Source organism: Mchenga conophoros, linkage group LG3 (genome assembly GCF_057382185.1).
Source record: "Mchenga conophoros isolate Kocher_MC1m ecotype Shallow Benthic linkage group LG3, M_conophoros_male_GT1.1, whole genome shotgun sequence".
Lineage (NCBI taxonomy): Eukaryota > Metazoa > Chordata > Actinopteri > Cichliformes > Cichlidae > Mchenga > Mchenga conophoros.
The window spans coordinates 9,598,043-9,742,221 of NC_140528.1; the positions used below are offsets into that span (position 1 = coordinate 9,598,043).

A 144,179-nucleotide genomic window follows, 5' to 3' on the forward strand; every position below is an offset into this window, starting at 1 on the left:
TCCATCTCTCTCTCTTGCTCTTCCATCTCTCTCTCCTGCTCTTCCATCTCTCTCTCTTGCTCTTCCATCTCTCTCTCCTGCTCTTCCATCTCTCTCTCTCTCTTGCTCTTCCATCTCTCTCTCTTGCTCTTCCATCTCTCTCTCTTGCTCTTCCATCTCTCTCTCTTGCTCTTCCATCTCTCTCTCCTGCTCTTCCATCTCTCTCTCTCTCTTGCTCTTCCATCTCTCTCTCCTGCTCTTCCATCTCTCTCTCTCTCTTGCTCTTCCATCTCTCTCTCTTGCTCCATCTCTCTCTCTCGCTCTTCCATCTCTCTCTCTTGCTCTTCCATCTCTCTCTCTTGCTCTTCCATCTCTCTCTCTTGCTCTTCCATCTCTCTCTCCTGCTCTTCCATCTCTCTCTCTCTCTTGCTCTTCCATCTCTCTCTCTTGCTCTTCCATCTCTCTCTCTTGCTCTTCCATCTCTCTCTCTTGCTCTTCCATCTCTCTCTCCTGCTCTTCCATCTCTCTCTCTTGCTCTTCCATCTCTCTCTCTTGCTCTTCCATCTCTCTCTCTCTCTTGCTCTTCCATCTCTCTCTCCTGCTCTTCCATCTCTCTCTCTCGCTCTTCCATCTCTCTCTCTTGCTCTTCCATCTCTCTCTCTCTTGCTCTTCCATCTCTCTCTCTTGCTCTTCCATCTCTCTCTCCTGCTCTTCCATCTCTCTCTCTTGCTCTTCCATCTCTCTCTCCTGCTCTTCCATCTCTCTCTCTCTCTTGCTCTTCCATCTCTCTCTCTTGCTCTTCCATCTCTCTCTCTTGCTCTTCCATCTCTCTCTCCTGCTCTTCCATCTCTCTCTCTCTTGCTCTTCCATCTCTCTCTCCTGCTCTTCCATCTCTCTCTCTCTCTTGCTCTTCCATCTCTCTCTCCTGCTCTTCCATCTCTCTCTCTCTCTTGCTCTTCCATCTCTCTCTCCTGCTCTTCCATCTCTCTCTCTTGCTCTTCTGTCTCCTCTGTCACAGACTTCTCCACCTTTGATGATAAATCAGCTGGTGCAACATGGATTGGCACAATTTGTTAAGATTTTGAGAAGTTTGAGAAACTAACCTTAAGCATAAAATAAAATTTACTATCAGTAACTTCATAGCACCCGCCCAGCAGTATATAAACTCCGTCATGCTAGTTACGCTGTACGAGTTATTCTAAGTGACTGTATAAAGTCACCACAACGAAAACAAGCTACAACTAAAATTAGTTTATATCTGACACAGATAGACAGCAGGTCATAACTTCTTACCTGAAGTTCAGTTCCTCTGCCACTATGACCAGCGGCCGCCTCGGGTCTCTCCTCCTCTTGCCTCCCCTTTCCTTCATCCACCTGCTGGCCTCCACCACTTGCTGATCTTGCTAAATCTATGGAAGCTGTGCCATAGCTACCACCAAACAATTCAGTAATTTTCACACATTTGGCAGCGTCTGCCTGAAGGGCTTGTTTCTTTTTGGCTGTGATGGCCAAACCCGTGGCCACACTCTAAAGTCGGTAACTTTTGTATTTTCATTCTTCATTTGAACATAGTAATACATTTTAGTAGTGATGGCCCGCTTGAAGCTGAAGCTCCGGTGCGTGTGTCAAAAAAATCAACACACTGCTTCAGAAGCACTGTATCGAAGCTTGATTCGTTTGGCCAGAGTCACGTGATCAGTGACGTCCGAAGCTTCATTTAGAACCTAACTGCTTCGGTGTCTGATTCAATGGTTTATAAGGAAGCGAATCATTCACGGCATTTGTGGAGTGTTTTGATGGTGACAGATAGCGAACCACTGATCATCCCACTGAGAGATTTGGAGCCAGTGAGGAATAGAGGAGGTTCTGTTGCGTGGGAGAATTTTGAGTTGATTTTTGTCAATCGGGTGGGTTTTCCAGCTTTGTGTTCTGGCCGTTTGCTTTTGTTTTGTGCGTGTTTATTATATCTGAAAACGGGAAAAAGGTAAAATGTCAAAAATCTGCTTCCATAATATAAATATCATTAAATAACTTTAGAAAAACTTCCACTTGACTCTTTACATGTAATGTTGTAAAAATATATATTTTATTGTTTAATTAATCTGAAAATGTTAGTCTGCCAAATGTGCAGCAATTGAATTTATTTATTCTCTTTAGCTGATAGTTGGTGGGGCCCAGGTAGACTGTACAACTGCATCTCTACCAGTTTCTCTGCACTCCAGCCTCCTCTGTGCCATGTGAAGGGATTTTCCTTAACACTTAGGATAAATGATAGGATAAATGATCTCCACGAAAAGGAACAGGTTCGGCCATCGCACATTAGAACAAATTCTCTTTTTAAATAAAAATGAAAAAGGGTTACCGTCAATGCATCATGTTTTTAATTTGCAATTTCATAAGCATTTTTCCTTTCCATTTCACAATCAATTCTACCCCCAGGTCAAAAATATGTCTGGGAAAATTTCCCTAATATAATATTATTTATAAATACACCTGTCTAGCGATTAATTGCATAAGTGCATGGAGGCAGGACCTCACAGCAGAAGCATACTCCATAATGTGTTGTACATTATTATATGTATATATTATATGTAACGTGGTATTTTTCAATTATTGTATTTACTAACATCAAGAAGTCACAAGCAAAGGAAGACCACACCATGGTGCATGTTTAAACAAGGAGAGTTTACTGGTCAAAACTATTTATTAAACAAATAAAACACATTTTTTAACCACCAAAAAATACACGTTCAAAGCAACACAGCGGCGGCCCAATATCAGACAGAACTCCACTCTGTAGAGTGAGCAGTCATTATGAAGCAGTTGGTTTTCTTTTGTGGATTCAAGCTGCTCTTTGTATTTTTGGCCACCAGATGTCACCAGAGAGGACTGTGTTGAAAAGCTTCGAGTAATGAACCATTTTTCAATACAAGCTTCAGTGCTTCAGAAAGCTTCATTTGGCCATCACTACATTTTAGTTTCCAATAACTTTATTGATTGGTTTGGATGCATTTGTTCTATTTGTAAGCGCGCACATTTAGTTTACTTATGTATTCATACTACTTCATTTCTTTGCTTTCTGACTAACCTTTGTCTTTTTTATTTCTTACCTGCTATCATCCCTGGGAGTTGCTGGACAAAAGATGGTAGCCAGGGTTTGAAACCATTAAATACAAAGGAAGATAATTGGACCACACCACCACTTCCTGCTGAAGGGGGGGGGGGGGGGGGGGGGGGATGTGTGTTTTCTTTACTTTAAAAACAAAGTATTTGTATTTAATTAAATATTTGAGTTTAGGGTTTAATGGGGTTTTTGATTTTCTTCTTTAGTGTTTAGTTTATTAACAAACTAGATTGTACTGCATTTTTTGTGATTTATGATTGTGTTTTGTTTGTTACCCCTCATGTGTCACAATGGTCTGATCAGCCATTATATATACCCTTGTATGTCATTTCATGTTTAGGTCAATTATGTATGTATGAACAGTCATTTGGTTTGTTAAGTTTGCAGTCTTTGCCTGGGTTCAGTTTTGTTTCTTTGACCTCTTTTATGAGCTCAACATTTATTAGTCTTGTAAATATAATTTTTGGGGGTTAAATAAATGGAAACTATATTTTTCTAATAATTCCTGGGCTCCTCCTGTTCTTCAACTCGGTCCATCACATGTGGTGTCAGAAGTGGGATCCTTCAGTTGAGACAGGATTTTTTTTTTTTGCATTTTTCTGCCCCTTTTTCTCCCCTGACAAACTTTTTGAGCCATGCAGAATGCTGTGCGCTAGTGATGGGCAGATGAAGCCCCATGAAGCACTGAAGCTTTTCATCCAATTGGTTCACCCCAACGCGAAGCTTCAAGAAGCTTCATTTGCTCTAGCAGGACACCTACTGGACGTAAAAATAATAGCTGGCATGAATTTGAAGAGTGTGGCATTATGCACACAGCCTGTAAATGTCAACAACAAAAGGAGTGTGTAAAACATGTATATTGTAGTGATGCAGTATACTGTGTATATTTATACTGGCAGTATGGAAAATGATTATTTGGAAATGCTTGAAATGGAAATGATCATTTACTGTGAGGTGAGGTGTGGTTGGGGTGTGGACAGTAGTTGTGCTTTTGTAACGTTGAGGTATGGACAGCTACACACTGAGGCTTTGAGCCTCAGTCCTGCCTGTTCACATTTTATTCTGTAAAAACTAAATTTTCACTGCTTTTATGACCTTTTTAGTGGGGAGAACATAGCTAGGATTTAATGATTTAACAAATCTTTTGAATCCTTTGTCCTCCACAATGCTAAATGGCTGGGAGTCCTCAATCACCATGCTGACCAGGTCTTCATCTATTTAAGATTGTTCTCCTGAGGAAAGACAATAAAGATAAAGCACAAATATAAATATCACACACGTAACTTATAACAGTTGTATAATATTGTTATATCATTTAGTAACATTACTGCATCCTATATTATCATTGCATTTGATGGCTCACCTGGTCTTGCTCCACAATCGGTGTTCCTCTTATTCTCATGCAAAGCTCTGTAGTGCCTAAGCATGGATGAGGTGTTGTTGTTATATCCCAGCTCCCTGGCACATAGCAAACACTTCACCTTGTACAAAAGTCAAGACAGCTCAACATAAATTGTATTGCACCATCAGTATCATGAAAATACATCTTCTGTAGAAATTTACATACCTTGTTGGGAGGAATAAGATCAAAATGTTCCCACACAGGGGAGGACATCCTCCTCTTCTTAGCTGGCTCCATTCTCTCCTGACTTTCCTCACTCTCATAAACCTCCAAACGGTCTCCAAACTCTCACTAACCGCAACTCTCCATCAAACACCCACATTTTTGAATGAAGTCTGAGGGGTTTATATCGCTGTCATATCTCGCGGCAAAGTTCGAACCACTTCATGAACCAGTCACGTGGTACAGCCGGGCAGCGAGGCTTCGGACGTCATCATTTTCAGCTCCTCCCATAAATGAAGCAAGCCTCGATACGCGCTTCGCGGAAACGCCCCCTCCATTACTCGACACACGCTCCGAAGCCTCGATACAGAACGTCCCATCACTACTGTGCGCCCAAAGAGAGGAAATAAAATGGAGGCCAGAGAGGCCTTGCACCACCCAGAGATTGAGAAGGAGATGGAAGAAGGAATTTCAGTTGTGGCTGGAGACACTGAAGGAGAGGATACCAGGGAGCCAACTCTTCTTGATATTGCTGGGATTCTTCAGGCTTTCTTGGGACAACAGGAAGTTCGAGATAAAAAACAGAGAGAGGATGCTGTACTGCAAGAACAGCGTTTTAAGAGTTTGCAACACCAGTTTTGGCTTTTGCAAATGGAAGTGCAGGCCAGAACCACCCCACTTCCAGAGCCCACATCAACTGATCCAGAGTCTGTTGAAACTCCAGCTGATTATCAGACACAAGCAACATCTCAGCATGAGGGTTCTGGCTCAGCCTCCATATTAACAGGTCAGTCTGTGCATATTCATCATCCTAAACTGGAGAAACTAGCTGTTGAAGATGATGTTGAACATTTTCTGACCACTTTTGAGAGAATTGCAGCTGCTTGTCGCTGGCCTGAGTCAGACTGGATTTTTCACCTCATTCCTCTTCTTACTGGTAAGGCTCGAAGTGCTTATGTTAATATGGATGTGGACGATTCACTGCAATATGACAAGGTAAAAGCTGCCATTTTGCAAAAATATGATATAAACCCAGAAACATACAGGCAAAGATTTCGCTGTCTTGAAGTTTTTGATGAGAGTCCCAAGGAACTGTATGCAAGACTGAAAGAACTTTATGAAAAATGGATTCAGCCGAAAAACAGAACTGTAAAAGAAGTTGGTGAAATTATTATCTTGGAGCAGTTTTTAAGAATGCTGTGTCCTGAGCTTCAGGTCTGGATTAAGGAGCATAATCCAAAGTCTGCTGCAGAGGCTGCCACCCTGGCTGATGTGTTTGTAGCTGCCCGAAGTAAGAGTCAGCCATGGAGCAACAGTGCATGGAAGGCTGCCAGAGATTCACGTCGGTTGCAACCCCCTCAGCATCCTCAGAGGTCAGCGACGGGTGTGGGTAAGCCCTTTACAAGGGAAAAGCAGCCCCTGAATAGCTCGAAGCCAGGTAAAAGGCCACCAGTGTGCTACCTTTGTGGACAGGAAGGTCACACTAAGCCCATGTGTCCTAATAATCAAAGAAAATTATCTCAGATGTGTTTCGTGCCTCATCAGAATGTGGATATTAAATCTGAGAGAAAGCAGTCAAATAAAATCACCACAGTTAAGATTAATGGACAAGAAATTAATGCTTTAATAGATACTGGCAGCACACAGACTCTGGTACACAGGAAATATGTGTCAAACGATTACACATGCCCCTCTGAAACCATATCAGTTTGCTGTATACATGGTGATGAAAGACCATACCCTACTGCTGATCTGTTTATTGTAGTGCAGGGGACACCCTATCTGTTAAAGGTTGGTGTAGCTGATAAGCTGCCCTATCCTGTAGTTCTTGGGGAGGATCTGCCAGTCATCTATGATCTGTTGAGGGAAGTACATGAGTGCAATGTTGCTATAACAAGGGCTCAAACTAAAAATCAGGATGAGCATTATGCAACCCTCAGTGCTTTACCCTTCTTTGAGGCTGAACTAGAGACAGATCCCGGAAAGTCTTGGAAGCGACGCAGTCAAAGAAGACGTGAAAAATTTCAACACACTGTTAGAAAGACATCAGTTCAGGCTGCTCCAGATATGCCTTTAGGTTTTTCAGTACCTACGAACATCAGACAAATGCAGCAGGCTGATCCAACTTTGTCTGCCATGTTGCTGAGGGCCAAGGAAAAGGACTCTGTTGAATCTGACACAAATAAAGAGCTGTACATTCTGCAAGATGGCATCTTATACCACCAGCACAGCCAGGTTAAGCAGTTAGTGGTCCCTAAAGCAGCCCGCAAAACAGTGCTTACTTTGGGGCACTCCATTCCCTGGGCTGGCCACCTGGGGAAGCATAAGACCACCGCTCGCATCAAGCGATACTTTTTCTGGCCTGGTTTGCGCTCAGATGTTGCTATGTTTTGCAGGAGTTGTCCTCAATGTCAGAAGACTTCAATTAGGGTCCCCACCAAAGCACCACTCCAACCTCTCCCAATCATTGGTATACCATTTCAGCGTCTTGGCATGGACGTAGTTGGTCCTGTAGAAAAAGTAAATCTGGAAATCGCTTTATGCTAGTCATTACAGACTATGCTACGAGGTATCCTGAAGTCTTTCCATTAAAAACTGTTAAAGCAAAAACTGTAGCTTCCTCATTGATTCAACTGTTCTCAAGGGTTGGATTCCCACAGGAGATTTTAACTGACCAGGGCACTAATTTTATGTCCACACTGTTGAAAGAGGTCTATAAGCTGTTAGGCATCAGGAGTGTGCGGACAACCCCTTATCACCCACAGACAGATGGACTGACGGAGCGCTTCAACCAAACTCTCAAACAAATGCTCCGAAAGTTTGTCAATGATACAGGGTCTGATTGGGACCAGTGGCTGCCATACCTCCTTTTTGCCTACCGGGAAGTTCCTCAAGCCTCCACTGGCTTCTCCCCGTTTGAGCTTCTTTATGGCCATGAGGTGAGAGGCCCATTGACCCTGCTAAAGGACTCATGGGAGAGAGAGCAAGGTAAAGAGGAATCGGTCAATGTTATTTCATATGTCATTCATATGAGAGAAAAGCTTCAGCAAATGAGTGAACTGGCTCAGAGCCATATGGCAGCTGCTCAGAGGCAACAAAAGACTTTGTTTGATAAAAAAGCTCGCCACAGGAGTTTTGTCCCTGGCCAGAAGGTTTTGGTAATGTTGCCAACTTCTGACAGCAAGTTGCTGGCAAAGTGGCAGGGACCCTTTGAAGTACAGAAGAAACTTGGACCTACTACCTACAAAGTTTCTACACCAGGTCTCCAGCGAGGGAGTAGAGTGCTCCATGTTAACCTTCTTAAGGAATGGATTCCACGCACTGAGAATAAAACAGAGGGTTTGCTTATTCACAGCGTGGATGAGGAGGAAGAAGTTAATGACTACTTGCCTTCAGTAACAGTCTGTCCTGGACCTGAGCCATCTCACCAGTGAGCAACAGTCTCAGGTAACACCTCTGATTGATTCAGACATATTTCAAAAGTACCCAGGTTGTACGAGTCTGGTGGAGCATGACATTGTTTTAAAACCTGATGCAGCTGTGAAGCGTATGAGTTACAGGATACCGGAACGCCTCCTGGTGGAGTTAAAGGAGGAGGTGGACCTCATGCTGTCTCTTGGAATCATCCAACCTTCAACAAGTGAGTGGTGCAACCCTGTTGTGTTGGCTCCGAAAAAGGATAGCACGATACGTTTCTGCATCGACTTCAGGTATCTCAATTCCATATCAAAATTTGACTCTTACCCAATGCCACACATTGACGATCTCATTGAGCGTTTGGGGAAGGCAAAATATCTAACGACCATTGATCTCTCCAAGGGATACTGGCAAGTACCTCTCACTAAGCAGTCTCAAGAGTTGACAGCATTCCGTACTCCGTGGGGATTGTTCGAGTTCAGTCTTGCCATTTGGTCTCCATGGGGCCCCAGCAACATTTCAAAGACTAATGGATAAGGTACTCTGTGGGCTCTCAGCATTCACTTGTGCGTACCTTGATGATGTTGTTGTTTTCAGTGGAACTTGGGAAGAGCATGTGGATCACCTAAGAATCGTGCTGGATCGGCTGTGTTCCGCAGGGCTTACATCAATCCAGCAAAGTGTGCTCTTGCTAGGACTGAAGTCCAGTACCTCGGGTTTACTGTTGGAGGTGGGACAATTAAACCACAGGTTGACAAAATTAATGCAATTGCATCATGTCCTCTTCCACAAACCAGGAAACAGCTGCGATCCTTCCTCGGCATGGCTGCGTTCTACAACAGATTCATTCCCAACTTCTCAGCTAGAGCAGCCCCACTGACGGACAGGATTGGCTCAAGATGTCCCAATAAGATTCGGTGGACAGCTGAAGCCGTTGCAGCTTTCAAAGACCTTCGCCAGTCCCTGAGTAAGGACCCCGTTCTGCACTCACCAGATTTCACAAAAGACTTTACATTGCAGACTGATGCTTCTGAAAGAGGTTTGGGAGCAGTGCTTCTGCAGGGACCACCAGAGGATCGACATCCTGTCGCCTACATCAGCCGTAAGCTGCTACCAAGGGAGAGCCGCTACGCAACGGTTGAGAAGGAAGCCTTGGCCATTAAATGGGCACTTGACTCTTTCAAGTATTATTTGCTGGGAAGAGAATTCATCCTTCAAACTGACCACAAAGCCCAGCAGTGGCTGGAGAGAATGAAAGACACTAATGGGAGAATCACCAGGTGGTATCTGGCTATGCAGCCATACCGGTTTAAGGTTCACTATATCCCTGGAAAAGACAATACCACTGCTGATTACCTCTCTCGCTGCCTGATGGAAGATCCAGAAGTGGGGGTGTGTGTGATGGCCAAACCCGTGGCCACACTCTAAAGTCGGTAACTTTTGTATTTTCATTCTTCATTTGAACATAGTAATACATTTTAGTTTCCAATAACTTTATTGATTGGTTTGGATACATTTGTTCTATTTGTAAGCGCGCACATTTAGTTTACTTATGTATTCATACTACTTCATTTCTTTGCTTTCTGACTAACCTTTGTCTTTTTTATTTCTTACCTGTTATCATCCCTGGGAGTTGCTGGACAAAAGATGGTAGCCAGGGTTTGAAACCATTAAATACAAAGGAAGATAATTGGACCACACCACCACTTCCTGCTGAAGGGGGGGGGGGGGGGGGGGGGGGGGGGGAATGTGTGTTTTCTTTACTTTAAAAACAAAGTATTTGTATTTAATTAAATATTTGAGTTTAGGGTTTAATGGGGTTTTTGATTTTCTTCTTTAGTGTTTAGTTTATTAACAAACTAGATTGTACTGCATTTTTTGTGATTTATGATTGTGTTTTGTTTGTTACCCCTCATGTGTCACAATGGTCTGATCAGCCATTATATATACCCTTGTATGTCATTTCATGTTTAGGTCAATTATGTATGTATGAACAGTCATTTGGTTTGTTAAGTTTGCAGTCTTTGCCTGGGTTCAGTTTTGTTTCTTTGACCTCTTTTATGAGCTCAACATTTATTAGTCTTGTAAATATAATTTTTGGGGGTTAAATAAATGGAAACTATATTTTTCTAATAATTCCTGGGCTCCTCCTGTTCTTCAACTCGGTCCATCACATTGGCCCTAATTTTTTCGGCACCTCCTTTCCTTTTTTTGTTCTCCATTTTCTTTAGTTCGTCTATAAGATTGCTAAACAAGGGGGAGGGTGCATCCGACCTCCTCGGCTGTAATTGGTCCAGCCCAGAGTCGATCATGACCAATTGGCCAATCCAACACCTTTCATTATTTATACCCTTCCCAAAAAAAAAAAAGAAATCGGTCGGCCCATAAAAACAAAAAATCGCCAGCGGCCCACCGGGCAAATGCCCGGTATGCCCGATGGCCAGTCCAGCTATGAGGGCAGGGCTGTGTTGGTCTGAGACTGTAGACATTAAAAAGTCCACAGGAGAGATGGTAGCTGATTAAACAAGTGTCATGAGATAATAACAAAATGCAAAGATTGGTGACAGCGCTTGGAACCATAAGGCAACAAAAAACTGTGAGAAATAATTTAGGCTCTGCCTGTGAATCACTCTTTGCTTCTCTTCTTCCTTCCATCCCATCATTTCATATATCACTCTGCACTTGCTATGTGAGAACAAGGCACAACTTGCTATTGCAATAAACTATAATCTAATTATCCACACCTAACAACTCTTGCACTTAATCTGTAATAAAATGATGACAGAAAAATGTTATAGCCCTGCCTTTAGTAGCCTCACACAGCTCCTGCTGTTTCCTCCTCATGTCCTTACCAGCCATGTCTGCACAATGTTATATCATGAGTAATATTTTTTTTTTAAATCCATCTAAATAAAACACACACATGCACACACAGTGACATTTTAGACCTTCTTCAGAATACTGTATATACTATGAGCATCATGGTGCTGATCCAGAATCCTTACATTATTATTCATTACTAGAGCTACAATAATAAAGCAATGAGGAGGGGGAAGTAATAAATATGAAATAATGTATTTATGATGATTCCATTTGTTTCACTATCCACTCTGTGCAGGGCAAAGCTTATTACATTTTTAAACTGTAGAGATACAATAATCTTCCTGCTGTAACATCCAAATTTTGTCTTATTTAAAATATAAATCTAATATAATCTGCTTCTTAATGTATGTTCTTTAAAATACAGCGTGTGTTTTTAATATATTATAATTATAATAATGCATAATTATGTGGGCATGCATATTAGATCGTTTTTAGTGAAATATAATCCCTCCAGAAAGGCAGGAAAAGCCCGGAAACTTACTTTAAAACTAAATATGTTCCCTAAAACGGTGACAGAGCTACAGACCCATGACAGCCTTACACAGGTAGCCAGCAGCTGTGACCAGCACTACCTGTGCAGTTAATAAAAGGACAGGTAATGTTTGTCGCGCTGTTGCACACACAGCACGCTCGTTTGTTTCAGTTCGTCAGTAGCAACAAGACAGCTTACCAACGTGTACGTAATAAGCTAATACTCCTGGGTGCTACACACTACAGTGTGCGCTGTACAGCTACTTACTGGTTTTGTCGCATCAGTCTGTGTCTCTGAGTTAACTTGTGTTTCTCCTACAGCTCCGGACCGCTAAAAATGCGCGTGCTCTTTGTGAGCTCGTTCCCGGCTCGTAACCAGCGCGTTCTGCCGTCAAGGGCGATCATTGGTTAAATGTGATCATGTGACTGATGCAAGCCAGATCCTTTTATTTAGCAAAACTGTGATTAATAGTTAAATATTATTGTTGAGGGGCACAGACAGGACTCCGCACGCACACACACATTAAAAAAAAAAAATTAAAATTAAAAAAAAAAAAGTTGCCTCAACAAAAGGGCACCTTGGGCACCCATCAGGAAAGGGGCGGGTGCTCAAGCCCCTCTAGCCCCCCCCTCTGCACGTGCCTGCTGTTAGGTTAATTGTGCTGATCCTCGGGTTGGGGGATTTGTGTTTGTACTGCAGCGCAAAATTCAAACCAATGGAAGATGGACAACAAAAGTTCAAAGCCATCAGGTGCTCAGGTTAGAAAAAAGAGAAAAGATGCAGGTAAGCAGACGTGTGATTGGATAATGGCAGCTCATCCTGAACCAGTCAGACTAAACTCCAAACAATACCTTATGTTACAGATTTTAATATTAATTAGTCATTGTTACTTGTTGATTTGTCCTTTTCTCATTGTGTGACGAATTATGACGACTGTTTGGTAGCTGTTATTGTCTCTCTCTCTCTCTTCATGTGTGTTTCTCTGGTGAAACAATAGTTTTGTGTTAATGTCAGGGCTGCACGATTTTGCATAAAATGAGAATCACGATTTTTTGGCTTAGAATTGAGATCATGATTCTCTCATAACAATAAATAAACATAAAAACAACAAATGTCTCACGTTTTGTTGTTGCAGCAAAATGTTGTCCTGCTTGAAATTCCGTCTCCACCGTTGCTCGACGCTGCGTGTACAGAGCAGGTAGTGCAACAATAGAAAAATAGTTGCGGGACGGCACTGTGTAGCGTTTGTCTAGGGTGTTGATCGTTTTCCTAAATCCCTCGTTTTGCACAGTGTTGATGGAGCCATATCTTTGGTCAGGTGATAAGTGATAGCCTCCGTGATGTCTTTGAGCCTGCGGGAGTTCGACGTGTATAGGGAAGCGCTGTATAAGGTTCCCGTTATTGATGTTTGGGTGGTTGACCGGGACGGATTTTCTCCTGTCACTTTCTCGTCATCCCTGACGTGCTCTCCGTTGTTTTTTCCCTGCTAATTTTAGCATCACACGGCACAGCTTCTGTATCACGTGGTATAAGGCTCCGCCCTTGTCATTTGTTGAGCAGGAAGAGTGAGCGCTTGTTTTCATGCAGAGTACGTCCCGGATCAAAATGCGGTACATTTGATCCCTGTTGTCTTTGCTTGATGATTGGTTTGAGTCTTGACAATCCACATTGCTGGCATTGCATCTTTCAATGGCAGCAATGGCAGGTATCAGTGCTCAAACCTTTTGTGTTTGTTTCCAACAAGTTGCCCACCTCGGGAAACAAAAATGTGTTCTTTTACTTGTCAGATGAACATATGAGATACTTTGACTCTTCAGTGCAGTGTGGAGCCTAACAAAGATCTGTTTTGTGTCCCAGCTGATCAGCAGGAGGAGGAGAGTCTGACGGAGCAGCAGAGGAACATTTTCAGCTACTTGGACTCAGCTCAGCCACTACAGAGGAAACAATGAGCTCAACACAGAAGGTGACAGACAGAGCAGGACCATATGACCAAAGATATTTATCACCATATACATTTGAACATTTGCCATAACGATGTAGCTGACGATAGAATTGACACCAGACAAAATACTTTACAGCTGCACAACTTTATTAAAAACCCATCAATGTATTTTCACTGAAACAAGCAGCTGTTGTTTATGTGCATTAAAGTTATATAAAAATGTAACAGTGCAAATGCAAATTCCTCGCTGACAGTTTAACCAAAAGGCGTTTCCAGTGGAAACTGGCCGACACATCCTGAGCATAACCATGTATAATATCCACTAAACTTCAGAAGAGGTTATACAGTCGTGGCCAAAAGGTTTGAGAATTGCATAAATATTGGAACCTGGAGAAGTTGCTGCTTAAGTTTTTATAATAGCATTTTGCCTGCACTCCAGAATGTTATGAGGAGTGATCAGATGAACTGCATCGTCCTTCTTTGCCATGAAAACGAACTTAATCCCCAAAAAGCCTTACCACTGCATTTCATTGCTGTCATCAAAGGACCTGCTGAGACCATTTCAGTGATCGTCTTCTTAACTCAGGTGAGAATGTTGGCGAGCACGAGGCTGGAGATCATCATGGCTGTATCCCGATTCAGGTTCTGCAGCTTTAAAGTCCTCAAGGGCCGCGTACTCAAAGGCCGCTAAGGCCGAAGTGCGAGGCTCGTAGGCTCGTGAAATGGGACGTCTAGCCTCCGTCGCGCTGCCCAGGTTGCCTAGCAACCATGATACTAACAGCTGGAAACGTTTCATACAGCTTTGTTTGACAGAAATGAAGGAGAACATATTTAGTTCATTTGTTTCTACATGAGCTCTGTGTGATTTGATGAGTATCTGAGGCTGAGACCACAGGACTGTGAAACATGATTGTTGGGCTTCATTTCTGTGCTGAACAGTCGTTTAAGATTAGCTGTAAATAACAATTAGCTGATGTTGTTCATGAGACTAAAGTCATCTCACTGTGGTAATGTAAATATAATATGGCCAATATTATAGTTATTATATTAATCACTTCACTCACAGACAAGTATCTGTGACAGTGTGTATACAGATGTATCATATATAAGAGACAAATATTGTTACTTCAGTATGTTGGTACTAAATTTGGCTCAATGCTTACATATATGTGTAAAAAGCAAATGTAGGAGCTGCTGGCTCTTCCTCCTCCTCTTCCTCACACACTGCTGAGTTTGTCCTGGTGGATCATCAGGGCTGCAAAGCCTCACAGATGATGTGCAGCAGTGGCTCCCTCAGTCTGTCCTCACTCTGGACACTTGCAGTCGTCACACATGGAAATCAAATGTGTGATAAGCTGCAGGATTCAAACACAAGTGTAACTTATAAACACATGTTCATACTTTTATTCCACAATCAGAGAGAAAGAAACAGAGAGAGAGTGCAGGACAGACAGACAGGTGACAGTCTCAGGTGTACACACTGCTACACAACAGCACCAGAGAAGCAGGATTTAGTGTTTGTGTTATTACGAGTGTAAACAAGAAGAGTCCCAGATGGTGCAGTGGACACATGTGTGACTGCTGTGATTAAAGCATCTTTCTTTCAGCTTAACGAGTGAACCGTCAGCTCGTTCAAACACACGTTAAAGTGCGTTTGGCTCGACACCACCGAACAGAGGCAGCAATATAACACAGCTCACATTAACAGTGCAGTGAATCCTGCTTGTGCCGTGATGTTCAGGACTGCAAACCGAGCAGCATCACTGACTTTCAGCTTGTTGTGTTTGTGGATATATGACTGACTTTAATTATCCACAAAATCATCACATTCTCTGTCAGATGAAGGTCGACTATTGAACGGCGTATATTTTAAAGGCTTTAAAACCAAGTTAACGCTGAAAGTACAAACATCACTAATGTCACATAACTCTGCCGACAAGGCATAGCTATGGCTATGAAATGCTCTTTGTGTATCACTTCTTCATTATGAAAGATGTCATTAATGCACTAGTAATGTCTCATCTGGAGTATTGTTCAATCATTTGGTCAGCAGCTAATAAGACAGATCTTAACAGACTTCAGTTAGTCCAGAATAAGGCGTCCAGATTAGTGTGAAGATGTTCATACTATACTAATATTGATAAAATGCATAATAACCTTTCTTGGCTTCCTGTACAGGCTAAAATATTCTATGGCTTACTTGTAGTTCTAAAGAAAGCAATTCTGTTAAACACACCACATTTATTCTGCTCAGCTGCAGTATCCAGATGAAATACATCATCATATTACACAGTTTTCAACAAGCTGCAATTTAGTAAATGCTCGAGTTAAAAGTAACGTTTTGTAAAACTGTTACATTTAGAGCAACTTTTAAGTGGAATAAGTTGCCTTAAAAAATTAGAGAATTATTCAAAACTTCAATGAACACTTAAAAGCCGATTTACAGAGCTTTTAGTTGTTGTAAATATTGTAAGACATGATTTGTTTTTGAAATTTGTGTAATGTGCCTCAATGTTATTGATATTATTATTATTATTATTGATTGCTTATATTTGAACAATTGTGAAACCTCACTGTGGATGTAAGAGTGAAATTATGTGGATATCTTGAATCCACTTTATTGTGTAATATTTTATGTGAGTATTTGACGGAAGACGAGCAACATCTGTTGTGGAAGCTAACGGGGTTCCTTTAGAATAAACAAACATAGGATTTATTATCACTGAATAATTCTGTATAAATCTATACAAATTATAGAAATATGTAATAGGAAACAACAAAATAATCTAAATTATAAAATAATGTGTGTGTGTGTGTGTGTGTGTGTGTGTGTGTGTGTGTGTGTGTGTGTGTGTGTGTGTGTGTGTGTGTGTGTGTGTGTTTGAACAGTCATGAATTATCTTTAACAGCAGGTTGGATGTAATGTGTTAGAACTACCAGCAGGTGGGGATAAGAGACCTTTAAGGTGTTTGGTGCCACGCTCCACCTTCAGGTTTAAAACTAGTGTTAATGGAGTTTGAAGGTTGAGTTTGTTCCACGACTGCATTTCACTCACTGCCTCTGTTTGTATCTCTGTCACTGCAGGACCAACATGGAGCCAGAAGTCAGCGCTCTCAGGAGGCCGACAAACCTCACAGAAGAAAGGGAGAGAAAAAACACACCTGTGACGAGTGTGGGAAGGGTTTTACTGTGAGGGCTAAACTAAAACAGCATCAGGTCATCCACACTGGAAAGAGACCGTTCAGCTGTGACTTGTGTGGAAAGTCTTTTTCCTTGAAGGGTTCCCTAAAAACACACCAACTCATCCACAGTGGAGTTAAAGCGTACAGCTGTGATCAGTGTGGCAGAGCTTTTACTCACAGTAGCCACTTACAGAGGCATCTAGTTACCCACTCTGGAATTAAGCCATACAGCTGTGACATCTGTGGAAAAACTTTCAGCCAGAGAGGGAACCAAAATACACACCTACGCATTCACACCAGACATGATGTGTACTGCTGTGAACAGTGTGGCAAAGAGTTTACAACAGACGCACACTTACAACAGCACATGTTTACCCACACTGAGGAGAGACCTTATCAATGTGACCTGTGTGAGAAGACTTTTAAATCTCCACATCACCTGAGACAACACCAACAGATCCACACCAGAAAGAGACTCTACAAGTGCAGCTACTGTGAGGTATGTATTTATATTGTTATCTTGTCATTTTAGCCTGACTGTTTGGAACAACTCTGCTCATTAAACTGTGTTAGCATGTTAGCAATTCTACTGCATGGAAAAGCAGCTCTGAGTGATTATTCAGATTTTCCTTTCAGTTATGATTTTAGTATTACTGTAGTATTATGGTGGTAGTATTGTAGTTATTGCAGCCCAGTAAACTGAGTGTGTTAACTGAAACAGTCAAATGTAGTTGGACGTCTGCAGAGATGCTCTTTATTTCAGGCGACGTTCAGGATACAAATGTTGAAGGACTGACTTACACTGTCTTTGTGTCTTTGTTTAGAAGCAGAGCGACACAGATGGATCCAGTTCTCAACCCTGTCATCACTGTGGTGGTGGGAAAGACTTTCATTGTGACCTCTGTGGAAAAACTTTCAGTTGGCAAGCTGCCCTTAAAACACATCAACGTAGACACACTGGAGACAAACTGAAATACTGCAAAGAATGTGGGAGAAGCTTCACCACACCAAGAGATTTAAAACAACATGAACTGATTCACAGTGGGGTTAAAAAGCACCTCTGTGATCAGTGTGGGTCATCCTTCACCACTGAAAGTCAGCTTAAATCACACAAACGAGTCCACACAGGAGAGAAACCACACAAGTGCAGACACTGTGACAGAAGCTTCTCACAGTCAGGTAATCGTAACATTCATGAACGTGCACACATGGAAGGAAACTACAGCTGTGACCAGTGTGACAAGAGCTTCAGGAATCTCAGATCATACTCTGCACACAAACGATCCCACGTTACTAATAAACTGTTTCACTGTTACCAATGTGCCCAAACATTCACCTCATTGTCTGCTCTGTGCAAACATCAGCGCGATCACTCAGGGCTGAAATCACTCCCATCACTGGATCACAGTGAATCTGAAGACACAGAAAGATCCTCTGGTTTCTGTGTCAGACTCAAAAAGCTTGAGATCAGGCTCCACAGAGTTCAGATAGAATCATTTAAACTTGTGTTGAACTGAACTGGTTGCTGGGCTGAACTTCTACATAATACAGATCTACATGGGATCTTCTTTTCTGTTGTTTTACTGAGTCAGTTTTGTCCTTTTTTCTCTGTCCTGGTTTTGCTCGTCTGTAAATGATTGAAACTCAGTCAAATAGTTCATTGTTCTCCAGCAAAACGTTTTGGAAACTCATGTTTAACCTTTAAAACTCTGACATGTTTTAGCACACAAGGCTTCATCGGGGAGTTCACTCATAATTGGACCATGAGAACAAAGGTTTTTAGTTCTTTCAAAGAGAGTCTTGGAGATGTTTGATGTTTCTGTTTTTCTGAAACCACCTGAAAGAAAAACTATTTTTCTTGCTTTATGTAGTGTGGAAGTTTTTAATGTTTCTTCATCTGTGATGTTCTTGAATGTGTTCACGTGAAGATGGTACAAATAAACTGTCCTTTCAGCTTTAGCTCCTAATTTATTCATTATTTATGGATGTAGCACAGCAGCCGTCTCTTGATTAACACATGGAGGGCTCGGGATCTGATGGTGTCGTCTCCCTAATTTGCCCACTCAGTAAATCTCACTCATGGCCAAGAAATTGAAATAAACCTTGTTTCCCTGCTGGATAGTGATCCACTGTAACTCTGCTCCTCCTTCCTGTTTAGGATTTCTGTGGCTGAAGTAAAATTCCCTCCATCCATCACTTATCCCAGCTAACCCAAAGTGAAATAAAGTTTTGCTCGTCTTAAAAAAGCATTACAATAATGGGCATTACCAATGCAAACTGAATGATACAGAAGATGAAAGAAGAGACTTTGATCAATTAATAAAGCTCATGATCTGGATTCATTGTGGCTGCTACACAGATACTTCTGGGTCACTTCTCTCAGTTAGGAACCTTCCTCACCAAACTGACTGTTGGACCACACCCCTGGTTTCATGAGAAATTGTTTCAGCCATGATTTCTCTTCCTGTATTTCAGAGTAAAGACTGAAGTGACAAATGGAAGCATGTTTAAAAAACACAATGTGAGAGAGACGTTGAGGTCCTTAGAAGTTACCCTGGGTTTTTCTGTCACCCTGCTAGATGTTACACACCTTGTTATTGGACTGATTTCTACTGCTGGACTACTCCTGCGGAGAGCATTGAGCTGTTATTGAGCTGCACATACGTTACGACCTGCTTCAGTTCGAGGTCACAGCGTCTGTAGAGCAGCTGGAACATAATGAAGTCTACAAGGTTAAAGTTTTCTCTTCAGTTATTGTTCTTTCTGCTGCTTGGTTTGATGGATCTGAGAGCTTTTGTTTTTATTATTGTTATTATAATTATCATTAATATTTTACTCTCTAGAAGCTTTAAAATAGTGTTTGTGTTTGAAAAAATTGATTTAAGAATTGAACAGAAACATCTGTCCTTCTGAAAATCGCCCAAAGGCACGGAGACAAAGTCAAAGGATGCAACCTGTAACTTTCTCTTCCTTCATGTCAGGACCATCATCCATGATTTATATAAAATGCATATAGCAACAGTAGCACTTTAGTTTGGACTTTATGATTTCTGTAACTGGAAAATATTATTTTGTTTAAAGACAGAAGTGACCGCATAGTTGCAACATCAAAGGGAAATATTAATTAATTAGCATCAAGTATATTTGTTGCTTAAGCGTTTGCACTATAACTTAAGTAGGATTATAACTTTTAAGGAAGGAAAGATTTCAGATATTTAGTTCACTGCTTCAGTTATTTTATATGAAATTAAAACATTTACGTTGGTCAAATATGATGCTCTAAATCAAATAAAAGTTTGCAAATAAATGATGTTTTTTTAAATGCTGCAACAAATGTTCACAAAAAGTAACTATAATTAAAACCAGTTAAACAAAATCAAATGTTTGAATCATGCTTAACCAAATGCCAGGCTGGAGAGCTGAACCTAAAGTATACGTAGAAAGATTTCAACATCTGAGCAGTTTTTAATGTTTTTATCACATATAAATGTCACAGCAGTGGGTCCTGGCCCAATGCTTTGTGTTTTTGGTTTTCTTTGACTCTTGTTTTTCTTGGTTTTTGTTCTTCTTATTTATCAGGCTCTCAGTAATCTTAGTCCTCCCTCCCTCAGTGTTCATTTCAGCCTGTGTTTAGTTTCTGTTCCCGTGTCCCACGTTTCATCGTTTCATGTCGAGTCAGCCCTGTCTCTCTGTTTCCTGTGTCTCCCCAGTCAGCCCCGCCTCCCTCGGGCACTCATGTGTGATACAGAGTAAGAAACCTGACTACATTTGCTACACTCTCTTTATTACCTGTTACTTTAAAATTCATACACTAATTATGTCTGCCCATCTCTCTAATGTGAAGGTCAAAGGTCAACATCCCAGTGACATAAGAATAATCCCAAAGGGGCAAAGGCAGCGGTTAATTTAGCACATTTAGCATTAAGGGTACAGCAAGGATATACTTTTACTTATTGTGGCAGGGGTGTGGTCTCTGGCCTGCTGCAGTGGAGGCTGGTGGCGGGACGTTGGACGGCACAGGTGAGGGTGATGGAGCTCATGACTCTCCCCTTTATAGTGACGGAGGAGACTGGCGTGGGGGAAGCGTGTAGTGGAGGAAGCCGAGGAGAGAGCTGGTTTCTGGCTACAAAGACCGCGTCAAACCAGAAAAGATTGCTCGTGGTCAAATAATGTGTAATAATAATGAAATAAATAGGCCATTGGGAAAAACGGGATTTTGAAATAAAGACTGACTTTGAAAAAAAGGACATTTTGGATTAAAAATGGATGGGAATAAATAAAATGCCTCAGGAATAATCTCTGTTATTGTGAAAAATAATGATCATGAAATAATATTTCACAATAATAAGTAAATTTATATAGCAGAATGCAATATATTTCACAATAATGAGCTTTTTTTCAAAATGTGTTCAATTATTTCACAATATCATTCTCACATTACATATCTGTGTCTTATTTATTCACATAGTTATTTATTTCATCATGACTTATTTATTTATTTAATTTTGAACACTTTGGAGTTCCATATGGTTGTAGTGGGCTTGTAATGTAAATGTGGTCTGATTAAATGTGACATTAATGCTGACGCTGCATCAAACCCTGATAAAACAGTTCTATTAGTGGGTCTGTGTGATCAGCATCAGTGGGTGAAGGTGAGGCCTTGACTAGTAGAACGTCATGTTGGTGTTTAACAACACATGAGCCAACATCAGACTCCGAGCGCTACGATGCTAAAGATCAGAAGATCCAGTGTGACATCATCGTTACCTGGCAACAGTAGCCCTCATCTGACTTTATTGGAGGATATTTACACCAGCAACACGGTTTAGTTTGATATGACGGATTAACAACATGCGCTGTGATATCCAGTTCATCTGTAATAGATACTGGATCTAATCAGTGAGCAGATATTTGATCAGCTTATTTATAATTATACTAGAAACAAACACAACTGTGTTGGTGATTCATGCAAATTTGCATATCAGCCTTTGAAGGTTTTGTAGTATTGAGAACAAAGAGGTTGTGTTAGGGCTGAAAAGCCCGACTTGTTCTCCTCTGCAGGTCATCAAATGCACCAAAGAAGTTTGTATTTGCACAGCCTGTATATGTTTGATGGCTTTATTATTCTCTGTTCAAAGACAGTAAATATGGAAAATGTCTCATGTAGTATCAGCGTCATTTAAAAATGACTGCAAACATTTAGAGAACATCGGAATTACTGCAGCAAGACGAGACGCAGGTAAGTGACGGACAAGGTAAGCGACCCATGTTGTAGGTGACGTCAGACGCCGGAGATTTTGGCGGAGAAAAAAAAAAGCAAATGGTAGCATAGAGTTTAACAAAGGTTTTTCAAGCTTCAGTATTACCAAATATACTAATCAATTGTCATATTTAACATCATCTATCCTATCACCTTTAACACCCTGGATGACAACGGGGAGAGTTTAGACGCTCTCCAAGATTACATCGACCGTTGTTTTCAAGATTTAGTAATGAAGAAGGCCCACAGTACATCCTCCCCGACCAAAATTGAGACGCCGTCATCGAAGAGATATCGCCCGGCAGACTCCCCCGGTACAACATCGCCTGCCGGCAATGACATCGCAGACATCCTGGAGTCAATCGACAAGCGATTGTCCAGTTTCGATGCGAGGCTGGCCCTGGTGGAGATTTTACACCGGGAATTTAAATCTCTGAGAGAATCCCTGGAATTCAGCCAGCAGCAGGTGGAAACGCTTGCCGCTGAAAATGCCACGCTACGGGAGTCGGTTAAATCTCTCACCGATAACGTGACCCAGCTAAACATTGAAAATAAAAAAATAAAAGAATCCGTTATCGATTTACAAGCCCGTAGCATGAGAGATAATCTTGTGTTTTCTGGTATTCCAGAATCTGCCGGAGAGGACGCGGAGGCAACGGTGAAAAGCTTCATTAAAATCCACCTGAAGCTGCCGGAGGACATCGTAAAGAACATCGATTTCGATAGAGTGCATCGCTTGGGGGGCGTGCGGCCGCAGACCGGGAGACCACGGCCTATTGTGGCCAAATTCGGTCAATTCAAACAAAAGGAACAGGTGAAGAGTCGCGGCAGAGAGCTGAAAGGAACGGACTTCAGCGTGAACGACCAGTTCCCCAAAGAGATCCTGGAACTACGCAAGGTCCTGTTCCCAGTTCGACGTAGCTTTATCCAGAAAGGCTCCCGTGCTGTCATCGCCGTGGACCGGCTCTACGTGGACGGACAGCTCTACCGCGACCCCGGCACCACACCGTGGTTATACTGACTGCACTCCAGATAAGAACCCGCTACACTCTTTTCTTATTCATTCACACTCTCTCCTTTAACATGAGTTTAACCTAGTAATATCAATATGATGTCATAGCAGATATAACACCGTCACCCTCCGTCATTGCTTTAATTGGAATGTTTCCGTTTCGTTTCTTTTTTTTTGTTGTCACTCACAGTTCATGTGGTTTCTTTCTTTCTCTTGTCTTTCACTGCTGTGATCACCCACTTCCCCACTCACCTACAAACAACACCCTCTATTTCTCCATATTTTCACACCACGATCACGCAAACACATCAGCTCAACGGCAGCACATTCACAACAGCCTCACAGCACGCACAAACTTGCAGGACACATAAGCAAGCCACGCTTGTTCATATTAGTGAATATTCACACACATAGTCAGACTTATGGAGCCTCTCACCACACTTCTTTTTCTCTTTCTATTTACAAACAAGTGATGTTTCCACATCCTCTCCACCTGTCTAAACGAAACACCCAGCGTACATCATTAGACATACACACACAATTATGGGCATGCTGAGGTTTGTCACATGGAATGTAAATGGAGCTGGCTCCAGAGGAAAGAGGTTAAAGATATTTAACCATCTTAAAAAACTACAGGCAGATGTTGTTTTATTACAAGAAACTCACAGACCTGTCACAGGTTTAAACGAACTTAAAACACCTGAGTTTCCTAACGTGTTTGCAGCCTGTTATAATTCTAGACAACGGGGAGTAGCAATTTTAATACATAAAAATGTTAATTTTACAGTACTCGATACAGTTATAGATCCAGAGGGTAGATTTCTAATTATTAAACTATCAATATTGAACAAAAAACTATGTATTGTAAGTATATATGGTCCAAATGTTGATGAACCCTCATTCTTCCACGGATTTTTTAGTGCACTCTCTGAACACCTTGATTGCACACTCATTCTTGGCGGTGACCTCAACCTTGGACTAAATGAAGACATGGATAGGCTCAACACAACAGGAACTCAGCGCAATTGGCAGTCCACAAATATAATCAATCAGTATATGAGCGACTTTGGTCTTTGCGATGCATGGCGCTCTCTTCACCCCACCAGTAAGGAATATACTTTTTTCTCGCATGTTCATCACTCTTACTCTCGTTTGGATTATTTTTTGGTCAGCAGCTCACTGCTGTGTGACATCTCAGACACTGAGATTCATCCTATAGCTGTCAGCGATCATGCTCCCGTATCCTTAACACTAATACACAAGAATAATACTACGCCAAGAAAAAACTGGAGATTTAATATATCACTACTTAAAGATGAAGACTTTATTAAATTTTTTCAAAAGGAATGGACTTCATATTTAGACTTTAATGACACTCCCGGAATATCTGCTTCTGTTCTATGGGAAGCAGGGAAAGCTGTGATGAGAGGTAAAATAATTTCTTTCTCATCACACAAAAAGAAAGAAGAAAACAAAAATATTCAGGAATTAGAAAAAACCATCAAATCACTAGAGGAAGCCTACGCGTCCCACCAAGATCAGGAAACATTGAACAAAATACGCAAAACAAAACTAGAATTAAATGAAATTATTAATAAAAAAACACAATTCTTATACAAAGACTACGCTTGCAGAATTTTGAACACAGTAACAAATCAGGTCGATTTCTAGCTAACCAGCTAAAAATAAATAAAGAAAAAACAACTATATGTGCTGCTAAAGATTTATCGGGGAACACAATATATGACCCTGGAAGAATAAACAACATTTTTAGGGATTTCTATGAAACTTTATACTCACCACAAATAAACCCATCTAAAAATGAAATTGATCTGTTTCTTGACAACGTAACTCTTCCAAAATTACTAGACAGTCAAGCAATGGAACTGGATTCGCCACTGACGCCAAGTGAACTCCAGGAAGCCCTGATAAGTATGCCCAATAATAAGGCCCCAGGTCCAGACGGTTTCCCTGCAGAATTCTACAAAGAATTCTGGACAATTTTGGCATCAGTATTCCACGGCATGTTGCAGGAAATCGAGGAAAATGGCAGACTACCACCAAATATGAATTCTGCCAACATTAGTCTCCTGCTAAAACCAGGCAAAGACCCTTTATTTCCCTCAAGCTATCGTCCAATTTCTCTTTTAAATGTAGACCTTAAAATAATCTGCAAAGCTCTCTCAAAGAGATTAGAGAAAATGACCCCCCTCTTAATTCATCCTGACCAAACTGGTTTCATAAAAGGTCGGCACTCCTCAACAAACACTCGTAGATTACTTAATTTAATAGACTACTCATACGATAAAAACATCGAAACCATAATATTATCTCTAGATGCAGAAAAAGCATTTGACAGAGTTAACTGGAAATTTTTATTCGTAACTTTACACAAATTTGGTTTTGGAAACTCTTTCATAAACTGGATAAGAATATTATACAATTCCCCAACAGCTCGTATCAGAACAAATGACCAGACATCCTCCAGCTTCTGTCTCCTGAGGGGCACCAGACAGGGATGCCCACTCTCCCCTTCACTTTTTGCAATATTTATCGAACCTCTAGCAGCAACATTTAGACAGGCTACAACAATTAAGGGCATAAAATGTAAGAACATAGAACATAAAATCAGTCTCTATGCAGATGATGTGTTGCTTTTTCTGCAAAACACACAAACCAACCTCTCTGAGGTAATTACTTTAATAAACTGGTTTTCAAGAGTTTCAGATTATTCAATTAACTGGCCAAAATCTACAGTTCTCCCCATTAACTGCTCCTTCCATAATTCTTCCTCTGCCCCACTGCAATCCGGAAATATTAAATATTTAGGTATTAATGTCTCTCCTAAGCTTTCAGACTTAACTAAATTAAACCACATCCCACTTCTAAAGAAAGTAGAAGGCGATCTGACTAGATGGAAATCTTTACCTATATCACTCATGGGAAGGGTCGCCACTATAAAAATGATGATCTTGCCAAAAATAAATTACTTATTTTTGATGATCCCTAACAAACCATCACAAGATTGGTTCAGATCTCTGGATTCATGTATTTCCAAATTCCTTTGGAAAGATAAACCCCCGCGTATCAGCTTAAAAACGCTACAAAGAACCAAGGATAGAGGAGGATTAGATCTGCCTAATTTTTACCAATACTTCTTAGCCAACAGGCTTCAGTTCATCTCAGAATGGTTAAAACATACCTTCTCAGTTGAGCCCTGGCTAGATGTTGAACAGGCACTATGCAAGGATCTAGAGATTTCAGACCTACCATTTATTAGCTCAAACATCAAAAGACATGAATGCTTTAAAAGTATCAACATCAGCTTTTCTCTGACAGCATGGTGGGAGTTTCTAAAAATAACGGAGTCTTCATTAATTCCATGCAAACGTACACCTATCTGGAATAACCCTGACATATTACAAAACAATAATATGATTAATTTCCCAGAATGGAGTTGTAAAGGAATTAAATACTTAGAACATATATTAGAGGGAACAGAATTTATTCCATTTGACAGACTAGTTGCACAATATGGGATCAACAAGACAAGATTTTTAGAATATCAACAAATTAAATCCATAGTAAAAAAGAAATTTAACCTCAGTCAAGTTGAATTACAAACACCACTAAGTGCGGCACATTTTCTTACTCTTAAATCCCCCAAATTATTATCTAAAATATACAGAACACTTTCTAAATTAGATGAATCAATATCCCTTCCTATTGCAAAGTGGGAAGCAGATTTATCAGTCAGCTTAGACCAATACTTCTGGTCTGAGATTTGCTTAAAAACCTTTAAATTAATTAAAAATCCCAGTCTGCAATTAATACAATACAAAATACTACATAGAGTGCACTATACAGGTCATCGGATGTTCAAGATGGGCTTTACATCTTCCAACAACTGCTCACACTGTCAAGGCAATACACCAGACAATTACATCCACGCTCTTTGGTTCTGTCCACCAGTGCAAAAGTTTTGGCGCGAGATATGTGAAGACTTATCAAAGTGTCTGAAATGTAACATTCCAACTTCCCCCTTAGTGTGTTTGTTGGGCAGCTTAGATAATGTCACTTCAGAAAAGAATATAGCCCATATGGTTTTCACTGCCCTATGCATAGCCAAGAAAACAGTCCTCATGAACTGGAAAAATAAAAATAATCTTAATTCTAACCAATATAGAAATTATCTATTAGATTACATTAGTCTTGATACAGCCTCTGCCACCACATCAGATCAATTGCTCTGGGCTCCTTTTATCAGCTCCATCACCTAGTGGGGGTGGGGGGTCATAGTTTGGTCCCGCCTTCACTGTTGTGATTGGTGTGGGGGTAGGGACAGGCTTAGGGCGTCGGGGGGTTCCCCGGAGGCATCTTCCTTGGGGGGCTCAACCCGGGGTAGCGGTCATGTCCGGTTGGGGGCTCTGTTGGCTCTCAGGTGACTGTTTCCTCGCGGCTGCGTGCAGCGGGGCTAGGGGAGGGTCTGTGCTGACGGACGTGGGTTACTGACCTGGTAGCCTGGCTGCCCCTGGGTGGGTCCGGGATGGGCGTGAGGTTCTGGGGGCGCTCCGTCTCCGGGCTGGGGCCCGGGCCGGGCCTCGGGGGCTTGGGTCCTGGTTGGTGTGTTGCCGGGGTTGTGGGCGGGTGGGTGCATGGGGGCCCAGCCCTGGAGCAGGGTGCCGCCGGTGCGTCGAGCCACCTGGGGGGCTCTTCAACTGGTGGGGGAGATGGTCACATCTGCAGGAGCTTTCCTCTCTTCAGGGACTCTCTCTGCAGGAGGGGGAGATACAGGAGAGGTGGAGGAAGATCTCAGCCTGGGCGTTTACCGTCTTATGTAGTCTGGAAGATGAGTGGATGGTGGGGTGGGTGCAGTTTTCTCTGTGGTGGGGTTGGGTGAACTGTCCCGGGCTCTGTGGGGCCGGGAGGCGCTGCTGCACTGGGCCCCGGTCTGGATGGGCCTGGGCCCTCTTTCTCTGGCGGGTCGCGGAGTGTGGGAGTGCCTACTGGGGTCAGCGGGGGAGCTGGCCCCAGGGAGGGGTTACCTGCCCCTCCCTTCCTTCCCTCCCCATCTCCAGCTGCCTCCCTCTTCCCGCTCCACCACAACCACCCACACATGCAGGGCCTTGGAGTAGGGGTATGTCACCAGGGTGCAGAGGAGGCTACCCCCCCCCTCTGTCCCCTTCTGGCTGCCTCTGCCTCAATTTTATCCCACAACTTAGACATTCACATTATTCACACTCTCATTACACATACATATAGGATCTTGGGGGTGGGCACAATCACGGAGTCCAAAGTACCATCAGGGTGTACACCTCACCCCTGGCGTCGTTGCCCACCTCTCAATTTTAAATACACTTAGACATTGAGGGCTATCAGGAGGGACTATGCGCTTACCTGCTGCTCTCTGGCAGGTAGCTCCATGCCCTCCTGGGTTTTAATTGCACCTTAGAACACACATGCATCAACACTACAATGAGCGGGTGGAGGGAGGTTTGGAGTCTTCTCCCACCCCCATTCTCTGCGGCCTGCTGGAGCGGGAGGGCTAGGAGGAGTTGGCCGTCCGACTGCGGTCTGGAGTGTGGGGCCTCCCTGCTGTTACGGAGTCGGGGTGGTCTGCCTCTCCCCACCGCAGGGAAAAGGGTAACACCACCTGGGTCTGGGTGCAGTTCCCCCCTCCAGGGGCAAGGGTACCTAGACCCGGTTTGTAGAGTACGCTTGGGGAGTGTGATCGTGTGTACAGCGTCTCTTTATGTCTGTCTCCACGTTGGTTGAGTGTGGAGTGAGTGCATATGAGAGCATGAGGGTGGGAATGGATGTTTGTGTCTGTGTGTGCCTGTATGTCTGTGTCTATATGTCAGGTTGGGTATCAGACACCACCTCTCTGGGGACACCTCAGGCCCTCCAAGGTTTGGAGGCCTATCTCCACCCACCACCACTTCCCCTGCCGGTGGCGGACTCCCTCAGGTGTCGGTGCGTTGGTGGTTCTTTGTGTCTGGGGGTGGGCGCCCAGGTACACACCGGCTCACTCCTTGGCGGCCGCTTATCGGGGCCTGGAACCTGGGGCTCGCTCGGACCACCTCGGAGGTGGGGTGCCCCCGGCCTCTCGGCCTGGGGCTCGGTCACTCAGGCACAGCTGGCTGCCGGCGGAGCTCACGGGCGCGTCACTGCAACTCCCCCTGGCTTCTGCTCCGCGGCTGCTGAGTGAACCCTCATCTGGGACTCTCCTCAGCTCTTGCTGGGACAGTGGCGCGGCTGCCCCTCTGTTGGTCTTCCATGGTCTCTTGTGTTCTGGGGGCCTCTGGATGTCTGGAGTTTTGATCTCCTCCATACCTGCTTCATACCCTGGAGGACGGGGCTGTGCCGCCCCCCCCCCCCCCCCCCCCCCACACACACACTCCCTAGCAGATCGTTACATGGAGAAACCTTTGGAATACAAGCACGCTGATCCACACAGGTATGCACACGGGTGTTCACTGCTCGTAGACTTAAATTACACCTTTCTTGGCTACTACTTCGAAGCACATCTGTCCTGCGTGCTGCACAACAACATTGAATATTTAGTATATACTGCTGTTTACACTTAGCTAGATTAATGCGATGGTGTTGTGTTTAGTATGTTGCTTTGTTTTTTTTGTCTTCCATTCTTCTCTCAACAGGTGATCCAGGAGATTTTTATTTTTTTTCTCCCCCCCTTTCTCACTGTCCCTCTCCCCTTCTGTTTTTCCTTTCCTTCCTCTTTCTTTCTCCCTTTCCTATCCCTCACTGATGTCTGTCCCGTCTGTAACATCTGAAAATAAAATATAATAAATAATAAAAACAAAGATCGACCAAATGGACCAATACGGCAATGCCACGAAGATCCATTTGGCAAAGTAAATCCATTGGGTATCCTTGTTGGTCTTCAGACAACAATTCTGATGGCTAAAGAACCAAATGGGACAGGCAAAAAAAAAAAAAAAAAAAAAAAAAAGAGAACATGTGCTGCTGTTTGTCCTACATTTCAACACTGAATGAACCCTGAAAACATGATGGCAGCTGGCAGGTTGGAGTTCACATGAAATATCGGCTGCATGAAGACTGGTTTGTGGTTTTTAGATGTATAGATTGAAGTTCTCTGGTGACCTGTAATCGTTTTTCTTTGGCGCCAAAGACTATTACCTCAGTTTTGCTTTTGTTTAGCTGGAGAAAATTGTACGGGGCCTTGGTCTCCTGGTGACATTGTGATATATATTTGTGTGTCATCTGCATAGCTATGACAGTTTATTTTGTTGTTCTTTATAATCTGTGCCAGTGGGAGCATGTAAATATTAAACAGAAAGGGTCCCAAGATGGAACCTTGGGGAACTCCACATGTGATACTTGTCTGCTCAGATGTGAAGTTACCTATTGATACAAAGTATTTCCTGTTTTCTACGTATGTTTTGAACCAGTTTAGTACAGTTCCTGAAAGACCTGTCCAGTTCTCCAGTCGTTTGAGTAATATGTTGTGGTCAACTGTATCAAATGCTGCACTGAGATCCAGTAAAACTAAAACTGACATTTTTCCACTGTCTGTATTCAGACATATGTCATTAAACAGCAGAAACAGGATTTGGAGGAAGATGTTAATAGATTAGAAAGAATTGTACACTGTGAATCAATGCAAGTCTTTCTATATAGACAGATCTGTAATAATCCCTCAGGCAGGTTCCTCTGGGACAGTCACAGATAGAGACACCAATTCTGACGTCCTTTGAAAGCCTGACTTTGAATTGTCATCACTCGTCATGCACACAGATGTTAATTCTACATATTCCTGGTACTGAACTCTAAATCAATATGAAGAAAATGCTCCTGCTAATCTGCATCTATGTTGATATCAAATCCTTTTCCAGCACATGGATAAATCTCTATAAATCTTTCAGTCTGATCAGAATGGGCTCAGTGTTGTTATTGCAGCTCCCTGATGTTTGAAAAGCTAAATGTCCATTTTAAAGTGCTCGTGTGTAGGATTGTGTTTCCTTCCTTTGTGCAGTTCTTACAGTAAACATGTTTGAATGTTTCCTGTTCCCCTGATGCTTCTTCCTGTTGGATAAAGTTGGTTTGAATAACATGTTCTTATAGGTTTTAATGAACTTCAAACTGGGATCCACTTACAAAACTGTCTCATTTTATTGGAACGATCCACATTTGCATCCATTCACGGTACATTTGACATCTGAACACGTTTGTACACATGATGAAAGGACAGATGGTGTTTGTGTGTCCTTCTTAAACTTAGTGTGGATGTTTCATCATGTAGAACGACTTAGAACAAAGTCTTTGGGAACATTTGGAGAACACGTTTAGGAAAGTAACATCCTGGTAGAACATTTTCTTAAAAACCCCCGGGGAGCAGCCATTTGGCTTTTCTACCTTTAAAACCCGGAGAGCAGCCAAATGGCTTTTAGCTAGGCTTTAGCTTCAGCCAAGTGGAAGCTAAATTCACTAGTCATTCATATGTATATTAGGTTGTTACCTGGGAATTCTGGAGGGAGGGGAGTGGGGGTGTGTGATTGAAGGGGTGGGGGAGCTGCTAAAAGCTGAGAACTTCCTTTTGTGTTTCATCTTGAAGCATTCTCAATCATCCAGGGAAATAAATCTCCAAAAGTCACCAACTTGGAGTGTTTCAGTTTGCCATCTTAGGGAGAAATCAACACACATGGGTGTTTGTCCTTTGTTGCTGAGATTTATTGATAAAAACAGTACAAAAAACCAACCATTTGTACACATATTTACAAATAATAATAAAAAGTGAGTGAGTACATTTCAACATTTTCAGCAATCACTCACAATCCTGGCACTGCCATGGTATCTGTAGTCTGCATTGACCACATGTGTATCTGTTGCAATGAACACATCGCACAGTGGCATGATTGTTCTTGCATTTGTGTTTGACCTGACACGTGGCTCTTTTTCCAGGGCTCGTTGTGGAGGGTTGTGTCCAAAGCAACTGTTCTTTTCTTGCCTTCTTCGCAGCTACATGAGAGTGAGCCAACTCTCTTGCAAGCTCCACCAGGAAGTCCACCCGTCTTTCCTTCATCCCGGTGCATGCTTGATACAGCACATGTGCATTCAGTGCTGCCATGTCAATCATGTTATAAAACATGGCAACTGGCCAGCGCCGTGTTCCTCTGCGGACAGTGTACTCCCGAACCATCTGGTCCATCACATCCACGCCACACTTTGTTTTGTTGTAAAGGGTGACTGTGTTTGGCTTCCTTTTGGTAGTGTTATCAGTCTGAACCACGCTGTGCATGCTGCTAAGAATATAGACTGTCTTCTTCCGTTTGGCCGCATACGCCGTCAGCGTGGCAGCAGAGGTTAACAACCTAACAACCTAATCGTACCCCTGACACTAAAACACCATGTTTAGTCTCCAAAACGCCTTCAAACTCTTGGCGACGCTCATTTTTTCCACAAGTGGAGTCACGTTCCAGTTTCTGTAAACATGGTGCAAACACACACGACCCTGAGCTGAAAAGATGGATGGATGTGTAAAATCCATATTGCTGCTGTTCACAGCAGGACTTTGTTTAGCTTCTGTTCCAGTATTCCTGAACTGGCTTCTCCAAACCGGCAGCCTGCTGTTACGATCAGCTGTGGGAAATCTACAAACTCATTACAAAATATCAGAACTAAGACTTTTATTTTGACGGGTGGCATCTCAGCTTCAGCGTGTTGATGGGCACAGCCATGGTTACCACAGCTGGAGTTGGTATACGGCGAGCTGTGAGAGGACAGAGATGGAGAACGCACATTTAACTCTTTAACAGGAGATACGTTACGACTAACAGACGACTGCTGTCTACATGATGTCTTTGCAGCCCTTATGCTACATGTTACACAACTTTTCTTCATGCCAACAAGACTGAGGTGCCACATAGTCGACACATACAGCTGATTATGATGCATGTTTTACTATTGCTATGTTCACATCATCTGCTTGGCTTTATTACTGAAAGCCTGGAGATCCTCTGACGTGTGCATGGCTGATGTGAAGTATGATTAGTCCTACATGACATCAACAACAGAGGCAATGAAAGCTTTGTTGTTAACAGGTTGTAGGTAAAGTCAAATGTCTACTTCTACACTTGTGTTGGGTAAAGTTCTTCTCACTGCAGCAGATTTATATCTGTGCTTTCACAGGGCGTGATGTGGAGCTCAGCGCTGAGGTGCAGGTCTGGAGACGGCATCCTGGCTGAAATATTATCATGCTCCCAAAACATTTCAGCTTTTATTTTGAAAGAAACAAGACTTGAAAACGAATCCCCTTCTTCCTCTTTGTCTTTGTTCTTCAGAGGAGTGTCACCTGGACAAACTCAGGGCTGTTCTAGAGCCTTTGTTATTATTTGACTCCATAGAAATAAAACTGAATGGAATCAAACAAAAACTCCCAAACAGCTAAAACACTTTGCTTTATTCTCTTTTTTAACAAATACGTTGAAGTCCATCCACAACAACACAGCTGAAATCTCCTTTGTAATCAAGTGTTTCCATCCTTTGTACAGATCTGCATACAAAACAATCATTTACGTCCCACAGAAGTCTAGTTACACGTAACTCTACAAGAACTGGTGAATGACAGAAACATGAGACACATGATCACAGGTGATAACAAAAAGAGAAAGAATTCATGTGTTAGTGATGTTTTTCAGCCCTGATGGCTCATGTTGGAGAAACAAGCTGAGGTACGTGGAAAGTTCACACACACAAGTGGGCGTGAGCGCACACACAGAGAGAAACACAACTGAAGCATCTGTTTGCTGTTTCTGCTTTCATCATCTCTGCTGCTGTGTCAGGCTGGGGTCTCTCAGTGACGTGGTTGAGGTGAAGTATGACGAGTATCCCTGATTCAGTCCATCGAGACAAAGGGCAAAGAAAGCTGTTGTTAACAAACTCTATGGTGATGTGGCATTTAGCTCTGACTCTACGCTCTGCTGAATCCTTTGAACCTGCTGATCAGTAAAGCTCTACGTGCTGCAGCAGATTGACCTCATCTGTGTTCACAGGTGTGGACCTCAGCGCTGAGGTGCAGGAGACTTTCATTCAGTTCTCCCTGCAAACAGCATCCAGCCTGGAAATACTGTCATCTTTCCCACAAATGGTGCTCTTATCTCAGAGAAGAAGTCTGATGTAAATAACTGCAATCAACAGTGATGTTCTGCACAGATCACTTTTCCATTTTGCTCTCTAGATGAGTCCCAGCTGCCTGACCTTGTGTCCAGGTGATCGTCTCACTGAGGAGCTTTTGTTCTGAAAATCTCACGTCCATCACCTGTTTCCTTTTTACTATCTCTGCTCTTTCTTTATTCACAATGCTCATAATATCACACAATTATATTCATCACCTGCATGTTTTTATCCAGCTGCTGTTAGAACCAAACAAATAAAAAGGATGAAAAGCCTGAAATCCTTTGATTTATTACATTTGAAACAAATATGAGAGCATCCCTAACAGCACAGCTGAGACCTTTGTTTTAATCAAGCCTTTGTATCGACACACTTGTAAAGATTCATATACAAAACATAATAGAATAAATCAATATAAAATACACATAATCACAAAAATGCAGCCATGTTGTGAGTTTGCATCTAAAACATGCATGTTTCCCTTTGTACAGGCAGATTTACAGCAGACAAAGCAACACGCTGATCGACTTTGACCGCTGCAAAAACAAAATACCCACCAAGTCTGAAGTCGATCAGAGGAACTGTTGACAGACTGACAGACAAACAGATGCTTGATTCATTAGTGCGATTAAATGTTCTTCTTTAGCAGCATCACTTCATGTGTTTGTGTTCCAGGAATAAAGGTCTGTTTAAACTGGACGTCTCCTCAGCATCACTCGTGCTGTCGTGGTTTCAAAGCTGTGCAGAAAGAATCTGAGGGATGATACAGAGGTGACCAAAGTTACAAACATCCAGCTGTGCTGCAAATGTTTGCAGAGCTCCAAACTCTTTGGCTTTCTGCAGAGCAAGTATGGAAGAAGCACCTGAGCTAACTTCAGTTTAGACGATATGAGGAAAAATGCTGCTTCCCAAAGTTTCCTACAAGTATCCAGTTTATATTTAGAGAAGCGAAGGCTCTTTATCCTGACAACTACTCCCTGGTGGATCCCTGTCCTGTGACAGCAGCAAAGACTGTGTATCAGTATCATCAAAGCCACTTCAATAACCAGTGTTTAAAGCTCTCTAGCAGATGGACTTCAGTGGCAGCAGCCTCTGTCTGCTGTGTACAGAAGGTTCTCTGATGAAGCACACAGCAGATGCTGCACTACAACAGCAGCAGCAGCTCAGCTTCAGTTTGCTTCGACGCCCTTTTTGACCTGTGAAACAGCAGAAAATGAAACATTTCAACACCCGTTTGTTAGCGTGAGCTATTCTGCTGTTTTTCATCATTTCACAGGTGAAATAAAATCACATTTACTTCCTGTAGGAGTGATCGTGTCCAGCCTGACTGAGACCATGTGCTCCATCCTGCACAGGTAATAAACCTCTGACATGAAGGGCTGTCAAGTAGTTTTAGACAAATGGGGTAAAAGAGACGTTAAAAGCTTAAAGAGAAACTACATTTTCTAAGAACTGTCTGACGTTCACCTCTCACACAGTGGATACGATTCTGCCGCTGCAGGAATAATCTTTGTGGTTATGAAACTGTCCATGTGTTTGCAGAAAATGTCACATGTTCAAAGCCATCCCAGCACCTGGGGTTTGTATAAGTGCAGCTGTTGGTGGGGAGATAGTCTCACTCTTCTATATAAAGAGTCAGCAGGCAGCAGATCTTCATCTGTGATCTCCTCCATCATCACGTCTTCACTCTTCAGCAGCTATGGCTTCACTTCGTGCCCTTCTGGGAGTGGTGCTGTGCTCCTCATGGTTTCTGCTTCTTTTTTTTTTTTCTTTTTTTTCTAAATGACATCAGAAACAGCAGTATGCGACATTACGTGATGGCAGAGCTTCAGTTCATCCTTTGTCATTTTTTTTTTTTTTTTTTTTTTTAAATAAATAGGACAGGGGGAATGAATGAGAGAAAGAGGGGGAGAGAAAGAAAGAAAACCACAGGGGAGAAGAGACGGTGAGAAGGGGGGGGAAGAGAGAGAAAAAAAAAAAGAACTCCTGGGTCACCTGTATGGAGAAAAAAAAACAAACAAACAAAAAAAACAAACAGAGGAGACAGCAAACAACAAAGAGCAACATAATAATAGAAAAAACAAAGCACCATCACAATAAACTAGCTAGTCATAGATATCAATATTTACTAAATAATAAACGATATTGTGCAGCACGCAAGATAGACAGCGCACAGTGTGCTTTGAGGCAGCAGCCAAGAAAGCTTTAGTCCGTGTCTGTGAATACCCATGTGTGCATACCTGTGTGGATCAGCATGCTTGCATTCCAAAGGTTTCTCCATGTAATGATCTGCTAGGGAGTGTGGGGGGGCCACAGCCCCGTCCTCCAGGGTGTGAAGCGGGTATGGAGGAGATCAAAACTCCAGACATCCAGAGGCCCCCAGAACACAAGAGACCATGGAAGACCAACAGAGGGGCAGCCGCGCCACTGTTCCAGTAAGAGCTGAGGAGAGTCCCAGATGAGGGCTCGCCCAGCAGCCGCGGAGCAGAAGTCAGGGGGAGTTGCAGTGACGCGCCCGTGAGCTCCGCCGGCCCCCAGCTGTACCTGAGTGACCGAGCCCCAGGCCGAGAGGCCGGGGGCACCCCACCTCCAAAGGGGCCCGAGCGAGCCCCAGGCCCCAGGCCCCGACAAGCGGCCGCCAAGGAGTGAGCCGGTGTGTACCCGGACGCCCACCCCCAGACACAAAGAACCACCAACACACCGACACCTGAGGGAGTCCGCCACCGGCAGGGGAAGTGGTGGTGGGTGGAGATAGGCCTCCAAACCTTGGAGGGCCTGAGGTGTCCCCAGAGAGGTGGCGCCTGACACCCAACCTGACATATAGACACAGACATACAGGCACACACAGACACAAACATCCATTCCCCCCCTCATGCTCTCATACGCACTCACTCCACACTCAACCAACGTGGAGACAGACATAAAGAGACGCTGTACACACAATCACACTCCCCAAGCGTACTCTACAAACCGGGTCTAGGTACACAGCAAAATCCGAAGTGTTGATGTGAGTTAAAATTACTGGTGTTAAAAATTTCGAGTTGAAAAGTGTTGGTTTGAGAGTTACAGTAACACTAACGGTGCTGAAAAAGCTCTGTAGCCGGAGTTATTTCAAAGAGTCAATACTATAACACTCATTTGGAGTTGATTTCCACATCCGGGTTTTTCGCGCTCATGGGCATGAGGAGTCCGCCAGAGGTTTGCTGTCAAGATCGAGGAGGTTGTTCAGGTAAGAACTATACAACAAGACCTATGTTATTTTATCATTATTAAATATTGTAACTAACTAGCCTATAACATTATTTATCAGAAGCATGCAATATTTTCCTAATGTGGAGTGTATTCATCTGCGGTAAGAGATGGGATTCGTTAGCTTAGGTAGCTAAACTATCCTCTATAACAAGTTAATATTGCAGCGAAAATAAATGCGTGCTTAATATAATTCTCAATTCTAGTTAGTTCTAATGTCATAAGAGAAATGCTTTCCAGTGTTCAATGCTTATTAAATGAAACGAGGGAGGAGTTAGCTATCCTCTGGATATGTTAAATGTAATGTTAAAATTTGAATTTGTGGTAGCCTAGCTGGCAGCTAAGACAAATGCGTTTAGCCCACTGCTTTTAAGGGAAGCGAACATTCGCCTCAGAAATATCCTATTTAAAAGTGAACTAAACAATCACATGGAGACGTTCAAGTCAAGTTTTGGAAAGCGTCAAGATAGGCTAATTACACGTGCTACCAGCGAGTTTAGCAGTAGCCTAGCCTACAAATCTTTGAAGTGGCAGGGGGTTATGGAATACTGTTAGATGTTAGTGACCAAGCAAGGCGCGCTGCGTTTGTGCATGGGTTGCTTGCTAACGGTTAGGATATATCATACATGTTGTAGTAGGGCTGCTCAATTAATCGAATTTTAATCACGATTACGATCTGGGCTTTCAACGATCATTAAAAATGACTGAGCCGATTATTAGCCCCTCCCTCGTGCTTTACTCTCGCGCTGCTCCGTGTGGCAAATCGAGCGCACCTCTCTGCATTTCGAACACGTGTCACAACAATTAAGAGGACCCGAGGGAAGCTCGGAAAGCTAAGCAGAAGTTATTTGGAGAGGAGAGTGACTGCCGTTGGTTGAAAAGAGAGGTAAAAAAAACTTCAGTGGTGTGGAAACATTATGGGTTCGCGGAGTCAGACGTGGATCAAGTAGACATAGTGTGTAAACTTTGCTACAGTGTTGTAGCTGCACCACAGAGCAACACTGCAACGTTCACTAAACATAGATGTTTACATTTTTCATTTATTTTTTATATTGCAAACATTTGCACTGTTATCAGTATTTGCACACTATTTTATATTATTTTTTGACAATCTTTAAAGTCATTATTCAACACATTGTTATTGTTAAATAAATATCGTCAAATAATCGAGATCTCAATTTCAGTGAAAATAATCGTGATTATCATTTTTGCCATAATCGAGCAGCCCTATGTTGTAGTAGGCCTAATCTAAGGGAACATTTTCCCCTTTTCTACAGTTTTAGTGAAATAGGCTACCATCCAGTGTTTAAGACAAAGTGGTATAACGACTGAGGGTCGTTGACGTCGCCTCCACTGATAATCCTAGCATGTCGTGTCACAAAACAACCACCACAAAGTAGCAACTAGCCAGACGGCTGTGCATGTGTCAGAAACTCCCGATATAAATGTAAGACTTGCACTCATTAATTTACAGTATAAGGGATATTTGTTGTCATAAGTGAAAGCGTGATGAAGGCAGGTGTGCGTTCAACAGGAAATTTTATGTGGATTATCATCCTGACATGGTTTAAACAGAGATGCTTTTCCCCAAGTAGGCTACAGCGATTTACTCGCAACATAGCAGAACTAAGTATCTAGCCTGCGTGCAGACGAGAAGATCGCCGTTGTCGTCTTATAAACATGTGGATGGGTGGATAATTCATTGGATGCTATTTCTGTGTACCCAAGTTCAGCTATTTTAGTGCGCAGGGGGAAGCCAAATTATGTTCCTGAGGTTGAAGTGGTCTGTCACCCCTTCACAGATCATCACACAATGTATAGCCTAATATTTTCTTAAAGTTGTCCGGATTTGTTGCCACTTAAGCTATGGTTTAAATATATGGTAAAAAATATTCTGTGCCCCCTTCTCTCCACCAGGTGCTGTTGTAAGACATGTTGCTGAAAGTGAAATACCTCAATGTAAAGAAGTACATTAAATTGCACGCAGGATTCACTTATCTAGAATTCATCAGTGAAGGTAAGATAACCTGGCAGAACAAAATTTGTTGCACATGTCTCAGTTCATCATGTTTGCATCTCATCTATTTAAAAAACGAATTAAATGTTAACACATTTTATTTTAATGTGTGACATTAAAAACAGTACAGAGCAGTAGGCCTAGGCCTATATTGTTGCTGCAGACTTGTCTAATTTAACCATTTTAAAGACAGGTAAAACAGCTGTTAATAAATATTAGCTAAATAAAAAAGTCAAAATTAGTTTTTAAAAAAGTTTTTCAGGCGTTTTAGGTGACATTATGCTTATCTTTTTGTAAAGCCAAAACCAAGTTTGGACTTCCGGATGCTGCTGACCTTGATATTTTCGATGAAACTGACACAGCTGTCGAAGAAGACATTTTTCTGGAGTTACTGGAGGCCCAACCAGACCTATGCCTGACAATACGTGAAAAGATTTCAGATGAAGGTAAATGTTATCATAACTTAAATTTTCAGAGTATAGCCCACTCAATGTAGAGCCAAGTTCTTTTGCTCTTGATGCAGATGACATTGACCTGTCTTCATGCAATATACATGACAGTGGACAGGGCTGGGTCATATTTGTATAGAATGTTGTCTGAACATGAACATTGAAATTGTGTTATTAATGGCATTGTGGAGTAGCCTAAAGAAAGTTAACCAAATCATCTCTCCCAAAGATTTTTGTCCTTTAGCTCATTCCACACCATCCTCCTCGGATACATTATCTTCCCTCACGGACACTATATCACTTTCATCAAGTGACAGTGACCTCAGGGAAAAGGGCATTCCTGCAGGCCGCAGTAGATCCAGCAAAGACAGTTCTGCACCAAATGTTTCTGTGTCAGAGGCTGCAAAAGAGGTAATTGAGAACAGAAAATGTCTTTTGTATTTTTGAGTTGACACCATTTATACTGTAGATTGTTATACAAATTGAAATTCAAAACATGGTGGTTCCCAACTTGCCCTGTATGAAAAAATGTTAGTAGAAGTTAGTGCTTCTTGCTAGATATGTCTTTCACAGGTTTGTTGACATTCCTCTAAACTTTCACCTTTACTGACAAACAAGTTTTTATTGTTATTATTTTCCCTTTTATATGAGCAGATGGTTAAAAATGCCTTGACTAGGAAACCTGGTGGAGAGGAAATTCTTGAAGAATACAATGCCGAAAATTCACTGAGCCACCGCACCCGGCGGCAGCTTGTTAACATATTGGCAAGTGATATGACTGAGAGACATGGGTAAGAGTAATAGTACCTAATAAAAAAGTAAAGATGGGCCATATGGAATATTCTTGTAATGTATACTGCAGTAAAGACACATACTTCTGATTTAACATTGTCAATTGTATTTCCTCTATAGCAGAATTCCCTCCCGTAAGCAAAAGGAGAAATATGCCCTTGGAATAATTACACTCTTTCCCTCATTGAAGGATCCATTTTCTCCAAACGGCTATGTAAGTCATGCAGTGATTGTAAAACAGCACATTATTTAGTTTTCATCATGGAATAATTACATCAGCTAAATGATTTAAAAGAAAAATCTTAATTCCTCTTTCGTAATAACTATTGTCATAAAACTGTATTGAAATTGTGGATGTTGTTTAACATGTATTGCACCTGTTACATGATAATAGTCCTTGGGTTTCTTTTTGCTGAATCTGCAAAGTCTGTAAGATCGCATTTGATGTTTATTTTTCATCTATGTTTAAATGTGACAGGAGCATTTCTACGACGGAGTGAAAGGCACTGGATATATAGCGTGGCGCCTCAAAACCATGTCCAGGTCTACAACCAAACGGCCAGTGAAGGAAGTCCCAGTGCATCAAGAACAAGGGCCTAAGCGCAGAAGATTAGCAACCACATTGCCTCAGCAACTTGATGGAGATGCCTGCAAGGAGGCCATCTCATTTCTTGTTCACTCTCCTGATGAAGCAAGTGTATTTCAGAAGATGAAAATGACGTTCCAACATCGCCAGGATCTGGTGCATGATCCACAAAGAACTGCAGATGTCTTCAAAACATTTCCACGCATTTTGGATGTCAAAGGACTAGTAAGTCAAATCACTTGATATTTTCAACTGTTAATCCTTTTTTTTTGTTTTGCTGATGTGGATGGCAACAGTAAAAGATGTGATCATTGGTCATCCCAGTCAGGCTATATCCCATATTGGTCAAAATCACATTGCAATGTAAACAATGTTGAGCACTGTCTTTATGTCCTGTGTGTATGATGAACAGGTCAATCAAGACTTCCTGCTGCTGTTTGGTGCTGAAACAGCCACCAAGTTGCTTGAGAAGTGGGACATGTCATTCAAGCCAAAGGTTATTAAAGAAGCCAAACAGCTGACTCAGTCAACTGACCTGTGTCGTTTGATAAAAGCTGCTGAGAAACCAACAGAGAGTGATGTAAATGGTAGGCGTCGCACCATGCTTGTTTGATTTTAATAATATTTATTTTTACCTGTCATTTTGAAATTGTTTTATAAATTCAACCATACACAGACTGGGACAGTGACATGGCCTCTCTGCTGCTACTCCTTCAACTTTTGCCACCCACAGCTGGACGAAAGAGGAGAACCAAAATAAGTCCAACTGATGCAGCACACAAAATGGTGCACTTTCACAAGGTAAATATGTTGTCTCACTTTTTAAAATCCTACAAAACACTTTTTCAGTTTTTGCACTTTTTAGTTTTCCTCTCCATGAAGTATGTGTCTTAGTATTTTGTAATAAGTTAGCAAGGCACATAATGTCAAACTGAATGAATGGTTCATACTCAGCAAGTATAAGCTAGGCCTATATGTCAATATCTCATTTGTTTTTAGTCATGCTGCAGCATTGATGAACACTTGCAAGCAAGAGATGGTAAACAACCATACATCCTCGCTGTTGGTCGAACCCAGAACAGCATTGACACCTTCTACATCGCAGTGGACAAACAGCTCATCCCCTGCCAAGCCACCAGCTCACTCAGTGCTTTTGATGAACTTTTCAAATCCCACTACGTGTTCAACTTATCTTACGACGAGTCACTGGTTCATCTCTACAGTTTTGTGCAGACCACCATATTCAACATTGATGCCACCTCAACAGATGAGTCACCACGTGTTCGTGAGTTGCGTGCCAAAATGTTGAATGAGAACCATGTTTAAATGTTTTATCTGTCAAACTCTGCATAGCACCAGTCAGGCTTTGATAAGTCATTTGCGACTAGGTCACAGTTTTTATCCAAGCACCAAATTTAAGTTGGCTTGTTCACAAGATGGTTGCAGCCGTCAGTTCACTACATATTCTGGTTTAAAAAAACATTTAAATAGTGTTCATGATGAAGATTGTTGTCAAAGTGGTGATGCAGAACCCTCAGAGTCATTTCAAGCTGATTTTGACAGATTACAAGATACAGACATAGCAGTTGCAGGAACAAGTGTTACTCAGAGCCTAGAGGTTGGGTGTTCTGAAAACAATGGGTCAGGTCAAAGAATTAAAAAAAATTCTGAAGCAATTTGCACTAAAATTATTGGTAAACTCAATGGTAGTGGTTTGGCAAATAGTTTTGTGTCATCACTTGTTTGTGATTTGGAAGATTTTGCAGATGGACTGCACTGTGAGTTTAAACATAAAGTACTGAACGTTGTGCCAACAGAAAATCCTGTTAGATCTCCAGTGGAAAAATGTCTTGAGACTTTTGACAATCCAGTTGAGAAGTTCGACACTGAAGCTAAAAGAAAGTCATATTTCCGTGAAAAATGGGGAATTGTGGATCCAGTGGAAAAGACTTTAGGAATACGCTATGATACAAGGTTAAATAAAAAATCAGGCACTTATGACCAGGTACCAGTAAAAGACACTTTTGTGTACATTCCAATTTTGGAAACAATCAAATTTATATGTCGCAATTCTTATATTTGCGAGCTGCTTGCTAAACCATGTGTATCAAAAGAAGACAGATATGAAGACTTTTGTGATGGGAGTTACTATAAGTCTCATCCATTGTTTTCAAAACCACAGACTTCTTTGCAAATTCAGCTTTATTATGATGACTTTGAGACTGCTAATCCACTTGGTTCCAAACGTGGTGTTCACAAAGTTGGTGCAATCTATTTTGTCCTCAGAAATCTGCCTCCAAAGTTAAATTCTGCATTGATGAACATTCATTTGGTTGCATTGTTTCATGCAGAAGATGTGAAAAAATACGGCTTTGATCCTATTTTACAGCCTCTGATTGATGACATAAAGTTTTTGGAGAGCCATGGCATTGATTTACCCTTCTCATCTGAAAAGGTCCATGGCACTATATGTCAGATAACTGGGGACAACTTGGGGATGCACTCAATTTTGGGTTTTGTTGAGTCTTTCAGTGGACGTTACTTTTGTCGTTTGTGTTTAATTGCAAAACAGGATGCACAGAGTGTGTATACTGAGGATGATCCAAAGATCATCTTACGAGGGAAAGAACTTTTTGAAATGCACTGCAGTGAGTTGCAATCTGATCCTCAAAAGCTACATGTGTTTGGCTTAAGAAAGAATTCTACACTGAACACTCTTCAATTCTTTCATGTTTGCCAGAACTTTTCCTTGGACATTATGCATGATATTCTCGAAGGGGTAGCACAATATGAGATAAAGTTACTGTTGGAATATCTGTCAGACAATTTTCTGCCGAAACCTGCTCTTTTGTCACGGATCTATGCTTTTGACTATGGCTACTTGGAGAGCAAAAATCGTCCAACAAGGGTGAACTTAGACAGTAGTGGTAATAGTATAGGTCTTAACTCCATTCAGACTCTTTGTCTGATAAGAAACATTCCTTTAATTTTTGGTGATATTGTGCCAGAAGGAAATCAGAACTGGACTATGCTATTGCTATTGTTGCAAATAATTAACATCATATTCTCTCCATCTGTTACACATGGCATGACTGTGCTTCTAAAACATTTAACAATGGAACATCATGACTTGTTCAAATTGTTGTATCCAGGTAGGAACATGATTCCCAAACACCACTTTATGTTGCACTACCCAACTTGCATCAGAAAAATTGGGCCATTATTGCATGTATGGAGCATGAGAGGTGAGGCTAAACATAGGGTGTTCAAAGACACCCTTAAGAACTTTAAGAACATCACAGTGTCACTTGCCAAAAAACATCAAACATCCATAGCATACAAGTGGGAGACATGTCCTTTAAGCCATGTTGAGTATGGGCCCTTGAAATCATTTGATGTTGATAGTGAGGAAAATAGTGAAATGATCTCCCTAGGCTTGCCTGCTGTTGCAGAAGAGGCTTTCTCTGCTAATTGGGTTAACATTAATGGGACTGAGTACAGAACAGGATTGGTCATTTGTTGTGGTTCTGAACATGAGATGCCGGTGTTTTGCAGAATAAAAACAATAGTTTTGGTCAATAGTCACACCTACTTCATAGTTCAGAAGCTTGTGGTTGAAAATTTCAGTGAACATTGCCATGCTTATAAAGTGTTTGAAACGGATGAAAAATATGTTGTTAAAGCAGACTGTATTGAAATATACAAGCCCTTTGATTTGCAAAGTGCTTATGGTGATGATGATGGTCTGTACATTGTGCCATTATTTTTGTTGTGAACGTATGCTGTATGGTGCTTGGAATTTAATATTTATTAAAATTCTTATGTGACCAATTTTATGTTTTCTCCTTTTATCGTGTAAAGGGACTTAACAAGGACTTTCACTGAATGTAACACAGTAGTCATACAGTAATTGCACTTTAATGCATTTTTGTATTCAGACAATTAATACAGACTAGTATTTAAAAGCTCATATATGTCACTTTAAAGTGCCAAAATAACACTGTAAAAGTTACAGAATAACACTCTAAGTGAAAACAGTCAACACAATCCAGTGTGAAAATAAACACTTAAAAGTGTCATAAATAACACCATAGTTGTTGTGTAGTAACACCCTCAGTGAAAAGAGTTAACCCAAGCCAGTGTAAAAGTGAACACTTATCAGTGTCCTAAAACAACACTATAAATGTTAGGTAGTTACACTCTGAGTGAAGACACTTCACACCATACAGAGTGAAATTTTAACACTATGGGTGTTATATTTTTAACACTACAATGGAGTTAAAATAATAACACTTTGCAAAGTGTTACTTTAACTCTAAACCAGTGAGAATTATATAAACACTGGAAAAGTGTTAACTTTAACACTATAGGAGTTGAATTAACACTGGAGATTTTGCTGTGTACCCTTGCCCCTGGAGGGGGGAATTGCACCCAGACCCAGGTGGTGTTACCCTTTTCCCTGCGGTGGGGAGAGGCAGACCACCCCGACTCCGCAGCAGCAGGGAGGCCCCACACCCCAGACCGCAGTCGGACGGCCAACTCCTCCTACTAGCCCTCCCGCTCCAGCAGGCCACAGAGAGTGGGGGTGGGAGAAGACTCCAAACCTCCCTCCACCCGCTCATTGTAATGTTGATGCATGTGTGTTCTAAGGTGCAATTAAAACCCAGGAGGGCATGGAGCTACCTGCCAGAGAGCAGCAGGTAAGTGCATGGTCCCTCCTGCTAGCCCTCAATGACTAAGTGTATTTAAAATTGAGAGGTGGGCAACGACGTCAGGGGTGAGGTGTACACCCTGATGGTAATTTGGACTCCGTGATTGTGCCCACCCCCAAGATCCTATATGTATGTGTAATGAGAGTGTGAATAATGTGAATGTCTAAGTTGTGGGATAAAATTGAGGCAGAGGCAGCCAGAAGGGGACGGGGGGGGGGGGGGGGGTAGCCTCCTCTGCACCCTGGTGACATACCCCTACTCCAAGGCCCTGCATGTGTGGGTGGTTGTGGAGGAGCGGGAAGAGGGAGGCAGCTGGAGATGGGGAGGGAAGGAAGGGAGGGGCAGGTAACCCCTCCCTGGGGCCAGCTCCCCCGCTGACCCCAGTAGGCACTCCCACCCTTCGCGACCCGCCAGGGAAGGGGGGCCCAGGCCCATCAGACCGGGGCCCAGTGCAGTAGCGCCCTCCGGCTCCACAGAGCCCTGGACAGTCCACCCAACCCCACCACAGAGAAAACTGCACCCACCCCACCATCCACACATCTTCCAGACTACATGAGACGGTAAACGCCCAGGCTGAGATCTTCCTCCACCTCTCCTGTATCTCCCCCTCCTGCAGAGAGTTCCTGAAGAGAAGAAAGCTCCTGCAAGATGTGACCATCCCCCCCACCAGTTGAAGAGCCCCCCAGGCGGCTCGACGCACCGGCGGCACCCTGCTCCAGGGCCGGGAGCAGGGTGCCGCCGGTGCGTGGTTTCTGCTTCTGCCTCAGGCGGACTTTGATTTACAGAGTCATCCATAATATTTTTTATTTTTTATTTTACTGCCCATCTATTTTCATACAAATGTCTCCGTCTTATGGAAAAGGGGTGGAGCTTATCCAACGAGGACAGGCAGGGCCCCCCCAGACAGTTTAGCAGTCTATACAGGAGGCTGACCTTTGCAACATGTACTTCTATAATGACTTCACCATTTAGGTTATTTGGTTATGTTTCACCCTGGATTTTGTGTGATAATATTTATTTTGTCCACTGATTTAAAAACAACAAACTATATGAATATAAAACAGAGTGAACAACAAAACATCAGCTTTGGAAACTTTGATGTAAAATTCTGCAGTTGTTTTCTCAGATATAGCATAAATCAAACTAACATACATCAGTGTATTATTAATGTGCACACACACACACACACACACACACACACACACACACACACACACACACACACACACACACACACACGTGTTACAATAAACAGCTCTTGTGCTTCTGTATGATTCTCAGTGCTTTCCATTTGCGTGTCCACAGGTTGCTGTAAGTGGTGCTTGACTGCAGTTTGCTCTCATTTCAAGTGGTTTGCTGTCACAAAGCCAACAGGAAGTCCGGCCATGGTTGAGCCAACTGAAGATGGGTTGAAGGTGGCGTCCTCGTTTCCTCTGTGAGTGCGAGAGGACAGACAAAGCAAACACCGTTTGGACAGCATTAAAATATTTACACTGATGATTAATGTTGTGTCTTTGCACCTGTAGCGATACATGTTGGAAAATGGAGACTTTAGCCACCAAGACTGACGTGCCTGGAAACTTCCCTGTGAGTACGCCCACAAAGACAGGAAACAGTTTAGCCACCGCGGTTAATCCTCCATCATCATCATCCAGTATTTTTCACATCTTTTCTTCTGCTGTTTCCCTTGTTGTCAGTCACGGGGTTTGTGACTGAAATGCGTGTGGTCGACGGGAAGCCTGACGAGTACGGCCTGAATCATTCCATCAACACCGGACGGAGTGAAACCTTTGTTGAAAACAGATTATATGGTAACGTTGCATTTAGCTTCAGTAAACTGTGAAGTTACAGCAGCAGATTTACATCACGTGGCTTCACAGGAAGTAGTCTGGACCTCAGCGCTGAGGTTCAAGCAGCTCTGCTTGCAGACGGCATCCTTCCTGAAAATGTTCTTCATCTTCCTAAAACCAGAACTTTTACATTGGTGCTGAAGTTCTATATAAAAACAGCCTGAAATACAAAGTGATGTTGTGCACTGATTACCTCACACTTTCCATGTTTCCTTCTACAGAGGAGTGTCCGCCTGAGTGTTTTGTCTGATCTGTTGTTGATCGTCTCATTGACACTGCATGCAGATCTGACACCAGGGCTGGACTGGGACAAAAAATGGTCCCGGGCATTTTGACTGGAGACCGGCCCCCCAGGTATTAAAGGAAAAACCATGAAGCCTTTGAATGAAAACAAACGCTGTTGTCACAGTGATGGACGCTGTCTTGTTGGTATACATGCATCAGTCTAATAAACTTAAACCTGCACCATCCTCCCTGTCCTGGTATTCTAAACAGGAAGTAGACTGTTGCTCGAGTTAACCTCCTGAACATCTACAACACACGGTGGAAACCTGACATTAAGACAGAGACTAGAGGTGAGACATGATCATTGCTGATTACTGATGACAGATTTAGATATATTTTCATAAACCTTTCATTTGCCACATCAATAAACAGCACGGCAGGGCAAAATATGTTTTCTAACATGGCAACCTTTAAAAAGTGAAAGGAGACAGAAAGACAGGTGAGAAAGAATCAAACTGACTTTTTGATGCATTTTACACACAGTACTGGTGCAGAATCTAGAAAATGTGGGAAACACTGGCATCATATGCAGTACTTACTTCTGAAGAAATTATGATGGGACCCTAAAAAAATGACTATGTACAATAATGGATTTCTATACATTTTACATCAGATGGAAACGTTTGTTGTAAGATTCAGATAATTATTTATTAAAAGCTCGACATTTTAAATGAGAACAAGAAAGAAAAGTATGTCTTTGTGCCCCCCTCTCCCTGTTAATGCCCTACCTGCCCCCCTGGCAACACTTTGCTAGACCCGCCCCTGCACAGTTACCAGCTGTCAGCTACACAAAAAGGATCCTGGTGTTATTTGTCTCTCAGAAACAGTTCATAACTTCAACTCATTTTTGTTTTGTCATGTTTTGTTCTTTACATTGTCTTTCTTCTATATAATTGTTAAACATTTAATAAATATGTCTACAAAAAGATTTTAAAAATCAGACATTTCACACAGACACCCAAATGATTTCTGACTGATGAAGGGGGCTGAAGGTGCCCTGCTCTTGCCCAGCTTCTGCTGCTCTCTCCCTGCTCACTGTCAGCAGCTGACAGCCTCGGTCCTGCCTGAGACTCTTCATCTATCAGTGCCAAAGAATATGGGAAATAGCAACGCACAACATGCACATTACAAAACAAGCACATGAATCAGCATTACATTCATTAGTGAAGTGCTGACGTTCGTTCCTAAACTTTGGGCCTTAATTAACATCACTGTGAACTAATATTTGCTTTGCTTCTTAACCAGTGAAGCAGCGAGGGGCTTTCTGAGGTTCCTGCTCGTAAATGCCCAAAATGAGTCGAGTATTTCTCTGCAACTACAAACTCTGTTTTCATCAGAGGTGTAAATATTACAGCACTGTGTCAGAGTCACTGAGGCTGGAACACAGAAAAAGGAAGTAGATGTATTTATTTTTAGACTTTATTGCCTGGAACCACTTTAAAAATACGCTTTGGGTCACAATTAACTGCAGAAAACCAGGAATCCACATATGAACATTATCTGTGCAGAGATTTATGCTTCTGAAGGTAAACAGTGAAAACTTGCAGCACTAAATGCACAGATAGCCAGGCGTTTCACATTTTGGGACCATCTGCCAGTTTTCATTTCTTAGGTATTGAAGAGCAGAAATGATTGAATTTTATTTACATGCTTAAAAATGTTTGCTTTTGAATATTATTTGAAGAATTACCCACACACTCAGGCACTGTGGGCCTGTTTCCCTTTGCACAACCGAGTGTTGGAAACGGGCCTTTTCTCTTTAAACTCTGAGGGGCTGTAACTTTGGCTTCTATTGGCAGATTTGCATGATTGACCCTCTTTTTAAAATAGTTTTAGCCAAGAGAATCAAGCTAACATCACTGTTTTTACGTCAGCTCACGTCACACGAGCTGTTTCAAGAAAAGTCCTCCTGTCACACAGCAATGCCTACATCAATCACACCACTCTGCTTAAATAATAATAATAATGTTTAGTGAAGCAGGTGAAGCAAAGGGCTGCTTTTAATAGGCTGGGAGACCCAGGTGTGCTGCTTTAGCTGCTGAGCCTCTCATGCTAGCCTCCATCTATAAGCTGGGATCACAGGAGCACTGCAGTCCTGACTAGATCAAGGATTGTTATTCATGCAGGTGACAAAAGTTTACATTCACAGAGTCATAGGATTGAGCCTGGTTTGAAAAGCAGCTGTTTAATGCAGCTGCTTAGAGTTCACACACAGTAGAAGAATCAGACTTGAGTCACATTTCAAACACTGGAAAAATACTCAGCAAGTAACAATGAAAACAGCACAGACTCAGTATATCCTGTTCAGTCCTGTGTTTGATATGAATGTGCTGTTCAGAGAGGATCTGGCCCCAGTGTTTTCTGGCATCTTCAACTCCTCACTGCAGGCATGTCATGTGCCTGCCTGCTTCAAGTCCTCTACCATAATCCCTGTCCCCAAGAAACCTAGGATCACTGGACTAAATGACTACAGACCCGTGGCTCTGACATCTGTGGTCATGAAGTCATTTGAGCGCCTAGTTCTCTCCCATCTCAAGACCCTCACGGCCCCCCTCCTGGACCCCCTGCAGTTTGCATATAGAGCCAACAGGTCTGTAGACGACGCCATCAACATGGCCCTACACTTCATCCTGCAGCATCTGGACTCCCCAGGAACCTACGCCAGGATCCTGTTTGTGGACTTCAGCTCTGCCTTCAACACCATCCTTCCAGACCATCTCCGAGGCAAGCTTTCCCAGATGAATGTGCCTGATCCCATCTGCCGGTGGATCACTGACTTCCTGACGGACAGGAAGCAGCACGTGAGGCTGGGGAAGAATGTCTCGGACTCCCGGACCATCAGCACCGGCTCCCCTCAGGGCTGTGTTCTTTCTCCTCTGCTCTTCTCCCTGTACACCAACTGCTGCACCTCCACCCACCAGTCTGTCAAGCTAATCAAGTTTGCAGATGACACCACCGTTATTGGACTCATCTCGGACGGGGACGAGTCTGCCTACAGGAGAGAGGTTGAACGTCTGGTGTCCTGGTGCAGCCACAACAACCTGGTGCTGAATGCCCAGAAGACAGTGGAGATTATTGTGGACTTCAGGAAGCACACAGCCCCACTCCCCCCCATCATCCTGACTGACACCCCCATCACCTCTGTGGACTCATTCCGCTTCCTGGGTACCACCATCACCCAGGACCTGAAGTGGGAGCCCACCATCACCTCCGTCATCAAGAAAGCCCAGCAGAGGATGTACTTCCTGAGGCAGCTGAAGAAATTCAACCTGCCAACACGGACGATGATGCAATTCTACACCGCAATCATCGAGTCCATCCTCACCTCCTCCATCACCGTGTGGTACGCTGGAGCCACTGTCAGGGACAAACAGAGACTGCAGCGTGTTGTGCGCTCTGCTGAGAAGGTGATTGGCTGCAGACTCCCATCTCTGCAGGACCTGTACACCTCCAGGACACTGCGGCGTGCAGCCCGGATCTCAGCTGACCCTTCCCACCCTGGACACAGTCTGTTTGACCTGCTCCCCTCAGGCAGGAGGCTCCGGTCCATTCGCACCAGAACCTCTCGCCACAAGAACAGTTTCTTCCCCTCTGCTGTTGGACACATGAACAATAACCACATGACTGTCCCCGCCACTCACACATGACCCTACGCTGTGTCACTGCATCATTTCATGTCTGGCACTGATCACCACCTGCACTCATGTATATATCCTTCTACGTAGCACTCTTAATTCTTATTCTCATGTATATATCTAATGTATATCTCATGCACATATCTTTCTTTCTACATAGCACTTTAATTCTTATTGTTTGCACTGAAGCACCGCAGCAAATTCCTAATGTTGTAAACCTCAACATCTGGCAATAAACCCATTCTGATTCTGATTCTGATTCTGATTCTGATCTCATGTCCTCTTTTACAAAGCCTTTGTTTCATGATGTTTGTGTATAAATGAATGTAGGTGTGTTTCTAAGTGTGAAGGAGCCCTGGGAGAAAAGACTGAAGCTTGTGCCAAAGAACAAACAGGAAAGAAAGATCAGCATTAATGAAGACGAGCACAGAAGGAGCCCAAGCACGTGTTGCTTTTTCAGATTTCTCTAAAAGTGTGTGTTCATTTGTTCCATCCTTCAGAACAAACAACAGCTGACAGACACACATGCACTCTGTGTCACTTCACAGGGGCTGATGAAAGTGGACACAGTAAAGGGAGAGCTGGACCTGCTCTACACATCCTGCACTCTGTTAACAGACTTTATTCTGCAGCATCAACAGATAAAAATATATGAAGATATAGAAACGTTTAACATTGTGACTGTTCACATTAGTGAAGCTGTTACTTTGCTGCCAGGTGGGAAAAGAAGCCTAAAGCTGAGTCTGATTAAACATCTGCTGCACCAGAGAGTTTCATGGCCCTGCTTTATCCTGTGCTTGCTGACCACCTCGTCCTGAAACCTCTTCATCATCCTCACAGTTGTGTGAAGAAAGAGGGAAGCAGGTGGAAACCATCTGTGCTGCTGTGTTCACTTGTGTGTGTGCGTCTATGGTCATATCTAATGTGTACCTACAGACAAACACAAACACAAACACCTGGCATTGCACAAGAGTCTCTACTGGAGCAACCTGCAGATGTCAGAGATGTGATTAGAGGGTAAAGTGGACTAGTGAGAGCATCTATGTTGTTGTTGTCTGCTGGGGGACAGCATCAGCTCCAGAGATGCATCAGGATCAGCAAACTAATCTGCAAGGCTGCAAGTGTCACTGAAGGAGTTTGAGTCAGTGAGGGACTCAAACTCACACAGCTGGTCAAGAAGGCTCAGCAGCTGCTGTATTTCCTGAGGAGGCTGAGGAAATTTGGTATGTTGGCCAAGATCCTCAGCAGGTTCTACAGCTGCACTGTGGAGAGCAGCCTGACCAGCTGCATCACTGCATGGTACTGCAGCACTACTGCAAACCGCAAACGCCTGCAGAGAGTGATAACAACTGTGGAGAAGATCATCAGGACCCCGCTGCCCTCTCTGCAGAGCAGCTACCATCACAGAGTCCAGAGCAGAGACACACCTCTGCCCTCGAGACGAAGGTTCAGAAGTGTGAAATGTAGAACATCCAGACTCAACAACTCCATCTTCCCCACTGCTATCAGACTCCTGAACAGCTGACCGACCTCAAACTGCAGTTTGCACATCAGGTCACTTTGCACACTAAGTTCATTTTGCACATTAAACTCCATGTACATCCATGTACATCGACATCTGCAGACCACACGTGTCTTCAGTTACTTATTTATACTTATTTGCAGTTATTTATCTTTTTATTTTATTTTTTTAAGTTATTTTTTATCCTTATTTTATCTTTTTATTTATTCTTATCTTGTTCTTTTAACCATTATCTAACTTGGCATTGTGCACGGTGTGTTTAGATTCAGTTTAAATTCAGGGACATGGAGCCCCTGTTGATCCTCTACCTAATCACACGAGCCACGGTGTGAGAACGGGTGTGGGTCTCAATCAGCCAAGGTTTTGGGTGAACCCATTGTGAGATCTAGCCCCACGCTATCATGTGATTTCCTGTGATCAAATGTCCCAGGATGTAAGTGGGCGTTAAGACGTCCATGTCCCTCTTCAAGCAACTTAAAGAAGTCCAGACGCTTTTCTTTCCAAGCTCCTTCAACAACATCATTCATAGAACAGCTTCCAGCTTCTTTTGCTCGGCTACAGTTTGGATGGATTTGCATTTAAAGATGCAACAAGACTAAAATGGTTAGGGTCAGGAGGTCAAAGGTCAGAGCTCCTGTGGGTCTGAGGGCGGCCTCACGCTGGAGAAGGATGAAGGAGTCTGACCTGAGCCAGTGTTTGACATGAACACATCAGCACTGCTGTCAGTGAGCCTAACGACAGCCGTTAGCATCATTTCAGTGTTTCAGTCATAAAAACACTTCCTGTCACTGTGGTGGTTATAGTGACATCATGCAGTTTGTGCTTTGACCTCCAGAGGGCGACAAATCAGCACAGACAGAGAGCTCCATTCAAACTTTGCTGCCATCAGGAATAATTCTTCAAATATAATCATCAGTGTTTGAGCAGTTATGATATCAGGGACAATCTAGACATATGTGACAATACTGAACATGTCACATGACACACCTCAAACATCATGTGATCCACTCTCAGTCTGCACTTTCATTCATGACTTCAACAGGTTGAAACGAGCTTTGAAGAAACATTCAGTGAAATAAATCTTTCATGGATTCATGTGAGCAGCAGATGAACTTTGTACCAACAACATCTTCAATAACAGAGTCTGAATGAAGCTCAGGTGTTGATGCTGCTCACTGATTGGACGCTTGCTTTCAGCTCTGCTCTCAGTCTTTACTGCACAGGTGAAGGTAGAAAGTGTGACTGGATCTATAGACTGGAAACAGAGAAACATGCTGAACATTTGAAGCTTTGCAGCAGAAATGTTCATGTTACAAATACAGCAGAGCTGATCTGGGATCAGTGTGTTCACACCTGCAGCTACAACAAGGTTTCATGTCTCCACACGTCAGCATGTGAACTTTACTCTGACTCAGTCTGAGCAGTCAGACGGCATATTTTTAAAGTTAACACATCAGCACACACAGAGCTGAGCCCCTCCCACCTGTGCTGAGTTTCAGGTGGAGCCCCGCCTCCTTCCAGGAAGCAGCTCACCTGTGTGTCCGTGTTTAGTGTCCAGGTGTGGAGTGGAGCTTGTTGTTGGTGTGTGAAGAAACTGTAAGTTTGCTTTGTTTCCTCCTTTAACAGTTTGTCTTTAGGAACTTTACTGTTTGTTCAGCTCGTGTTTGATTTCTTCACACAACAAACTGTGTGTGTTTGTATTTCCGGTCTCTCCATTAAAGTCAGTGTGTAATGTTTCCTGGCTAACATCAGCTGTGTGCAGCTTAGTTCAGCACAAATCTGCCGCTCCATAGTTCACGGTAACGGACTCACAGCTGGACCAACGAGGCCGAGTGTGTCCGCCACTCTGAGCTACGTTCGTGTTTGTGTACTTGTAGTTTGTACTTTGAGTTCACTCAGAGCCCACAGAGGACGCAGCGTACGTGATGACGTCACAGCCCTTTACCTCCTTTACTGTCACTGTGATTAATATTTACACAGGAGACACCTGCAGAGCTCTGACGCTAAGCTAGCACACAGCATGCTAACACTAAGCTAAAGCTAGGCTAGCCAAGAACCCAGAGTGAGGTTAAAGCTGAGTAAACACTGACCCCAGACCAGCACCGTGATAAAGTGAGCTGCTGCTGCTGAACTTGAACAGGTAACAAAGTGATGAGCAGTCAGGCTGCAGGTTTCTACCTGTTCATGTTTCTACAGTAGAATCACTTTGAAGTGTCTTTGTGCTGTTTCATCTTTGATTTGTGTTCATAAACACTCAGAGAAACATCACGTGACCTCATCAGGATCTGTGTTGGTGTGTGGGGCTGTACCTCAGCTTTATGTTGTTACATGCTCATTTGTTCATTTTAACATCAAAGTAATGTTATGAGGAGTAATGAAGTAACGTACTCCATTACTTTTAATTAAAGTGTTCTGTGTAATATGTGTAATAATGACTGTTTTGAGTAATGACCAACACTGATCACAACAAAGAGGAAATGCCTCCAACATGCACAAACATTTGAGCCACAACATGCAGTTAATGTGCACAAATGTCTTTGATATGCTGCTCAGTGATGGTGGTGACTGTCAGAGCAGAGCTACTGAGAATCAATAAGTAATATCAATGATGGGATCAGAATCACTAAATTCTTCTCATCCCTGTCAGTATCATACATGTGCTGTATAATGTGATAAATGTAGAGGTGCTGGCTGTTCTCTCACTCTGCTGTTTAGCTGTAAAGGACGCCTCCCTGCCTTTGTCTCATTCATGACCTTTAATAGTCTCTTCTAACATGCAGAGATCTGTATGATCTGTTTCATAGAGTCTAACCAGCCTGTACAGGTAACAACAACAGTCACTGCATCACTGACACACAAACGTCATCTCTGTCAATAACAACATTCATACATGGAATAAAAACACATCAGTGGATCATTGCTGGAGCTGATGTTTGTGCTCCTGGTGCAAAGGCTCTCAGTTTCCTCCTTGAAATAACATCAGTGGTGGGTCAGCGACATGCTTTCTTTCCCTCTCAGGTTTAAATATCTGGGACTCTCCACCGTTTGGTTTTAGAGCTGAAGAAGCTTCTCAGATGAAACGTCTTCCAGAAACTTAAAGACGTCTCTTTTCTCTCCAAGCTCCTTAGATCACATGACCTGGATGACTGAACCTACAGACATATTGACCTGGTTTCTAGGTCACATGACAGGTCAGAGGTCAGCGACTGTAACTCAGTTCCTCCTGTTAATGTGAACTCACTGAGTGTTTGTGGTTTACCTCTCAGACTGACTGAAGATGATGATGGAGGAAGAGGAGGACAGAGCAGAGTCTGCAGGGTCCAGCTGTCCGTCTGTGAGGAGTGACCGGTCCAAAGATCAAAATCCAGAGTTCAGTGGTGAACCTGGAGCAACGAGGTCAGAGAGCTGAACTCACTGAGTAACAGAAATAATTCTGCACTGACATTATAATCAGTGTTGACTCTGGTTGATTGTCTGACTGTGTTTGTGAGCTGAGAGGAAATGAAAATGAGTTTGTAACAAAAATCAGTTTTGTCCAGTTTTCCTGTAAAAAGCTGAACTCTAATCTAAGAGGATGTTACTGACAGGAAACAGCTGCATTATCTGCAGTCTGTGTGATCACAGCTGCTTCAATCATGTTTGTGTCTGCAGAGGTCAGAGGTCACAGTCTGCAGGGTCCAGCTGTCCGTCTGTGAGGAGTGACCGGTCCAAAGGAAACCCTCCAGGCTTCAGTGGTGAACCTGGAGCAACGAGGTCAGAGAGCTGTGATGACTCCTTTACATGTTTGTGTTTCCTGGATAAATATGACCTGAAACATCCTCAGATTGTTACAAAGATTCATTAAAAAGAAAACAATGAAAGAGAAAAGATCCAAATGTTCGACTTGGTCATTTGCTGTTTGAGGACAGTGATGCTCATATCTGTGGGGAAAGTGTGACCTGAGTGGGTTCATGTTTGTCTTTAAAGAACAGAGCTGCTCTGATTCTCTTTGTGTCTGATCTGTTAAACAGTCTGAGAGGTCACACAGAGACCCAGCAGCTAAAGCCTGGATCATACTGGCTGCTGTTACTCCATCAGGACAACACTGAACCACAGTGGTGTGGATGTAGTGGATAAATCCCACCATACTGATGCTCAGAGTTAACCACAGGGAACAAAACCAGATGTTACCTTCAGATTGTGACCTTTGGAGTGGACGATGCAGATTTCAATAGAGAATAAATGTTGTTGTTTTTCAGCTGTGAAGAAAGAATCTAATTTTCTGAACTTAAGAATTTATGATGCTGGAAACAACATGGAGACTATAACACAACATTTCCACTGTGTTCATAGAATGAATGTAAAACTGTCAGACATTCATTAAATATGCAAAATGTCTACAGAAGCATCAGAGGGTCAGACGTGAAGCACTCAGTGATTTTGATCAAATGACTCATCAGTTATTGATCTGTACTACACTGATCTACCACGTTAGTAAAGCTGGTGTTCTGGTGGTGGAGGGAGACTCGGATCATGTTCTGGTTTTGGAGCAGTGATCTGCTGATGGTTCAGTTTGATGAGCTTCTTCAAAATCATCCCTGACATCACCACTGAAAGGACGTCCATGAAAACAGACTGAAAATTACTGATATGTTCACAATCTGAGAGTTTAAAACTTGACAGACTTGATTCAGATGAAGTTATTTGAGCAGAAACTCCTGGATCTTTATCCTGTGTTGATCTAATCCTTCATGGTTCCTCCACAGAGTGGACCAGCAGAGCTCAGAGGTTCCCAGTGGTCAGTCTGCCCAGCAGCATCAAACACAGCTGGACTCCATATTTATGGTCTGTACATGTACAACAACTACTGTTACATCTGTTCTGTTCACAGTCATCTCCATGCTGCTCTTTGTAGACCAGTGGATCGTCAGTGTGTCCAACATGGATCTGATGTTTGGCTCCATGATTTCAGTCTGATTGGCTCATTCATAAATATTCTGTTCCAGCTGCTGGAGGACAACATCATCACTTTTGTGAAGAACGAGCTGAAGAAGATCCAGAAGGTTCTGAGTCCAGATTACCCAGAATGCTTAGAGAGTCAGAGGAGCAGCAGCAGAGAGGCATGTGTGAAGATCACGGTGGACTTCCTGAGGAGAATGAAGCAGGAGGAGCTGGCTGACCGTCTGCAGAGACGTAAGAGGATTTATCTAAAGATTTAAGCTGCTGGATAAATGAACATTTTCCAGAGATGGAAGATGGAGCAACATGTTTTAAAGATTAGTTCTTTTTGGAATTGAGTGTTTATTTTTCTTCTCATTCAGAGCTTCAAGCTGCAGTTTGTCACCGTAACCTTAAATCCACCCTGAAGAAGAAGTTCCAGTGTGTGTTTGAGGGCATCGCTAAAGCAGGAAACCCAACCCTCCTGAATCAGATCTACACAGAGCTCTACATCACAGAGGGAGGGACTGCAGAGGTCAATGATGAACATGAGGTCAGACAGATTGAAACAGCATCCAGGAAACCAGACAGACCAGAAACAACCATCAGACAAGAAGACATCTTTAAAGCCTCACCTGGAAGAGATGAACCAATCAGAACAGTGCTGACAAAGGGAGTGGCTGGCATTGGGAAAACAGTCTTAACACAGAAATACAGCCTGGACTGGGCTGAAGACAAAGCCAACCAGGACATCCAGTTCATATTTCCATTCACTTTCAGAGAGCTGAATGTGCTGAAAGAGGAAAAGTTCAGCTTGGTGGGACTTGTTCATCACTTCTTTACTGAAACCAAAGAAGCAGGAATCTGCAGCTTTGAAGACTTCCAGGTTGTGTTCATCTTTGATGGTCTGGATGAGTGTCGACTTCCTCTGGACTTCCACAAAACTACAATCCTAACTGACCCTAGAAAGTCCACCTCAGTGGATGTGCTGCTGATAAACCTCATCAGGGGGAAACTGCTTCCCTCTGCTCGCCTCTGGATAACCACACGACCTGCAGCAGCCAATCAGATCCCTCCTGACTGTGTTGGCATGGTGACAGAGGTCAGAGGGTTCACTGACCCACAGAAGGAGGAGTACTTCAGGAAGAGATTCAGAGATGAGGAGCAGGCCAGCAGGATCATCTCCCACATCAAGACATCACGAAGCCTCCACATCATGTGTCACATCCCAGTCTTCTGCTGGATCACTGCTACAGTTCTGGAGGATGTGCTGGAAACCAGAGAGGGAGGACAGCTGCCCAAGACCCTGACTGAGATGTACATCCACTTCCTGGTGGTTCAGGCCAAAGTGAAGAAGGTCAAGTATGATGGAGGAGCTGAGACAGATCCACACTGGAGTCCAGAGAGCAGGACGATGATGGAGTCTCTGGGAAAACTGGCTTTTGATCAGCTGCAGAAAGGAAACCTGATCTTCTATGAATCAGACCTGACAGAGTGTGGCATCGATATCAGAGCAGCCTCAGTGTACTCAGGAGTGTTCACACAGATCTTTAAAGAGGAGAGAGGACTGTACCAGGACAAGGTGTTCTGCTTCATCCATCTGAGTGTTCAGGAGTTTCTGGCTGCTCTTCATGTCCATCTGACCTTCAGCAACGCTGGACTCAATCTGCTGGAAGAACAACAAACAAGAGGCTCTTGGTTGCCTTTCCAGTTTATGCTGTGGTTTAAACCATTTCCAGAGAAAATACATCTTTATCAGAGTGCTGTGAACGAGGCCTTACAGAGTCCAAATGGACACCTGGACTTGTTCCTCCGCTTCCTCCTGGGTCTTTCACTGCAGACCAATCAGACTCTCCTACGAGGTCTGCTGACACAGACAGGAAGTAGCTCACAGACCAATCAGGAAACAGTCCAGTACATCAAGAAGAAGCTCAGTGAGAATCTGTCTGCAGAGAAAAGCATCAATCTGATCCACTGTCTGAATGAACTGGATGATCGTTCTCTAGTGGAGGAGATCCAACAGTCCCTGAGATCAGGAAGTCTCTCCACAGGTAAACTGTCTCCTGCTCAGTGGTCAGCTCTGGTCTTCATCTTACTGTCATCAGAAGAAGATCTGGATGTGTTTGACCTGAAGAAATACTCTGCTTCAGAGGAGGCTCTTCTGAGGCTGCTGCCAGTGGTCAAAGCCTCCAACAAAGCTCTGTGAGTAAATCTGTGATCATGTTTATTTTTAAAATGTTGATTAAAAGTGGTCATAGATTTCTTCCATGACAGATCCATGTCCTAAAACCATGAGACAGCGTAGTTGTATAGTATAAAAGAAAAAAGGAGAACTTTTGACCACAATATTGTAACTTGAATGAACTTTTGATACAGCCTTTAAACATAAAATTTATGAACAGAATCAGTGACAAAGGGCAGCCCTGGTGGAGCCCATCACCCACCGGACTTATTACTATCCAACGTATTGCCGGCTATGCCAACCAAGCTCTTGCAATGGTTGTAAAAGGATCGAATGGCCATAAAATGTTTCTCAGTTTTATTATTTTCAGTCACATCTGTTTTTGATTATTAACTGAATATTTTAAAATTCAGGCTTTTTATGTTATACAAAACATCATATTTTCTTATGATGTCTTGTATTGATTCTGAAGGAATAGTTTTCATCAGTATCGCAGATACCAGCCTGAATTTTACTTTGTATTGGATCAGAAAGGAAATCAGTGGCATCACACATCACTTACAGCAACTTCAGTACACTCCATTTTAATAAACTGGGGGAGGTGCACCAAGATTCAGTATGAGATAAAGAATTATTTTTAACTGTAAGGTTGGAGAAATCTGTTGTTGGAAATTGGAAGAACAGGTCATCTTAAAAATCACTGCATTGTAGTTTTATTCAGGCCCCTTCAATCTGTGATCGCTGTTGCTTTGCATTGTAAATGCTATTATTACAAAAGTCACAAATATTAGTGTATGTGTGTGTTGTTGGGTAATAAACCAAAAGAACAGAATCTACCAGCACCTCACTGATTTCTGCTTAAAAACAATAAAAAAGCAATAAAGCTCTGATTTGTTTGGTTGATCTTGTCTCCCTTCCACCTTGATTTCAGACTGAGTGGCTGTAACCTGTCAGACAGAAGCTGTGAAGCTCTGTCCTCAGTCCTGAGCTCCCAGTCCTCCCATCTGACAGAGCTGGACCTGGGTAACAACAACCTGCAGGATTCAGGAGTGAAGCTTCTGTCTGCTGGGATGAAGAGTCAATACTGCAAACTGGAAACGCTGAGGTCAGATCAAGCAATATCGATTTTTTTTTCATCAATTAACATCATTTAATCAATTTCATTTGGAAAAAATTAACAGTGTTTATGTTTTGTTTTTTTAATGAATCCATCCAAGTCACAGTAAACTGCCACATTTGTCTTTTGTAACATGAGGCAATAAGGATTCCAGCATGTCCTGAAACAGTGTTGAAATATTGTAAATGTAGTAGCTCCTCATGGCACCATGAATATACTTTAACACAAGTGTTTCATGTCTTCTTGTCATCCTTTCTTCAGACTGAGTGGCTGTAACCTGTCAGACAGAAGCTGTGAAGCTCTGTCCTCAGTCCTGAGCTCCCAGTCCTCCCGTCTGACAGAGCTGGATCTGGGTAACAACAACCTGCAGGATTCAGGACTGAAGCTTCTATTTTCTGCAGTGGAGAGTCCAAAGTGTACAATTCTCAGGTCAGGATTCAGTCTTTTCTGATGATGATTTAAAACCTGAGTCAGGTCGATAAATGGCTTACTCATTTACAACAGACATGATTTGTCAAATCACCTTATATCTAACCCAAAGGTCCTGTGTTTTACTACTTTGATTTTTTTAGTAAAACACAGGACCTCTTAATATTTATCTAAGAGACCATATATAATTTTTTTCCCTGGATCATGTGTGTACCCTCCTGGTTGGAGCTCCAGCAGCCTGTATCAGTGAATGGGACTTTAAATGAAATTGCTGCCCCTGTCAGGAAGAGGTCTGAGTGACACACAAAACAGAAAATATGAGCACTGCATGTGTCTGAGGCTACTCAGATACAGACCTGAATGAGACACTAACTTTGTCTCTGAGAGATAACTTTTATTATTAAATACACTTCATTTCTCATCTGTGTAGAGAATGTAGAGTTTGACATGCTAATATTACAAAATGAAAAATCACACTGAGTCACAAAGAAATTGTTTTGGAGTATTTATGGTTCAGCTGATGAAATTGTTCAAACAAACCAGTAATTTACACCGAAACAGCACAAGTGAAACTTTTTCGAGGGACTTACACTAAGCTTGTCCTGGTACACCTGTAGAGCCCAGCTTCTATGGACCATGAGCTTAAGTTCTGTGCTGCTCTGATTTATTGCCTGTGCTGTCTTTCAGTTCTGGTTATGTACCTTCAGTTCTTAAACATGCTTTTATTCAACCCGTTTTAAAGAAAAATAACCTGGATCATAGTGATTTTGCCAACTATAGACCGATTTCCAAGCTTCCTTTCTTGGCTAAAATCCTTGAGAAGGTGGTTCTACTTCAACTGCAGACCTACCTGGACGAGAATAATATAAATGATAAATTCCAATCAGCCTTTAAACAACATCATAGCACTGAATCAGCGCTGCTTCGTGTTTTTAATGATCTTTTACTTATGGCTGATAATGGTCGTCCTTCTGTTTTAGTTCTATTGGATCTTTCATCTGCATTTGATATGGTTGACCATAACATCCTAGTCGCAAGATTAGAGCACTCTGTTGGCATTAAGGGCACTGCCTTGGACTGGTTCAAATCTTACCTCTCCAATCAGCTTTCTTCGGTACATCTGGCCTCATCTTCCTCTTCCCCTGTACCTGTTTGCTGTGGTGTCCCCCAGGGTTCTGTGTTAGGCCCGACCCTTTTCTCACTGTATATGCTTCCTTTAAGCGCTATCTTTGAGAAATACCACATTGCTTTTCACTATTATGCGGATGACATCCAGATTTATTTTGAGTTACATGATGATCTCGCTTTATCTTTAAATAACTTTCGTGAGTGCATGAGTGAGGTCAAGAAATGGCTGTTGGCAAATACTCTTATTCTCAATGAAAAAAAGACTGAAATCATGATTTTTGGCAGTAATGCCCTTCGCGCCAAACTTCAAGATGCCTTTGGCTTTCTTACTAGTTCTTTCTCTGATACTGTCAGGAATCTGGGTGTTTTGTTTGACAGCTCCTTTAAACTTGATAAACAGGTGTCTGCTGTTGTCAGATCTAGTTTTTATCAGCTTCGTCTCATCTCCAGGGCCAGACACTATATCCCGTATAATGACTTAGAAAAGCTCATTCATGCTTTTGTAACGTCAAGACTAGATTACTGTAACTCACTCTATTCTGGTCTCCATGTTACCCTTCTACATAGATTACAGACAGTTCAGAATGCTGCGGCACGTATTCTAACTAAAACCAAGAAGTTTGACCATATTACTCCGGTTCTTGCTGAGCTGCATTGGCTGCCTATCAAATACCGTATTCAATTTAAAATTTTGCTGCTTACTTTTAAAATTATCAATAATACTGCACCAACCTATCTTAAGGAACTTTTAAACCCTTATGTCCCTGCCAGGGCTTTAAGGTCATCCTCGCAGTTATTGTTAGTTCAGCCCAGATCTCGGTTGAAATCTAGAGGCGATCGATCGTTTGCCTTTGCTGCACCTGAGTTATGGAACAGCCTCCCGATTGGCATTCGGGAGTCTGATTCTATTTTTTCTTTTAAAGCACGCCTTAAAACTTATCTTTTTGAACTTGCCTTTTCTACCCGTTAAATGCTGACTGTTAACTGCGACCTATTGCATTAACTTTTTACTATTCCTTCATTCTTGGTGTTTTCTATCATGCGGCACTGGGTCTGCTATAATCTATGTGCTGCAGTCCATTTTATTAGTGGCTTTCTACTGTGAACATTGTCTGCTGTTCTTATTATATTTGATATTAATGCTCTTAACTGTATTATTTTATTGTTTTTTTGTAAAGCACTTTGGTATGCCTAGGCTTTTAATGTGCTCTATAAATAAAGGTTGTTGTTGTTGTTGTTCAGTTCAGCTTTGTCGAGTCTCTGGTAGGATTTCTTTTACATGACCTGTGTAAAAACAAAACAGGAAACACATTAAGCTGAAGTAAGATGCACAATTTGAAAAATGGGGCACAAAAAATGTTGCTGCTTTCTGGAAAGTGCGTCTAAGAAGACCCAATGGAGAAAGTGAAGAGAAAAATCAAAGATTAAGAAGAAGAAAATGGCAGAGGCAGTTTCTCTTGGACTGCCTGCAGATGGGGTGAGACTCTAGAAACAGGGATGATTGGAGAAAATGCAAAGAGGCCATAGGATAAACCAGGAGATGAATACTCTGGTGTTCTGGGGATAGTGGGAGTGAGAGGGAGAGATGCCAGTAAATGATTTCAAGGATCAATTTGAGAGAATCAGAGCTAAGAAACCAAAGCAAGTGGGGAACTACAAACATATGGACAGACTCATAATTAGGCCAAAGACACATTAAAGCAATTATTACAGGTTTAGAAACAGGGATGGATATGAAGGAGCTTAGCATGAATTTGCATTGAGGAAAGAATAGCAACGAGCATCAGAGGAAACAGTTAGGAAAACTAAAAGGATGTACTGGCAGGAATACTGCAGTACTTTAGGAAGAACTACCGTATTTCCCAGACTACAGAGCGCACCTGAATATTAGCCGCACAAGCTAAAATCAGGGGAAAATCCTGTTTTGTACATACATTAGCCGCACCTGAATATTAGCCGCAGGTGTTTCAATGTTGACTTATCATATGTAAGAGAATATGCACAAAGCGAATTGTCAGGAAAGAGATGGCTGTTTGGAGACACACCCCTTTTATTAATATTTTGAAAAACAAGTTATGGGTACATATTTGCACAACTTTTTAGGTATATGTACAAGTAGCGGTAATTACAAGTACAAAACATGTACTGTGCTTCATAAATGAGTAACAAATGTAGTACATAACAATAACCTACAGCACACCAGAACAATTGATTCGGACTACCTTTTAGGCTCAGGTGCAGTGACACGGCTTTAACAAGAAGAAAAGTCAGTCATTCACCACCATCTTCCTGCGCACTAAAACCACCAAAGTCCTCTCCTCCAGTGTCGGAAACAAACAGGCTCAGGGTGGCTTCGTCATCCACTCTCAGCTTCTTTCTTTCGTTGTCACTTTCAAAACCAAAGAAATCCTCGTTGTCAGTGTCAGAGTCGAACACCCTCAGAAGGGCCGTGGCGGTGTCCTCCTCTCCATCATGCAGCATTCAGCCCTTCGAAATCTGTTGGTGATCGTGGATGTTTTCACACTTTTCCACGCTGTCAGAATCCAATGGTGGAGTTGGGCATAACTTGCTTTTTGCAAGTTTATCGCCGCTCATCATCCAGGCCTCCAGCTGAACGGGTAGCGCTACTTTGAAGTTTGTTTTTCGCGCTACCTCGTACTGCACTACGTTGCCTGACGGATGGACATGTGACCAACATACCACTCTTGAACCCCGATCCTTCCGCCAGGCAACGTAGTGCCGTACAACAGCGGAACAAACAAAACAAATCCGCTCATGGACAATCCATAGAAAAGCCGCACCTGACTAAAAGCCGCAGGGCTCAAAGCTTGTGCAAAAAGTAGCGGCTTATAGCCCGACAATTACGGTACACCAGTTCAGAATGTGTGGAGTACAGTTAAGAACATGAATGCAGACAGGAAACAACAGCAGCTGTTGTAAAGTAAATTCAAACTCCTTCATTAAATGCAGCTGGTTGAGTTGAAAACAATGGAGAATGATTGTGTTACGTTGTTTATTTTCTATAGAAATGGAGCAGGAGTGCATGCAGAGCTGGACGTGGGCTGTATATACATGCGTGTATCTGTTTTGTCTGTGAGCAGAGAAAACAAAGCGCTGGAAATGTCATATTGAAATGTTAAATCAGGAAAATCCTGGAGAAGAGGATAGTTCTAATGTTCAGTTTGTAATGTTGAATTCAACGCAGCTCTTAAATGCATAAAAATGACTTCACCTGACGTCAGACTGAGCAATCGGATTAGCTACTGATATTGATTTAACCCGTTTAGACCTACCATAGAACCAAGTCCGCCAGAGCTTATATTATATTTTTACATGCTGTAGAGCCATTTTTGGGAGCATTTCAAGTTGCTATACATCAATACAACCATTACAGCCTAAATTTTAATAATATGTATGTATTAAGTGCATAGTAATTACATAAATTGCAAAAAAGTGCAATAAACTACAAAAAAATTGAAAATCGTTTTTGTTTTTTTAACATATATTTGTAGTTAGAGAAATTTAAGAGGCTTATCCCTCAAAACTGTAAATACAAAAAAGTTGCACAAAATAGTTTCCCACCTCAGGAAATTTATTTTGAGTGCCTTCATAGTTTTATTTTTGAAATACACCAATTTTTATATACTGCAGGAAAAACTAAAATAAATATTATACTGCAAATTTGCAAAATAACAGCATATGCATCAAAATAAACTATTTCCAGCAGAGCAATATGAGTCCTAAGCATATGTGGAAGGAAACTGTAACCTAGGACAAGCTGATGGCATAAGATGTAAATACAACTCCTCAGGTTTCATATGCAAAAAAAATTATTGCGCTAGCTCACGTGATTACAGTGCTACCGGGATTTAAAAATAGTTGCGCAAAACGGAGTGTGCCCACTCTGACCAGTTTTAAAGGGTTAAAGCAAGAAAATATGGTATTAGCATTAGCTGCCAATTCCTATTAACCTTAAATTAGCATTACCTGCTAATGGCAGTCTACTTAGCATTAACTCCTCACTAATGTAATGCTAATTCACATCAAATTATCTTTAGCTTTAGCATTAGCTGCTAGCTTCAGCCTACCTAGCACTAGCTGCTCACATTGTTAAAAGGGAAGAGAAAACGATATTAGCATTAGCTTGTAATAATTATTCACCCCTAATTAGAATTAGCCACTAATGGCAGCATACTTAGCATTAACTCCTCACATCGTTATAATGCAAATGATGCTAACTTGCATTAAATTAGACTGCTGTTATTAGCTAATGCTATTTAGCAGTAGCTGCTCACATTGCTATAAAGCAAAGGAAAACGATATGAGCATTAGGTTCTAATGCGTATTTGCCTTAAATTAGACGTAGGTGGGCAGCACGGTGGCACGATGGTTAGCACTGTTGCCGCACAGCAAGAAGGTCCTGAGTTCAATTCCACCATCAGGCCGGGGTCTTTCTGTGTGGAGTTTGCATGTTCTCCCCGTGTTTGCGTGGGTTCCCTCCGGGTACTCCGGCTTCCTCCCACCGTCCAAAGACATGCAGCTTGTGGGGATAGGTTAATTGGATAATCCAAATTGCCACTAGGTGTGAATGTGCGAGTGAATGTGAGTGTGAATGGTTGTCTGTCCCTGTGTGTTAGCCCTGCGACAGACTGGCGACCTGTCCAGGGTGTACCCCGCCTTTCGCCCTATGACAGCTGGGATAGGCTCCAGCGCCCCCCGCGACCCTGAAAAGGATAAGCGGAAGCGAATGGATGGATGGATGGATAGACGTAGGTGCTAATGGCGGCCTACTTAGCATTAGCAGCTCAGATGTTGTAATGCTAGGGAAAAGAGTGTTAGCATTAGCCGTTCACAATGTTATAAAGTTAAGGGAAATAGTGTTAGCATTAGCTACTCACATTGTTAAAAAGTGTTAGCATTAGTGCATAATGCTAATTCACATCAAATTAGCATTAGTTAATAACGGCAGCCTATTTAGCATTAGCAGATAATGTTGACCTTGGCCCACTGGAAAAGTTCAGAACTAAAGATTTAGGAGTGTTTCTCGATAGCTCTTTCTCGTTTGAGAAACAAATAAATTCTGTTATTAAAACCAGCTGTAAGGTTTATATTGTTGATTGTCATTTATGCTTAGAAATATTTACTCATATATGCTTAGAGTTGTATAATTGATTGCATGATGATAGAGGTTTGATCCTTAGTAGTCTGTAAAGACTCTGGCATGCACACACCACTTGGGGCCATGAGAGAGGTCGTACCCTCTCTTACTGATTTATGGTGTAGGACAGGGGTCTCAAACTCAATTTAGCTGGGGGCCGCTGCAGGCAGAGTCTGGGTGAGGCTGGGCCGCATTAGGTTTTCCACAAGAAAGGCATGGTTAAAAAAATTCCAATCCTCTCAAATCTCTTTATTTTTATTTTTTAACACAAAATATTAAAAATAAATAAATAAATTAAGAATTAATAAGAAAATCAATCAATCTGTAATACATAAATAAAACAATAATAAGATATTTTTAGTCAGTGAACTTGTGTTTTTTTCAGTCTTCTATATCTGCTGTGTTTAGATTGAAATGTCTGTATTAACAGTTCTATAACCTTCTTCTGAACATGAATGGAACACTGTAGAAAATGAACTGTTCTTCTGAACATGGCTTCTCTTGCCTACTCCTTGCTGCTAGAGACCTGGCAGCGTTTCCTCTCGCATAGCCGAGCCAGATTTGGCCTGAGGGAGGAAGCAGTTGCGGCCCTCAGTATGTCTTGAAGATGATCATCCGTAAGTCTGGACCTGTACTTGGACTTATTGAAGTTCAAAGTGGAGAAGAGCTTTTGGCACAAGTATGTGCTACCAAAAAGGCACATGGTCCGCTTGAACATTCGGGAAAGCCGAGGGAAACTAGGGCTCAAGTCTCTCAAAAATTGTCCAAGCTTGTCTGCTTTTCCACTCACCTCCCTGAACGTTGCTTTGAGTTCAGAGTTGCACTGCAGCTCAAAGAGCTGCATTTGAAGCACAGAAGGGGCATCTTGCACATCAAAGGAGAAGGGGTCCGCAAAAATGTGAAAGGTGGCTCTGTGTGTCTTGAAGTCAGCAAACCTGTGATCAAATTCCTCCTGTAGCCTCAAAATGACATCAACATACTCGTCAGCACTGAATGGTGTGCCTGCATCCACGAGTGCCTTGCATGCTGGGAAATGGCAAAGGTTTGTCTGAGAGAGCTGAGCTTTCCAGAGCGCCAGTTTTGTGGAGAATGCTCTCACGTTGTCATAGGCAGCACTGACAAGTTGCCCCTGGCCTTGTAACGTCTTGTTCAGTACATTAAGCTCATGTGTCATATCAACAAGAAAAGCTGAGTCCATGAGCCATTTGGGATGAGTTAGCACAGGAACACTAACTCCATCCTTCTCCATGAAGGCTTCACTTCTGCTCTCAACTCAAAAAGTCTCTTTAATACATTTCCCCTGCTGAGCCAACGTACCTCAGTGAAGTCGAGCACATCCCCATATTCTGACTCCATTTCCTCTAAAAAAGCACAGAACCTTCGGTGCTTTAAGCCCCTGGATCTGATTTGGTTGATGCATTTCACAACAATAGACATCACATTGTCAAACTTCAGGCATTTGCTGCAAAGGACCTGCTGATGGATGATGCAGTGCAGAGCAATGGCCTCCTCCACGCCTTCCTCTTCCAGTTTGTTTTGTGCCACCAGTCCATTTTTCCTCCCTGTCATTGATGGCGCTCCATCTGTTGTTATTCCAACAAACCTCTTCCATGGCAAACCAACATTCTCAATGGCATCACACAGCTTGTAAATATCTGCTGAGCGGTGGTCTGGCCATGCATTGGAATTACTGTGAGCAGCTCCTCCATCACTTCAAAACTGTCATCAACACCACGGACATACATTGGGAGCTGGGCAGTGTCGGTGATGTCTGTGGTCTCATCAAGAGCGACTGAGTATACACTGAAACATTTGGCTTTCTCACACAGTTGGTCATAAATGTCACTTGACAGGTCAGAAATGCGATCTGCTGCGGTGTTGGCAGAAAGGCTGATGTTGCTAAACTGACCTTTCTTTCCCGGACAGACTATATTTGCAGCCTGCAATATGCACTTTTAGACAAATGCACCTTCTGTGAATGGCTTCCCTGCTTTAGCAATCATCTCACTAACCACGTGGCTCCGACTGCTGCATTATTCTCTTTGGTTGCTTTCTTGGAGAAATCTTGCTGCCTCAGTAGATCTGTTTTAAGACTGGCAACCCGGTTCGCTCTCTCGTCTCCCTGGTATTTTGCATCCAGCTCAGCATGTCTAGTTGTGTAATGACGTTTCAAATTGTATTCCTTGTGCAGCGCAACTTTCTCTGTGCAAATAAGACAGGTCGGGGTGCCCCTGTGCTCAACAAAGAAATATTGCATTTCCCACTTTTCCTGAAATTGTCGGTGCTCATCACCAACCTTTCTCTTCACCGCAGGCTTTGAAAAAGACATGTTTGGGGCTATGTGACATTTATAATTCTACTTGGTGTCACTGTCGCATTGAAGTTTCAATCAAGCGTTTAGCCGACGGACGGGGAACGTCTCAACGCGTAGAGAACGTCATTTCTGCTTCTTTTTCTTGCAACCGTAGCACGGCGATCGGCAGATAAAAAGCCGGTAGCAGTCTCCTTTGTTTTTACGCTCGATGTTCATGTCTTTCATGACGACACAAACACCGTGGCGTTTGCAGATGGTAGAAAGTGCAGGGATAGCGAGCGCAAAAAAGGCGACTGCTCACGGCGCCGGGCTGTTGTTACAGGAGAAAGAAGCGGAAATGACACCGTGACATATAACAAATAACATCAGCTGTTTCTGATGTTAGTTGTTTTGACTGCTTTTACATTATATTGAAATATATGTAATGTTCATGTTTGCTGCAATGCAAACGGAGTGATGCAAATAAAAACATCGAGCCACAAATTACGGTGCGACCCTATAATTAGTCCGGGTTACCGGGGACTGTTGTTGCCGATGAACAGGTGTCGCTATGTGACTGCAGACTAAATTGGGCTGCATTGAGTTCATGACTTTTCTTTTATCCCGCCGCCTACGCATCACTGTGAGAGTTAATATGAGATCTCTCTCTGTGGAAAAATAACTTTAAATCCCACTGACGTGTGTATAAATCTATATACGTATAATGTCCCGCTGGGCAGCAACTTAAAAAAACAACTTTATTTGAAGTGTTGTGAACGCAGCGTGCTGGGGCGAATGTCGGCGTTTGCCCAATAGAAAGGAGGAAGCCAGCCAGGCACAGGAAAGAAAGAAACACTCCAGGGCAACGCTGCTGGAACTTTGACTCATTGAGAAATGTTTCCCTGCTTGCATCAAGCCCGGCTGGTGTCCCCTGAGATCCATATCCCACCCTGATTGGTGGGTTAATTCAGCTCCGCCCACAACACTGTAAAGTGTCATACATTATCAAACTAACATTACATTTTCATATTAAGGTGGGGCCAAAAACTATCGTCCTGCGGGCCGCAATTGGCCCGCGGGCCACGAGTTTGAGACCCCTGGTGTAGGAGGACACCTACTCTGTGTCTGGTTAAGTATAAGAGCCCTTTGTTAGGGGGACCGCTGGACTCTTAGCACCAGCTTTGGGGTCACAGGGTCACATCTGGAACACACACACACACACACACACACACACACACACACACACACACACACACACACACACACACACACACACACACACACACTATGCACAGACTGGTACTCTTTGTTCATACCTGTGTAAGACGTCATAATGAACTTGTGCATATTCATGTAAGCTCAATAAAGAGCAGTGTTACGAGGGAGCAGACGAGAGCGACTGAGGTCAAGTGAAGGAACGGCGCTGTCACAGTTCTCTCCCTCATCAATTGTCTGGTTCCAGCGGTGGGTCTGTGCTAGACGACCCATCAGCAGCTTTTTCCACTGGTTACCAGTACGTGGTAGAATCCACTTCCAGATCTGGTTGTCTTTAAATCTGTGAATGGATTGGCTCCATCTTATCTCTCTTTAACAAAAGAATCCAAGTGGAGCCCTCAGGTCTGCAGATAAGCAGCTTCTGACCAGAACTAGACGTAAAAACAGAGGTGAGCTTTATCGATGGCTGCAGCCAAACTCTGGAACAGTCGCCCTTCACATCAGGTCGTCACCAACACTGGACATTTTTAAAAGCCGGTTGGAAACATTTGTACTCTGTAGCTTTTGTTAAGGTTCAAAAATTGAGGAAGGAGAGTACAAACAACCATGGTCCAGAAGATCTTGGTCAAACAATGATTTTAATGAATACACATGTGTGGGAAGCCAACTCTGTACGCAGACAGCAATTGATCTTCGACTTACTAAAAGCACAAACAATTATTTTATAACATCAGGGTTTGATTAATGACGCCCCTTCATGCGTCACAGATACATTTTATACATAGATCAGATCAACACCACAATGACTTTTAACACAGTTCGAAAGAACATCATCTTCTATTTTCATGGCCGGCACTTCCTTTCTACCTTTCAGTTCCTCTTTCTTGCCGAGACAACAAGGAACGGTTCCTCTTTTACCGAGACAATTTTGCAGTTACAGCCAGACATGACTAACCTCTCTCCTCTAAATAAATCTAACTAAAAGTGTGTGTGTGTGTGTGTGTGTGTTGACCTCACTCAGCCTCTATGTCACCTCTCGCACTTCTGACCTTTCACCAGACAGAGAGACAGAAGCCACTCTCGTATATGTAATAATCGAACCGAAACTATGGATATATCATCTACTAAATAAATGTTTTAATCAAGAACCTCTACTAAACATAATAACTGTGTGCATAAGCATCTTAAGGCCTTCTTAAAGCTATCTGTTACATTGTTAGAGCAATGATCAACTTGAATAACCTAGTAATTCAAATAGCCTCGTCCAACCCGCTGCTCAGAATAACCTAAGACTGCTTTCACTTCTGCAAACTCTCTGCAAGCCTATTTCCTGTCAGCCTGTGACTTTTAGCCTTTTCTGACAGACACACTGTTTAAACCTCTGAATGCAATATCCATGCTGCAGATTATATTATTCTTAATGCAATGGTAATGATGATAATTATTTAACAATAGCAGTAAAATAATTTCCCTGCTCCACACTTTCACACACTTTCTCAGGTCAGGATCCAAACATATCATTAAATGATATTATTGTACAAACAACCAAGCTTTATAGAATTGGCAGGTGAACTTTTCTTTATCTTTGGATTGCTTAGGAGATTCTTAATTACTGTCTGAACATTTTTTACAGTCACATATTTTGTTTTAATGGTCAAACAGAATTATTGTTCAGTTCAATGAGCAGGTAGCTGTGAGATTCATAATAATGAGGTATATTTGTATTAAAGATGACTAAACTTGAACAGTAGCTGTGAGTTACTTTGTTTACTCATGTGTGCTGATGTTGTGAATAATTTAAAGCTGAAGTAAACTTGTAATGAGTTTAATAGAGTTTCTGAAGTAAGTGTACTTGCAGACATTTATGTGTTTTCTAAAGTCCAGGAGCAGGAGGCTGTGTGTAGCATAGAGGAACCCAGACCTCAGCTTTGTCTCCTGGTTTCTGTTGCTGCTGTTACAGTTTCCCCTCATCATTCCTTCAACAGTCTCCTCACTGTAACAAATCAAAGTGTTACTGTATAGATTCACGTCTGAATGTTGCCATGTGCTATTAAAACTGAAAGCGATGTTTCATACACCCACGTGGTTCAGTCACACAGTAACTGATGGTAAATAATGTTTGTGTTGAGCACATCGTACAGGTCAGCTGCTCCACACAGATCTCAGGTTTACATGGAACAGTTTGTGATCATGAAGGATAAACCTCACTTCCTCTTTGTTTCATACAGATGTGACATGAACAGTAACACATTCATGAAATCCTTTTAGGAACACAAACACTATTGTAGCTGGAGAATATATTTGAATGTAGGATAATGTAGGGGATCATAAACCACAGTAATAACTAACCACCACCTCACCATTTGGGTTGGTAGCTGCATGTTGATTGATGAAGTCATTTTCTTCTTCCTCCATTTCTACCTTATTAACATCAGATTAAAAGCTGCACAGAGACAGGCACTGGACGTGTTTAGCCTAGCTTAGTACAAGGACTGGACATGGGGGAAACGGCTCTCATCACTGGATCAAAACATGAAAACAAATCTGAAGTAAAGTCTTGTTGAAGTGAACTGTGGTGGTGCCCAATGTTCCCTCTAAGCTGCTGGCACGTCTCTGCGCACTGAAAATCTGTGTTGCACACAACAACAAAAAAATCAAATCTCAATTGAAATTAAAATTAAATCTTCAACAATTCTGTTTTGCAGTGTTAGTCAGTGACTGGCTGCTCCCATATGGGATTAGAACGATGCCACCTTATCCCATAGTCCAGCCAATCACGCGATTCACATTCGTATATACGCAGCTAATCAACGTCGCTGACAGGCTATGACAGCGTCCTTATGTGCCGACAATGGTGTTATAGCGAGCAAAGTGGCTGATGATGAGGTGAAGCCACGTTAATGACAACGTGTACAACCATTGGAGATGTGAGCAGGACAGACGGAGCAACTGACGGACAAAGTGAGGACTTTATACCAGTTTTTAAATTGTGTTGATCGGCCGCGTAAAACCAGAGTTATTATAAAATATCTGCAATGTTTGGTTTTCTTCCTGAATAGTATTGTTGTTTATAACAACGATAGTATTCAGTATTTATTGCAACAAACTTTGTTGTTTGCAAAACTCAGTTACTTTTTTGAAGAAGTAACTATATAATTAATTGCCAACATTGGTCATTATATCCTGTATTTTGCAGACAGAGTTACAGACTCTCTCCCAGACCACAGACTCATAATACAAGTCAGAGCTTTATAAAAATAGAAAAAATAAAGTTGTGTTTTCAAAATTGGAGTTCAAGTTATTTTTACTTCCAATAGTGTTAACATGCTACAGGTCATGAGCAAGGTTGTTTTTAATTTTCATTGTAAGTGGGCTAAAGCAGTTAATTAAAAGTAGTCTAACATAAATGTAAATGCTGTAATTTGATTACTTTAATAAACCATGTAACTTGGATGGATAAGATGCTGGTGTGACCACAGTGCACACGTCTGCTGTTGCTCACAGAGGTCCAAGGGACGCTCAGGGAGTTTGTGTGTTCGCTCAGACGCGTGAAACATTAGAGGGAACATTGGCGGTGACTGGCAGGGAAAAGGGGATTGATAAGACTTACTGTAAATATAATTATGTATGTATTGAAAAAGGAACAACTAAAATGTTCCAGCTGAAAAAATGAAATCAGTTTCAGTTTATGAACTCTGTTTGTTTTCTTTACAATTCCAACCTTTTATTTTGAAATGAGCTGCTCATTCCTGTTTAGAGTTGATGAGCTGTTGTGGGTGAGAGGACTCAGGCAGCCTGACAGAGTTGATGTCCAGGTCTTCCCTGCTTGTCCTGATATACATAAACATGAGTATCCTTGCAGGTCAGATCTCATCAGTCACACCTGTTAGTGCAGCTCTCCTCTAGATTGTAGTGCTTGTAAAACTAGGATGATTTTAGGAGCCTGGACCGCAGATCTAAGGGAAGATATGACTTGGAAAGACTAAACCAACCTATTAGAGGTGTTCGCACTAACATAGATAAATACTCAGATTTACACCTTTAGTGTCTCACAAAGGGTTGAAAAGTGAATGTGCACAGAGAGGTTGGTGGTGAGACGGGCACTTCCAGCACTGTAGATGTGATCCAGATCAGTGTTCATGGAAATAATCCGGAGAGCAGGATTCCTTGATGAATGTCACATCTTCTTAAAGTTATAATCCACAGGGAAAACTGTGAAACTGTCGATCTGATATCTACTCAACCAATCAGGTGTTTACATGCCCTTCACTGATCTCCAGCCCCACCTTATTATCAGTTTCTCTCTCTTTTACATCTGAATTATCTTCACTTCACATTTCAGTCAGTTCAGATTTCATTAGCACGTTCACTTTAGCATAATCCATTTTAATCCAAACACCTTTCTCTTTAAACTGTTTGTCAGTCACAGTATATCCAGTACAATCCTCTTTTTCACTGCGTCACACACATTCAGAGATCAGAGTGTCCTGTGTGTGCTCTCATTCACTCACACTCACTCTCATATGGCTGAAGTCTGTTTGTACACAGGCTGTCAGCTGGCCTGAGTTAGGCCTGTCTCTAAAATCATTATTTTATTACTTTTATTCTGATTCATCAAAGCCAAACTCAAACATATTTATATTTACTGATTATGTTCTCATCAATAATTAACAGTCAGTACTAGGGATGGGTATTGATAAGATTTTAACGATTCCGATTCCATTTTCGATTCTGTTTAACGATTCGATTCTTTATCGATTCTCTTATCGATTCTTTTTAACCCTTTAAGACCTACCATAGAACCAAGTCCGCCAGAGCTTATATTATATTTTTACATGCTTTGGAGCCATTTTTGGGAGCATTTCAAGTTGCTATACATCAATACAACCATTATAGCCCAGATTTTAATAATATGTATTCATTAAGTGCATAGTAATTACATAAATTGCAAAAAAGTGCAATAAACTACAAAAAAATTGAAAATCGTTTTTGATTTTTTAACATATATTTGTAGTTAGAGAAATTTAAGAGGCTTATCCCTCAAAACTGTAAATACAAAAAAGTTGCACAAAATAGTTTCCCACCTCAGGAAATTTATTTTGAGTGCCTTCATAGTTTTATTTTTGAAATACACCAATTTTTATATACTGCAGGAAAAACTAAAATAAATATTATAGTGCAAATTTGCAAAAAAGCAGCATATGCATCAAAATAAACTATTTCCAGCAGTGCAATATGAGTCCTAAGCATCCCAGAAACGACACAGAAAGTCATAAAGTCAAAGATAACTTTTAAAAAGAGCAGTATAGGCCCTGAGGCCCTGATCGCAAAAAAGACTACATTTCCGCGAAAATGACGTCACCGGTTTCGGCCACGTAATGGCGGAAATGCAAAAGTTCGCGCTGACGTCTATTCCAACGTAGGAAGTGTTTTGAACAGCTGATCGGACCGGCAAACCGTGTTTCTGGAATATTATGTTTTTGTTCCTGCAAGCGCTTTTTATGCAGTTTTTGCAAAGCTTTATGTGGAAGGAAACCGTGACCTAGGACAAGCTGATGGCACAATATGTAAGTACAACTCCTCCGATTTCATATGCAAAAAAATTTTTTGCGCTAGCTTATGTGGTTGCAGTGCTACCGGGATTTAAAAATAGTTACGCATAACAGAGCGTTCCCGCTCCGATCGGCTCTAAAGGGTTAAAAAGGAGAACACTAAGGTCGATTAGCTTAGAACTTTGTTTTATATCTTCTCTTTGAACAAGATAGAAATTTAGGAGTAACATGGCCTTACAAACCCAACAGTGAGATCTTAAGAGATCCAGCCTACGGCTCTTCAATGGGGTGTCACAGGGTCCCCAGGAAAAAAAATTGTAAATGTAAAATAATAAAATAAATATTCTTCTGTAGCAATAACAAAGTATAACAAATTGTTCTGTGGCAATTACACAAGAATATCCAGTAATGTCCCTGCCTACAATTAAACACATTCACTTACTGAAAATCGGGGGCATCTGCTGTGGCAAATGGGTTCAAGCCTTTGACCACAAACTTAGACACTGCTCGGTGACATTCGTCTATCCTGGCCTGAAAGGAGACGCTACCGGTAGACTGCAGCGAGAACTGCCAGCGAGCGCCAGCCAGACTCTGTCTGTCTCTCTCATCATGGTCACCTACATGTACAGTAATGGCAGGTCTTGTAATAAGGCAGATTGCGCTAACATAATATGCACTGTTAGTTGATTATTTACCTGCCGCATTAACGGGAGAGGACGTGCAAACGTTACCGCTGCTGCTGGGCTGAGAGTCACGAGTCCGGAGCGGAATTAAAAACGCGTGTCATCGCGTGTTTTGTGAGCAAATGCTTTTGCATATTCGTAGTGTTTCCTCCCTTAAATGAAATATCTACTTTGCAAGTTGCCCTGTTGTCATTGGTTCTCATAAAGTATAATCAAACTTTTGAGCGTTTGAGCCGCTTAGGCGCCGTGTTTCATGCCAGGTAAATGACGCTCCGCAACGTGGTGATGTCATTCGGGGCGACTGGAATCGATAAGGGAATCGTTTGCAAAAATGGCAAACAATTCCAAGGAATTGAAACAGTGGGAACCGGTTCTCAACAAGAACCGGTTTTCGATACCCATCCCTAGTCAGTACATTCAGATATGAATCATAATTCAGTGTTTAACATATTATCACAGATGGACTGCACAGGAGATCTCCTTTATGAAGAAACTGTGAAAGTTTGTCCAACAGTGGGAAACATTTCAGAGAACATCTCAGAGAATATCTGTGAAGCAGAAACTAAACATAATAATAGAAGAAAAGCCAAATAATGATCCAAATCCTGCTCTGAGACTATCAGACAGTAAAGGCTTCCAAAGACTGCTCACCTCTCAGACTTACTTAAAGATGCTGGTGCTGTCCACAGATCAGCTGACCTGCTGGGTCTCCATGATCAGCTTTGTTTCTTGGAGATAAAGGCTGAAGCCTTTAGAGCTTCAGTTCTCCAGAGCAGCAGGATGTCTGAGGTCCGCAGTAACACAAAAACACAGCAGCTAAAAATAGTTGTTCAAAGAAAACAAGGTGGGAGCTGCTGATTCCTGAGCTTTGATACTGGATTAGCTTCAGTAGTTATTCCAATCACTGCTGTAGGAGCTACATTTAGTCACAGCTGACTGTCTTCTTTGAACAATCACAATGACTACTGTTCTAAAAAAACAAGCACACAAAGAACCAATGAGAGTGTAGAACAGGATAAAGAGCTCCTGTGATGGTGGCAAAGAAATGAGCAGCAGACGGCCGTCTACATGTTGTAGTGGTTTACAGTCACCAGGGGGCGCCGTCACGGCCACGCAGTCAGTGGGCTGCTCTGCTTGTGCTGTTGTTGGTGAAGCTGAAGTGAAAGCAAATGTTAAAACAATGAAAAGTGTCCACTGCAGCCTCCATCTGAGCTTGTCATGTTCTTCTTCTTTGATCCTTCGTGTTTGTGCTGAACACTGCTGTCGCTCTCTTCCCTGTTCCCGCCCACTTTCTAACCAATCAGCATTGGAGCGTGCACAGCGTCGTCCACACTGAGCTTTGTTGTGAGCATGTGGACTCATCTGCAGAACATTTGTATGGGCTCAAAATGTGGTCATAAATATTTTGTACTTGTAAATCAGGATTTGTATGTGTAAAAAGAATTTGTGTGTGCGTGAAAAAAATTTGTGTGTGTGTGTGTGTGTGTGTGTGTGTGTGTGTGTGTGTGTGTGTGTGTAAAAAAAGATTTGTGTGTGGACTTAGCCAAAAAAAACCCTGCAAGTTACAAGTACGAATTTTGACCCTATTTTTCTTCCTTTCATCTGATTGGTCAATGTCATGTCAATCACAAATGTAACTATCCAATCAGAGAACAGATGGGTTTGGCTGTCGGAGGGGCACTTTTTTGACCTGACGTTCCCGTCACAAGTGTCTTCTAAGTGAAGCTACCAGGTTCAGGTCCAGCTCTGTTTATCTGGAGCTGCAGTAAATGATCCGTCCTCACAAAGCAACACAGACACCAGATATGCAAACACAGCATCATACAACACAACCAAGAGATCCAAAGAATTATCTCTGCATTTCTGTGGCTGATGCTGCTGGAACGAAGCTGTTTGAAACCTTGTTGTTCTGCACTTTGGGACCTGAAGAGGAACCTGAACCTCTGTGCAGAGGGTTCAACTCTGAGGATTCCTGTTCAGTTTTTTTTATTTCACACGGCAAAACTTGACAACTTTATGATAAATGTACAACTTCAATTTGAAAAATTCATTTTTTTCTCTTGTTTGTTTGAAGCTGCTTCCTGTTGGCTTCAGCTGTTTGGAGTTTCCATTTTCTAAACTTCTACATTCTGAACCTTCTTCAGCTCTGAACAGATGATGAAACACTGAATGATTTCAAGCTCACACTTTGTCTAATAAACTTACATCTTTCATTTTTTATTCAGATTGAAGGACTGTGATTTGTCAGAGATCAGCTGTGATTATCTGGCAGCAGCGCTGAAGTCCAACCCCTCGTATCCCAGAGTGCTGGACCTGAGTGGAACCTACAACAACCTGCAGGACTCAGGAGTGAAGCAGCTGTGTGTTCTTCTGGAGAATCCACGATGTCGATTTGAAACTCTGAGGTCAGTCACATGTTTTAGTTGTGCTGAGATGAATATGATGTGAAAGTTGTGCTGACACTGTGGATCAGTAGGCCCACACACCTCTATACAGGAAGTCTGGTTCTACTCTTTGTAGAACTTCTGATCCCTGATCCTCTGAGTCTGACTCAGTAGATAATGCAGAGTTCTGAGCTGATGTGGGTGAGAGGACTCAGGCAGCCTGACAGAGTTGATGTCCAGGTCTTCCCTGCTTGTCCTGATATACATAAACATGAGTATCCTTGCAGGCCAGATCTCATCTGTCACAGCTGTTAGTGCAGCTCTCCTCTAGATTGTAGTGCTTGTTAAACTAGGATGATTTTAGGAGCCTGGACCGCAGATCTAAGGGAAGATATGACTTGGAAAGACTAAACCAACCTATTAGAGGTGTTCGCACTAACATAGATAAATACTCAGATTTACACCTTTAGTGTCTCACAAAGGGTTGAAAAGTGAATGTGCACAGAGAGGTTGGTGGTGAGACGGGCACTTCCAGCACTGTAGATGTGATCCAGCTCAGTGTTCATGGAAATAATCCGGAGAGCAGGATTCCTTGATGAATGTCACATCTTCTTAAAGTTATAATCCACAGGGAAAACTGTGAAACTGTCGATCTGATATCTACTCAACCAATCAGGTGTTTACATGCCCTTCACTGATCTCCAGCCCCACCTTATTATCAGTTTCTCTCTTTTACATCTGAATTATCTTCACTTCACATTTCAGTCAGTTCAGATTTCATTAGCACGTTCACTTTAGCATAATCCATTTTAATCCAAACACCTTTCTCTTTAAACTCTGTTTGTCAGTCACAGTATATCCAGTACAATCCTCTTTTTCACTGCGTCACACACATTCAGAGATCAGTGTCCTGTGTGTGCTCTCATTCACTCACACTCACTCTCATATGGCTGAAGTCTGTTTGTACACAGGCTGTCAGCTGGCCTGAGTTAGGCCTGTCTCTAAAATCATTATTTTATTACTTTTATTCTGATTCATCAAAGCCAAACTCAAACATATTTATATTTACTGATTATGTTCTCATCAATAATTAACAGTCAGTACTAGGGATGGGTATTGATAAGATTTTAACGATTCCGATTCCATTTTCGATTCTGTTTAACGATTCGATTCTTTATCGATTCTCTTATCGATTCTTTTTAAAAAGGAGAACACTAAGGTCGATTAGCTTAGAACTTTGTTTTATATCTTCTCTTTGAACAAGATAGAAATTTAGGAGTAACATGGCCTTACAAACCCAACAGTGAGATCTTAAGAGATCCAGCCTACGGCTCTTCAATGGGGTGTCACAGGGTCCCCAGGAAAAAAAATTGTAAATGTAAAATAATAAAATAAATATTCTTCTGTAGCAATAACAAAGTATAACAAATTGTTCTGTGGCAATTACACAAGAATATCCAGTAATGTCCCTGCCTACAATTAAACACATTCACTTACTGAAAATCGGGGGCATCTGCTGTGGCAAATGGGTTCAAGCCTTTGACCACAAACTTAGACACTGCTCGGTGACATTCGTCTATCCTGGCCTGAAAGGAGACGCTACCGGTAGACTGCAGCGAGAACTGCCAGCGAGCGCCAGCCAGACTCTGTCTGTCTCTCTCATCATGGTCACCTAAATGCACAGTAATGGCAGGTCTTGTAATAAGGCAGATCGCGCTAACATAATATGCACTGTTAGTTGATTATTTACCTGCCGCATTAACGGGAGAGGACGTGCAAACGTTACCGCTGCTGCTGGGCTGAGAGTCACGAGTCCGGAGCGGAATTAAAAACGCGTGTCATCGCGTGTTTTGTGAGCAAATGCTTTTGCATATTCGTAGTGTTTCCTCCCTTAAATGAAATATCTACTTTGCAAGTTGCCCTGTTGTCATTGGTTCTCATAAAGTATAATCAAACTTTTGAGCGTTTGAGCCGCTTAGGCGCCGTGTTTCATGCCAGGTAAATGACGCTCCGCAACGTGGTGATGTCATTCGGGGCGACTGGAATCGATAAGGGAATCGTTTGCAAAAATGGCAAACAATTCCAAGGAATTGAAACAGTGGGAACCGGTTCTCAACAAGAACCGGTTTTCGATACCCATCCCTAGTCAGTACATTCAGATATGAATCATAATTCAGTGTTTAACATATTATCACAGATGGACTGCACAGGAGATCTCCTTTATGAAGAAACTGTGAAAGTTTGTCCAACAGTGGGAAACATTTCAGAGAACATCTCAGAGAATATCTGTGAAGCAGAAACTAAACATAATAATAGAAGAAAAGCCAAATAATGATCCAAATCCTGCTCTGAGACTATCAGACAGTAAAGGCTTCCAAAGACTGCTCACCTCTCAGACTTACTTAAAGATGCTGGTGCTGTCCACAGATCAGCTGACCTGCTGGGTCTCCATGATCAGCTTTGTTTCTTGGAGATAAAGGCTGAAGCCTTTAGAGCTTCAGTTCTCCAGAGCAGCAGGATGTCTGAGGTCCGCAGAAACACAAAAACACAGCAGCTAAAAATAGTTGTTCAAAGAAAACGAGGTGGGAGCTGCTGATTCCTGAGCTTTGCTACTGGATTAGCTTCAGTAGTTATTCCAATCACTGCTGTAGGAGCTACATTTAGTCACAGCTGACTGTCTTCTTTGAACAATCACAATGACTACTGTTCTAAAAAAACAAGCACACAAAGAACCAATGAGAGTGTAGAACAGGATAAAGAGCTCCTGTGATGGTGGCAAAGAAATGAGCAGCAGACGGCCGTCTACATGTTGTAGTGGTTTACAGTCACCAGGGGGCGCCGTCACGGCCACGCAGTCAGTGGGCTGCTCTGCTTGTGCTGTTGTTGGTGAAGCTGAAGTGAAAGCAAATGTTAAAACAATGAAAAGTGTCCACTGCAGGCTCCATCTGAGCTTGTCATGTTCTTCTTCTTTGATCCTTCGTGTTTGTGCTGAACACTGCTGTCGCTCTCTTCCCTGTTCCCGCCCACTTTCTAACCAATCAGCATTGGAGCGTGCACAGCGTCGTCCACACTGAGCTTTGTTGTGAGCGCATGGACTCATCTGCAGAACATTTGTATGGGCTCAAAATGTGGTCATAAATATTTTGTACTTGTAAATCAGGATTTGTATGTGTAAAAAGAATTTGTGTGTGCGTGAAAAAAATTTGTGTGTGCGTGAAAAAAATTTGTATGTGTAAAAAAGATTTGTGTGTGTGTAAAAAAGATTTGTGTGTGGACTTAGCCAAAAAAAACCCTGCAAGTTACAAGTACGAATTTTGACCCTATTTTATTTCCTTTCATCTGATTGGTCAATGTCATGTCAATCACAAATGTAACTATCCAATCAGAGAACAGATGGGTTTGGCTGTCGGAGGGGCACTTTTTTGACCTGACGTTCCCGTCACAAGTGTCTTCTAAGTGAAGCTACCAGGTTCAGGTCCAGCTCTGTTTATCTGGAGCTGCAGTAAATGATCCGTCCTCACAAAGCAACACAGACACCAGATATGCAAACACAGCATCATACAACACAACCAAGAGATCCAAAGAATTATCTCTGCATTTCTGTGGCTGATGCTGCTGGAACGAAGCTGTTTGAAACCTTGTTGTTCTGCACTTTGGGACCTGAAGAGGAACCTGAACCTCTGTGCAGAGGGTTCAACTCTGAGGATTCCTGTTCAGTTTTTTTTATTTCACACGGCAAAACTTGACAACTTTATGATAAATGTACGACTTCAATGTGAAAAATTCATTTTTTTCTCTTGTTTGTTTGAAGCTGCTTCCTGTTGGCTTCAGCTGTTTGGAGTTTCCATTTTCTAAACTTCTACATTCTGAACCTTCTTCAGCTCTGAACAGATGATGAAACACTGAATGATTTCAAGCTCACACTTTGTCTAATAAACTTACATCTTTCATTTTTTATTCAGATTGAAGGACTGTGATTTGTCAGAGATCAGCTGTGATTATCTGGCAGCAGCACTGAAGTCCAACCCCTCGTATCCCAGAGTGCTGGACCTGAGTGTAGACTACAACAACCTGCAGGACTCAGGAGTGAAGCAGCTGTGTGTTCTTCTGGAGAATCCACGATGTCGATTTGAAACTCTGAGGTCAGTCACATGTTTTAGTTGTGCTGAGATGAATATGATGTGAAAGTTGTGCTGACACTGTGGATCAGTAGGCCCACACACCTCTATACAGGAAGTCTGGTTCTACTCTTTGTAGAACTTCTGATCCCTGATCCTCTGAGTCTGACTCAGTAGATAATGCAGAGTTCTGAGCTGATGTGGGTGAGAGGACTCAGGCAGCCTGACAGAGTTGATGTCCAGGTCTTCCCTGCTTGTCCTGATATACATAAACATGAGTATCCTTGCAGGTCAGATCTCATCTGTCACAGCTGTTAGTGCAGCTCTCCTCTAGATTGTAGTGCTTGTTAAACTAGGATGATTTTAGGAGCCTGGACCGCAGATCTAAGGGAAGATATGACTTGGAAAGACTAAACCAACCTATTAGAGGTGTTCGCACTAACATAGATAAATACTCAGATTTACACCTTTAGTGTCTCACAAAGGGTTGAAAAGTGAATGTGCACAGAGAGGTTGGTGGTGAGACGGGCACTTCCAGCACTGTAGATGTGATCCAGCTCAGTGTTCATGGAAATAATCCGGAGAGCAGGATTCCTTGATGAATGTCACATCTTCTTAAAGTTATAATCCACAGGGAAAACTGTGAAACTGTCGATCTGATATCTACTCAACCAATCAGGTGTTTACATGCCCTTCACTGATCTCCAGCCCCACCTTATTATCAGTTTCTCTCTCTTTTACATCTGAATTATCTTCACTTCACATTTCAGTCAGTCCAGATTTCATTAGCACGTTCACTTTAGCATAATCCATTTTAATCCAAACACCTTTCTCTTTAAACTCTGTTTGTCAGTCACAGTATATCCAGTACAATCCTCTTTTTCACTGCGTCACGCACATTCAGAGATCAGAGTGTCCTGTGTGTGCTCTCATTCACTCACACTCACTCTCATATGGCTGAAGTCTGTTTGTACACAGGCTAATCTGGGACTCTTCAACATTTGACCCTAGAAATAAAGAAGCTTCTTGGATGAGAGGTGAAAGGCGAAACGTCTTCAAAAAACTTAAAGAAGTCCAGATGCCTTTTTTTCTAAGCTCTTTAGATGACTGCGAACCTTCACAAACACCTCATCAGTGGGACTCTCAGAGCTACCAGCCCTTTGCTACAATCACAAAGCTCTTCATTGAAATCAATGATATCAAAGCTGGAATCAAGCTATAGCCATATACACTGGGAAAGACTTCTTATCTCGAAATAATATACTGAAGTGGCAATGCAGAAATTGAAAATAGGCGGACGTGCTACCTATGCTATTAGTAGAATGGACACTGGCCTGCTGGCTAAGGAAGGCCCTGTCTCACATAGAGGTGAGAGAGGCCCCCCTCGAAGCCCCCTCTTTTATCGGGGCTTACTTAGGGTCATATCGGGGACCCCACAGTTGGAAGTCTTTTCTTTTATTTTTCTTTGACCAAATAAAGCTTATTTCTGTAGCTGTTGTTTTATACAGCTTTAATGTTAATATTAATGTTTGCTTATGTATGTTTAGGGAGTGGTCTGATGGTACATGTCGTTGTTACATTAATAATATTCAAATAGTAAGGGTATGCTTAAAGATAAGGTAAAAATCATATCATATAATGTAAATGGCCTGTCGAATCCAATTAAACGTAATAAAATTTTAACTAAAATGAAGAAAGAACAAGTACAAATAGTGTATCCACAGGAAACCCATCTAGACTGTAAGGAGCATGAAAAACTGAAAAGAATGGGTTATACAACAGTTTTCTCCTCTTCCTATAAAACTGGACGAAGGAGAGGAGTGGCTATCCTGTTATCAAGCAAATTACTCTTTGAAAAAATATCCGAGATAAGTGATAAAGAGGGACGTTATATTTTGGTAAGGGGAAACATTGAGGGGAACCCAGTCACGTTGTTAAATATATATGCACCCCCTGGAAGCGATATTTATTTCTTTAAGAAAATTATAGATGTGATGGTAACAGAGACAGTAGGTTTCCTAATTTGCGGAGGAGATTTAAATATACATCTACAACCAAAGCTAGATATTTCCAATAGAAAAGCACAGAATACTAAAACATTAATTAAGAATATAAATACATTGATGAAGGAGGTGGGACTAATTGATATATGGAGAGACTTGCATCCCTACCAAAGGGATTATACTTATTTTTCCTCACCGCACTCGTTATACACAAGAATAGATTATTTCATAACTTTTGGGAAAAATAAAGATAAAATAAACACTTGTGCAATTGGAGCAATAGAGTTAAGCGATCATGCACCAGTATACCTGTCTGTTGATTTAAACGTGCAACCAAAACTCAATAATTGGAAATTAAATTCAAGCTTACTGAATGATCCTCACTTTAAAGGACAAATTAAGAAAGAGATTCACTTCTATATGGAAACTAATGACAATGGTGAGGTGTCTCCTCCTATACTGTGGGATGCGCCTCCTATACGGGGCGATTGTGGCTCAAGAGTTGGGAGTTCGCCTTGTAATCGGAAGGTTGCCGGTTCGAGCCCCGGCTCGGACAGTCTCGGTCGTTGTGTCCTTGGGCAAGACACTTCACCCGTTGCCTACTGGTGGTGGTCAGAGGGCCCGGTGGCGCCAGTGTCCGGCAGCCTCGCCTCTGTCAGTGCGCCCCAGGGTGGCTGTGGCTACAATGTAGCTTGCCATCACCAGTGTGTGAATGTGTGCGTGAATGGGTGGATGACTGGATATGTAAAGCGCTTTGGGGTCCTCAGGGACTAGTAAAGCGCTATATAAATACAGGCCATTTACCATTTACCATGCCTTAAAAGCTGTCCTGATAGGGAAAATTATAGCAATATCCTCTTATAAGAAAAAGATGAGAAATAAGAAATTAGAAGAGCTACAAAATAAGAATTAGAGAAAAGGCATGAAAGAAAAACATCTCAGGATATATTGGAGGAAATTAGGAAAGCAAGAAATGAAATAAATGATTTGACCACATATGAAATTTAAAAAAAATCAATGTTTCTTAAACAAAGGTATTATGAGGGAGGATCAAAAGCAATGAATGTATTAGCCTGGAAACTAAAAAAGAAAATAGCAGATAATACAGTTCACAAAATTAAACATCCAGTGACAAAACTAATAAAAAAATAAACCAATAGAAGTTCAGAGTGCATTTGAAACATTTTATAAGACTCTGTATGCTAATAACACAGAGAGTAGTATAGTTGAAATTAACAGTTTTTTAGATTCTCTTGATTTACCAGTACTGAATGAAGAACAGAATAAAACTTTGAAGATATAACAGAAAAGGAACTAAGAATAGCAATAAGTAAAGTTAACAGAAATAAATCTCCAGGATCAGATGGATATACGGCAGAATGGTACAAGGAGCTAAAAGAAGAATTAATACCAGTGATGCTTCTAACAATGAATTGGATCCTAAAGAAGGCTCAAGTACCTTCTAGCTGGAAAGAAGCAATTATCTCTGCCATCCCAAAAGAAAACAAGGATAAATTAGAATGTGCGTCATATAGACCAATATGTGTTCTTAATACAGATTACAAGCTGTTTACATCTATCATGGCTCGACGATTAGAAAAGTTCTTACCTAATCTAATTCATAATGATCAAACAGGTTTTATTCGAGAGCGCCAAATACAAGATAATGTGCGACGGACATTACAAATTATTAATCATATTCAAAAGAATAAAATAGAAGCAATGGTAATCAGTATCGATGCAGAAAAATCATTCGATTCAGTTAATTGGAACTTTCTTTACCGAGTCTTGCATACATTTGGCTTTCACGAAAATATAATTAAGACAATACAGGCACTTTATGATAACCCTACGGCAAGGATTAAAATTAATGGCTACCTATCAAATAGTATTAAGCTGCAAAGAGGAACAAGGCAGGGCTGTGCGTGCTCACCATTATTATTTGCGTTATATCTGGAACCATTGGCTCAATATATAAGACAAAATAAAGAAGTAGAAGGTATTAATATCCATGAAAAGGAGCATAAATTAGCCTGCTATGCAGATGATATTTTAATATTTTTGGGTCAACCATCAAACTCTTTACCTAAATTAATCCAATCATTTGAATACTTTGGTCGACTATCTGGATATAGGGTTAATATGAGTAAAACACAATTGCTTAAGTACAACTATATTCCATCAGAAGAAATTAAAAATAAGTATCAATTAGCATGGCAAACAGAGTACTTTAAATATCTAGGAGTCATAATACCTAAGGATCTTACAGAACTATTAGAACGAAATTATTTACCAATACAGAAAAAAATTAAGGAACATATAGCGAGATGGAATCTAATTCCATATTTAAGTTTATATTCGAGAATAGACTCAATTAAAATTAATATTCTTCCTAAATTATTATATTTATTTCAAACATTACCAATAGAAATTAACCAGAAACAGTTTAATGAATGGGATAAAATTTTGTCAAGATATATATGACAAGGAAAAAGGCCCCGAATTAGATTTAAAACCCTACAACTTAACAAAGGAAAAGGGGGTGGGGCTTACCTTCTCTTAGGGAATATTATTGGGCAGCACAATTAAGGCCTATGATATGCTGATGTAATCCTTCATATGACGCTCAATGGAAAGTTATTGAGGAGAGTCTGACCTCCATCCCCATATAAGCTATTACTGTCACGGATTGCCGGGGCAAGCCGTGTGGAATGTAGAAAAGGACCCAAAAGGCAGCAGCTCTGGAGCAGGTGAGTGTTTATTTAACAAAAGAAAATACAAACAGCAATGGCGTGGGTGAAGGTGAAACAGGAAAACCTAAACTGGGTAAAACTAACAAAACAAACCAGAAACGAAGATGCAGAGGTCCGGGGAAATACATACGGAGAGACGCAGGGAGACCGAGGGGAAACAACACAGACGAACCAGCAACTACTAAGACAGAAAATACAACTTAAATATACTCAGAACACAGGGAGATTACACACAGGTGGGAGACACAGCTGGGAGTGATAAACATGACGAGACTAGGGAGGCAAACTGAAAACACTCACATAAGACGCCGACCTTCACAATAAAACAGGAACTTGCACATGAAAGGACACAAACTAAGAAACGCAGACTGGATACAGGAACACACGGGCAGAACAGAGTAAACATTAACCAGAGGAAGAACAGAACCAAAATCGCGAAGAGAAAACACAAAACGCTGGGTCAAAAGGACCCAGGATCATGACAATTATAGCAGACAGAAGCTTGCAAAATTTAATAAAAACTATTGAAAACCATGGATCAAGTTGACTTTTAAAATTTGGGAAACAGTAATAAAAGAATATAAACTAGAAGAGGATATAGCAGTTCTTAAGTGGTGTGCATATGACACACATTTTGCTCCAAATAAATTGGACACCAGATTCAAAGATTGGACATATAAAGGATTAACAGCTTTATGTATGGTAATGGAGGAAGGCAGACTAATTAGTTTTGATAAAATGAAAGATAAATATTCATTAGAAACACAGGATTTTTATAGATATCTACAGATGAGGCATTTTGTCAATAAAACGATAAAAGCTAAGGCTGAACTGAGTAAACAGCTGATAGACGTATTTAAAAGGGCAGTTCAAATAAAAATAGAGGTATTATAGGTGACCTCTATAAAGGATTAACAAATATGAAATTACACTCAACCTTGTATATCAAAACAAAATGGGAAATGGAGGGAGGAATAGAGATAAAGGAGGAAGAATGGACAACAATGTGGGCATATCAATGGAAATGTAGCAGCTCACAGAGCTGGCGGGAATTTGGGTGGAAATGCCTGATAAGATATTTTATTACACCTTACCAAAAATCTCACTATGAAGGTAACCCTCCCGCTTGCTGGAGAAATTGTGGAAATACGAATGCAAATCACTATCATATTTTCTGGGACTGTCATGTTATTAAAACTTATTGGAAGGGAATACATGCAGCGATACACGAGACATTTGGAAGATATTTACCTTTGGAAAGTAAAACTCTACGTTTTGGACTTATGCCAGAAGGATGGACAAAGAACGATAAATACTTGTTTAATATTTTACTGGCAGCAGGCAAAAAAGCCATCACAAAAAAATGGCTTTCTTCAGAGAGCCCAGCTATGAACACGTGGATGAACATCACACTGGACATTTACAGAATGGAGAAAATGACAGCAGATGTGAACTACAAGAGGGACCTGTTTGTATCACGATGGAAGAAATGGATGGACTACATTAGAAAACGCAGGCCAGTTTTTGCTTTTGCATTAGATTTTGACTTTGTTAACTACTAGAAGACTACAGGAAAAATTAGTTACATTAATGGAAACAAAAACACACTCCCTATATTTATTTATTTATTTTTCTTTCCTTTTTCTTTTTCCTTATGTATTTTTTATTTATGTTGTTTGTTGTTTCCTGTTTTGCTTCTTTTTCTTTTCTTCTTCTTTCATTCTTATTGTATGGATATTTTAGTTGTTTAAATATAGAAAAAAAGAAAAAAATATATGTACTGAAAGATAGCTGAAGTTGATGGTATTGTATAGTGATTCTAAAATGTCAATAAAAAAAAAAGCTGGAATCCAATGAGTCCAAGTCTTCTGCTGATTCAGCATCACATTCATCTTTGCTCCTTGTTCTGCATCCCCACCATGGACTTCATTCCTTTCCAAGCCAGCCTTGAGTGTCCTTTATTCAGCTCATCCTCTGCTTTACTTTTACACCTGATTTTAGCTGCTTTTCTTCTCTCCCTCATAACAAGACAGCTTCTTCTGCCTGAGAACATGTTGGAGTGATTTACTAATCCAGGGCTGATTTTTGGGGAAAATAGTTCCCATTTTCAAAGTAATCCCCATTTTTCCCAGAATGAAATGTAAGTAGAAATAAATGATCTAAGTGAGAACATGAGTCTTTAAAAAGGCTCTTCTGAGGCTGCTGTCAGTGGTCAAAGCCTCCAACAAAGCTCTGTAAGTACATATGTGATCATAGCTTTAGCTTTTAAATGTTTATTCTAGTTAACACAGATCAGGTGGAACAACTCCAATGAAATATCAAAAATATTAAGTGGTCATCGGTACTCAGTTTGTTCAATACTGAATACAATGGAGCACAAATTGTCCACGTTTCTGAAATATTTCTGGGTGTAAATGTCACCAAAGTGCAATTTAGACCTGGCCTGTGGTTGTTATCTAAGTGATAATCATCAATTCTACTAAAACAAATACAAAATAAAGAAATTTGACACATTCTGTTGATATCAAAAGCACACTGAACAATTCAGTGTTGTTTTACTGCTGTTCTCTCTTCACTTCTTCTCCTCTGATTCTCTCCACATGTTGCTCTGCATCAGTGCTCAGTTTCCTGACAAAACAAGATTAAATATTGCTAAATATAATAGTATCTCATTACACTTCAACATACGTGTTTTATTTTTGTAATTGTTTATCTGTTATTTTTCAGACTGAGTGACTGTGACCTGTCAGAGAGAAGCTGTGAAGCTCTGGCCTCAGGTCTCAGCTCTCAGACCTCTAATCTGAGACAGCTGGACCTGAGTAACATCAACCTGAAGGATTCAGGCGTGAAGCTTCTGTCTGAAGGACTGAAGAGTCCACGCTGTACACTGGAAACTCTCAGGTGAGATCAAGCATTTTTCTTTCATCAACTGACAGAATTAGCAGATTAATAATAAGGCAGTCCTCTAATAAGAGGAGAAGTGGAGGTGTTTTGAAGGGCAACGTACTCTTATGTTAACAAGACAGGAAGTAGTTCCTGGGAACTGCTTCCTTTGTTATTTTCTAAGTAGAAACATGATGGTGAAACAGTGATGAGTTTGCAGAGGTGGATCCACAGCACACAACACAACAATGCTGTTGCGTGCTGAAAGCAGACTTCTCACAGATTCTGAGGCTGCAGGTTTCATCACTGTCCAACCAAAATTCACTGAACCAGCAGTAAATGAACATCCAAAACTACGCTTCATGTTTAAAAAACAGATGATCAGGGGGATTTGTGTTTACATCTTTTTTGTGTGATCTGTTCACCTGCTGTTTCAGCTGTTTGGTGGTTGTTGAGATGGTTTTGTGAACTTTTAGCTGAGATTCTGACGTTTCTGTAGATACCACACATGTCTAATTACTTTGTACAGCATGAATGGCCATAACGAGGTTTTTAACAGTAAGAAAAGTTGTAAAACTTCAGAAAATATAGTTAAAAGTCCAAAACCTTCTACGTCTCGTGGCTTGTGGTAAGGAGCAGATCAAACGAGTAAAGAATTACGTTATAATTATAAATGGCTTCAACAGCACATTCAGGTCTGTGAGACTCATTCAGACACTGAGCCGTGGCTCTGTGCTACATGCACATATTTCTGCATCTCTGCCATTCAGACACACTTTATATATAGTTTATTTTATGTAGTATTCAATACTGAACTGTACATTTAGTCTTTTTGAAGGCAGCAAGTTTTATTCAGTGTTTTCATAAAAGCCTTATTTCTATCCATTTACTGCTATTAGGAAGAACACGTGAGGTTTAAGACCTGGACCAGTTTGAAACCTTTTGTCCTCCACAATGGAAAATGGGTGGAAATAAAAATGGGTCTCACTTTAGCCAGCTCCTAATTTTATCAGTTCTGCTCTCAGCGTCTCCTGTATATCTCCTGTATAAATGTTGCACTCAGCTTTGTGGTCTCCAATATCACTGAAATGCAGCCAGATGCTGCTCATTTTGCCTTTTCACTCTTTCCTGACACGCTTGCATTTCAATACAGCTCCCATTTCTCTGTGTACTGGTCTCTACCACTACCCTTGCTGTCTATGGGACATTTCCGTCCTCTTTCACATAATGGTATGATCCCAGTCTGTCTCTTAAAGTGTTTGGCCACATGGTTTGCTCATCAGAATAACATCTCAGCCGTGCTCACATTGATTATCAGCAAGCCTGAAAATTCATCAATATTTGACATATGAAATTATCTCAAGGGCTGGATTTGGCCCACGGGCCATATGTTTGACACCCCTGGTTTACACAGTTTGGTATTCAATGTACAAGTGAGTTAGCTCTCAGCTAACTAGCAGACAAGCTAACTGCTGGGACTGCGTCTTTCTAACAAGAGCGTCAGACACTCAGACTGGTTTCCTTTGTGGATGATGTGTTCTCACACTGATCCTTCATGCTGATGCTGCCATCCACCCACTGCTCCTGGATTCCTCATCATCATCTCCATCAGCCCTCACAATACTCCACCTTCTTCAGCTTCATGTTCAGCAGCCTGGATGGACAGTAATTCTTTCCATGGGTTATGGTGGGACATTGAGAGCTGAAGTCAAACAGCAGTGAGAATGAAAGACTGATTCATTTCTATTTAGTCTTGTGATGTGCAGCTTTGTTCAGAGCATTAAGGCCCAGCAAAGATTACTGAGGTCATAGAGTCCTGATGAAACCTGTGTGCTTATAGAAACTGAGACCAGATGAACCAGAATAGAAGGACATTAAAATGAAGTGTCAGCTACACAAAGGCAAAGCTATTCAGTTGTTGCTGTGAGTTATTTAAATGGAGGATGGAGTCAGACTTTAAGCTGCTGGACTCAGTCACTATATCCTGTTGTCCTCATAGAACCTGGACACACAGACTCACCTGTGACACAGTGACACACAGTGTGGGCTACACACACATTAGAAAGTGGATCAGTCACACTTGTGCAATCATTTGTTGTGCTGGGAAACCATGAACACTTTGAATCACATTAATGGCTTTGTTACAGCAACATTCAATCATGAGTTCAAAAGTAGTGCATTGTGTACTTATTTTAATAGTACTGCAGTATGAGAAGTGCAACATTCAGTGTGCAGAAACAGATCAGGTGCTTTCTAACAGCAGTGTTCCCTTTAACACAGCAGCAGTTCAAATATTTCTGTCAGTCTGAGCTGAAACATGAATCTAATCAAATATCAAATCAAAGTTCTTTGCCTCTGCCAGGACGTTAACATTTGATCTAGTTTTTTACAAAGTTCCCTCAGCGTCCAGAGCCACCAACATACCTTTGATCAACAGCAAGTGAACATTTATAAATGTGTGTTTGCAGAACAGGAAGCAGCAGAACTATTGTTCTGTTATCAGGCAGCAGCACAAACGCTCATCAGCTCATTTACTGTGCAGGACTTTGAGTGTGTGAAGTGTGTGTTTGTGCTGGATTTCCTTTGGAGAATCTCAGTCAGAAACCAGACAAAGAAAAACTCTTTCAACAGTCCAGGTTGAGTTGACAACATGAACTGCATTTATCTTCCTCTGACTGACATGTTCTTCCTCCTCTGCACCGAGCCAGCTGCTAAGACTCACAAGCTCATTGACATTTTCTGATGATAAAGAAACTCTCTTCTTCTGCACAATATGAGCAGCAACAGAGAAGAAGCTTTCACAGGTACAGATGTTGCAGCTGTGGCCAAGTACATGTGCTGCATGTTGGAGCAGCACTCTAATGGACAGGCCTCTGTACTGATGGTGGGCTCTGCTCTGTGTCCACCACACTGTTCTCAGCTGAGTCTTCCTCCTGTTCACACTCTGATGAAGCACCAACAGGGCCAACTTCTTCTCTGGTGGCTCGGATGTTGTTGCTTCCACAGGTTTCCCTCCAACAACCCTCTGTTCCTGCAGTAAGTTCAGTAAGATCTGGGTAAACACTTGAGCTCCTTGAATCTGGCTCCAGCAGCAGTTTTCACATATACAATGTTGGCATTTTTCTTGCGTGTCTCCAGGTCTGTTCTGAATGTAGACTTGAATTTGACCACGTAGGCGGGGTCATCATCTGAGCTCTCCATCACCTGAGAGAGATGACAAAACACAGAATCACAGAGCATGAAACCAACGTTTCTCCTCCCAGAAGTTCAGTCACAGACCTGCAACAGAAACAAGAGTCAAAGATTCAAATGACGCAGAGCTTTCATTTACTTATATCCACAAACATGTCCTCTACATATTCATGCTGTATTTACACACACATACAGAGGCTGTTTGTCTCTCACACACCGACAGGACACTGAGAAATACATCATGTTAAATATACCTGCAGGCTTCCAGCTGTGCACTTTGTCCCTGTCAGCTGTGATTGCCATGGCAACCTTGGTGTTGTGGGCGATGCAGGGACGTGTTCAAAGGCAGACGTCTGGCAGCAGCATCATATTTGATGCACTATCTGTACTGAGTGTGCTGACTTTATTTCAAATGTCCCACTGCTGTGCAACATGAATCACATGTTCTGCACGTTTCTGTAACTCCCAGGTAACCATGGTTACACAGCTACGTCCAGTAGTCTCCAGAGAGACCAACAGCATGTTCACGTTGTAACGCCGTGGCTTTCGTAGTCTCTCCTTTTTCTACAGCTCATGTGTTCTTCTTGTGACGGTGCGTCTTGAGGCTCATACATGCCGTCATTTGTTGATCCTAAGAACGTTCCTCAGACCGACTTCTTCAACAACAGATAACTTTAGTTGTATCAACACTGCCTCCTGGAACAGTTTAAAATGAACATGTCAAAGATCTGTACCTGTCTCCATGTTTCTGTCCCCGCCCCTTTCTCTCTGTCCTGGGTCATGTGAGCGCTGCAGTAGTATTAGGCCCACCCTCAATGCTCCCATTGGCTGAAACGCATAATGACGCCCATTTCAAGCCAGCACTGATCAACATCCCTCCTGTGACCCATGGCTTTTATATTCAGAGCCAGTGAGCACTTTCACAATAATCATGATTTTAAAAACTGTGATTAAAATAATTGCTGACGTTAATCAGTTAATGAGTTAACGAGATTATAACAGGTTAAGTTGCCCTAAAAATTTGACTTTGGTGACAAACTGATGTGATCTCCATGTTTCCTTTGTTGGACTGTGGGCGAGTGTCAGAACTGAATGTACTGAGTAACATGTAGAGTTTAAACATGTGTCAGTTCCAGTTTTAGAGCTCTAAAGTGCAGCTATCATGTTAGGAATATGTTAGGAATAGACAGGAACACTGAGCACACTGAGGTCAGATCTTTATTTTACCACTCGCTGCATTCTTGATGTTCATGAATTCAGCAGCTTCATGATTGTCTGCAGCATTAATCTCATATTTCCATTAAAAGTGTTGAATTTGACTGTTTGATGTTCTTTATGATCTCTGGCACCAGTTCATCTGTAGGCTGAGCTCAGTCCATCCATTTAGTGAAATGATGTTTAAAGGTCTCCTTGTTCTGTGAGCATGCACAGATTCTGAAGCAGAAAGCCTGGGTTACAGAGAAATGATCATCACTGTGATGATGCTCATCATCTCTGACTGGGATTTGAGGTTTTGTCAAAGCAGCAAAGAAAGCCTGGCTATGTTGGACTGGGTGTGGCAGCAGCTCCCAGTTTGAGTTCAGGAGACAGACACCCTCTCTACTTTGAAGATCAGCTTCAAACTTTCCTTTTTGATAAAACTTATAGTTCGAGCTGGATCAGGTGACCCTGAACCATCCCTGAGTTATGCTGCTATAGGCTCAGGCTGTTGGTGGACTTCCCATGATGCTCTGCTTTCTTCTCCCCTCTTTTCACTCCTGATGCTTTTATATGTCACTACTGCATGTCCTTAACTTTTGTCTCTCTGTTTTGTTCTTGTCTCTCTGAGCTCATCTCTTCTCTTTCCCCTCACCCTGCAACCAGTCATGGTAGATGCTCCTCCTGGAGCCTGTTTTCACTGGGAGGATCTTTGTGTCAAAGGGAGTTCTTCTTCCCACCATCACCAAGTGCTGCTCAAAGTGAAGGCTGTTACCTTACACTGTTAAACAGCTTCAGATGACTGTTGTTGTCTGTTGGGTATTGTCACTTATAAATAAAGTTACAATGGATGGATAGATGTTATTGTGACAAAGAGAAAACAACTGTTGACAGATAGATTGTTGTTTTGTGTGTCTGCAGTCTGTCAGGCTGTCTGATCACAGAGGAAGGCTGTACTTCTCTGGCCTCAGCTCTGAGCTCCAACCCCTCCCATCTGAGAGAGCTGGACCTGAGCTACAATCATCCAGGTGACTCAGGAATGAAGCTGCTGTCGGCTGGACTGAAGGATCCAGGCTGGAGACTGGACACTCTCAGGTATGGAGAGAAAATCTGATAGAGGAGGAAGAGCTGGAAACATTTCCTGTGTCTTTCACTCACTTCCTGTTTGTTTCCTGCAGATGACACATGAACAATCACACATGCAGGAATATTTTCAGGGACAGACACACTAGTCTAGCTGGATAGTTCATAGATATTTATGTAGGGGTCTCCAAGGAGTCTGTTTGCAGGAACATTTAGGTCACAGGTGTACCTGATATAGATACCAGTGTACCTAATAAAGTGTCAGCTAACATTTGGAAATGGAAGCTTAAATAATGACAAACTGTACATTCACAGCTGAATTCACAATAAATTTGTTCTGAAGTGCACATTTTTCTGTTATTGTTGTCAAACAACAGAATGAGAATGAAATATTGATTCTAACAGGGCCCAGAAACAGCATTAGCTTAGTAGCATTAGCTTATCAGAGTTTCCATCATGGTCACACAAATCCTTAGCAGAGAAAAGTGGCCTACTTAGCAATAGCTGCTCAAGTTGTATAAAGAAAGTGAAAACAGTATTAGCATTAGCTGCTAATGGCAGCTTACTTAGCATAAACTCTTCACATCTTTATAATGCAAGGGAAAGGAGTAGCCCATGGAAGCCTGTTTAGCATTAACGTCTCACATCATTATAACACAAGAGAAAAGGGTATTAGCATAAGCTACTAATGCTTATTCACCTCAAATTAGATTTATCTGCTAATGGTAGCCTACTTAGCATTAACTCCTCACTAATATAATGCTAATTTACATCAAATTAGCATTAGCTGCTTATATTGTTATAAGGAAAGAGAAAACGGTATTAGCATTAGCTACTAATAATTATTCAGCCCTAATTAGAATAAACCTCTAAAAGCAGCCTACTTAGCATTAACTCCTCACATCGTTGTTACCCAATGGAAAAGAGTATTAGTATTAGCTACTATCATTTTTAATAAGTAAGAGAAAACAGTGTTAGCATTATTGAATGATGCTAATTCACACTAAATTTGAATTAGCTATTTACAAGAGCATACTTAGAATTAGCCGCTCACATTGTTAAAAAGTAAGGGAAAACAGTATTAGTATTAGCACATAATGCTAATTCACGTCAAAGTAGCATTAGTTAAAAATGGCAGCTTACTTAGCATTATCTTTTCACTAATATAATGCTAATTCACATCAAATTAGCATTAGCTGCTCACATTGTTAAAAGGGAAGGGAAAACAATATTAGCATTAGCTGCTAATAATTATTCACCTAATTAGAGTTAGCCCCTAATGGCAGCCTAGTTAGCATTAACTCCTGACATCGTTATAATGCAGGGCAAAAGGGTTACCATTATCGGATAATGCTAATTTACATCAAATTAACAATAGTTAATAATAGTAGACTTCGTATCATTAGCTGCTGTCATTCTTACAAAGCAAAGGAAAACAATATGAGCATTAGCTGCTAATGCTTTTTCATCTAAAATTAGCATTAGCCACTAATGGCAGCCTACTTAGCATTAACTCCTCACTAATATAATGCTAATTCACGTCAAATTAGCATTAGCTACTAATAATTATTCACCCCTAATTAGAATTAGCCGCTAATGGCAGTATACTTAGCATTAACTCCTCACATTGTTATAATGTAAGGGAAAAGAATTAGCATTATCTAATAATGTTGACCTTGGCCCACTGGAAAAGTTCAGAACTAAAGATTTAGGAGTGTTTCTCGATAGCTCTTTCTCATTTGAGAAACAAATGAATTCTGTTATTAAAACCAGCTGTAAGGTTTATATTGTTGATTGTCATTTATGCTTAGAAATATTTACTCATATATGCTTAGAGTTGTATAATCGATTGCATGATGATAGAGGTTTGATCCTGAGTAGTCTGTAAAGACTCTGTGTGCCTTCCAGAGTGCTCTGGCATGCACACACCACTTGGGGCCATGAGAGAGGTCGTACCCTCTCTTACTGATTTATGGTGTAGGACAGGGGTCTCAAACTCAATTTAGCTGGGGGCCGCTGCAGGCAGAGTCTGGGTGAGGCTGGGCCGCATTAGGTTTTCCACAAGAAAGGCATGGTTAAAAAATTCCAATCTTCTCAAATCTCTTTATTTTTATTTTTTTAACACAAAATATGAAGAATAAATAAACAAATTAAGAATTAATAAGAAAATAAATCAATCTGTAATACATAAATAAAACAATAATAAGATATTTTTAGTCAGTGAACTTGTGTGTTTCTTTCAGTCTTCTATATCTGCTGTATTTAGATTGAAATGTCTGTATTAACAGTTCTATAACCTTCTTCTGAACATGAATGGAACACTGTAGAAAATGAACTGTTCTTCTGAACATGGCTTCTCTTGCCTACTCCTTGCTGCTAGAGACCTGGCAGCGTTTCCTCTCGCATAGCCGAGCCAGATTTGGCCTGAGGGAGGAAGCAGTTGCGACCCTCAGTATGTCTTGAAGATGATCATCCGTAAGTCTGGACCTGTACTTGGACTTATTGAAGTTCAAAGTGGAGAAGAGCTTTTGGCACAAGTATGTGCTACCAAAAAGGCACATGGTCCGCTTGAACATTCGGGAAAGCCGAGGGAAACTAGGGCTCAAGTCTCTCAAAAATTGTCCAAGCTTGTCTGCTTTTCCACTCACCTTCCTGAACTTTGCTTTGAGTTCAGAGTTGCACTGCAGCTCAATGAGCTCCATTTGAAGCACAGAAGGGGCATCTTGCACATCAAAGGAGAAGGGGTCCGCAAAAATGTGAAAGGTGGCTCTGTGTGTCTTGAAGTCAGCAAATCTGTGATCAAATTCCTCCTGTAGCCTCAAAATGACATCAACATACTCGTCAGCACTGAATGGTGTGCCTGCATCCACGAGTGCCTTGCATGCTGGGAAATGGCAAAGGTTTGTCTGAGAGAGCTGAGCTTTCCAGAGCGCCAGTTTTGTGGAGAATGCTCTCACGTTGTCATAGGCAGCACTGACAAGTTGCCCCTGGCCTTGTAACGTCTTGTTCAGTACATTAAGCTCATGTGTCATATCAACAAGAAAAGCTGAGTCCATGAGCCATTTGGGATCAGTTAGCACAGGAACACTAACTCCATCCTTCTCCATGAAGGCTTCACTTCTGCTCTCAACTCAAAAAGTCTCTTTAATACATTTCCCCTGCTGAGCCAACGTACCTCAGTGAAGTCGAGCACATCCCCATATTCTGACTCCATTTCCTCTAAAAAAGCACAGAACCTTCGGTGCTTTAAGCCCCTGGATCTGATTTGGTTGATGCATTTCACAACAATAGACATCACATTGTCAAACTTCAGGCATTTGCTGCAAAGGACCTGCTGATGGATGATGCAGTGCAGAGCAATGGCCTCCTCCACGCCTTCCTCTTCCAGTTTGTTTTGTGCCACCAGTCCATGTTTCCTCCCTGTCATTGATGGCGCTCCATCTGTTGTTATTCCAACAAACCTCTTCCATGGCAAACCAACATTCTCAATGGCATCACACAGCTTGTAAATATCTGCTGAGCGGTGGTCTGGCCATGCATTGGAATTACTGTGAGCAGCTCCTCCATCACTTCAAAACTGTCATCAACACCACGGACATACATTGGGAGCTGGGCAGTGTCGGTGATGTCTGTGGTCTCATCAAGAGCGACTGAGTATACACTGAAACATTTGGCTTTCTCACACAGTTGGTCATAAATGTCACTTGACAGGTCAGAAATGCGATCTGCTGCGGTGTTGGCAGAAAGGCTGATGTTGCTAAACTGACCTTTCTTTCCCGGACAGACTATATTTGCAGCCTGCAATATGCACTTTTAGACAAATGCACCTTCTGTGAATGGCTTCCCTGCTTTAGCAATCATCTCACTAACCACGTGGCTCCGACTGCTGCATTATTCTCTTTGGTTGCTTTCTTGGAGAAATCTTGCTGCCTCAGTAGATCTGTTTTAAGACTGGCAACCCGGTTCGCTCTCTCGTCTCCCTGGTATTTTGCATCCAGCTCAGCATGTCTAGTTGTGTAATGACGTTTCAAATTGTATTCCTTGTGCAGCGCAACTTTCTCTGTGCAAATAAGACAGGTCGGGGTGCCCCTGTGCTCAACAAAGAAATATTGCATTTCCCACTTTTCCTGAAATTGTCGGTGCTCATCACCAACCTTTCTCTTCACCGCAGGCTTTGAAAAAGACATGTTTGGGGCTATGTGACATTTATAATTCTACTTGGTGTCACTGTCGCATTGAAGTTTCAATCAAGCGTTTAGCCGACGGACGGGGAACGTCTCAACGCGTAGAGAACGTCATTTCTGCTTCTTTTTCTTGCAACCGTAGCACGGCGATCGGCAGATAAAAAGCCGGTAGCAGTTGTTACGAAATCAGTTTTACCCCGGTTCTTTTTATTCCTCGAGCATCCAGAGATGGCACCGGACTCAGTGTCATTTTTACAAAATCTTTATTCATCTTTATTCATCTTCATTTAAGCATGCACTTCTAGAAGGGAAGATGAGGCCGGTGTCCCTCTGCAAAAATCTTCACCCCTTTGTTAGTTACAGCCAGCTTTATAGAAGTGACCCCATTATAAAACCCCCTACGGTGTGCTGCAAACTCTGTCTGTGTCTATGTGCACGAGCACGTGAATGCCTACATGTGCACGTTCCCACGTGTCTATGTGAGTGTAAAGTGTCATACATTATCAAACTAACATTACATTTTCATATTAAGGTGGGGCCAAAAACTATCGTCCTGCGGGCAGCAAATGGCCCGCGGGCCACGAGTTTGAGACCCCTGGTGTAGGAGGACACCTACTCTGTGTCTGGTTAAGTATAAGAGCCCTTTGTTAGGGGGACCGCTGGACTCTTAGCACCAGCTTTGGGGTCACAGGGTCACATCTGGAACACACACACACACACACGCGCACACACACAGACACACACACACACGCGCGCACACACACACACACACACACACACACACGCGCGCGCGCACACACAGACGCGCACACACAGACACACACACACACACTATGCACACAGACACACACACACACAGACACACACACAGACACACACACAGACACACACACACAGACACACACACACAGACACACACACTATGCACACAGACACACACACACACACACACACAGACACACACACACACAGACACACACACACACAGACACACACAGACACACACACACACAGACACACACACACACAGACACACACACACAGACACACACACACAGACACACACACTATGCACACAGACACACACACACAGACACACACACTATGCACACAGACACACACACACAGACACACACACACACACAGACACACACACACACACAGACACACACACACACAGACACACACACACAGACACACACACACACACACACACACACACACACACACACACACACTATGCACAGACTGGTACTCTTTGTTCATACCTGTGTAAGACGTCATAATGAACTTGTGCATATTCATGTAAGCTCAATAAAGAGCAGTGTTACGAGGGAGCAGACGAGAGCGACTGAGGTCAAGTGAAGGAACGGCGCTGTCACAGTTCTCTCCCTCATCAATTGTCTGCTTCCAGCGGTGGGTCTGTGCTAGACGACCCATCACCAGCTTTTTCCACTGGTTACCAGTACGTGGTAGAATCCACTTCCAGATCTGGTTGTCTTTAAATCTGTGAATGGATTGGCTCCATCTTATCTCTCTTTAACAAAAGAATCCAAGTGGAGCCCTCAGGTCTGCAGATAAGCAGCTTCTGACCAGAACTAGACGTAAAAACAGAGGTGAGCTTTATCGATGGCTGCAGCCAAACTCTGGAACAGTCGCCCTTCACATCAGGTCGTCACCAACACTGGACATTTTTAAAAGCCGGTTGGAAACACATTTGTACTCTGTAGCTTTCAATCCTGACCAGTCTTTATAGTCATTACTGTGTATGTTTCCTATTTTCTCTCTACTCTGTGCAGCACTTTGGCTCAAGCTGTTTTTAAATGTGCTGATAAATAAATGTAGATTTCTTTGAATAAAACAGTGGAGCCGAGCTTTGAGCTCAGTGTGTAACAGTGTGTGTGTGAGAGCCATGTAATGTCCATGTGTGCATGCTGACTGTGCTGCTCTGACCCCCCTCCTCCTTTCAGGGTGGAGCCTGCTGGAGTCCGATGGTTGAGACCAGGTCTGAGGAAGTGTAAGTGTGTTTTTAATGGGATTCATGAAAACAAAGCAGCACACATTCAACCATCTTCATCATGTCAGGAGTCATCATCAAAGTGTCAATCAATGAACAGATGATGGATCAATAACTGCAGCTGGATTGTGTTTGTTCTCTCCATCAGATTCCTGTCAACTCACAATCGACACAAACACAGTGAACACAAAGCTCCAACTGTCTGACAACAACAGGAAGGTGACACGTGTGGAGGAGGTTCAGTCATATCCTGATCATCCAGACAGATTTGATGTTTGCAAACAGCTGCTGTGTAGAAATGGTCTGACTGGTCGCTGTTACTGGGAGGTCGAGTGGAGAGGAAACGTTGATATATCAGTGAGTTACAGAAGCATCAGAAGGAAAAGAGACAGTGCTGACTGTTGGTTTGGATACAATGATCAGTCCTGGAGTCTGAGCTGCTATAATGATGGTCCTCAGTCTGTCTGTCACAATAAGATACAAACACCCATCTCCTCCTCCTCCTCTGTCTCTAACAGAGCAGCAGTGTATGTGGACTGTCCTGCTGGCACTCTGTCCTTCTACAGAGTCTCCTCTGACACTCTGATCCACCTCCACACCTTCAACACCACATTCACTCAAACTCTTTATCCTGGGTTTTGGTTCTGGTTTCCTGGTTCCTCAGTGTCCCTGTGCTGAGTGGAGTGTAAAGAGTGTCTCCTGTTACAGAAACACTCTGACTGTTGAACAGATAGTTCAGTCTGTACATGTCTGTCTCTTTCACTCACAAACACGTTTTCAGATTCATGGATTCAATCAGTTGATGTTTGAAACTCTTCTAAATGATTCCTTGTAAACTTCTTCAGTCACAAACAAACAGGAAGTGATGTCACATGTGTTCCTGTCCACACAGCAGAATGAGTCTATTGCTGACAGTGATGTACAAACAGAGTGAGCATTTCTGAGGCCCAAAATAAACTGAGTAGTTCACTGAATGAACAATGGACTGTGAGCTCAGTTCCTTCATCATTAGTATGGATTATATATGTATATGTATTATATTAGTATCATATATATCAGGTGCTGCTGCTTTCAGTCATTGTGCAAATGTGCTGTTTGTAAGCTTGTAAAGCTGCAGTCAGCTGAGACTGAAGAAGTCACCTGATCAGTGAGCAAACGTTTCTGAAAACGTCCAGATGAACAGAATCAACCTTTTGGGATCAGCCAGCAATGCAGCATCATTGTTGTTCAGCTTCAGAGGTTTGCAGGAATGAACTGATGACCAGAAACAGCTGCAAAGTCCAAGAAAATACCAGCTGGAGTTCAGCTGCATTTGAAGAAGTCAAAGAAAAGTAAGGATGGCAAAGGGCGACGTTTTCTTCCAAAGAGCTGCAAACATGGTCGACGCCTCATTAGAAGAATCATCTGGACATTTGTGAGGAACTCTAACCAAGAAAGCAACGTCACACAGATCCAACAGACAGTTTCCATGACTGCAAGTGTTGAGTGGAAAAATGCTACATTGCATTATTGCATCCTCTCACCACAGGAGGCGCTGTTGGCACCACTGATTGCTGATCAGCTGTTCTCTGATGATCTGATTGATACTGTGAATAACGGGACTCACTGAACTCTGTGACACAGTGAAGATTACAGAGTTTAACTTCAACATCTGACTGACGTCACACAGACAGAAGGATGAACCAGTGAGGCACAGAACACAGTTACTGGAGATACTGGATCAGCTCCATGTGAACCTCTGATGGAGAAGCTGCTGAGCCAGAGAAACATCAGGACATGACAGCAGCTGCACTTATCTAACAACATGTAGCAGAGCTGATCTATGTTAGAGGATCTATCACAGCAGCTGAAGCCAAAGTCCAACACTGGATACCAGCTGAGCCTGTGCTGAGTGTAGTGTTACAGGAAAAGGGCAGAAACACTGGTAGCTCCCAGTGATGCTGACTGGGGCACAGAGCTGAATGATGCAGCATCAGGACACTGTTTCAGTCTGACTGACAGAGAAACCTGTAGCTGTATCTACATGTGAGGCAGAGGCCACACAAGCAGCTTTCTATGTTTCACAGTGACTGAGATCTTCAGTGGGGGTGGACATGCTCCTGTACAGACCTCTGAGGAGAACCAAGGTGCAGTCAAAGAGTCCAGTCTGTCCTCACAGATGTGAACATGTGCTTTCATCAGGTCTGCTGTCAGCTAGCAGGCTCACATCAGAATCACTGTTCCTGAAAAACACAGTCTGTGTGACATCATCAGTCAGCTGATGGTCCCAGATCTGAATGGTTTCTGTCTCTACTGAGGAAGTCAGAGAATATCACTGAGGTGTGGATCAGGTCTGAGTGAGCTGTGGAGGGACAGCTTTAAACAGTCCACAGGTCTCACGTCCTGCTCAGTCTGGTAGCAGATACCTCGTATTGTTCCAGATGTGCTGACATCAGCAGCAGCACAGCTGTGTGATACCATGAATCTCAGTTATTGATCCAACACACAGTAAATACAAAGATCAGGATTTCTGAGAGTAATCATTATGAGTCTGAACACATGATCACTGAATGTTAGTCTCCACAATAATAAGCTAACACAAGCAAACACAGCTTTCAGCTCTTATTTTGAAACTGGCTTATTTAGAGAGCTGTGATGTGAGCGTGCCTGGCTCTGAGGCACTTGGGTCAGCCTCTGTTGTTTAGAAGTGTTACAGACTGTGAATGACACAGACCTGTCAGTTTCCATGTTTGTCTGTAACACAGCTCAGGGGCTCCATGCTGAACGCATCCATCCAGTGTTATTGATCCAGGACTGATACCAGCATTGGGATCAATACTACAACACACAATCACATGTGTCCACGTGATGCAGTTTGAAGAGCAATCAGATGTCTCTGTATGAGGAGGCGGGGTCACAGGAGGTTCACAGAAACTCTGCAGCAGCATCATCAGCTCACATGGAAACTTTGATGATTCACTTCTGTGGTGTTTTTACAGAAACACGTCACAAAATTAGCTCCACCTGTTTTGTGAGCTTTGAGTTTCTTGTCTTCATCCTGGATTCTTGTGTTGCTGTTTTTACACACAGCAGATATTTCCTGGTTGCTTCCTTGATGACCACATGAAGCTTTCTGAAGCTTGGATTGAAAACGCTTCATTACTCAAAGCTTTCCAACACAGGCCTCTGTGCTGCCATCTGGTGGACAAACATGTGAAGTGCAGCGTGAATCTACAAATGAAACTGCTTCAGCTACGTTTATATAGAACATACTATAACCTATATAATGTGGAGATCAGGGAAATTATTTTGTTGCTACTGTTAATAATCATCATCATTACCATTGCATTAATAATATAATCTACAGCATTGATATTGCATTCAGATGTTTAAACATTTTGGTACCCAATTAGCCTTTACTACAGGTGCAGTTATAACCACTTTAAACTGTTGAGTTGAATCTATGATCTTAAATGCTTTTGAATGCTTGTTATAATCTTAAGTGTGTATGGGCTGATTCTGTTGATTCTGAGTCCACTCTGTGCAAAGTCTTGACAGGAAACTGCAGGTTTGCAGAGCGTGCTTTTGCAAAAGTGAAACTAAAAGCAGAGTGTAAGTGCAGCTGATTCTGAGGAGCTGTTTGGATGATGCTATTTGAATAACCAGGTTGTTCATTATTATCTTTTATACTTTTATATTCTTTTATTAAGCTTCTAGTAGAGGTTCTTGATTAAAACATTTATTCAATATACTACATATATAGTTTTAGTAAACTGCTGACACATGTGAGAGTGGCCTCTGTTTGACTGCGAGCGTTAGTAGGTGAGAGGTGACACAGAGTGCCAAGTGAGGTCGTGACACACACATAGTAGATACATTCAGTTATAGGTGAGAGGTTAATCATGTTTGCTTGCAACTGCGGGCGTGCAGAAGTGGTATCTTACTGCAGAGCATGGTCTGTGGTTTTGGAGAAGCGGCAGTCAAAAGGTTGACAGGAAACATCTGCCATGAAGATAGAGATAATGTTCTTTTCAAACTGTGTTAAAAGTCATTGTGGTTTTGATTTGACGTATGTATGTATGTATCTGTGTGACGTTGAAGGGGCGTCATTAAATTCAAACCCCGATGGTATAAAATATCTGTTTATGCTTTGATTAGTCGGAGATCAGCGCTGTCTGCGTACGGCGCTGGTCCCCCCACGCCTGTGTTCATTAAAATCAATTGTTTGACCAAGCTCTTCTGGACCTGGTTGTTTGTACTCTCCTTCCTCAATATTTGAACCTTAACAATAACTATATGTATAGTGTATTATGTAGGTGTTAGAGCTGGGGGTAGAACTGCTGATGGCCTGGTTGTTATTTATGTTCCCCATGGTTCACCAGCTCTCACACAACATCAGCACCAATGATCCACGTCCTTATAAACCTCTGAATCAGGTCCTGAAGCAGTGACGTCCTGAGTGAAGACCTCACTGATCACATGACTCTGGTCACCTGGACTCAGTGTTTCTGAAGCAGTGTGCTGGGTTTTTAAAAATACGTGGCTGCTGCCTGATGTTGGGCCCACAGAGGAAGACGACTCACTCGCTCTTCTTCACTTCCTCCTTAAACATGTGGAAGGAGAGCAAAGTGCTGCCAGACTCTTATTTCTGACAGGAACAGAAGAAACCACAGCAAACTGGTCCAGTTCTTCATCTTCATCACAATCTGTTTATTTCTGATGGTGTCTTCAGTCTGAGGTTTGAAGTTTCCATGTCTGTGTGATGTGTGGTGTGAAGGCTGCTGGTTAAACTGGGACTCACTGTTTAAAGCACTGAGTGCTCATAGAGAGATGCTCCATGAGTCCCAGTACAGACTACAAACATGGTGGAAACTTAGCTTTGATATCCACACACTCTGCACGTCTGTGAGTAACTGTGATGAAGATGTGCAGAGATCTGTGTCCAAACAGGAGAAAGACTGTAAAGACTCTGTGCTTCTAACAGCCTCTGTTAACATATGTGAGGCTGTTTGTTGTTGTTGCCATGGAGCTTTGCACTGTTTGGGTCAGCAGGTCATGTGATCAGGTTTGTTCTGCTGGACGATGGTTCAGTGTCAGGTTTGTTTGCATTCATCAATAAATATCTAAATAAATCAAAGACTCCATGTTTGTTCTTTCATCATGTGACCTCTGCTCATCCATCTCTGTGTGTATCAGGATACATTTGGTTCATAATGCACAGAAAAATCAGAGTTATTACCTGTAATAAATGTGAAAGATTCCTGCAGTGATAACCAGGCAGGACTGAAACACATCCAAGCTGTCACCACGGTAACAGCACCGCCCATCCACAGGTGAGGGGAGGAGCAAAAAGAGGGACTTTCACCATTTTATACTAAAAACACTCAACTAATGTTTCTAATATGAAACAAATAAGCCCACATTAATGTGAGCGTTTATTAAATAATAATAATGATGATTTCCTCCTGATCTCATTTCCACAGCAGAGAAAACTGTGGTGTATATTGAGGTGGAGGGTGTGGTCTGTGGCTCAGGTGTAGAGTGAGGGTGGGGTGCACCACAGCAGCATGCTGGGACTGCTGAGGGTGGAGGAGGGAGTGATGATGACATCAGAGCTGCAGCACAGAGACCAGTGAACACACAGTCTGTTCATCTTTGCATAGATACAATATACAGCACAATATTGAATGACAGACACGCTGTGGGAGCTTCCACAGATACACTGACGTCAGCATCCAGAGTCCTCCTGCTGCTCCCCCCTCAGAGCCCCGTGATCAGCACCAACACATTCAGTTAGATGACAGAGTCCAGCTGCAGCTAGAATCAGCTCCCCTCTGTGAACAACAGCACAGCGTCAGTGTTTCACACTCAGTGAAAGGAGGAAACAGCAGAAGAACACCATGTGTGCTACGTTTCCCAGGACACACTACAAACTGCACAAATACAGAGCAGCACGTGGAAGGACCTGGAGCTGCATTTACAGAGCTGCAGACAGCGTGATGTCCTGTATGGACAGGTGGAAGGAACCAAGTCCTCAGCTGGAACACTCGTGTTTGTCCACAGACAGGAAACACAGCAGGAAACTTCCTCACAGAAGTGCAGCTCATGGATAACACACTTCCTGTCAGTCAGAATGAGGCTGCAGCCAAACACAGAAAGGTGTTTTTGTCCAGATGAGCCCAGAGAAGAAACACGAGTGTTCACAGACATCAGAAGCTCAGAGAGGTGAAACATGAGGTTGGAGTCCTCGTCAGCATCCAGAAGAGCTGCTGTGAAACCCTGAGTACTCATGACAGACTCTGATGGCACAAACACATCATGATTCAAACAGAAAGACAAACATGGAGCTCCTGATCCTCCTGCATGAGAACAAGCTGACATGAGCGCTGTGTCTGAGAGTGTCTCCCTGTCACAGTGACAATAACACAGCTGCTGCTCACAGTCATTAAACTGACCTGAGGTCAGCTGTGCTCCTTACATATGAACCATGTGACCTCACATCAGTGCTGTGGATGACTGTAGTCATAGAAGAGTAGAGCTGTAGCAGGTGGTGTGAGGAGGAGGTGGTGTATTCTAGTTAACGCAGTACTGAAACACTCCAGCAGAGGGCGCTGTTAAGTCCTTATTGTAACACAGTTACTGTGTGCAGTTAGACTTCATACATAATCTGCACTTATTTCCATCAGACATGCTGTCAGTAAATGATTGGTTTCTATTGATTCTACTTCCTGTTGACTCGTTTGATGACAGTGAAACAATCACAGCTGATTGTGTGATGATGTAAACTGTCACTGTTACATTCAGTGTGTGTGACATAATGTTAGTGCAGGCTGATAACAGCCTGGTTCTGTTAGAAACACATGAACGTGTCCATAGATCAGTGTGTGTTTAACATGAGAGCTTCAGCCCTGCTGATGTGTTAAATAAAGACATGCAGGAAAACTGATGAGACTCTGAAATAACTCTTTATATTTATAATGTAACTCTGCATCAAAAGAACAACAAAGGATCCCAGACAGGTTTCTGTGAACAAAGACCATTCTGATGTTTCTGTGTTTCTAACACTTTGACATTATTAGTAAACAGACTGCAGTGAGCAGCATTTATAAAGAGCTTCTATATAAAGATATGACAGCTGTTTGACAAGTTTATCACTCTGTGTTTGGACCTGATCAGTCCAGCTGTTTACTTGAAACATGTTCATTTACCTGTTCTGTTATATTCATGTTCTTGTCTCTGTTGAAAACACATTTTAATGTCCCTCAGATTTTTCTCCCAGATGAATAAATATAAAAATGACACAAACTGACTGCAGCTACTTTTTGTCCTTTCTGTCAAAAACCTTCATGTGACTCATGAGAGACACGTTTCAGCTGTTTGTGACAGATCAGAGGCCAACAAGTCATTTATAACACTTTCCATCATTGTTTAAAGTTCTCAGTGTTTCTGTGTTGCTGCGTATAGGATCTCCCAGCATCATCACTGTGCTGTCCAATCATTGTGTGCGAGGTTACCCTTATAGTGCGATGTGTGTTTGCACAAAGAGAAGCATGTGTGTCAAATATAAATAAGCACAGAACAGAAACAGCTGCTCGTTTCTTCTGTTTAGAGTCAAGTTAGTGTTTTGTGTCTTTGTTTGAGGCCTGATGTCGAGCAGAGGTGTGTGTAACTGCACTGGTCTGTTATATGTGTGAAGTGTGTGCTTCTCTTCAGCATCATCTTTGTCACTGCTGATTCCTTTGTGTCATCATGTGTTGAGAAGAGAGAACAGTTATAACGGAGGAGCAAAAGGAAGATGCTGTCAGCTGGATGAAGAAGGTTATTTAATGCAAACGTTCACACTGAAGTCAAATTGTTGTCGTGTTGAACAGATTCATGTACTGATCGTCTCCAGAATGTTAGAAGAGCTTCAATGAATCATTAGAAACAACTTACAGCTGCACAGCTGTGTCAAACACATCTGTGTGTCATTGTGGGATTGTTGTGTTTCTACATGTGACACACGTCTAAAACATGCACACAATCTGAACACAAACAGGGACTCATGTGTTCCCACAGCCAGATGCTGAGAGCCATTTCCTTGTAGTCCTGTGTCTACATACATGAACCATTAGATGTTATTGGAATGATTGTCAGCTCTGATAGTTTCATGTGTGTTTAGCTGGACGCTGTTTGATCCTCGACATGTTTAAAGGTGTCCAGTCCTGAGACACTGGGGCTGGAAACAGCTGTGATGTCATTGGACTGTCACACAGACAGAAGTGCATGAAGCGAGCAGCCGAGGAGCCGCTGATGTTTTGGATTCAACAGCATTTGAAAGGTCGACACAGACACATTTGCACACAGAAAGCTGAATCTGTCATATGCCACAGTGAACTCACTGTTCAGTGTTTTTCAGGAAGCTTCTTAACTGCCTCTGCTGCCAAACAAGCAGCTGATGTCCTTGAGAAGAAGCTGAAGAAGTCTTCAACAACAAATACAGGAAGTGGACTTTCAAATACTAGATTCACTTTAGACTCACAGAGAAATGACTCAACCAGCTGTGTTTGACTCTATGAAAGGTCAGTGTGTGTCTGCACACAGACTGTTGTGTTGGACTGTTATTCAGTTGTCTGCTGAATGTTTTCAAATGTCTGCATCTCAGCTGTGATGAGGCTGGGGGTCATGGGAGGCCACCGTAGCAGCCTCTTCAACATCATGACATCATCATAAATGCTGCTGGACTGTCTGATGGGCTGACGGTGAAAAAGCCGTCGGGAAGGAAACAGAAGACATTTCAGAGGCTGCAGCAGATTTCTTTGATTCGGGGCCTTTTTCAGCTTTATTGGACAGAGCAGTGAAGATAAGTGACAGCAAAGCAGAGAGAAAGGGGGCGTGGCCCGGGTCAAAGCCAGGCCAGCTGCTCTCCACCTCGTGGTCACCTGCTCATCCTAGTGAGCTCCACCAGCAGCCCTTTCACACACTTTACACTGTCAAACACTGTGTGTGGACCTCAGCTAACAACAGGCTACATTTAAGTCTGGACTACATGCTTTTATATTGTTTTTATTCCATCAGCAGCTCAACATCATGAGCAGCTTTGACATAAAGACATCAAACTCAAGCTGACTTTAAACTACTTTTAATACAGGGGCTCAAAAACAACAACATCTTTATTATATATCAGGACACAAAGTCATTTCATCTCAAAGGGAAACAGCTTTATTTGGAATAACCAGCACTATCAACTGGTTTGGGATCTCCACCAGTTTCATGTCTTTGCAGCTTCTCCAACAAAGTTCCTGTAAAATCAGCATGTTTGTCTTTATTGGTTTGATAGTGATTGATTATTCAGTCCCAATCTGCTGTCATCTAAAGAACAAAATGATGTTTCTATGAGTCACAAAGCTCCAGATGTTGTCGGCTTCACAAAGAAAACAAAGAACTTAAACACAAAGTGTTTGGAGCCAAAATGTTCCCAAGCTGCTCTTTTTGAAATGGCAGAGGTACAGTGGTGTCTAACAGCACACTGTGGAAGGCAAACATGTTATTGTTGGATGAAACTTCATGAATCCTTTGTAGATTTGAGCTGTTGGAGCCTTTCTTTTCTCTTCAGGTGTACAGATGCTGAGGAGGCAGGTGAAGCAGGTGGAGCTGTTGTGATGCTGGCAGAGGGTGTGTCTTAGTAACTCTGTGAGGCAGAACTGGATCCAACATTGTGGATGTGTTGATGTTGGAGCCATTAAGAGTCTCTGGCCACACTGTAGGATTTCCCTTTGATCCACTGTGGGGGCATTTTGGAGTCTGTCAGTGAAACTCTTCATGTTTGTGTTTGACTCCAGTTTATAGAAACAGAGAAATGTGTCATGCTTTTGTTCGGCCTCCACAAATACACACATTTGTTCATTGGTTGGACTTTTTGGAAGGAGACACATTGAAAACCATGTTAATAAGATCTTGTTGTTTCCTGTGGATCCGACACAGAGAGTGGACTTCAGACAGAAAGCGTGGAAGAGATTTTAGAGGCCGTGTGTGGCAACAGGAAGTTTCTGTGTGTTTGCTGATCTTACATGTGGAAAACAACACGTGATGTTTGTGAAGTTCTACAATGATCATTGTTCTCACAGCATTTTGAGTGGGAACAGTTCAAACTGGGAGTAGTGGGAGTTATTTACTGATTGAAACAAGCTGAATGTTTCTGTGACGATGAAGATCAGCAGCTCAGCTGATCAATGAACTGACATCTATCAGTCGTTTCATGAGATGAAGTCATCAGCAGACATTTGTTCTGACTGTGTGATGAATGTCAGAACGTCAGGGCTCTGCTTTAGTCACTGCTTGATGATCATTGGCTCATTGTTGAATCCAGGGCCCAGTCTGACCTCTGACCTTTGCTGCAGGTCTTCTGTGTTATCTCCACTTTCATGTCTGATCTTCTGCTGTATCGTCCAAAATAAACATCTGGATCATTTCCAACACTTCAGCAGATCTTTAGTTTGGGCAGTGCAGCACAGAATAACACATATTGTACTATACTGCCCACTTCCTGATCTTATTGGATCTGTGTGTGAGGTTGGTGAAGGAAACACATGTTTACTGAGTGAGTCGCTGCCATTAGGAACTAGTTTTTATATCACAGCCTGGAAATCACACAGGACCATTTCTGCAAGTGAAAAGTCGTCATTGGAGGAAAATGATTGTGTAGTTTGTGCGACTGAAGAATTGTCCCAACTACATGTGCTGCTGACCTTTGACCTTTTCTTTAGGTGCACAGAGGAGTCTGTGGGAACATCCAGAACTGAGGCATCTTGTGTACAAACGTGTTCAGACCAGATGTCAAATGATGTCAGATGTCATCCGTGAATGGATGCAACTGTGGATCGTTCCAATAAAATGAGGCAGTTTTGTAAGTACAAGCCCACTACAACCCATCATCAACATTTTAAATTACATTATACATCTTCACTGATATAAAGCACCACTATTTTAACCTGATTCACTTTTTCCACCCTAACAGTTCATTCCTCAAATCAAACAAGATATTTGACCCTAAAAAAATGCATCAACAAATAATTTTGTAATAAAATATTTATTCTTCAACTTTTACAAGTGAAATCAAACAAGTGTGTTTAAGAGTGAAACCAGAGTGGAAGCTGCTCATATAGAGTCCAACCCAGGCTAAAGTAAGCTGAGTAGAGCAGCACCATCAAAGTGTCGGCTCTCTGAACACGGTGCAAGATCGCCATCTGCAGGACAAAACTAGTTTTTCTCGCCCTCCTCGTCAACATCAAGATGATGTCATCGTACAGCAACTGATTCCCTGTCCGTCTGGAACAAAGCATTTACATTAAAAAGACATTTACAGAAAATACAAACACCAACAACACATCTCATCATCACATGATATTTTATTATTTATTATATTATATATTTTTATTGTACCATCAACATCAACAAACACCAGCATATTTTCTTTGAGATTGAGTAGAGTGGACCTTTCCCTTGGTTCACTTCCTGCTCGCAGCATCAGCTGACCTCTGACTTCCTGGTTAAGGTCTCTCAGCGTTGACTGGAATATCAAATCGGACTCACACCATGTTCTTGTAATGTGGTCATGTCTGTCAGCTGTTTGAAGAGCATCTCTGGCCTAAACACAATAGGAAGAACAACAACACGGCAAAAAAAACCAACACATTTCCATATTAGATGAAGGGCACCGTAACTGGAAATGGTAACATTCATCTGATGCTGCTTTGGATTTATCTTCTGTTTTAGATCAACTTTGATCACTTCGAGCCATCTTAAGTCCGTTTGTTCTAACTTCTCACTAACATCTCGTATGATTTCAGATCCCTGCTGTTCCCCAGCTGCCCTGTAGGTTTGTGCTTTGACCTCCAGAGGGCGACAAATCAGCACAGACAGAGAGCTCCATTCAAACTTTGCTGCCATCAGGAATAATTCTTCAAATATAATCATCAGTGTTTGAGCAGTTATGATATCAGGGACAATCTAGACATGTGTGACAATACTGAACATGTCACATGACACACCTCAAACATCATGTGATCCACTCTCAGTCTGCACTTTCATTCATGACTTCAACAGGTTGAAATGAGCTTTGAAGAAACATTCAGTGAAATAAATCTTTCATGGATTCATGTGAGCAGCAGATGAACTTTACAAAGAATCAGTGGATTTATCTTCTGTTTTAGATCAACTTTGATCACTTCGAGCCATCTTAAGTCCGTTTGTTCTTCTCACTCACTAACGTCTCGTATGATTTCAGATCCCTGCTGTTCCCCAGCTGCCCTGTAGGTGGCCTCAGTGTGTCTCACACCATTTACAGATGATTACAGGTCGTTTACAGTTCAAACAGGTCCAACATAAGAAATATGTAGAAAATATCCTGCTATAACAGTTTGGGTCAAAGTGCAGATGTTCCAGATGTTCTGAGTCTGTCTGTGTTTCATGTTAACATGTAGATGTTGGACCAAAGTGAAGCTTTTTGATGTGACAGCAGGAATGTGAAGTGTAACTCTGAGCTGTAGGAAATGAAACTAAACGCACTTTTTCTCCTTTATTTATAGGAAAGTGTAGGAGAGCAACAGATGAACAAGCGTTACTGTAACAGGAAACATCAGAGGACCTTTATGTTCATCATCATCACTGTTTCCTTGTTCTGTCACAAACACACAACACTTCCTGCTCTCTCTCTGATGGATCTGATTGGCTGTTTCATTCACAGGAGGTCAGGGCGTCACACAAACAGCTTTAACTGCACAACGACACACTTTAAATCATCTGCAGACAAACCTGTGTGTTTGATTTATGAAGAAATAATAAAGACGTGTGTACAGCTGTCCATGAAGCAGCTTCTCACACAAACTCTGACACTTCAGCCACTTTAATTCCTGCAAAGCTGCGTAATAAAGAGCTGTGACTGCTATGAGCTGCTGATGATGACTGCATGAAGCTCTCAGCTGAAGCTTCTTTCATTTATTTTAATGTTAATGTCGCCTTTTTAAGTCTGTGTGAGGATTTTAATGACACACATTAAAGGAGCTTCTTTGATTAGAACCAAATTCATGTTGATTTTCAGCCTGAAATGATAAAAACTTTAATAATTCTGTTTATAATCATCAACCTGGAGACTAATGAAAAGTATAATAGTGAAAGAAAGCCTTTATTATTTGAGTAATGCCTGAATCTGCTCAGAGACAACACAGAGGTGTTGATGACAGTTTGACATTAACTGAATTAAAAACAAAGTGCTCTTATTGTGAAAATCTGCCTCCTACTTCTTTAAATCATTTTTATGTATTTTTTAACCTCACAGTGAAACATTGAGGCATTAATCTGACACAGTTTGATCAGCAGCTGTGTTTTCACTGACGTTTCACTTTGATTTGTTCAGACTGAGCAGAGAGGATCGGTTCTCTGTGTGCGCACTGCTGAGAAACACAAGCTCATTTCTGCTGTTTCATGAAAAGTGTTATGGAGGAACAAGAAGTTCAGCCTCTAAACTCTCAGCGTGAGGACTGAGTGAAGAGTTTCAGAGCAGAGAGTTTTGGCTCACAGCTTTTAGCGTCTACACAAAGAGACGATTACGCACTTGATCTGAGAACATCTCCACCTCCTACAAACAAACTCTCCTACGAGCAGCTGTCACAACCACAACAGGCAGAAGACTGGATTTCTTCAGGTCAGATTTCATGCAGTTTGCATAAATTGTGTGTCACAGACTTTGTAGTTCACATTTGTGTGACTCGTTTAAATCTTCTCCTCCTGAAAGTGAAACTCTTACAAACACATCAGGCCACAACCTGCTGCAGGTTAATGATTGATCTGAAGGCAGCTGACCTTTGAGCAGGAACTTGTGAGTCTTTTATTGTGTTTAGCACTGCCAAGTGCTGGCCTCTGCTTCCACCATCACATTTACACTGGTAGGTTCAGCACTGCTGCCTGCTTCAGACTGAATCCAGCAGCACAAAGACACAAGTTAATAAAATCAGCATCTATTCCTTTATCACTGCTTTGTTACAGAGGAGAACAACGCTCCAGTAACGCGTAATCCGATTACTTTTTTGAAGTAACGAGTAAAGTAAGGGATTACTATTGCAAAAACAGTAATTAGATTACCGTTACTTTCCCGTAGGAACGCTGCGTTACTGCGTTACTAAAACCGTGATTTTTTTGCGAGAATGTCTCACGACAGTGACGTAAGCGAGTGCGACGTTCGTGACAACAGCTGTGTGCAGATCAACAATGGATCATATATGGAGTGCAGAGAGAGTATGAGCGTGCAGCGTTTAAAGCGTGGAAGTACTGACCTTACTTTGAGTTTGATTCCATAAAAAGTGACAAAAACATTAGTGTCCGCTGTGCGTGGGAAGAAAACTTCTTTTTACAGTGAAAAAACCCCTAAACTTCCAACAAGCACCGAGTAGCTACGACGTAATGGGAAACTCACAGAGAAACTCGCGGATTCTTCCACTGACCGCGGCACACCTGCACCAGGGTAAACCTCCGCCTGCCCCACTCCTGCTTTACAGGTGAAAATAGAGCAACAGGACCGCTGAGTCTTTGACTTTATTTATTTTCTGCTGTGTTTTACTTGCATCTATTTGAAAGACTGAGTGTAAACACACAAAATATTTTATTTTATGTGCTGGAATGTGTAGAAAATAGGTTTAAATGTTAAACTAATTTCTTCCAGTCAGAGAATGTTGCAGATAATTAAATGTTTGCTTGATGCATAAAGTTAAAAGATTAAATCTAATAAAACAAGTTTTAAAAAGAGACTTTTCCATTTGATTACATTTTGTATGATGGATTATGTAGAAAAAGTAGAATTGGGCTGAAAGATCTATCACTTTATCACGTCTTCAGGTTGGAAATCGTGTTTTTAAAAAGTAACTAAGTAATTAATTACTTTTGAAAATAAGTAATCAGTAAAGTAACGGGATTACTTTTTTTGGGAAGTAATTAGTTACTGACAGAGTGTTGGCTTCATCACCGACACACGTCACCACATCAGGAAACAGCTGGTTCAGTGAGTATTTAAGGTTCACTGCAGACAAACTGGAGAAAAACGAATCACATGAAACATTTGTTACTGGTTTCTGACCTCGTCGTAGAGACTCACATACCTGTGTTCTGCTATCAGTGTGATCACATGTGCTGGTACAGTTTGCCAGGTTGACCCATGTAACCTCCACTATCCTGTGGACGTGGAATATGTTTCACATATGGATCGCTTCATTACTCGACTATGACTGTGTGCTTCACAGGTGCTTACTGAAGTGCTGCTTTACACAAAACCAGACAGTAAAAATAAGAACTGCAGGTCCAGACCACAGGTTTATGTGTTGATAATGATGATGTGCAGTCACTCATTGTCACAGGATACTTCCTGCAATGATGCTACAGGTCACGCAGTTCTGCAGAGGTGGAGGAAACAGATGCTTTTCCTAACAGAGACACTTTAATGACTTAAAGAATCTAACTGACACACAAACCTCAGTTTGTCTGACATTCATGAGAGTAAACTGCTCCTGAATGTTCTGTTAGTTCACTGGATGTTCACCTGACTTCAAATGTAAAGATCCCTGAGACAAACTCTCACGAGTTCAGCGGCGACACGATCGCACAACCAGCCGCGACGTTAAAGGCCGACGCGCTCACTACCTTTGGTTACAGCTCTCAGCTCACACGACATACACAAAAATAATGACAACACGAGTCCTCTGTAGGACGTCACTGTGGTTTACTGACAATGTTCTCAACAACAGACGCACAACCCTGGTTTGGTCTGGTTATTTGTGTTGTACGGCTTCGTTGGTCTGACGAGCTTTTAGGGATGTCAGCAGAAGGATTTCACGTGCTGAGGTCATATTTATGAATCAACCTGAACAGCTAATACTTTACCTCTTTATTTTATAACACATATGAACACGTTATAGTAGATTTGTGCAATGTGTGTTTCACGTCTTTATGGGCGTATAGATCTGTAAACAGGCTGATGGGTGTGTGTCTGTTTATTGTAGCGGTGCAGAAATGTTAAAAATGATGATAATAACAACACTTCTCACATCAGGCTACAACACAAACCTCCTGATAGCTGCAAACACCAAAACCCCCAACGACAGGCACACAAAGAGCGAGCAGGGACCCACCCTGACAGCATGTGAGCCTCCTACTACGACTCACTGTGGAGCAACACAACACCAGGAGACGGAGGATATGAGAGAGGATACAGCTGCTGTGGGGGAGCAGCCACACACTCCACAGGAGACGACGGGGTGAGAGTTCGGATGGTTCGGTGCTCCTAACATCATGTGGACGCTCGTCTGCACATAAACAAACCTCACCTAACCCCACCTCCTTTCTCTTTTTGCAGGGTGGGGTGCTCCATCCTTACACACTTTGCACCACGTGGCTCTCCATCTATTCGTTTACCTTCTTGGGTCTCTTCCTCCTCTGTCCCAGCCCGTTGAGGCGATCGCTGGGGTCCAGCCTGTAGTGGGAGTGGCTGTCCTCGCTCATCCTGTCCCCGTCCACTCCGGGTTATTCCTTTCTTCTTTCTGTCCTCTGAATCGAGCTGACCTCTCTCCTCTCTGGTCCTCGCTCTCTGAGCCGGCGGAGCATGAGAGAGAGGAGTGGTTGGGGAGAGGGAGGGGAGACGAGCGAGGGAGGGAGGGAGCACAATGGTGCTGCCATGGCAGCAGCTGCCACCAGTGTTTATCTGGAAACGTCGCTGGCAAACCAGAATAGTTGCCACACGTTGCCACACTCGCACACTCGGCAGCCACACGTTTGTGTGCGACCTGCCCGTGGCTTCCTCGTTACAGACACACCGAGAGGAAACGCTCAGACACAAAGGCCGAACATGAACGAACACTCGTGTGTGGGAGGAACAGGGCACAAACTCCATGCCGTCGTTAAAGATGGCGTGTGTGCTAAACGGAGCTGTGCGCTGATTGATTAGTCAAGTGAAAAAAACAAAGGAAGCTGTCTGGATGGAGTTTGCTGCTCCCACTAATCAAAGAGATGCATCACAGCTGGAGCTGATTGATGCACGAGCGACCGTTTGCACAATCCCACCGACTCCACGCTTGTGTTTCCTTTCTGCACCATGTTGTTAACACTGACCCCACACGGTGTTCATGAGCTAAAGAAATCAGGATGATTGATTGATTTCACTGACTCGTCTGCACAAAGCATTTTGTAGGTTACAGCATGAAACGACTGTAATCTCCACATTTACACTCACAGTTTCTGTTTTACTCTCAAACTGATCAATAACAGCTTTCCTGTGTAACAAACACACAAAATAAAACAACTGTACCACCAATCAAACACAAGGAAAATAAATGATATTGTGAGTTCAGCAGTGGGTCTGTGACCGGTGTGTAAGAGGACGATAGATGAGTGGGTGTTTGTAGAAACAACCTTTGTGATTTAAATGTGAGACAGCAAAGCGTCAGACAGAAGCCTGAGCTGAATATTTCCTGTGATATGAAGTCACCGTGTTTGGGTCGGTCAGTCGACTACTACTCAGTGAGTGTCCCACACACACACAGACCCACACAGACACACACAGACACACACAGACCCACACAGACTCACACAGACCCACACAGACCCACACAGATTCACACAGATCCACACAGACTCACACAGACCCACACAGACCCACACAGATCCACACAGACTCACACAGACCCACACAGATCCACACAGACCCACACAGACTCACACAGACACACACAGACCCACTCAGACTCACACAGACCCACACAGACCCACACAGACTCACACAGACCCACACAGATCCACTCAGACTCACACAGACACACACAGACCCACACAGACCCACTCAGACTCACACAGACCCACACAGACCCACACAGATCCACTCAGACTCACACAGACACACACAGACCCACTCAGACTCACACAGACCCACACAGACCCACACAGATCCACACAGACACACACAGACTCACACAGACACACACAGATCCACACAGATCCACACAGACACACACAGACCCACACAGACCCACACAGACACACACAGATCCACACAGACCCACACAGACCCACACAGATCCACACAGACCCACACAGACTCACACAGATCCACACAGACCCACACAGACTCACACAGACCCACACAGACCCACACAGATCTTAATGATGGCCTCAGGCTTTGAGCTCCCACTAACAGCAGGTCATAGCAGCATCCCATCAATAGTGATGAAAAATGCAGCTACAGCTGCTTTTCCACTACTGGAAGTTAATCAGGTCAAAGCTGGAGCTTCACCCTGTTCAGACTGAACCATGTGAGCCGGCCTCGCTCCACAGAGGACGCCTCCAGGACAAACGTGGGCTCCATCGAGGCCCACAGCTGCTGTGACATCGTGGACGTGTTCTTTAGCTTGTTTTTCAAACAATCTCAGCAAACGTGCCAAAATCATCTTCAGGGAGACTCTGTGGCACACAATCCAAAAACAAAGAAGGCTAAAGGACATGCTCTGTGTGACCCACAGTCGTGGCTCAAATGTGGGACTGTGGCCTGGTGTGACCTGAACACTGTGGGAACCTGAGGGGCAAATCTGAGGATTTCATTTGGCTTTTTCATTAGAGATAAGATGGATTATGTGAATGAACAGGCAACACACACACACACGTAGGGTAGCTGTAGCCCGACTGGCTCATCTGCTAATCAGAGGGTTGCTGGTTCGATACCTGGGATCCAAAGTGCAAACTCTTGGGGAACGAGTCTACTTTGTGTGCATCTGAGGTTGAAGCGGAGCTGGTTTCAATAAACTGCTAGTTTCCCTTTCATACTCCTGAAGGACGTTCCTCACAAAGAGCGAGGCAGCAAGTCTGTGCAGGTCCTCAGTCATGCAGGTCAGCGTCGTCTGAAGAGCTTCTCAGAGTTTCATCTCTCACCCAGTTCCAAGCCCAGTTTGTGTCCCAGATACATGCCGCTGATGGCCAGGAAGTGACATCACTGGATCAGTTATGAGAGCAAACCCTTCAAGACTCAAACCTGCCTGGCAACGAGGGAAACGGCTACACAGGAAGTCCAGTGACGGGGTGCAGATGTTCCATCACCGGGATGTCATCGCTTGTTGTGTTTGCGTCACATACAAATGACATCACGGGACTTTCAGGTTGTGTTGCTGTAACAGCCCCACCCACACTGAGGTGGTGCTCAACTGTAACTGACAAACAGAGTCGAGTAGAGTCAAGTTGAGCTGAGGCAGTTATGTTCTACTGGAAAAGAGGCGACTGTGGCTCAGGACGTCAGTCGGTAGTTCGATCCCCGGCTGCTCCAGTCTGCGTGCCAAAGTCACCTTGGGCGGGATACTGGCCCCTGTTGCTGCCAGTGCTTTTATTAGATGCTCTGGAACTGGTTTAGTGCTTAGGGAGGGTAGAAGAGTGCTGTATAAGAACCAGTGCATTTACCATTTACCATTACCATTACTTACATTCTTTACAAATCCTACCATGTGAATTCATGGATTTTTTTTTCACATTCTGTCTCTCACAGTTGACGTGTACCTCTGGTGCAAATTACTGACCTCTGTCATCATTTTAGGTGGGGGAACTTGCACAATCGGTGGCTGACTAAATACTTTTTTGCCCCACTGTAAAATTCCCTGTCTGAATTACTTCTATGATTTATCGTGCAGTTTAGTGCAACTACAAGAAGGCTCTTATTACTAATAGGGATGGGTATCGTTTAGGTTTGATCCGATACCGGTGCCAAACCGTTACTTTTGAAACGGTGCCGGTGCTTAAACGGTGCTCAAACCGGTGCTTAACGAATGGAGAACACAAAATTGGTCCAAAAACCTCTCATGTTCAGCTGTTTTTTTGTAAAAAGATAACAATGTTAGCCTTTTCTGCAGCTATGGGGCATATATGGTATCACTCTTGGCTGGAAGCAGTGCTTAAACAATGGAAAAAACACAAACTTTGTCCAAAAACCTCTCATGTTTAGCTGTTTCCCACTTTTTCTTTGGTCATTTTAGCCTTTTTGGCCAGGGTGAAGGGAGTATCTGCCATCAAACAAGAAGACAGCCGCATGTAGCTATGATGATGTTTGCTAGTTCACCTTACATGCATTAATGTAATAACGTGGTTAGCCTACTCAACGTAAATTACACACGAACAACATTAAGCTACTCACGCAGAGAAGAACGGCTGCTGCTGCATCATCATCCTCATCATTCCTGCTACACTGGCAGGGCTAGGGGCCAGGACTCTCCTCTTCAGGTTCTTGGGGATGTTGCTAACTCCGGGTCCGATAACAGGCACCACACCCGCAGTAGATGTGCACGGTGTGAGGTCTCGCAGCAAGCTATCAAATACGGCGCATTTCTCGGCTTTTAAAAAAAATGCTATGCGTCGCCAGGTGTGTCATCAGATTCGAGGTGTTACCTCCTTTGACAGCATCACAGTATCAGCTTAAAGCACTTGTTGCTGCTGAATTTGCATCTTCTGCTGTGAAGTACAGCCAGACTTTGACCGCTTCGCCTTGGGCATTTTTAATCTGTAGCTCTGCTCTAAAAGAACGTACGTACCTGGGCCCGCCTACTATCCTCGGAAACGTAAAATGATTGGCTAGAATCTAAAGTGTATGACAGCTCAGGAAAAAAAAAGCACAGAAATAAAGCACCGAAATGTGCGCTGCCTTTCAGTCTGGTTACCACTGTTTATGTCAGAACCGGTGCCATCATGGCACCGGACACCGGTACCCATCCCTAATTACTAATCGGTTCTCAGTAAACTTTATGCTTTATAAGTGTTTGCAGTGCTATGAGATGTAAAAAACTAAACCGAAATACACTTAAATACAAGTACTGTATTAACTATTATGTAAAATAAACTACAGAGTGCACTCTGCAAAGTGTGCTTGCAGGCAAGAGATGCAAGAATGCATGACAGAGCAATAGAATAGAATAGAATAGAATAGCTTTTATTGTCACTGTTACAAGAACAATGAAAGGCTGTTTGACATTTCTCCATGTGTGTGAAGTATTTACACAATCACAGACAAATTTACATTTACACAAGAACGATAAGTTATACATGCACCTGCAAACATACGGATACACCCATACAAACATGCATACATGTATGTATAAATACATGCATGCGAACATACAGACACATGTCTCCACATACACATACATGCATGCCATGGCTCGCTGACTGGGAGTGCCGACCTGAGCTCCACAGGAATGAATCCAAAAATGTTACATTTTAATGTTTCAGATCATCAACAAAATGTTAATATTAGACACAGACAACACAAGTAAACACAACATGCAGGTTGTAAATGTAGCTATTTATTCTTATTAGAGTTATAATTCAGCCCATCGGAGGGTTTTCAAGTCTGAACCGCCTTTTTAAGCCACAGCATCTCAGCCAGTTTGAATAGACCAAAGTCCCTCAGAGGTGAACTGGCTGATCATGAACACATGTTGGTGACATTGATGGTCAGGGATGCAGAGCAGATGCAAAGCCACAGCAAACCACAAAGAGAAGCCCAACAAAGAACCTGGTGTCTGTATTTTTAGATTTTAAGGTTTTTTGATGAAGACAAAAACAAGGACAGCTTCCTCCAGGGAGAAGCTAGAAGCTGCCTCCTGCAGCTATAAATAGCAAGGCTTCAGGAAATCTCACTCTATGTCAGGAGTATGGAAACTGATGGGATGGCGTGCACCCTGCTTAATATTTTGGAGGACTAATTGCAGCATCTCAGTCATCAATGAGGAAGTAAAGCAGGAAGCCGATCGATGCACTGTGATCGATGATCTAGGTATAAAGTAAACTGCCTTTAATGGTAAATATTATTAATGTATATACAGACCATAAATATTTAAACAGGCACATAGTTTTGTTCTTTAAGGTTAACAAAACCATGATAACGGTGTCTACGTTACAGGACATTTCAATGTGAATAACTGGTAAGTGCTCTATTCTTAGGAAACCGTGGCCTTTCTGTCGGTTTGGATCTGCTGATGAGCCTTTGGTCTATATAAATAGACTGACTATGGCATAATCATGACTTTTGTCATCACAGAAGTGATGGGAACATTCAAAGACTAAAAAATAAAGCTGTGGAAGAGCAAATAGTGTGCACAATTCATCTGATCGCAGAGAAGCAGTGAAAAACCCACAGAAAGTAAAAGATAGACGTCCTAAAAACTGGTGCAATTCAGTATAATATCATTGCATGTTTTGTTGCAATGGAGCAAACAACAACAGTACACTACTTTGCTGGGACTAAAGTATCTCTAATATAACATGGATGCTGTAAAATGTGATTGTGACATCCTTGACGTATGCACAGGAGTACAGAAGTAAAACAGCAGGAGTGTTAGCTCTACAGAGGAAAAGACACGCCTGTTACGTCGCTTACTACCTGCTTCTTGTCACCACATCGCCCGGTAGGATGGTTTCGACTCTCTCTGTAAGTGTACATCTCACTCTAGACTCTGGCTAACCCATTCTCTCCTCCCTCCACAGCTTTCCTACCAGCCCACCTATGGCTGTGCCACATCATACTGTTCATGGTAATACTGGTTTAATGTTGGGCAACGATAAAAAAATAAAATATCGCGATAGAATATGGGTAAAGTGCGCATGCGCAGTGCCTTTGTTTTCATACCCACATGGTGGCGATAGAGAATGAGAAGGGGGAAAGCGGATCGTTGAGTGAAACACATGAACCAGAATTGGTTTGTAAAAATGCTGCAACTTCAGTGGTGTGGAACTGGTTTGGTGTTTGTCCGTCAGATACACAACAAAGCACCATTTTTTTGTAGAACATGCAAGCGGCCGTCGTTATTGCCATATTTTTCGGACTAAGGTGCTCTTAAATCTGGGAGTAATCTGGGTCCTAAACTCCGTCCTTCAGGACCCAAAGTCAAACGAACACTGCGACATCACTGAGAGTTAAAAACGGTCTAAATTCTTTCATCTTTAATAAAACGATCAGTGTTGCTGCTTTACCAGGTGTAACTATGAAGTTTAACATCCAGGCATCCATGAAAACAGAATTTATTATATTTAACGGACTTAGAAGTTAACAGGAAGTTAGCAGGAAGTTAGTGGAAGGTAGCTCACTGGTTTTGCTAGTGCCTAAGCATGATATAGCATGTTCTGACTGAGAGATTTCTGAACAAATTAAAACGTACAGCTCTGCTGTCACTTCCAACATAAATGAAGACAGAAAACTAAACAGCAGTGACGTTTGTAGGGTTACTGAAGTTGGGCTAGCTGCTATATAATGATGTGCTACGTGATCGCTAGCGACACAGCTATGTTAGCATAAACACAGTGAAGCTGGAGGACGAACACTAACACTTTTCCACTCGATAAAAGTTAACGTGAGGGTTCCTGATGGTTAGAGACAAATGCAATCGCATGGCAGGATGCTGTAAACCACAGGTGTCGAACTCCAGACCTCGAGGGCCGGTGTCCTGCAGGTTTTAAATGTGTCCTTGATCCAACACAGCTGATTCAAATGGCTAAATGACCTCCTCAACATCTCTTGAAGTTCTCCAGAGGCCTGGTAATCAACTGATCATTTGATTCAGGTGTGTTGACCCAGTGTGAGCTCTAAAACCTGCAGGACACCGGCCCTCGAGGCCTGGAGTTTGACACCCCTGCTGTAAACCATAGGTGTCAAACTCTGGCCCGTGGGCCAAATTTGGCCCGCAACCTAATTACATTTGGCCGGCGAAGCCATACCAAATTACTATTAGAGCTGGCCTACTGGTATTATACAGCTAATATATATATTGTTTAGTATTAAGCTTTGCTTGTTCCATATTCAGTTTTTCAGCAAAACGTGTTTGAGTCCATAAGAAAAGATTCATTCTTATATCTGGAGGAATAAATATATTTCAATAAATATTAACGTTAGCCCGCGACTTTGTTCCAGTTTTGAATTTTGGCCCACTGTGTATTTGAGTTTGACACCCCTGCTGTAAACGGACCAAACTTCAGTCAGGAGAACAACTGAGATAATCCATCCACAATACGAGGTTAGTCATTAATATACTGCAACAACATGGGAATAGAGCCGCTGCCAGAGAATTCAACATTAATGAATCAATGGTAGAGAAGTGGAGGAAGCAAGAAGAATGAGTTTAATAAAGTTTGATTTATCTGACTGCTTTGTTTCGCTTAATGTGCCTTATAATCCCCTGCAGCTTATGGTCTGAAAAATACGTACTGCAAACTAAATCATTTGAAGAACTTGTTACATTAGCCTTGAGAATAGTTAGCTTCATAACTTGGCCAGCTCCAGGCCTCGAGGGCCGGTGTCCTGCAGGTTTTAGATCTCACCCTGGGTCTACACACCTGAATCAAATGATTAGTTCATTACCAGGTGTCTGGAGAACTTCAAGGCATGTTGAGCCATTTAAATCAGCTGGACACGTCTAACACCTGCAGGACACTCGTGGCCTGGGTTTGGACACCACTGCCATAACTGAATACTGAAAGAAACTACAAGTCACGATCAGCTTCCTCATCAAGAACATCGTGAGAAGTCAGTGCAGCTGAGCAGACTTACTCAGGAGGAGTGGTAGAGAAGGACTGAAGAATGGCCACATCAATTCTCCCTGTGCGATAACACAGGTGGATCCTGCAAAACGAGTGTGTTGTCTCTAGTACAACATATAACAATTCTGGGTTTATCTCTGGACTACATCTCTTTTACATCACTCTGTCAGAGGCCATAGCTGTGAGTGCCTTCAATCGGGCATACTGGGCATTTGCCTGGTGGGCCGACAGTGATTCTTCGTATTTATGGGTTGATGGGTTTTGTTTTGTTTGTTTATTTTGTAACGGCATGAGCAATGAAAGGTGGTGGATTGGCCAGATGCTAGCCGATGTGTAAAAATAACTCAGTTGTTTGGTGGTGGCTATGGCAGAGCTTCCAAAGCCCTGCTCACAGCATTCCTGACTCTTTTTCGCCTGCACAAAACAGTCCCCTTTAGATTATGCCTTTGGCTACTGGGTATGATGGCTCAGCCATCCTGGTGGTCTGGCTTGGCTGTTTAAGAGGGTTTCAGCGCTGGGTGGTTTCTTCAGGCGCTTCCTACTGTTCTTGTGAGGATTGACAATACCACCATGGGGGCTTATATTAGCCATCGGGGAGGGATGCATTCACGCTAATAGCAGCAAACATTTCCTCTCTCTGAGTGCAACACATCCCAGAGTCAGAATGGGGAATGAATCTGCGAGGCGTTGTGTTATATGGTGATTGGGCTTTGCATCCAGCCACTGTAGAACAGCTTCAGCTGGAGCTTTTAGCCACTACATAGAGCAATAATCTTCACTAAGCTTGATCTTAGAAACACGTTCCATCTGGTGGACATTGGGGAGGTGACGAATGGAAAACTGTTTTCAACACTTGGACATTTCAAGCGTGCCGGGCTGACAAATGCCTCAGTTGTTTTCCAGGCTTTAATCAATAATGTGCTCTTTGTATGTGCACCTGTTTGACCTGCAGATTTTTTTCCAGAGAACAACTAGAACAGGAAGCAAGTCAGAGTTCTTCAATGACTATGAGACACTAAGTCTAGTCTTGGTCTTGGTAGCCAGGGATCCGTCCACCATGGCCTCTGATCCTGGCTGCCACGTGGCACACATTGCATGCGACCCCTATGGCGCCCACTGCCGGTGGTGGGCCTGCATAAGAATGGGCCCATGTCCCTTTTTCGGGTTGTGCCCAGCCAGGCCCCATGGACCAGTGCCCGGCCACCAGATGTACAGCTTCTGGCACCCTCCCCGGGCCTGGCTCCAGGGCAGGGCCCTGGTAACACTATCCCAGGCAGGGTGAACTGTTTCCTTGATCTTGCACTCATAGGGGTCTTCTGAATTAAATTGAATTGAGGAGCAGACACAGACTGTTTTATATGAGATCCTTCTCATGCACTTCAACAGTCTTATTCATCATCCAGTCTTAAATGATCCTGTTATGACCAATGACTGCTCGACTGTGTCAAAGAGCTACTTCCACAGTGTGGAGAAGCCATAATTCTGACTCCACGCCAAATAAAAGGGGGAAACCCTCCCAGGGATTGACACCTAACAGTTAAATAGTTAAAGGATTAAACTTCTCTTTCCTTTCTTTAAACAAAAAAATATTTTCAAGAAACTATTCAAAGGTCCCAAATATCTTATTTCACTCAGGGGAGGAAGGCAGACGAGAGGCAGCTGTGTCATTATGGCGTTTGTATCCTGCTGCTACTGGGACCAGTTACAGTTCCTTTCACTAACACACACACACACATTCTAGTTTTGATATCTTAGTGAGGACACATCCTAGCCGCTCACTGTAACCATCAATAATGGATGGTTAACACTCAACCTAAACCTAACCATAACCTAACTGTAACCCTGACACTAGAACCACATTGTGAGTCTCAAACTCGTGAGGCACTTTTGTCCTCATAAATGACTGTTGGTCCCCACAAGTATAGTAACATTCCAATTCTTGGTCCCCACAGAGACATCTAAACAGGTACACACACACACTTTCATGTATTTTTGTCCACAGTATAAAAGCTGTTTGGGGCTGGGAGGAATCAAGTCCGTCCATGGCAACTTTCCCCGACTGCCTTCCACATTCTTTGAGTGCTTGCCTTGTCTGCTCGCTCTGGTGCTTTAATGACTTCCTTCAAATGGTACCAACACTTCAGCAACGACTGCAACATCATTTTTTCCATCTTCACAGTCCTGGAAGCATTGGACAGTATCATCTAATACATGGAAAATATTAAAACAGCTCAGCTCACAAAAGCAGGGAAACCTTGGGTGCAAACATGTGGAGACCACTAATTCATTTACTGCATGTTGCCTCTGCTCAGTGTCTGCTCAGTAGAACATGGATCTACATGTTCACTCCTGCACTGGCCAAAGCTGGTAGTGGTACTGCTTAGACTCTTTGAGTGCTAATATTGGTGCTCCAATCATTTGGTCTGGCTCTAACGGTGTGATTCAGACTGAGCAGACCTGGTGCATTTTGAATCAAAACTGCAGAGTCATTTTACTATTATTTAATAAGGAAGAACAGAGAAGAGTCCATGACCACGTTATATCAGTAAAGATGTTGTGTCTGCATGAGAGTAGACTGTCTCTGCAGGCAGCATCACACCCAAACAGAGCAGACAGCCTGTTCATCCTGAGCTCGCCAAGGTCACCAAAGGTCAGGCGGACAAAAACCTGCAGTCTTAACAAAGCCACAGGCAAAGACACTCTTTATTATCAACTATCTAATAAAACGCAAAACAGCCAAGAAGTGAATCTGCCATGAATTTCACAACTTTACAAGCTAAGAAATAGACACTGAGCTTTATATTGATTAAATATGTTAAATAGATATTAAATTAAATATAGATCCTGATAAATGCCTCGTTAATTTTCCATCATAGAATTACTGTTGAAACAACCCCTTATCCATGTTTGATGCCCTGCAATGGACTCACAGCCAACTGTAGAAAGCAGCCCAATCAGAGGCACTTTTTCTTTGACCCAGTTTATTCTAAGTGGAGATATTATCTGAATTTCAGGAGTGGGACCACACCTCATTCTCGCCGCCTCAGTTTATATATGCCCCCTTCACCAATACCCTCTGTTCTCATTTTCATGCCCACCTGGAGCCCAGGAGCCGCTGCCGGTCCTGTTTGAGGCCCTCCCCACATTGCAGCACCAGTACACGCTCCCTCATCCATCATCGTTCATCGTAACTGAGGATGTGGTCCCAGCTAGTGAAATTGCTAGTAAAGATGTTAATGTGATGAACTCACCAGCTACTGGCTCACTGACATCCAGTACAAGAAGGCCAGGCTTACCAAAACATACAGTTTGATTTGTGTGCTCTGCTGCTGCACACAAATACTGTCCAACACAAGGAATTCAGCCTGGATTTACACTCGTCCCAGTGTCCTATGGCAGGTCAGCTCTATCACAGGCAAGGACAGCTCTGACGCTTCAGAAGTGTTATCAAAATAAATAAATAAATAAAATAGAAATAACATAGTAGTTTGGATCAAAAGCCAGACTAAAATAATAAGTTTTAAGACACATTTTAAAAGACTGCATGGACTCGGAGAAACGAATATAAAGAGGGAGGGTACTCCAGAGTCTGGGAGGTACGACAGCAAAGGCCCGATCCCCTCTGGACTTCAGACGAGACCTCGGTTGCGTCAGGAGCATTTGATTGGAAGATCTAAGTGCCTTATTAGGGATTTACAAATGGAGGCGCTCGCGTAGATAGCTGGGAGCTAAATTGTTTAAAGTTTTAAAGGTAAGCAAAAGAACGTAGGTTGGCTAAAACTGGTGTGATGTGGGCATAATTTCTAGTTCCAGTTAAGAGACGCGCAGCTGCATTTCAAACTAACTGGAGCCGGTGAATAGAGGAAGGTGGGAGGCCCGAGTAGAGAGAATTACAGTAGTCTAATCTGGAAGTGATAAGACCATGAATGAGTTTTTTAAGGTCCTTCAAAGGGAGGTATGGCTTTGCTTTAGATATCTGACGCAGCTGGTAGAAACTGTTTTTTACCACAGAGGAGGTCGATTTCTTGAGCTGTCCAGGAAAACACCAAGGTTTCTAACAGTGAGTGAGAGATGGCTACCAAGGGGCCCTAAGGCATCAGTAAGTTGTTCCAGCGGGGTGTGACTATCAAAAACTATAACTTTTGTCTTATCCTCGTTCAGTGTGAGAGACGTGACCACGTTTGTACCTCATTTAGACAGTCAAATAGGGGTTCCAGAGACGTAGAGACATCTGATGTCAAAGGGAAATAAATTTTTATGTCGTCGGCGTAGCAGTGAAAGGAAATGTTATATTTTTTAAGTATTACTCCCAAAGGCAGCATGTACAAGGAAAAAGAACTGGGCCGAGCACAGATCCTTGAGGCACACCACAGTGAATTTGTTTTTAAAAACTGAAGCTGGCCCTCCACCTCTGTCAGTGGACCGGGGTGAGCTTAGAAAGGTGAATCGGGTTGGTTCTGAGAAAGAAAAGAACTCACCAGGGCAAAGCCAAGTTTCAGTCAAGAATAAGAAGTCCAGCCCGGATGAAAGAATCAGCATACAGAGTCCTGAAGTTGGCAGCATGGTGTTCAGAAAACAGCCTGGGACTGAACACTAAGAAAACCAAAGAGGTCATTGTCAACGTCAGGAGGCACTGACTTGGCCCCCCTCTACATCAACGGGGAGTGTGTGGAGAGAGGGTCCACACCTCCCGGTTCCTTGGTGTCCTCATCTCTGCTGACACCTCCTGGACAGACAACATCTCAGCGGTCGTCAAGAAGGCCCAACAGCGGCTGCACTTCCTGAGAGTCTTCAGGAAGTACAAGCTGAACTCCAACCTGCTGTTGACATCACGGTATGGTACGGCAGCTGCACTAAGGCGGATAGAGGCTTCAGAGTGTGGTCAAGACAGCACAGAAGATCATCGGCTGCCCTCCCTGATGGACATTTATTCCTCCCGCTGCCTCAGCAGAGCAGCAAGCATTATCCATGACAGCTCCAGTCCGGTTCTAACCTGTTCAACCTGCTTCCCTCAGGGAGGCGCTACAGGTGCATCAGCAAGGAGACCCACAGACCCATAACAGTTTTTTCCACCCGTAACCTGAACTCACACATGATAAACACAGTTCCACCCCCCAATGTAGGACCTCTATACACAGACTACACAACTATCATCACCACAGTGCAACACTTAATTTACGTGCAGTAACCCACACTGTAATATATAGCACTATGTTTTGTTTCTATATTTGTAGATAGTGCTGCAGAACTGTGCAACTCACCCCCCTTTCTTTCCCACGTCTGCACTGAATAGGAGATGCTCTGAAGCTTATTGTGCATGTGTGTAGTGACAATAAAATGCATTCTATTCTGTTTTTGTTCACATGCTAAGTTCGGCATTCAAAATCTTGGCGTTTGAGTCTTCTCTGAGTTTCAACTGTGTAAAATCTTTATCTCACTCCTAACATTTCTAAATTGTGAAACATGGTCTCCTCTGCTGAACTGGAAGAAATTATCAATGCGTTTGTGTCATTGCATTTAGATTAATGTACTGGCCTCTGTGCTGGATTAGAGAAACCACCAAGGCTCTGCACCAGTCTACAGCTGACTCTGTCCATTCTTTTAAAAAGCAGGTCAAAACCTTTTTGTTTAAACAGATTTTCTGTTGAGAAGTTTTTTAAAAATTTTAAAACTACAGGTTTATGTTATTTTGGCACTTAATGGGTTTTTTGTGATGGTTTGTCTGTGAAAACGTCCTCACAATCACTAAAAACCAAAGAACACCGCCCCCACAGTAAAGCGGTGGAAACATGGGTCACTTTTCTGCTAAGAGCACAACATGACCTCCCTGCATGGAGGGGCCAATAGACAGGACCGCGTATCGTACTGTGACGAGGAACCTTCGTCCCATGAAGATGGATGTTCAAGCATGACGATGATCCAAAACATCGTGTCGAGGTAACGAAGCAGTGGATGAAAATAAGAGTGGCCTATCGAGTCTTCCACTCATCACCTCCAGCTGGTGACGGCAGATGGCTGCCCCTCACCGAGCCTGGGGTTACTTCTTCTTCTCTGTAATGTTGTAGGGTATTTACCTTATAAATATGAAATATATAAATATGAAATATGTCAAAACAAAGCAGAGACAGCGATCAGTGATAACTGATTCTCAGTGCTGGAGATAAGGATGTACGGTAACCTTCAACACTCCACTTTTACACACCTATACATAATATCCTAAAAGCCACAAATCAATTAGAACCCTGCTCTGTTTGGTAATGAACTGTGATAAAACAAATATCCCCTGCCTATGAAAAACCATAGGCTTCCCAAGGGAGTCATGAGTTCATAATGTTCATGTTTATAAACACTGAAAGCTGACATGGAGTAGGTCCCAGGCCCTGAACTCCATAAGCAAGAAAATGGATTGATGTATAAATACACACACACACATATATTAGGGGTGCAACGACAAACAAAATTCACGGTTCGGTTCAGTTCGATACTTTGGTGTATCACACACATATATATATATATATATATATATATATATATATATATATATATACACACACACACATATATGTGTGTGTGTGTGTGTGTTTCTGTGGTTCAGCATTATGATGCTGAACCACATCATAATGAATAAATGAATAAATTTCCAAAATCCCGGAGCAATGCAAATTAGCCGGTGAGAGGTAAGGAGCTCTGTCATTGGTTAGACAGTCTTAGCTTTGCACCGATACCAAAGGCCATTCAGCCTCTGTGTTTACACTCTGCCTACACAGATGTTGGACATGAGACGACACAGGAAAAGGATTTTTGATGTGAGGTTTTTATTGAGATTTTATTTCTTTTTTTTCTGATTTGAAGTATTTATTAATGGAATAATTATTTATTTTCAAATACTGATTTATAATTTTTTTTATTTTCAATTAAATTACTAGATAATAAATTACTTTTGTATTGAATAAATAAAATAACTTAAAAATGAATTTGTAAATTAATATTTTATCGCACAATTCATTGTTTAAGCAAAGAACTTTTTATTTCGATGCGCTGGATCTTCTGGTCCTCTGCACATAAGTGGATTTCCATTTAGACTTTATATAGACAACAACTCAAAGTGCTTTACAACAAGTCACATTCACCCATACGATCATCTAGTGCTGTACTTTAAACACTTTAAACACAAACACAGATACTGTGGGGAGAGGCCACAGAGGCACAGGGAGAAAACTCACACAGAAATCCAACAATTAAAGAGGAACCTTCTCGATGTAACACTACCATCCTGCAAGATGACCTGGTCCTGGGCCATCTTAATAAGCATGCTGTGCACAGTAGTTTCATATTCCTGCCAGAACAAACACCAGACAGTTTGTACACAAGGCTCAGATTCTCGCTTTGCCAGATACAGACAATAGTTTAAGATCCTAATGTCTCTGCACAGCTCTGTATGTACTGAAATATCCAACCTCAGATATTTCCTGCTCACTCTCTGCACCAACTGTTATGATATTTTGATACCACGGTAAGCATTTACAGGAGATTGTTTTATACAGGAAAACTGTTACTCAATAAGGCCCATATACTAGTTGTTTTTCTCTTTCTCTGTGACCCAAGAATTAATGTGTAAGACTCACAAGCTGGTACCTGAAGGTCGAAAACACCACAGAGATGAGACCACTTCCTTACTCCCATCCTCCCTTTTTCTTTATCTCCTGGAAAAGGCTCGTTAAAGGCTAGGTGGTTTGTTTCAGAATTCACTAATGAAAGAACTCTGTATTTTATGTCTAGGAGTGTATTTTGCTGGGATGATCATAAATTATAGCTGAACTGATAAACTACACAAGGGATACTTTGCTCAGAAGGCAGGAAGACGTTTCCTTATTTAGTCTGTACCGGTTTGAACTGGGAAAGCTGACACACGAACCTTTTTTTTCTCTATATAAACTGCTGTGTATCAAATAAACCTTTGAGTTGATTCTGGGAAAGCAATCTGAACAGTTTCTGTATCACTTTGTTCTCCTAACTGCTCCCGATATCGTAACTAACCCAGCTGAACGGCATACCTGAGTGTTACTTTAAATAATTAGGAATCTTATAAGGAAAGGACAGAACTCTGCTTATCGCTCACGCCACGGAGGAAACCCGGGACGGCAATTTCCTTCAATTTTGGTGTCAGAAGTGGGATGGCTGACAGAAGGTAAATACACGTCTTTCATATTTATATAAAGACCGTATTATGCCTCTCTCAGTGATCGATCCATAAAGAAACGGGATATGCTGACGAAGTTTCACTTAGTGATCCAGAGAGATACACTGACGACTTCCTCAGTCCCCGAATAAAGTAAATTAACCCTTGTGTGGTGTTGGTGGACACAGGAAGTTGCCTGTTGTCTTGAATATTTTAATTTTGTTTAAAAAATAATAATAATAATAATAATTAATTGTTTAATTAAACGTACGTTAAAAAGTGAGAAGTTGCTCACTCAGAAAAAGTGACACAGAAAGTTGCCTGTTGTCTTAAATACTTCTCGTTAAGTGAGAAGTTGCTCACCAAAGAGTGACACAGGGAGTTGCCTGTTATCTTGAAACGTACGTTAAAAAGTGAGAAGTTGCTCACTCACAGAAAGCTAGTAAATAATTAAATTTAATTTTGTTAAAAAAAAAAAAAAAAAAAACGAAAGAAAACTGAAAACGGGTCTCACAGACCCGATTACCATACAAGGGTTAAAAGCAGTAAATTAAAAGCAGAAAGACACAGGAAGTTGCCTGTTGTTTTACGAGAAGTTGCTCGTTAAGCGAGAAGTTGCTCGCTAAGTGAGAGTTGCTCACACAAACAAAAAATTGCTAGCAATAAATTTAAAGTAACCTCAGCTGTGCCGCAGCGAAAATACTAACATAAATCCTTCAAGCGTGTAAACCCCTCTGGAAATCACTGAACATGGGTCAGAATAATTCAAAAACCACAGACAAGTCCGATAAAAAATCAAAATTACCTGTAAAACCAACAAAAATTAAATTTAAAGTCTCAAACAACAGCTCAGTACGACTCCCATTTCCGGTTACGTGTAACCCACGTCCACGAATCGGCGAAGACTTCCATGATTACGTATCCAGAACATGCGGGAGTGCTTATGTGACTGACTTTGTTTACAACTTACGGACTATATGTCACGGTCCCCGTGCCTGCTCGGCTGGCCCTGTGTGGCTACATGTTATGTTTTGTCTTTTCTCTCTCTCCTCTCTCTCTGCTCGCTGCCTGGGCGGAGCTCATTGTGAGCTCCCGGCCTCCACCACCTGTAGGCAATCACCTGTGGCTCCTCACCCTGTTTGCTCCCGCTACTTAAGGCAGTGACTGAGAGCACCTCGCCGCTGGACTATTGAATAACGCTCGTCAGTGCTACTTTAGCCTCAGCCAGTTTTGAGCTCTGTCCGTAAAAGTTCCGTGCTAACCCTTGTTCTCTGTATGCAGATTTCTCGTGTTTTGGTTTGGAGACTCTGGACGCTTTTCCCAACCCCGCTCTGCACCCCTGGGAACCCTGGCCCCCTTCTCCCTCACCTGTATATAGTGCACCTGGAGTGTGTAAATAAACCTGTTTTTCTGAGACTTCAGTCTGCGCCGAGTCCTCCCTGCTCCTCCGTGACAGAATAGTCCAGCCAACCATGGACTCGGCGGACTCTGCTTCCTCGGCCCCGGCCCCGATCACCTTGGAGGAGCTACTACACCGGCATGAGCAGATGTTAGTCCGGCTCAGTGGAGAGGTGGCCGCCTTGGCTCTGGCCGTCGCCCAACGAACACCACTAGAGGCGAGCCCCCCTGAGGCGAGCCCCCCGGAGCGCCCAGCCTCTGCCTCATCTCCTCAGGTAACATCAGGCTTTGCTGCAAGCGCTGCTGCACCACCTCTCTCCTCTGTGTCTTTGGATAAGCTGTTGCCCACACCTGAGGCATTCACGGGGGAGCTGGGGAAGTGCGCGGGGTTTTTGATGCAGTGCGCTATGCATTTTCGCCAATTGCCACATGTCTTTTCTAGCGATGAGGTCAAGATCGCCTATTTCGTTCAGCTGTTACGTGACCGTGCTTTGACCTGGGCGCAGGCTCAACTTCAAGCAAACCCTGTAATTACGTATGCTGACTTCCTTTCCAAGTTTAAGGCTGTGTTTGATAAGGGCTCCAGCACAGAAGCCGCCGGTCACCGCTTACTCAACCTTAAACAAGGTAAGCGCAGCATGGCTGATTATTCTGTTGATTTTTGGACCCTGGCAGCGCAAACAAAGTGGGGGCAGGAGGCATTAAGGACCACGTTACTAAACAACATCAATGACGACCTAAAGGACGAATTAATGATGCGTGAACTCCCTCAATCTCTGGAGGCTGTTATGTCGCTGTGTATTCAGGTGGATGATCGGCTGCGTGCGCGCCGGAGCGTGCGGAGGCACGCACCGCGGGAGCCGCGGGCAACAAGAGACCCATCCCCCGAGTCACGAGGAGCCCGCGAGTACAGCGGGGGCGAGGAAGGAGAGCAGCCGATGCAGATAGGACGCTCCCGCCTTTCACCCGCGGAACGTCAGCGTCGGTTCTCCGCTGGTGAGTGCCTGTATTGCGGCCGTAAGGGTCACTTTATCTCCACCTGCCCGGCTCTGGCAAAAGAGCGCGCCCACCAGTAATGGAGAGGGTACTGGTGGGCGACCTGTCTGGTAAACACTCCCATCCACGTTTAACATTGCCCGCAAAGCTCATGATACAGACAGCGATTCACCCTCTTTCTGCATTAATAGACTCTGGTGCTGAGCAGAGCTTCATTGATATCTCACTAGCCACAAAGCTGAACGTTGCTACCACAGCTTTGCCTAATCCGCTCCGTGTGTCTGCCTTATCAGGCCAACGTTTGCCAGACATCACTCATATTACTGAACCCTTGTCTCTCACACTCTCCGGTAACCATACTGAAAGGATTAGCTTCTTCGTGTTCAAGACACCGTTTGCACCACTTGTGTTAGGTTACCCCTGGTTGGTGCAACATAACCCCCAGATAGACTGGAAGAAAGAGCGTGTTACGGGGTGGAGTGTGGAATGCCACATGAACTGTCTTAAAACTGCCACCCCCCCGGTCACTCGGCTAACCACAGTTGAGCCCACAGAGGAGTGCGATTTGTCCGCTGTTCCCTTTGTCTATCACGACCTGGCAGCAGTATTCAGCAAGGACAAAGCAAAAATGCTCCCCCCCCACAGGCCCTACGACTGTGCCATTGACCTCCTCCCGGGGGCGCCGCTTCCCTCTGGCCGCTTGTATAGTCTCACCCAACCTGAGAGAGAGACAATGGAGAAATACATCACCGACTCGCTGGCCGCGGGCATTATGCGGTCCTCTTCTTCTCCTGTGGGTGCGGGGTTTTTTTTTGTCAGCAAGAAAGACAAAACCCTCCGGCCGTGTATAGACTATCGTGGCCTCAACAGAATCACGATCAAAAACAAATACCCGCTGCCCCTTCTCTCCTCTGCCTTTGAACTACTTCAAGGGGCTACAGTGTTCACCAAACTCGATCTGAGAAACGCTTACCACCTAGTGAGGATTCAAAAGGGAGACGAGTGGAAGACGGCATTCAATACACATCTTGGTCATTTTGAGTATTTGGTAATGCCCTTCGGTCTGACGAACGCCCCTGCTGTTTTCCAAGCGCTAGTCAATGATGTCCTCAGGGATTTTATTAACCGCTGTGCTTTTGTCTACCTTGATGACATTCTTGTTTTTTCAAAGACTGTGAAGGAGCACGAAGTCCATGTGAGACAGATTCTCCAGCGCCTGTTGGAGAACAGACTCTTTGTGAAGGCGGAGAAATGTGACTTCCACGTAGACTCAGTGGCGTTCTTGGGGTACATCATCGCTCAAGGTAATCTGAAGCCTGACCCGGCAAAGGTCCAAACAGTCCTAGACTGGCCCAAGCCCCCAAATCGCCTGCAGCTCCAGCGTTTTTTGGGCTTTGCCAATTTCTACAGGCGCTTCATTAAAGATTATAGTAAGATCGCATTGCCTCTCACAAGACTTACTTCCCCGAAGGTGTCGTTTCAGTGGGACCCGCCAGCCCAGGAGGCGTTTGCCTGCCTAAAGGAAAGGTTTGCCACCGCTCCTATCCTTCAACAGCCTGACCTCAACCAACAGTTCGTGGTGGAGGTGGATGCGTCGGAGACGGGGGTTGGGGCAGTCCTGTCTCAGTGCTTTAAAGGTAAACTCCACCCGTGTGCCTTCTTCTCTCGCCGCCTCACACCAGCGGAGCGGAATTACGACATCGGGGACCGAGAGCTGCTGGCTGTGAAACTCTCACTAGAGGAATGGAGGCACTGGCTAGAGGGCGCTGAGCATCCCTTTATTGTATGGACAGACCACAAAAACCTGGAGTACATCCGGTCAGCGAAGCGTCTCAACTCCCGGCAGGCCAGGTGGGCTCTGTTTTTCTCACGGTTTGACTTTTCTCTCACCTACAGGCCCGGGTCACGAAACGTAAAACCTGACGCCCTTTCCCGGCTGTTCACCATTACGGAGAAAGACCCTGACCCTGAGCCCATCCTCCCCTCCTCCTGCGTGTTCGGAGCAGTCACTTGGGCGATTGAATCCCAAATCCTCGAGGCGCAAGTCACCGAACCCGACCCAGGGACGGGCCCACCAGGGCGGCTTTATGTTCCCACGTCCGTCAGGTCACGTGTTCTCCAGTGGGGTCACACCGCCCGCTTTTCCTGCCACCCTGGACTTCATCGCACGATCTCTTTCTTGCAACGTTACTTCTGGTGGCCCTCCCTGATAAAAGACACTAGAGACTATGTGACCGCCTGTCCCACGTGCGCTCAAAACAAGCGTCCCAACCAACCGCCGTCCGGGTTGCTCCAGCCTCTCCCCACTCCTGGCCGGCCCTGGTCCCACATCGCCCTGGACTTCGTCACGGGGCTGCCGTCCTCTTCAGGTAACACAGTAATACTAACCATTGTGGACCGTTTTTCTAAGGCTGCACATTTTGTTGCCCTCATAAAGCTCCCGACCGCACTGGAGACTGCTCAACTGCTCACGGCACATGTGTTTAGGCTGCACGGCATCCCTGACGACATCGTGTCCGACAGAGGCCCTCAGTTCACCTCGCGGGTTTGGAAAGAGTTCTGCACGACCCTGGGCGCAAAGGTTAGTCTTTCATCTGGTTTTCACCCTCAGACCAACGGACAGACGGAGCGTGCCAACCAGGAGCTGGAAGCTGCCCTTCGCTGTGTTGTCTCCCGCAACCAAGGCACCTGGAGCGACCAGTTACCGTGGATTGAGTACGCTCATAACAGCCTCACGTCGTCCGCCACGGGAATGTCGCCGTTCGAGGCTTCTCTGGGGTACCAACCGCCGCTGTTTCCTGCTCTTGAAGGCGAGCATGCGGTCCCCTCTCTGCAACACCACCTCCGAAGGTGCCGTCGGGCCTGGCGTACTACCAGAGCGGCCCTGCTCCGAACTAAGGAGCGAAACAAGGCCCTCGCTGATCGCCGTCGGACCCCTGCCCCTGCATACGCCGCGGGTCAGAAGGTATGGCTGTCCACTCGCTTTGTGCCTATTCGCGCTGAGTCTAAGAAACTGGCGCCCACCTTCCTTGGGCCTTTTGAAATTGACTCTGTTGTCAACCCGGTGTCTGTTCGCCTGAAGCTGCCGCGCAATATGCGCATACACAACGTCTTCCACGTCGCTCAGGTCAAGCCCGTGCTCTCCAGCCCGCTGTGCCCCCCCTCTTAGGGCCCCTCCGCCCGCCCAGCTTGTGGATGGTCAGGAGGTGTACGCCATCACTCGTATTATGGACTCTCGGCGCCGGGGACGGGGTTTCCAGTACCTGGTGGATTGGGAGGGCTACGGGCCGGAGGAACGGTCCTGGGTGCCCCGGTCGGCTGTCCTGGCCAAGGAGTTGATCCGGGACTTCCATCGTCGGTATCCGGGTAAGCCTGGTGGGTCGCCGGGAGGCTCCCGTTGAGGGGGGGGTACTGTCACGGTCCCCGTGCCTGCTCGGCTGGCCCTGTGTGGCTACATGTTATGTTTTGTCTTTTCTCTCTCTCCTCTCTCTCTGCTCGCTGCCTGGGCGGAGCTCATTGTGAGCTCCCGGCCTCCACCACCTGTAGGCAATCACCTGTGGCTCCTCACCCTGTTTGCTCCCGCTACTTAAGGCAGTGACTGAGAGCACCTCGCCGCTGGACTATTGAATAACGCTCGTCAGTGCTACTTTAGCCTCAGCCAGTTTTGAGCTCTGTCCGTAAAAGTTCCGTGCTAACCCTTGTTCTCTGTATGCAGATTTCTCGTGTTTTGGTTTGGAGACTCTGGACGCTTTTCCCGACCCCGCTCTGCACCCCTGGGAACCCTGGCCCCCTTCTCCCTCACCTGTATATAGTGCACCTGGAGTGTGTAAATAAACCTGTTTTTCTGAGACTTCAGTCTGCGCCGAGTCCTCCCTGCTCCTCCGTGACACTATAAGTTCAATGCATTCTAATTTATTTCCGGAGCCTTATCCCGAACGATTATCGCCAGAAAACAGGTCAGTAGAAATGTTGAATATCATTTGTGATAAGAAAAGTAGTCTGCTTAAAAAGTCCTGTAGAAAATATATGATAGAATGCCGCGACGTGATGCATCAAATGTTACCGCTATGGAAAAAGGGACCGGAACCAGGTGTAGATACTTTAACATCAAATAAAACTAGTGCAGGCTCCAGCATAGAAAATAAATCTACCGCGGGAAAAGCTAGTCTTGCATGCTCAGCCATTCAGCCCACAGCCCCACCGCCTTACGAAGATGAGACCGAATTAATAGTTGCTGCAGCAGCCGCATGCAAACAACGTCAGCGCTTTGATCCAACCAGCTTAAAAGACAGTGACACAAAACCTGAATCACATGCAACGGGTCTCAGCCACCTAATTGAACAAGATCAGGAAAAACAATATATACGCCGCGAGGAAGAATTAGCAGAACACAGAAAGAGAGAAAAACTTTTGAAAGAAGAATGTGAGGAACTTATGAAAAACAATTTAGACGTCTATGAAGAAAAACTTTTGCATCAGGCAGTGTCCACAATAGACACCCACATGAAACGCCACGATATCGTAGCTAGAGGTTTAGAGGTAGCTAAAGAAATACCTGTTACCCGAACTTTAATAAAGACTTATCTAAAAGGAAAAAAGGAAAAACAAAGCCGGAATGACAAAGGTCCTCACGCCAACACTCGCGGTAGTAAACAAACAGACCCAAAATCTAGTGACGTCAATGACGCTTACCCCTTTATGATAATAGGAGATCAGTGTTGTATTCAGCCCCCTAAAATCTCAGAATTAGTGACAACTATTAAAGAGCTTCCCAATCCTCTTAAAAATCCTACAGCCTTTGTCTCTGCACTACAGAGAAGTACCAGATATCACCATTTGGGTGGTCCGGATTACAGGTACATATTGTGTCAATGCATTCCTGGAGTAACCGAGTCACAACTCATAAGAGAGATAGGTGAATTAGACCCAAAGCATGATAAAGCATCCACAACTGTAGAGTTTTTGTGGGTAAATAATGACAAAGTCGCCGATTTCTTTAAGAATCTAAAGAAATTCCTGCTCACAATGTCCAGAGACAAAATTGACTTAAATGCAGTAACTATGTGTAAACAGAAGCCTGATGAATCTATCCTAGTATTCATAAAACGCTTTATGCACTGTTGGACTGATGAGGCATGCATGCCAGAGGATGGTAATGATCAGATTTTCATCACCACCTTTTTGAACAATATCCACCCTGAATGCTCTCAGTTGCTAAAAGTGACAGCTACTGATAATCTCTACGAATTGAGTAAAGATGCTTTCTTAAAGCTTGTACAACTGAAGGCCAGTGCAGACCTTTTTCCTACTATCACAAAAGCTAACAGTGTTAAGATGATGTTGAATTTTGATGTTCAAGGCTCAGAGGAAAGTGAGAAATTAATGTATGCAGGATCACCCGCTCCAGCACAGCAAGGAAGTTTCAGAGGACGGAATGGTAAGAATAGAGATGTTTGTTTTTACTGTGGAAGGGTAGG

The 144,179-nt window shown here is 42.8% G+C and overlaps 2 protein-coding genes across 2 annotated transcripts; both read left to right on the top strand.

Annotated features, from left to right (window-relative positions):
- Window positions 1–37,202: 37,202 nt before the first annotated feature.
- On the top strand, window positions 37,203–42,408 carry LOC146577197 (uncharacterized). Its single transcript, XM_085252266.1, has 10 exons — window positions 37,203–37,218; window positions 39,156–39,255; window positions 39,555–39,701; window positions 39,934–40,115; window positions 40,359–40,495; window positions 40,617–40,710; window positions 40,975–41,307; window positions 41,495–41,669; window positions 41,759–41,883; window positions 42,082–42,408. Exons 2-10 carry the CDS (start codon window positions 39,171–39,173, stop codon window positions 42,406–42,408), a joined length of 1,605 nt encoding a protein of 534 aa, XP_085108392.1. The 5' UTR covers window positions 37,203–37,218; window positions 39,156–39,170.
- Window positions 42,409–56,363: 13,955 nt separating this feature from the next.
- LOC146577198 (protein NLRC3-like) lies at window positions 56,364–105,168 on the top strand. The gene is made up of 9 exons (XM_085252180.1): window positions 56,364–56,482; window positions 56,738–56,839; window positions 57,832–57,910; window positions 58,072–58,258; window positions 58,387–60,205; window positions 61,117–61,290; window positions 61,564–61,731; window positions 103,528–103,574; window positions 103,723–105,168. The coding sequence occupies exons 1-9, from the start codon at window positions 56,364–56,366 to the stop codon at window positions 104,250–104,252; spliced, it is 3,225 nt and encodes a 1,074-aa protein (XP_085108306.1). The 3' UTR covers window positions 104,253–105,168.
- The last annotated feature ends 39,011 nt before the right edge of the window (window positions 105,169–144,179 follow it).

What these genes read in the sequence shown, in the direction of transcription:
- LOC146577198 (XM_085252180.1), top strand. Translation starts at nt 56,364, where the DNA reads ATGATGATGGAGGAAGAGGAGGACAGAGCAGAGTCTGCAGGGTCCAGC. An exon ending in GGTGAACCTGGAGCAACGAG is followed by an intron (nt 56,840 to 57,831) that starts GTCAGAGAGCTG and finishes GTTCCTCCACAG; the next exon opens with AGTGGACCAGCAGAGCTCAG. An exon ending in GGCTGACCGTCTGCAGAGAC is followed by an intron (nt 58,259 to 58,386) that starts GTAAGAGGATTT and finishes CTTCTCATTCAG; the next exon opens with AGCTTCAAGCTGCAGTTTGT.
- LOC146577197 (XM_085252266.1), top strand. Translation starts at nt 39,171, where the DNA reads ATGTTGCTGAAAGTGAAATACCTCAATGTAAAGAAGTACATTAAATTG. An exon ending in CATTTTCTCCAAACGGCTAT is followed by an intron (nt 40,711 to 40,974) that starts GTAAGTCATGCA and finishes TAAATGTGACAG; the next exon opens with GAGCATTTCTACGACGGAGT. An exon ending in AAATGGTGCACTTTCACAAG is followed by an intron (nt 41,884 to 42,081) that starts GTAAATATGTTG and finishes ATTTGTTTTTAG; the next exon opens with TCATGCTGCAGCATTGATGA.